Source organism: Phoenix dactylifera, chromosome 10 (genome assembly GCF_051530095.1).
Source record: "Phoenix dactylifera cultivar Ajwa chromosome 10, Ajwa_hap1_PhDact_Kaust_v1.1, whole genome shotgun sequence".
Classification (NCBI taxonomy): Eukaryota; Viridiplantae; Streptophyta; class Magnoliopsida; order Arecales; family Arecaceae; genus Phoenix; species Phoenix dactylifera.
The window spans coordinates 30,917,102-31,048,284 of NC_143199.1; the positions used below are offsets into that span (position 1 = coordinate 30,917,102).

A 131,183-nucleotide genomic window follows, 5' to 3' on the forward strand; every position below is an offset into this window, starting at 1 on the left:
AGAGGCTTCTAGAGTCCTCATTGCGGAAAGATTGGCATTGACGTACCTTGGCTTTTATAATTATGATATTTAAGTTCCTTATCCTCAGGCCACTTACCGGACCATTCCATTATAAACTCTGGTGCCAATTCATTTATTAAATCATTTAACACCTAAAGCGTACGACTATTACATGCGAGTCTCGTGCTTTTAACTTTAAAAAGTCTCGCCATGCTGCCTCCGGCACTAGTTCAAACTTGCTTTATAAAATAATTGCATTTAAACCCCTTGCATTAGGACTATTTTATTTTTCGTGAAAATTTCGAAATGGAAAGAAGCCGGAGGATCTTAAGGTAGACAGAGAGCAATGGAGATTTAGCTTAAGATAGCAATTCTTATCTGCAGCAAATATGGGAAACTTTAACAGGAATACATTTCGTAGATCCATTGGTGGGGGAACTGAGAAGCTCTTGTAATGAGACCTGAGTTCCAAGAAAAGAGCCTGTAGAAACAAAGATTTCTCATTGCTGACCGTTTAACCATCTAATCTCATATGGGTGGCTAATCTCATCAAGTTCGGTATTCCTCTGAGATGTATGCGACTGCATACTTGCATTTCCCTGGAGGCTCAGATTAATTACTTCTATCAAGATCTCTCCAACTATTGAGATAAAAGAGACTATTTTCATTTGCTGGAGCCTAATGGCTTGCCTCTTGTATCCGTCAGTTCACTACTATGAACCTCATATCAGGTGTTCAAGTCGTACATCATTAGTCTTTCTTCCATAATAACCACCTTGTTAATTGAATGAAGACAGAATACTAATGCCATCTCTCAGAATGGAGTTGCCGAGTACTCCAGAGGTATCAGTAATATCCTTCTTAGAACCTCAGATAAAATCGCTAAATGTCCCGGAAACTTTAATAATCTTATATGCTCTTTTCACTTAAATAAAGTTGAAGGAAATGGGGGGAGAGAGAGTTTGCTAGTCTGTCTAAATCTATTATCTATGATATTTCAACTTGTGCAGGGATGTCACAAGGCGTGTTGATAAAGTTTCTGCCAAAAGAGTTATTATATGATATTACAATTTACTATTAACAACAGGAGAAGTTCATGACAATGCCTGGATTGTATCATATGGCAATTTCTTCGCAAAAGTTGAAGCTGCAAGTGTTGTCCTTGTTATAAGCTAGAAGTCTTTGGTACTAAACATTTGCGACAAGTTGGCAGTTGATCATTTGATAAAGCCAGGAGTAATTAAGATATTATATACATCAAGTTGATGATCAAGGACTTGGTGTAGATAGAGAAGGTGAAGCATATGAAAAAAAAACGAAAATAGTGATTGATAACAATAAAAAGAACTCCAATAATGAAATACATCTACCAGAGATTCAAGAATTGTAGATCAAGAATCACACCATTAATTGTTGATCATGCTATAACATACAAAAAAATAGATGAAAAGGAGGCCTATTAAGAGGGAAAATAACTTCAACAAGAGAATATCAGCTGCAAGGCAAGCTGCTAGATCATGCAGAAATACTTAAGAAATCTGTTGAAGAGTTATATTAATGCATTTGAAATTATCAGGAACTTTGCTGAAGGAATTTTCAAATCAAAAGAAGGCTTTGCTTAGAAAAGTGGAAAAGTCATTTAGGAATTTAGATTTGCCTAGAAAAATCGAAAGTTATCTCTACATATTTAATAAACAAAAAAAATAAATGCCAATCTAAGAAGTTCTAACAATGCTGTAAATGAATATGCTGATATTTATGTTAGGTTGTATATATAGTTCTTTCTTGATCCTGTTTGTCTAGGATCAAGAGCTTGCTTCCTTTATTCCTAGTATATAAAATTGGTGGGTTTCCACCTTTCCGCCCAATCAAAGTTGTATGAATTGATCATAGGTTTTCTCATATATCAAGTAACAATCATTGTCTTCTTGCATGAGTCTCCAAACCACCATATTTAGTTTCCGTACATTAGCTATTGATTCAATTGGCTAACTAGTAGATCAACTAGAAAACTCAGAATGAACAACAAAAAAGATGGGAAAAGAGGACAATTTGGGGATTACCGATGAAATTTGAGAAATTCTCCTAAAAACACAGGACGATAGAAAATGAATAGATATATTTGAGACCAGAAGAGTTTGGGGATTACTAATGGCTGCTATATAATGCTCTGAGGGCCCGTGAATGAATGCAAGATTATGGGACTTCAGCATATCCACATTACTTTCTTATTTATATAATTATCACCACAATAATGAAATGCTCCGGACTATGGAAATCTCCCAAAATAATCCTAATTAAAGGAGTACCTGCTATAAGCTGCAAATACTTAGGCCTCCAACTAAACAAGGGAAACAAATTACCATGCTCAATGAATCACAACATTACATGTGTCTGAACACCGAAATCATAATCTTTATGAAATGATGACCTCAAATACATCCAAACTTTTGGTTGCTTCACAATCAAAATAGAATCTAGCATGCATGTGAAAGTTAACCCATTCCTGTAAAATCTCTCTAAGTTATTATCCATAAATGCATGATGTCATGACAAACATATGTTTTTCTACATATTACCTTTCTCTAAACTTCACCGGTTTTCTAGTCCTTAACCTCCCAATTCAGACTGGACTGTGCCCAACAAACAATGCTTTTATCCTCCATGAGATCCCCGCAGTGCTTCTCGTGCGTCCTCAAATCTGACAGCACCGAGAATTCCTGAGGGCATGAGTACTTTCTTGGCAAGCCCAAAGGTAGGTCGTCCATGAGTATAACTTCGTTCTTTTATTCTCGACGGTGAACAATCTCATTTCTATTGGGCTGAACTGTTAAATCAAATAAAAAATGAACAATTCTAATCCTGTAAGGTTGAAGATCGCACTCGCGTCGGCTATAAAGGCTGGTGTGGGTGAAGAAGCCCAGCACATCAATGTTCCATTAACCAAATCACTCGATCCATAGCTCTAATCTACATTGCAGTCTTTTCCTTCCCGCAGCCAAAGCGGCTATCACAATAAATTTCGCGCCTTGTCCTGAATAAGAAGGATCAAGTATACATTGAACACCACAACCAGTATAAATTATTGACAAAATTCACCAAACATTTTTTTTCTTTTGTGCGCGCGCGGAGAAGTCCTAGAGTTAGATACTTAAATTTCTAACATTTTCAACAGCAGCAACAATATGTTTGTGCATAGGAGTTTGGCAGTTTCATTTGATAAAGAGAATTCACGGTGCATGTAGCAGAAGAACATCAACTACAATTCTGTTGGTCAAAATGGTGGGAAAAAAAAGACTCTTAGAACTTATGTTAGAGTTCAATCCAGCTAAAAACACCAAAATGTAACTTGTGCTTTGGAAAGCCACTTTTTCCTTTTCTATGCAGATGACTACAAAAACTATTGCGGACAAGACACTCACCCTGGACTATCAGAAACATACAACTTTTTCTTTCCATTTGTAGCACAAATTGCAGGCCTTGTAAACACCTTGTACCCAGAGCAACTCCACGACAACATTGATCTAATGAATCTCATCCAGCAGCATAATTGATGCACAGATCTCGCATGAAAGCGATCGCAGCAAACCACTTGAATGGACAACAAAACTTATCAGCCAACATGTATCACCTCTCAGAATTAGATGAAACCTTTTGCATAATCATAGCCTCAGCAGTGCGAATTGCCTCCGGTGATCCAGTGATTGTTACTTTCCTGCATGTCACATTCAGGGAAAAAAGAAGAAAATTAGGAAACAGCAAGCCGGTCACAGACAAAAAAGAAAAGAAAATGAAGGAGCTGTAATACCTATCTGAGGTGCCAGAGAGGAAATCACCTCTATCTGATATCTTAATCCTAGCTCCACTAACCTACATAATTGGAGGAATGTAAATGAATAATAAGATTCAATAATATTCCTATATACTAAATGATTTTAACAAATATACATAGTTCATAACATAGCAGCTTCTTACAGCAACAAACTTATACAATCTTCAGATCTTTTGGAATGGAAACAAATTTAGAATTCAATAGTCAAAATATACACCCAAAAATCATATAGCAATTTGATTATCTCAATCGGATTTTTCACATAAATTAACATCCATATGAGTTTTCTATTTTAAAGGATCTCGTTGTTAATTGTAGATAAAAGGGGTCAAGATGAGATTTTCAAATCTGCATAAACTGTCTATAATGTGACAAATTCCTTTCTTTACAAAATAAACCCTCGAAAGTAATCATTTATCCAGGGTCACATATCCCTTATTACCAAACATTAATACAAGATGATCAGTTAATGTGGACTCATCACTTGCACCAATGCACTAAAGATGAGAGATCAAACCGAGGGACTAGATGCATTATGCGAACCTGACCAATCTCCATTATGTTCCTTCCCCCACGACCGACAACAGCACCAATATGCTCATCTGCAACACCAATTGTGACTGAGCTGCTTTGGCCTTCATGAGACCCCATAGATGACCTTGTGGGAGCTGCTTGTGACATCATACCCTGACAGATACATGACTCAGAAGCATCGTTAACCAGATAAAACCAATACTAATGCATCCGATAATGTGTTACATCATAAAAAAAAAAAAAAGGAAGAAAAGAGAACAAGATTATAAAGCAGGACTTTGGAGAAGGAACACTTAAAAAAGATATGGTATCTTTCAAATGTGTCTGAACAGGTTCATGCCTAGCGATGCAAAAATACCGATGATCAGTTACAGAATATGCAAAAACTGAGACAACTAACAATATTGAACTTGACAAATGAGGACGGATAGAGGCGGTTCAAGATGGAAAGGAGTGGCGCAAGTGAGCTAGAAGGGGGTGGCAAATATAGCAAATGGAACATGGCCGCGAAAGTTTCTTGAGCAGATATAAATGATCATTATGTTGAAATTCACTATCATTTTGATCCACCCATTCTATGTGAAATAGATATATACAAACAGCTTCTTAGGTTCTTTATTTTATTTTATTTTTATTTTTATTTTTTATTTTTTTTTGGGGGGGGGGGTACAAGCTTCTTTGTTTTCTATACATAAACCTGAAAGCTCAATGTCCACATAAGAATCCGGATGCACCAAAGTTCTCTTATTTTTTTCTGGATTGATCATCAATGTCATACATGTCATTCTAGGGCCTACTAATATTTTAAATGTCTTTCCCATGAATCACTGGGTTTTGTTAGGCACCATGATTGATATCAGTGTCCCAACAGGTTTAAAAAAGAGTGAAATCCAAAGTTCGTAAAGTTTGCATCCACAACAATTTAAAGAGTGAAATCCAAAGTTCGTAAAGTTTGCATCCACAACAATTTAAAGAAATTGCATATTTGACAATGACAGGCGATAAACAATCAAAATATATTGTAGTAGTTCATGATGCAGTTTTAATTTCTCTTAATGCTTCTGGTCTTCAGAGGGTCTTGATGTGTAGCATGGCATATCTATGAATTAACTGTTTCTAACTAAAAGGAACTTCCAAAATAATAATTGGCTGTTTCCTGTTTACCACAAATATGATCTATATAGAGAATTTGCATCCTATAGAAATACCATAACCAAATATGCGTCGTTCATTCACTTTCATATAGAAGAATAATTTATGATTAACAGTGGAAATACTAGCGTTCCATCTTAAAACAGATGCGTAGATGCATACAGAACTATGGAACAGAGTTTCTTGCCATTATCAGGAAATTCCGTATGCACTAATATGAAGTACTAACCTTGCTACTTGGGTATTTTCCCCCAATTCCATTCGGTCCATAATTTATTGTGCCGTATGTTACTGAGGGGATCATATAGCCCACGGGAACCCCAGGATAACCCGGAAAATTAACACCTGATGGTTCAAATGAGAAAGGGGGGAAAGAATATAAGAATCAGATTTCCACTAAACATGTATCATAATTTACAGGCATACAAGCATACAGAAAAATCAAATGTGGTATTGTCAACAAATAAACTGATTACAGCATAATCATCACCAATTTATACATTCAATTTTTAAGAGAACACAAAAATTAAGGAAAGGAGGGGTGGGGGATGGGGCTGGGAGAGGGAGAAAAAAAAGGGAGTTGGGTGGGGGAGGGGGTGTTGTTGGGGTTCTGGAGAGGGGGGAGAGGTGGGGAGGAAGGTAGAAGGTGAAAATAAGGAACTTCCAATGTCATGTACAAGTGTTCGTAGCATCAGCAGTATGTATAAGTAATCAACTGGATGCTAAAACAATAAAAGACAGTGACTGGAAACAAAAGATTCAAAAGGCTTAAGTAATTAAAAAGTAACATGACAAACAGATAATTCCAATTCTGCCTAATAAATAAGATGATTCTATGCAACCCCAGTGACCCCACAGAAAATTTATAGTTTCACAGTCCCAACTTGGCTCAGTCTAAATTGCCAAAGATAACAACAAGCAAGGTTTTTATTCCCTAATCTCAATGCCCCGGATCTTCATTAAGCTGTCATGATCATAAATTTATAAAAATAGAAAAGGGAAGGGAATAAAGAAATTGCAACAAAAAATACGCTTCATAGACATACACATACATATACATATAATTTTAAAAATAAAGGTGAAGAGTCATATGCATGCAAACGCTAAAGCATAACAAACTTACCCCCCCCCCCCCCCCCCCCCAAAAAAAAAAAAAGCAACAATTACATGAAAGCAACAGCTCTCTAGAACATCTCAACTCTGAAAGATGAGATTAGCCTTTTTGCATTAAAAAAGGGTGTCTCAATGCATGAGGAACCCACCATTGTGGGGTATGAGAAGGGTTAGATATACATAGCCTTATTCCTGCATGCAGAGAAGTTGTTTTCAAGTTTCGAACCCGTGACACCCGGGTCACAATGGAGCAACCCTCTAGATTAGCCTTTTTGAATATTATACTAAAATTTTCATTTTTTATTTTTTTAAAATGCGGTATCTAACAGGAGTTCTAGTGAACTGCAACACATGAATCCATATTTTTTTAAATAGGAAATAAAAATTCAATGTCGCATAGGATGCTAAAATTTGTCTCTTCTATTATCTTCAAGCATATAGTTGACTTCAACAATGTGATTGCTTTATGTAACCACAATCAATATTGCTATCTCTAATAGCTATTTATATATGATATATCTTCTTGCTCTAGTATATTTCCTTTCATTTTCCTTTTTATGCTTATGGTTGCTTAATTTTATCATCATATGATGGTTTATAAAAATATTTGTAGCAAATGAAGTATGATACAAAAAGTAGCTAACAAATAGCTTTTGCAAACTTACCACAGTTATAGGTCATGTCCTCTCCAACCAAGCATATTCAACATTCTTTTTATCATTTTTGCTGCCTTCCAATGCCTAGCCACCATTTCAGTAGCATCCTCTAAGTTAATCTAATCATGCCTTCCAAGGGGAAGCTGACGTGGGTTTAACAAGGAGAAATTTAGGGGGAAGGGCATTTTTGAAAAGAGACACATATGCTACTCCAACACACTGAATGGTTGAAAAACTTGAAAAGAGTTCCATGAAACCATACATAAAGAAACATTCTTCACAAGTACACATGAATATACCAGATCTAGCCAATCTTATCTCATTTACTTGAGATCTACTGTGAATCTTCTTCTTTGTTTGGTTCTATCTAAAGTTGCATCCTCTAGTAATAATGACTTCCTGAAGTTTCCGTCCAGCACTCGCATTCACATCTTACTTAGATGTTCTTACATCTTTTTATACAAAATTCCAACAATCACATATTCTATCTTGTTAGTAATAGTTGTAAAAACTGTAAATGGCAGAAATAATTTGTCACGAAGTGCAGATTAAAGTCTACCACAAATAAAGGTATAGAGTCTATTTCATGTGTACATATAAGGGTATGATGCCAGCAAGAGAAACAATAACTTTTATACAATTACTCCAACAGTTGTTCCTTTAATCTAGAAATCACACTTTCATACACTTTTTTTTTTTTTTGCTAAAATTTCATACACATTATTTGCAAACAGAAATTTGTCCACCCAATATTCATCTGCCACCAAAAAAATTATGGTTTTCTTACCATGATAAAAAAGGCCGCCCATTGCATGAGGCTCCGACCATTGCAGGATCTAGAGAGGATCAGATATACGTAGTCTTATCTCTACATGTGGAAAAGCTATTTATAGGATTCGAACCTGTGACCTTCAAGTCGCAATGGAGCAATCTTACCGTTGCGCTAGGGCACACCCTCATGGTTTTCTTACCATTTGTACGTAGTCTTATCTCTACATGCGGAAAAGCTGTTTCCATGTTTTGAACCTGTGACCTCCAGGTCATAATAGAGCAATCTTACAGTTGCGCCAAAGCACACCCTCCTAGTTTTCTTACCATGCTCCAAAACAAAATTCACCCATTTATAGCATCACCTCAGATTCAGATTAGCTGTTGGGCTGGTGCATGATCTCAGTCATATAACATGATTTTGGCATCTCTAGTGTAAAATCTCACGCTTTTACGCAACTCATAAGAATAGCTCTCTACAGGATGTATTTGTAGTTGACCATTGTTCATGAGTATCAAATGATCATTGATTGTCGTATTACCCAGCTGAGGCATTGGCAAATTGATAGCAAGATAATGGGATGAGCCCAAGCATAAAGGCCCTGCGCGTCCACCATTCTTCCAACTAAAGTGCATTCCTAGAGATTTCAGTTTGCGTCCTAAGTTCATGCCATATCGGGGTCAACTTTCATATCAAGATTCCCTTCTCAAACTTCATATTTTATCGACCAGGTTGACTGATACCTGATGAAAAATTTAACGACTTCTAGGTTCCCTCCATCAACTTCTTTTCTTCTCCCTGTTTCTCATAAGTCTCTCATTCATGTGTTCCTGTTGCTCTCAATGGTGCATTCATTGGTAACATCCAAAACAACTTAGGCAAGAACATTACATAGATGACTTAAAATTCAAGACTGCGATTAATGATCCACCACCATTGTCAGCTGTAAGTTGGTCCTTAGTCGAGGGAGTCCTCCAATCTGTTAATTCAATCTAATGGCCTCAAACTTGCCAAGCGATTCCAATATATCCAAGAGATAATTGAAAGCAAGATCAAGAGCTACTAATAAGACTATGCACATATATTCATGCATGCATGCATATAAAATGTTAGTTAGTTGTTCATGCTTGTAGCTTATCTTAGAGTACAATCAAAATATACAATTCAGAAAAAAAAAAAAAAAAGAAAAGTGATGATAGAGTAGTTCCCTTTCATAAAACATGACTCATCAGCATGTCTTGTTCGGAATTCCACTCACTAGCTGTTTTATTTTCAAGGGAAGAACTTAGACAACAACCAATATGCTCAATAATGTTGCAGACCAATGAAGACAAAAGAGTTGGCATCAATCCTATATTTTTTTCCCCTAAGTTGGTCCTGAGATGCCTAGAACTGAAAAACACATAACACATAAAACCATACTGATAAATTCTAAGGCAACAATTGCAGAAAAAACATAAAAGAAACTTCTTAAAACTATTAGGTGGATAACTTCATAGAATCTCGAAAGAACTAAGATTAGAAAACATAAATCCCACAAAGTAAACATATGCCAAACTGGCTGGTGATAGCAAGAACTTAGCAAACTGAAGGCATAAACTGGAGACACACCTGCATATGGAAATGGTGAATTTAAAGTTTGTGGATAATGAGCATCTTCTATTAACTTCGACAGTATAAGATAGACAGCTCGCATCCGTTCATCAAAAGACCCTGTCAATGTAACTACCCTATCATTCAACCCGACATAATTATGATCCTGAGGCGATATCTTAATGCCAGCCCGAGAATCTTCAATAAATGACCTGCATAAATGCATGATTGCATCCATCAGTAGATCTCAGCAACTAAATCACCAAATGAAAATAATTTGCACATCTATGTTACATTAAGAAAAAAAGGCATATTGGGGCCTTTGGCTATTGAATTTGTCCTTGGTGAGGAAACAATTGCTTTGCATTTTATCATATGATAGTTTTAGGTATATATAGTTTTGGGAAGAAAGATTTGGAAGCCTGTATCCACATGGTACCAAAAAAGGGGGGATAGGGGATCTAGAACTCTCTCTTTTTCTATTTCCCTCTCCCATTTTTCACAATTGAGTTCGAGAAGATATAGATGTTCAATGTGTACCCTATAGTAAATGGACTCTTTCCAAATATATCTCTAATCTTAACTAGGAAGATATTTTATAAGTTTATAATCTCTAATCTTGTTCCTATAATTTTATATTGAAAATATTTTTGTTATATCTTTAGAGCTGTTTTTTCGATCACACTATCAATCAAGGTTTGCGGTCTCTATACTGGACCCCATACAAGTACTCAACCAATACACCCCATATCAAGTATCAAAATGGTATATAGCTCAGTATCGACACTCAGCATGGGGACCATACAAAGTCTCGATACTCTACGAGTACGGCATGGTATGCCTTGTAATGGGCGGTACAGAACAATGCTGCCAATATCAGTCCCAAGCCCACATGAAAAAGGTGGAGGGTTGACATTAGGTTGACTGCTGATTGCAAAAAAGCATGCCAAACTGTGAAACAGATTTGCATTTGATATTGGCGATTTTTTGGGCACCCCTTGCTTAAGTACAATCACCAAATAACTAAGACAAGGTCGATGGTTATGGTTATGATTTTTCTATGTTTTTTTTTCACTTTTTTGATAAACACACTTTTACTTAATAAACTTGCAATGCATGGCCCCATAAACTATTATTGTAAATTATCAGCATGCAACAAAAGGCAGACAAGCCATAGTCAGATTGAGGAATCTTTTAGCAATATATGGTGGAACAATGCAATGTAATATAGTTTACTTACCAATTCATTAAACAGACTGATTGTATTAATAGAATTGATCCTATTTATCTAGATTTGTCATTTTGAACCTTACTTCGCATCTGGCCCTTTATCCAAGTATAATCTAGTCTTGTGATCAAAGCAAATGTATAGCTGTAAATTATTTAGAGCTGGCAAAGCTGACTTACAAAGATCTTTTTTTAATTCAAAGTATATCAAACAGCATAATGACATTATTAATGATGAAGTATGTCTGGACAAACCATACTTTATTGTCGATCCACCTTTGCCAATTATTCCACCACATGAGCTATTTGGAACAATAAGCCTCACTTTTGATCTACTTTCAACATCGTTACTCTCTTCTGCCTGTTTATGCAAGAAGAAGAAAAGTCAGATGAGATAACTAAAGCGCAAAGAGAAACAAAATTAAGGGCATATAAACAACGCATACCTCGGTCAGCAATTTCTCAAGGATCAGTTCCATTGCCTTCGTTATTTCACTAAGCATTCCAGAAATCATGATTATTCTATCAGATGTTCCTGGAAAAAATTCATGATTGCGTGATAGCTGAATACGAGCTCCAGACTGTGACTGAAAATCAGTAATGGTTGATCCACCCTTTCCAATAATACAGCCAGCTGCAGTATTTGACACAAGAAACCTAATGTTTGTTGGTTTCTCCTTATCATCTGACCACAAGAATGATAATGGATATTAGGCCCACACAGATACAGGATGGAAAAAACAAAGAGCTAGACTGCCAAAGAGGCACAAATATGATTTAAAAAAATCAAAAAAATGAGGGAACAGAGCGTTCTCTGTGAAGTATAAATGGCAATAGGCAGGATAAAGGCGACAGTATTTAGCATGAAGTTAAGGTCGGAGGATTCTGGCTAAACTAGATCAAAACCATTACATGCCAATAGGCTGAAATGGATCAAATAATATCCATCCAAATCCATTTCCATATCCGAATCTATCCGGATATGCATATAAATTTTAGTATCCAACTAATGTCTATATTCACTTTTGTGTCCGTCAAAAGAAAAGCATATAATATGGACACACAGCTATCCAATCCATATCTGTACACCTCATTCCATTTTTAATACTACTTAGTCTCATACAGCTCTCACAAACTTAAAGGGAAATAAGTGACAAGATTAACATGTCTATAATTTAATTTACATTCCATACAATGACATGTTTAATTTGGTGGATTGTAAAATTTAACTATATAATTTATATTAGTATGTAATACGTATATTTATAAGCGTCCACGTCCAATTTATAGATATATCCATTCTAAACAAATATGGATATGAATAATCTCTGTATCTGTATTTATAGTCATCAAATAACAACATATATGGATATGGATACATTGATATCCAATCTGTATCTGATCCATTTTCAGACTTGGTGTCAATAGTAATTCATTCCTAATAGCCAGATAGCAAGTCAATACCATCATGATGCTAGTACTCATAGTCAGACAAAGGCCATGCTCATTCCAATGGATCTCTGTTAACAATTTTCTCAGACTTGTTGGATCCATTAACAATAAGTAAAGAGCAATTCTGGTGTTCATCTTTTGGCTATTTGAATCATATTTCTTCCTTCCACCATATAATGTTTTCAATTGCACCATATGATATGGTAATAAAGTAAATTTCCTTCCATTATGTTTAGCCACTTGTTCCTTATCATCATCAAATTTCATCAACAGGTCATTTGTAGATGTTTCTTAACATCTTGGTTTATCTCCTTCAAGTGCAGCATATATCATTTTTGCAGCATCACTTTAACTGTCTAAAATCTCAATCAAGCTCAGGAAGACTACATTGGTCGGCAATGATTATGCTAAGTTCCTTGACAAAATCAATGTAGAAATCTAAAATAATGTATTATCAAAATTATTTAGCACTACATGTTGGTGTTTTTTGTAAACTCATTATTTCCACAGACGTACAAAGACAAGGAAGTAAAAACAACAGCAACATATGCATGCATGTATATAGATCTTCTTGAAGGTGAACAAAGAATCTTCTCAAGATTAGATAAATTAATGACATAAAAGAAAGTTGGCTGTAAAGATCATAACTTGCACCTAGATATCCATCCTGGCTAGTTGAATTGAGTTTCACCATCAAAAAAGGACTTATCAACTTAAGTTACTAAAAAAGGTGTTCAGTTTATAAGAAACACAAGGGCATTAGGCCATATAAGGTTCTCACTAGGGGCCTGTTTGGACGTCAGAAGATCCTGAAGCCTGACAAAATCTTCCTCACACCACCACTATTTTAAAGATCCATCTGAAGTCGTACAGTTAAAAGAGAATGGGCCAGCCATAACAGAACTTATCCCTATTTTTCAGGGAGAAGATAAATCATCTTTGAAAAGGATTTTACTTATCCCAAAACATGGATTAGTTGCATTGCAGGTTGCCACGATATCCAATAAAGACCCTGTCTCTAGCATGTTTTGTAATCCCACCTTCTCATCAGGAAGATCTTATTGTCTGGTATATAAACAGGGCCTAGAGGTCCAAGTGTAATTTTAACTGTTCAAAGGTTCTTTCTTTCCAAAACTTCCAAGGTTTAGTAAGTAGAATGATACAAAGTCTCCATCATGTCTTGTAGTGTTACGTTCAGCTTACCCCATGCCATCGATCTGAGCTTTATGATTTATGTTATTGGGAGGAACAAGCAAACTTCTTAGCTTGCACTTGGTTTGGAGTTAGGTAGGAATAAAACCCACTAACCCACTAACCCACCTAAAGATGCTTGGATTAAAATACTTCAATGGAGGGGCAGAACAGGTACTTCGGAAGAATCTGTGAGTGTATATATCTCAATTCCTTTTCCTTCTTTTCTAACCCAGCTAACCCAGGTAATAAGGAATATATCTACTCCACTGAAAAAGGAGGAATACTTTCTGCTTTAACCCTCCATTTCTTCCCCCATATTACTCTACTTAAACCAGTTAATGCGTGTTTCATTATTTTTGAACTGAAAGCAGCCTTAGTAACATGAGCACAAAATGGCCCAAGTTAAAACAAAATATGCAAAGGAAATTTGCATATATTTCCTCCAAATCACATAAAAACACATTTCCCTTAAATGTTTATACAATCTTGTAGGTGTTTTACACAAGTAAAGGACACAAAGTTTGAGAATGAGCATATGTTTTCGATGTTTTTTTCCTCATGAATGTTCTTGACAAAATCAAGGCTTCTGTATCATATATTGTGTTGATACCAGAGTGTAAAGATAACCAATATTGCCAATAAATAGGCTACGTATACAGAATGGTGATATAACCAACTAGTTCCAAGACCACACAGTGGCTTACTATGCAACAGACTAGTTACTGCTTTACTGTCATTAATAGCAGCTTGACAACACTCACGTCCCTGCAATTTTCATCTAAAGTGTTTGGAAACTGGAGTTTGTTTTTCCTAATAAAACGCGCACGAAGACATAAATTATCAATTTTCTACAAAGTTTGTAACCCTAATCTTGAAAGATCTTGAAGGGAACCACATTCAGCCATTTAAGCCCATTTTCTCCCAGAATAATTATCGAAATAACAAATAGACCACAGGGGTTTCTGCCTAATCTATCACACGATTAAAACCACATTCTTTGCAGACACTAAAACAAGATTAATTTTATCAGTTTCAACGTTGCAATCGTCCTTCCCCTAATAACCAGATCAATTAAACAACAGCAAACTAATGGCAAACAAAAGCCAGATCTCGTCTATTGATCTGCGAAGCAGCAAGAACTGTAACCATCGGAGGAAAAAAAAAGCGAGGCATAACAAAAGAGAAAGAGACGGGAAATATCGGCATCGCCTGATCTCACCGCGGGCCGGAGATCTGGGGAGCTGGGAACGCTTGGGGGCGGCCTCGGGGGAGGAAGCGTAGGGCGAGTCGGGGGATTCCATGGCCACGGAGGATCTGGTTGGCGAGGATGAGTGCGAGAAGGACAAGAAGGGGAAGGGAAAAGTGTCTCTCACGCTGCTTGCAGACGGGGAGGAGAGAGAGTGCGAACCATCCTCCCCCTCTTTAGGTTTTCTCTGTCCTTCACTGAAGGAGGCGGAGGGGCGGCGTATGGGCGAGCAAGTCGCGGCCAGGGGCCCTTCCCTTATTCTTTGCCGCCGCTACTGGGCTAGCCAGCATTGCGTACGAAGTATCCTTGGGAGACCCAGAAGGGGAACCACATGCTTCCCCACCTTGGGCCCTATTAATTATACAACTCAGACACAACTATGCGGATCCACGCATAAATGTACCTACGTGTTTGGATTAATATCAGCTAAAAAGGCATTTTGTCTTTTTTTTTTTTTTTTTTTCACCATGAGAGCTCGGAGCCTCTCTGATTACCTGAGTGGGCTATAAATAGGTTGGGTTGACTCGTAATCCAACCCGACCTGCTTAGATCCGACTTGATCTATTTTTAGAGGACTTGTGAGGCCGGATCGGATTCTAAAATTGACTCATTTTATTTTCTGAGTTGGGTCTGGATTTACTGCATTCAGATCCAATCTGACCCATTTGAAATTTAGATAATTTTAGGTTTTTAATCCTACGACCCTGCTCCGATCTGATCTAATCCGAACCTGTAAAATTATTTGGGCCCACGGGCCACAGCCCATTGAGTCAAAAATTATAGCGGTGGATCCGACCTGAATGATCCATTGGGTCAAAAATTATAGTGGTAGACTCAACCCGACTTGACTCGATCTTCTATTGGATTGAGTCTGGGTCCAAAATTAAAATCCGAACAAAGAACCAGATTGGATCAAGGTCACTCATGATCCGACCCGGCCCATTTGCATCTCCTTATGGGCTACTCTCACGACTCACAACTATGTGGGCCTCATACAGTTTCATATGGTATATTGTTCCATGCTGTGGATGGGGCTCAAAAAATCATGGCCATCATGCGATAAATAAACGATCGTGATTACGAGACTGGCTCTCTCTAGTTCCACTACGAAATGAGGATTATCAATCTTTGAGTAATATTAAGGGGATTCCATATCATGCATATCAAAAGTTATCTTGCCAAATGGTGCAAAGGTATTGGTTTTAGTTCCAAGAATTATTGTGATGCACAGCTAAACGTGAACTTGGCAGGCTAGAAGAAATGGATCCAGGGAGCTATTAGCATGCACAAGTGCTTATTTCTTCAAGACTTCAACACTAGATGTATGATAATTGCTATAGTAACTACAAGCAATATACCTGGTACATTTTGATTGGCTATGCAAACTCTAGGCCCTACCCAACTTCACCAAGGCTTTCGATTTAAATGGAACGAACCTTTTCGAAATTTTTTTATGGTATATCAAAAGCATTTCCATTAAAATGTTTTCTACACTTGAATTATTGGGGGAGTGGCTGCCATTTTGAGGACACTATTTGTAATATGATAAAAAAGCAACTAAATTGTATCGCATGATGCAGGATTATTCTCTAAGAACATTGATAGCAGATGATGGCGCATGAATAGTCAAACCATTCACCTCCTTCACACCGTCAAACAAAAATAACGCAATCAAATGAAGGACCAAAATTTTGTCCAACCATACATAATTAAGAAGAAAATGATTAAAAAATCGCAATGCAGCTTCATCTCAGTGTTTTTTAATGGAAGGGCAAAAGCTTTACTGGAGTTGGGTGGTGCTAAATTTATACAAGCATGAAGGAATCTGAAGCCATGTACGTATAATTGAGAAGAACTTCTAGGTAGGTATACAAATAAAATATTCCTCATAGCGCACTTTACAAAGAAAGCCATCGCTCATCAGTTCATCTACGGGCGCAATTTTTGGGAATTCGGGGTTCGACTCGCGCACGTGCAACTGTAACGTGTGCGACGTAGTGCGTTACTGTGCCCGCCATGGTAGTTAATAGGCAGGCGCTTCCCCTGGTGAAATTTATTCTCCCTCCCTCTCTCTCTCTCTCTCTCTCTCTCAGAGGGTGTCCTGCTCGTCCCACTTCTTACGGAGCGAGGGTTTCTCGCAAGCCCTTTTAATCCACGGTCCTCGCTCTCTTCCGCCCACCCCCTCCTCGGAGAGTTGATGCCTGATGCTTCACCCGCCGCGTATACCCAAGTGCTGCCAGCACCCGAGGAGCCGGAGGGCTCGCCGTCCTCCCTTTAAAGGTCTCTCTCTCTCTCTTTCCTTCATCTCATATCCCTCTTCGTGATCTTGATTGCCGCTTTTTGATGCGTGATCTGGCAATTCCTATTGCCTGCGAGTAGATTCTTAAGGGGGGCTTGGATTAGATTTCTTCTGAAATTTTAGTTCTGAATTGGATTTTGGTGGGATTATCGTCTTGTTTATTCATTCATAGATTAATTTCAGATGATTTTCTCTTTTTTTGGGCCAAATGGATAAATTTCTTTCTCGTGGTATGGTTTTGTGTGGTTTGAAGATTGCTTGATCATTCATACACCCTAAGCATGGATTGATATTAATAAATAAAAACTGATGACAAAGAAGAACGGAAATGATGCCGTTTTCAGATTTTGTAGGAAAAAAAAACGAGCGATCTTCACACTTCTCTGTTCGTATTTCATAGCTCCCTGTGCACCTTGTCTGTATTAACAGGTAAAGGGAAGTTGATTTAATCTTAACCCTAATAGGATCAAGTATTAATAAGTTTAGTTGAATACTCTGTAACTCTCATAAATCCTTATATTTGATATATGTTTGGATCACATTGGTGATAAATGCAATACAGTACTTGAATAGATACCATGTACCATTCATGGATATAATTATCATGTAGTCATAACCCTCCTCATACTCATTATAGATCTTACATAAAGCTAGCTGAAGAGGAAGAGGCATTAACTTAATCAAGAACTACAATGTTATAATGCAAAAGAGATTAAAAAAAAAAAACAGCATGGAGGAGATGGGATTCAGAGAGCACCCTAGTGAGGCAATAGCATCTACAAAGTAATAAATGGTCTTAAAATGCCTGATGTACACATGGATTACTAAAATGTTAGTGATATGGATGGCACTTCGGTTTTCAGAATATAAAGGGGTCAGTATTTCAGTAACAACCTCTAGTCAATGAGGTTATTGCCAATATACTTAATACATGAGGTAGGAGGTTGTCAATGAAAGTTTCAGCTTCTATAGGATTTGAGATGCTATAAAAAACAGAGAGGTTATAATATATGGATATAATACAGTAGGTTATAAGTTTGTTAAAATTATATTTTACAGCATAGAATGATGGTAGCAGATGATTGCCCAACAACTTAACATGTTTCATGATTAATCTGAATGAAATTTATATCCTTCTTAATGCTTCACCATCTATTTAATTCTAACGAAAACCCATAGGCATAGGCTTTTCATCTTGCAGCAGTAGATTTGAAATGTATTTCTACCTTAATCCACTTGGAGCATGCAATGTAGTTATCATATTTTAGTTATTTAAAACGTCATGGACATTGTTTTTCCATTGTATTGGACCTTTTGATATTGTAAGGGTTCAAATCATGCCTATCCATCACCATAAATAAATTTCAAATTCTCTAAGTTAGAAATAAGATATATTCCTTGTGTATGGTCATGTAACTTGACCATATCTGGTCAGATTTTTCGGTTCCCATGTGTGCTAAGTAGACATGATACGAACTGCAGAACTATATGGCACATACATGAAACTTGAAACCTTTGAAGTGGTTAACATGATACAATGCACTTGAAGCCACAAAACAAGAGATAGTCGCATTAGTAAGGAAATATACATAATTTAGCAGTCACTTCAAACTTGATATGTTTCAATGGCAGATCATGGATTTAGTAGAAGTCAGATTATATGGCTTTGGAGATAGAACAAGTATGACTTGCTATCTCTGCTCTGTATGTGAAAAATGTAGTAGTGATGGGGGATAACCAAGAGGTGAAACATGAGCCCAAAGAATGCAAGGTTTTAACATCAAGAACTCAGATAAAACAACATAAAGAACTCTAGATAAAACAAGTGTTACAAGGCAGTGAGCAAGATTCGCCGTACCATGTCGAATCAGACGATATGGAATGTACCGTACTATACCAACTCGGTACCGGCACATAGTACAGAGGGCGTACTAACACTCGGTATGCTAAACGTGCCCCGTACCATACCGTACCGACATATTGATAGTGTGGCATTGGTACATAGCTCAGTACCGAGATGACGTACCTTAGTAATGAGTAAATAGTTCTTCCAACTAAAGCATTCTTCTTAGAATGTTTTACTAGGCAAAAGAATGCTAGGAGCAATACCATGTGGCTCAATGTTTAGTTCCTACTTCATTCAAACTCAAATGAAGTTATTTAAGCACTAATCGTGGCTAGTATTCTATGTCGCTTCAATTGGCAGATAATCGGCCCTTGCCAATATATGCAGGAAGTTCTGTTCAGTATATTGAGCTATCTAGAATCCTCAATATGAAGGAGCTCTTGTTTTCACTATTTGATATCACTGTCCTTGATATTGCTGGTTGCGCAGATATAATGTTAGATAGGTGGTCTACAATTCCATATTGGACACTTGTATCAGGAAATCTGGCTACTTAGAGAAGTAAAAGGTAGGCTGAGATAATATGATGTAGCATATAAGACAGGAATAAACTATAAAGACTTAGCCCATTTATCTTATAATCCGATTTATGTTGATGAGAAGCAATGGGAGTGGAAGAGCTCTCTTGGCTGTATTCTGTGGTTTATCCTTTAGATGGTCACCAAGGAACTTGGATAGTCATAACTTTGGATTCTTATCCACAAGATCACGTTCTGGAGATTTTTTCTGGCTGATATTAAAGATAGGTGAGATTATTGCATTTGGTGGACTTAATTGACAAATATACTCATGCTGTGAACTTATGACAGATCCTTGACAAGTAATTTCACTTGCTTGCTGATTTTAAAGATAGGTGAGATTGTTGCATTTAGTGGACTTAATTGACAAATATATCATGCTGTGAACTTATGACAGATCCTTGACAAGTAATTTCACTTATGAGCATTATTGTCTTGTAGTGTATAAGCAGTTCTTTTGTGGGCAGGCAGACGCTCAAACATATAAATTTGCTGAAGTTTTTGTTCCTCTAGTCTATTGCTCTTTCTTCCTTTATTCAAGTGTTACCTGCATACGCCATGTTTAACGAACTTTGTGCTACCAAACTTTTAAGTGATCGAACATTCTATGAAGTGTCCTTCTAAGATGAATTGTGGGCACTTGGCACAAAAGTTTAGAGCGTCCGGTTACGAAACAATTTGATTGAAGATAATTTTCGTAGCCAGCACAAGTGCCAAATATGATAAATCTGAGATGTAAAGATTCTTCTGCTGAAGTGTAAATAGATTTTCATCTTTTCTTTAACAAAATGGTAGTTCTTTTGCCCAGAACATGCCCATAACTGGTCAAATTGGTCTGTAATCCAACATTTTATGTAAAATATGAATATATAGTAATTTGTAATTACATATTGGATGTTTCTTAATCTGATGTTCTTTGGATGTCGAAGTACCATCATAGTATTGTGCTTTATCTTTGCCATGTGGTGGAAGTAATATTCTTCTTGATAATTTTGAAAGGTGGTAAGGCATGAACTATGTCCAACACTCCAACCTGTTAAGGATATGCTCTTAAATCTTTCAGTATTTGAGAAAGGATTGTTACTCGCTCATGGATACTTTAGTATTTTCTTTCTTCAATTTAGTTTTTGTACTTCTGTATCTCTGTTTTGAATGGGAACAAATGTTCAGCATTCAATCGCTGCAAATCATGCTATCCATTTCTGTCAACTCAAAAAGAAACAAGTAGGATTTGCTGTATTTGCTGTTCATTTACTTCTTGCTGTTGATTTTTGGGATATCAGTGGGTTGAGCGTGGATTAACATATCCAAAATTTGAATAGTTTGACCTGAAGTAATTTAAAATTAGGCCTTGAGTTGGCTGGATGATCTCAGGTTTTCCTTCTTATAAATGGTGGATTGTATTAGTCAACCTTACTATGTCTTTTGTCTATAATTGAACTCAAACTGAAAGTCTGTTCATTGTTTTTCCTTTATAGTTTTACATCTTGTAGTTTCTGCAGTGTGTTTTTTGGACTATGTTTTTTAAAGATAGATGTGTTCTGCCAAAACACTGTTGACTTTCATGTCTCTATTAATTAGGTTCGCCACTTAATCTGCTGTCAATGTTTTATCTCCAATTCTTAGAAATGCTGAGAAAATTCTATATTTGATTTAATTTTGGTTAACAGGTTCTTTTTCTCAATTCCGTAGCTGTAAAGAAAGTTCTTCCAGCACCACAACCACCAGCACAGATCAAGGCAGTGATGAACATTCCTTGGAAGATGGAGAAGATATGTCAGAGCTTTCTTTGTTTAAGTGGAATTTGTCTTGGAAAGAAGACAACAAAGGAATATTCTCAAACTCGGTAGAAGTACCGGTCATTGAAGTTGAATCAGTAACTAAAATTTCTTCATCGGATTCCAGCAAAAGTGGAATGCCTCATGCAACATGGTATAACTGTGATTGTTATATACTGAAAAATGCTTTTGTTTAGATTCCTTTAAGCATGGTTGTGTAATTTGTGGTATTTTCCTTAAAAGTCTGCACTAAATTTTCTGCCTTTTTATCTTGTATTGGTTTGTGTGATCCACATGTGAAACTGGTGTCCAAAGTGAGTAGCCATAACAATGACTATCAACGTGTGCTTGTGTCCTTGTCTGCATGTCTGTGCGTGGATGGGCATCTGCATCTGCACAAGAATTCTTCATTATTACTTGCTAGGGGTTAAATCTCTGGTGAAACCAATCATATTTTAAATTCCTTTTTCCTATATTCATCGACTCTTCTTAAATTTCTATTTAATGTTATGGTTGATCAAATTAATCTAAATATTGATTCATCAAGTTTTTATAAATTTTGTTTTTTTAATGGTCATCATATCAATTACTTTAATGTTTGTTTTATTTTGCACTTTGTTATATTCCCCTTTGTCAGTTTACATGACATCTATTTGAAATCCCTTTAACTCTGAAACTTGATTTTTTTTTTATGCAGGAGTTACGGATCATATTCAACTGATCGGGTTAGTAGCCACTTGTCTGCAGGATCGTCACCAAAGACTGCCGATAAATCTTTGTTTCCAGCTGCTGGAAACATGGAATCTTGGTTGGCTCCTGGAAATGTGGTATGGGCTAAAACTAGTTACCATGAGTGGTGGCCTGCAGAGGTAGGTTATAGAGACAGTTACCTCATTGCTTTTCTGGATGAGTTTCCGAGCATGCCATTTTATTCTTCTTCTTCATTGACTTAAAATATGCTTATAATCTTGTCCATGATTATTCTGATCTATGAACTTATTCAGGTCATGGATGAGAGAGTTATTCTAGATTGCACTAGCACTCACCACATTGGGCATGTATTAGTGCAGCTTTATGGGAACAATGAACAGTGAGTACAGTATTGTTTGATATATGTAGCTCTTTAAAGATTCTATAGGTTATACTTTATCTGGCCTCTTGCTTCTGGGACGTAAATAAGCTTATTGTTTCACTCTCTACAGTGCGTGGCTTGATCCAGTTAGAGACTTATCACAATTTGATCATGTGCATGGTATGCTGTACCGATCGGTACAGGTCGGTACCGGGCGTACCGTACCCGTACCGATGGATACCAGTATCGGTACGCCAGTGTCGGTACGCCTGACGTACCGCGTACCGTACCGTACCGACATTCGGTACGCTTATACTAGTGCGGCACCGGTACGGGGTTCGGTACCGGTACGGCGAACCTTGCGTAATACAATTCCATAGAACTTCTATCAATACACACTTTAGTTTTTGTTATTTATATGCGATGTTCTATAAATTCTGCATGCCTTTTGCATCTAAGGTTAAGCATCAATTTATAGATAATGTTTGGACCAGTGCGATGTCTCTTCTAGGTTTAAAAACTTTTCCATGATTTACCTGCTATGGGGATATTCACTTTGGTGGCTGTTAGAGAATTTGGTCACTGAAAGAATCATTTCCTTTTTGAAAATTTTCTTGAAAATTTTGGTGGTCGATATGGTTTTAGTCCTTGTTTTTGGTTACTTTGAAGTTCTGTGCTAGTTTGGTGCCTGTGAATGTCATCTATATTCCCCTGCCTCCCATCAGTGAATTTTAGGTACCTGTCCGGGTTATTGAAAACTTGTTATTTACATGTCTTGACGCCACTCTCATTAGGAAATAGGTAATGAGTTGCCTGTTTTTTGCCCAAGAGCTACCTTATTTTTTGAAGCTGAGTCGATGGATGCAAGTAGTTTCCCAGCTACTAATCTTTGATAGATGAGAATCTTGGCAATGTTATGATAGCAATTAGGCCCCATTTGGGGGAGCTTTTAGAGGGCAAAATGCACTTTTTGGCCCTCCAAAAGCACTTTTAGATAAAATAGGGGTGTTTGGTAAAATTTAAGGAAAAAAGCTAAAACAGCTTTTTGGGAGAAGCTCCAAAATACCCCAAATTAGAAAATGGAGCTTTTTCTAAAAAGCATTTTTAGAAATTGTCGGAAAGTTATTTTGAGTTATAATATTATTTTTTTTGGACCAAAATACCTATAATAAAATATAATAATTACACAAAGAGATAAATGGTCATTGGAAGGGTGAAAAATTAATTTACACTAATAATTATAATATTTTATATCTTTATTATTGTATTACACTATAAATATTATATTATATCATAATACATTAATATGTTATGTTAAATAATTTAATATTATGTTATATTATACCACAGTCATCAAGAGGATGGAAAATTAATTTACGCTAATAATTATAATATTTTAAACCTTTATTATTGTATTATACTATAAATATAATATTATATTATATCATAATACATTGATATGTTATGTTAAATAATTTAATATTATATTAAATTATCATGCTGTAGTATACGCTATTATATTACTATATTATATTACATTACATTAATATTATACTATATCATATATTTATATATTAATATATATTATATTTTATTATGCTCTGTTGTATAATACTATATAATGTCCTTTATGGTCATTTTATCATACCAAAAGTACTTTCTCAATTTATTTATCAAACACTTGTTAAAGTTTTATAATACTTTAGAAATGTAGTTACCAAACAACAAACATCTTTTTATAAAAACTTTACTTCCAAAAGCTCTACTACCAACAACTCTCCCAAACAAGGCCTTAGTAAAAGAGAAACTACTATATTGCAAAAGATGATATTCTAAACCATGTTATCTCTGATTCAGTTAATAATTCTCGGAACCAAGTTATTTTAAATCTTGTAGAAACTGGAAGTTAATTTTGGATGAGACCTCCTTTTAGAGGTGGAATCTAGAAGGCCTTTATTGTTATCCTCTTCAGAGATGAAATATTAATTATGATAGGCTGTGAAAACACCCTGCACACAGTGAACTGAGCTGGCTCATTGGAGCCACTGGATTGGTCTGACTAGAAACTCCAAAAGTGTGTTGCCTGACTATGAGATATCCTCTACTCTGGATGTTGACCCAAAAAAAGCATGGTCCGCTTCAAAAGATTTCCCACTGAGGACTGCAATCTTTGTATTATGAATTAACATTATTTGGTGAATTTCTTCATTTGTGCCAAGCCTCTTCCATGGTGAGTTGTAGTTTCTATCTAGAGCTCCAAGGTGTTCTGCAAATATAACCTGCATTTTTTAGTGTTTAATGATCCCTAAATATGACATAACTAGTCCACTGCCTTTAATTCGGTGTGCTTTTACTTTCTTTGAGGAGAAAGGGGAGGGACAAACTGGGTGATATCCATGCTACACATACACAAAGACCAGTGAAGGAAGACTTGTCTAACCAGTACTGTAAATGGTTAAGGGAACTTCTTGCAGGCTTTAACTGGGGTAATGTTGTCTTATTTAAGAAACAACAAGTCTGTAAGTTCATGCAAGTATCCCTTTTTTCAAATTATAGTTTGTATGGCCTATATTTTTTTCCAAGTTTCTATCGAATGTCCTTGCATTCTACTGATTACTTATGCATAGGCTTGACCAGAGTTAGTTCTTGAATGTATCTAAATTATCATATTTAATTTTTGTGTAGTGCCTTGAAGAAAGGAGCAAAAATCCGTTAGAAGCATTTCAAGATGCTCTTAAGCAGGTAACTAAGTCCTTGAATCAAAGCTTTCATGATTAGATATCACTGTCTTGCATGGTCAAATCTTTCCTCTTCCCAGGCTTTGAGCAAACATGCCCGTACAAGTTCAAGAGCATTATCGAGGAGATGCTCTGGTGAGGTCAAGAGCTCAAGCCAAAATGACACATGTGGTACTATACTTTTTCTTCTTATGATCCATTTATTCACAACATCAGAAATTCTATTTTATTTGATTTTCTACGCCGGATGCAGCGGACCCTTCAAATTCAAGTAGAATGAAGGACGACGACATAGAGGAAGGGCGGGGTAAAAGGAAAAGAAAAATGAAAATTCATTTCGATGTAAGTGGAACCTCAATACTTATCATTCCTGCTTGGGAGAGCGACTAAAACTCTTTTCAGATATGAGGATAGAATTATCATTTAGTATTTTGTGGCCAGAAGGTTTTGGTTTTTGGTTTCCTTACTCATAGTAGACTACTGGTCTTGTTATAAACAGAAATTGCCATTCCTGTTCAAATATCCTGTTAGCAGTCATGTCCATTCTCCTCCATTCTTTTCAGGAGTTGAGTTTTCCAGAGAAACCACCAAGAAGAGTGCGTCGTCTAAGGATAATGCGGTACCTTGGTCTTATTGCTCCTGTCGGATCTCCCTTTTCTCCCTCACATGTGAGAACTGCTTGATACGATGCGATAATTCTTTTATGTTGATTGTTCATCTTGGAATGGTTCTCTTTATAGGCAGCCATTATGTGATGAATTGTGCCAGTGGATTCCTGAACATGTATAAGTCTCTGGTTTGTGGGACTGTCTCCTTCAGACAAGCTTGTTTTGAGAGAGATCCCTGAGGAGGTAATATCGAGATGACATGACTTTAACCACTCAATGCCTGTGTGGAAAATTGATGCTTGTATATATGCTTGTATACATGGGTGGATGAAATGGGTTTGGTGCAATGCCCATTGCAGTTTTTGCCTCATCAAAAGCGAGAGAGAGAGAGAGAGAGAGAGAGAGAGAGAGAGAGAGAGAGAGAGAATCTTATGAGTAAAGCATCATTTGATTGGTTCTGGAATTAGTGCAGAGCATGTGTGATCCCCATCAGACTAATTATTTTTACTACTTACCTATTTTAGATATTCACACTCCCACTTTTTTTATTATGACAACGAAATACATGACCATAAGGGCACTCGCATTGGCACACGGGATGAATGTAAATGAAAAGCATGGACTAATATTGTGGCTTAGAAAAATCCTTTTTGTTGTTTATGCTGCCTGGATGCTTAATAAACGCACCCATATTTTGGTTTTGGCGTTCCTCTTCTATTTGGTTTTCATAAGGCACTTTTATGTAATTATAATCTACGACAGGGTTTTGCATGTAAAAGTACTTCAAAATCGGCAGCGTTGGCCGATATCTTGTGTGGTTCGCATGTGATACTCGGTCCTACCGGGGGTTTGCTGAAAACTGAAAAATGGTTGCCGTCGGTGGATATTTCCTACTTAAACCCCAGTAGAACGTTAGTATCAATAATATTTGAGCCCACGGCGTAATAATAATGAATTGAATTCGGTGGTTCGAAGGTACCGCCCGTTGGTGACCGCAAGGTGCTTCTCCCGCCCTATAACTAATTACCCCTTCTCCCCATCTCCTTTCCCTTCGAGAGCTCATGAGGTCGAAGGGAGGCTTCATGTCTTCATAGAGTTGGTGGTCCGATTCCAAACTCCGTGATCGCCGGCAAGGTAAGCTTTCCAATCCCATTAAAAATGGCTTTTCTATGCGCTATTCTTCCATTTTAGTCTATTTCTTGGTGTAATAATTAATGGGTTGGGAATGAGGTCATCAGTTGGAAGCATTTTTAGCCTGTGGAAAGAAACCAGGAAAAGCCTTGGGATCCTTTGGGATCGGAGAAGTGGTTTCAAGAAGGCCAGGGTTTCTGATTTAGGAGGAGGCAGGCCATCATCAGTTCTCGAGTTCTTTTCATGGAGCTAATGAAAATCCATATAGACTTAACAGAATCAACTAAAACTGGAGAAAATTTTGAAGAATTACAGGGCCCTCAGCGCTCTTACTCATGAACCTCATGTTTTAATCATAGAATATTTTTCTGGGCAAAACGAGGGTCAGGAATCTTCCGCAGCTAAGAAGTGACTCCCATACACCGAACTTGGTTTTGAATTGGAGCGCATGCTCTTAGCAGAAAGCGACCTGCATTACAACAATACTGCAGATGTCGACGGGGGTCTCGCAGCTTCCTGGTTCCCGATGTTATTTTTTATGTAATGTGAAGAAGAGAGAATTGGCATCCATTATCATGGGCCGCGAAGAATAAAGGGAGGGGATCTCTCATGCAGGGCAACGAATTTAAACCTTTGGCATTTCCATATCTCAAGCTAGCTCCGGTCCTGTTGCGGTGATGGAGTTCTTGAGAAGTCATTGCGGGAAGTACCATTCTTCTCCTTGTATTAATTCTGAACGAAGGCCCCGTCGTAGCTACAGCTTGCAGTCCTCCTGTTGACCAGGCTGCCACTGCCTGCTATCGTATTTGTTTGCGTAGGTGTGTGAAAAGACAAATGCGTGGGTGTGTGTACGCGTGTAATTTACTTGCAGTTCCGCTGCATGCTATTGTAGTTGTTTGTGCAGGTGTGCCATAAGACAGATTTTGTGGCGCGCGTGTGCATGTATGCGCATATGTGTTACGTCCGGTTACTCAGTTACTGCATGTGGTTGGTCGACACGTCAGAGTTCAATTGCGCCCGGTTGATATCATCTGCGGTTTTCATCTCCAGGGATTTTGTTTGGGACAGGATCAGATAGTGGGATTCGCCTAATAAAATCGGAGACCATGCGATGCATTTCATTTAACCTGTTCGTGGATGATCTTTCGAGTATCTGTTGGTTCTCGCTTCTCACAACTTATGAGCTAAAAATGTGATATACCTTACTCAAAAATTATAAAAAACAGAAAGCTGTGATTGGTGGGCTTTCCCACCCCCTTTGACTCTCCGTCGAACCACCAATTTCATCCAAACACGGTTGAGCATGCGCAACAAGTTTCCGGCATCGAATAATCCTCAAAAAAAATGAAGTTGGCCTCATTTTTTTTCACAATATGAATTCAACAAAATTTTATGGAATAGAGTTGCAAGGACGGACCTTAATTTTACCTCAAGAAAGCTCCAGCTTACCTATCTTGTACAGTTTGAAAGTCGATAAAATTTTTTAATAGTTGCGCCACGACTCTGGGATACGTTACCTCATTACCTACATACACTTCCTATCATGAAAGATAAAATAAAAACAAAAATAAAAAAAATGATCCTCTCGCTAAAGTATGAGACTAAAGGGGAAGTTCTCTATTGACTTGAATAACGATCAAGAATTAAAAAAGGAAAATCATACTTTGAAGTAATTCCCTCTAATTAATCCATACTAGTTTTTATTGCTAATAAATGCAAGTTATTATCTTAAAACATTCATTTTGACCGAGTGTTATATAACATCGCTAGGGCAAGAACTTACCATTTCTAAACTTGTTTACAACTTTCACGTTTACATTTTAAAAAATAATTAACTAATACCAAATATATAGATATACATTTTTAATTTTTTAAAATAAGCAAAATGAAAACTGATGTCAAACGGTTCCCTAATATACTACCTAACATAATTTTTCTATACTTCTGTGCTCCTACATTAAGGTTTCTCAATACCATTTACGCAATTCCTATGATCCCTTCCAAACTTCATAAGTACCCACCAGCCAAAAACAGCTTTCGAGCAACTATATCCCGTACGTTCCAGATCCCTCTATGTACAATTGATGCGAAAAGCACTGCAAAAGGGGGCTCTTCTAACATGATCGAACCAAAAAAGAATAAATTTCATCTGATCCCTTGCGTTTCTTGACTAGAAACACGAGGAACCGTAACTGGCTTGTGGAGTGTTGATGTCCCTTGAAATACTGTTGTTCGGGCACCCTTCAAATACTTGTGCAGCTGGAAGATAAATATATGATCAGTTCTCTGCCTTGATACACTACCATACGTGATTCAATGCAAACGCAAATGCACCTACCTCATCTGAAGTTATTTTTGTGAAACCAAATTTCTTGGTCCAGATAGATTCAGCTTCATCCGCTGCTGGAAGAACAAAATGCTTGACCTTCATAGTTGCCAGCAGTCTCTCTATGCACGAAAAGAGAGATTGGAAGTATCCCTGATAAAAAAAGAAATATATCAATCAGCATCGGAGTGACTGATGATCATGAAACTAGCACAGAACCACACCACAAAAGGAAACTTTCTACAAGTTTGCAATCTTAACCACGACTTCCATCAAAATACAAGGCATCTGTCTAAAACCTAGTGCCCTGAAAAGGACTAGCATGTAGAAAAGTTACTACATTAAGTTACAAGAGAACTTTCAAGTGGATGGTCCAAAAAGGACTTGTACAGTAATTCTTGTTTCTTGAGATATTAGATTATCATAAGTATTTCCAAGCAAATACCTAACCATATTTTTTGTTCAACTGCATTTGGAAGAAAAAAGCTTATCTTCACGAACCATACAGTGAGTATTAGATGGTTTATGTGCCTGGAGCCAAATTCCAGGTTTCATGCTGATAATGTAGACAATTTATTTGCATGACTTTTAGCAACCCACATGTGGATATAACCACTCAAAAAAACATTTACACTACACAAATATCTCTTAAAAAAAGCTACACAAATGTGTTTTTCAAAAAACAGACTAATCCATAAGAAAAAAAATCTTCCTGTCAGACTCAGACAACAGATCCAGTTACATACACTGATTATATTGGATTTATAACTAATTTATTACGGTTACTTGTGTTCCTGTCATCCTCAAAATTAACGAGTAGGGAATAATGTAAAGTTCCACGTCACCAACAAAAATTCTCCGACAAATCTAGATAGGTGACCAGCTTAAACTGCATTCATTCCTTCCTGAACACATGCACATTAAGTAGCACCATAGCAAGATCTTTGAACCAGCTCTTACAGACTCACCTGCCCTTGATGCTCTCTGCTTGTTGCAACTAGCGGAAGTTCAGCAATTTCACTTCCCAAAACACGTAAAATCCCCGCAGATACCACAGATGAACTGCAGTGATGGAACCACATTCAGGCTCAGTGTCACATGATCCTGCGAGTTAACAGCAATTAGAAGCTCATATGCATTAATTAACTCTTACCCCACAGTTAATAATGCACAGTAGATCCCTCCATAATCTTGATCTCTCACCGTCCTTCTGTCATAGAATAACATAGAAAATTTATTGAAAGAATAGAAGGAACAAAAGTTTGTGGAACTGATTTGACATATAAAGATTATAGTGAAGACAGAATAAATGATTTCTCCCCACCCATAAACCATTGTAGGGATAAGGTCCCTGCCAGTTGAAGCATCAACAATCGGGTCAAATGACTCCTGCAAAGCAACAATAAAAATTAAAAAAAAAGAAAAATATTTTTTTCAACAAAACTTTAGTGCAGAATATGTCATTAGAGGAAATAATTGAATTTTAAAAATAATGACAAGCCAAATGCAGTCACCAGCTGTCAGACTAAAGATACTGGTTTTGCCACCAAGGTGGTAGCCTAGTGGTACTGGGCAGAAATTCTAACCTTAAGGTCCCAAGTTCGAATCGCTGCGGCGACGATTAAATTGTGGACCGGAGCTCACTACTTTGGCCACTGCTTGGACTTGAGGTATAGGACCGCTCTTGAACTGCTAGTAGCCGGGGTGGTGCCGGGTGTGACGTACTCACACTTGGGACTCGAGCCAGAGCCCAGAGGGGTAGCTGAGCCGGGCCCATGGGTGGGGAGGATATGAGTAAAACCGGTCGGGGTGCCCAACACACGGCCATTTCTGCCCGCATCGAACATTCTCCTGGCGGGGCGGGGGCCCAGTGGGGGCTGCTACGCGGGGTTGGGCTTATCCCTTCCTCCCCCCTACCCCTTTTTTTTCAGCAAAAAAAAAAAAAAAAAAAGATACTGGTTTTCCATGCAGAATATGTCAACAAATTTCACTCAGAATTTCCATGACTCATCTTGCATTAGTGTCCTAAATCTAAGAGAATCATCTATGTATTCGATACTGGTTTTCACAACAATTTTGCAAGCACAAAGAACATACTAAAGATATACAGTTTCCCTCATATGATTTGCATCAAGTGATATCTATTCCTCTTCCACTTTCTCACTTAAAATTTCCACCATCAAATGTTTGATACATGTCAACCAGCATCAAAATTAAAGAACAATGGTAAGCTAGAAAATAATGTCATTTTCACATCAAAATCTCTTACTTGATAATATATGGACATCACGTTATTAACTTCCTACTAATGCCTCGATATCTTCACAACCATTTCTAGACACTCAAACTAGCCCTGCCTAACTGACAACTCTAACCAACAATATATTTCAAAGCAGGACCAAAGGCAGCAGGAAAAAGGTTTAGTGCTAAAATTAGGTTTAAAGTAAGACAAGAAATTCAGCTAGGAAATAAACCCTAATTCAATAATTATCAAAATTTATTTTTCCTCATAGACAGCACACCACAACAAAACCACATCATTATGACAAACTGGCAAAGGTTATCTACGTTGCTTCTCGTAAATAGGGAAACTTCACACCAAGTCAACAGCATGCCAACCACCATGGCCCATCTTGACACCTCACAGGCCACAGAATATTTAAATCCTTATATTTGATTACATATATGCATGCATGCATGTATATATTCGCACATATATGAACACATACATATGTGCATCTATCTACACAGACACACATACACACTGTATCCCATATATGATCCTCAAAATTGTGAACACCAAAACAACACTATAACATAGTCAAATTCTATAGTGACATCAACCAAAGAAAATGACCATTCCCCAGCAGTTCGCCTAAAAAAAGCTCTCACCCAGTGACAGTCCACTAATAATTCATACACATGCGGACCACCATGACAACACTCTTTAAGAAAATTCATTAGTGAAATACAATGTTTTCACTAGCAAAACCATTAACTTCCAACAAAAACAATTTTTGAAGTTACAACCCAGAGACAACATTGCTCATCTTAAAGTTGATGAAACTAACAAATTACTCAAAGAAACTAACAAAGTCAAAAAAACTATAATTATAAACTCATAAGTTATCCAAGCAAAACATAATTATAAAAAAGAATCAACTCTGTACATCATTCATTTATACATACATACATATACTAGGTGCAAACAGCTTACTCAAAAAATCATGTGATTCGAAGACCTCTAGCATATGCATCAAGTAGCAAAAAAATTGGACAATCTAAATAGCATCGAATTATATATGTTTTTTTGATCATTTGATGCATAGGTTAGCAGTCTCCAAATCACATAATTTTTTACAAGGTCCACAATCTCAGTACCGGGTACCGTATCAGTACCTTATTGGTATAGTACGGTACGGTACATCTATATGTTAAAATAGCTCTCTTACCTATTTTTTCAATTTTCATCTCGGTACATCTCGGTCTAGACCGGTACGCACCTCAGTGGGCGGCTTATACCAACTTGAATATATGTTTCGTACCGGTTGTCTTTCAGTACAGTACATACGCCTCATACCGAGCGGTACGGCAAACCTTGATTTTTCGTGTGCAAGCTGTTTAGAGGTAGTAGATCACATCTAACAGTTTGGACCATTGATATGGGAACCATTGTCCAATCTAAACTTGACCAAATTTGAGTAGAAATTCATTTGAGTGTAGCGAAGTCTAGTGCGCTCTCTCTCTCTCTCTCTCTTTGTGTATGAGGTAGCCCAGTCTGCCTCTCCCTCTCTACTTTATAGGTAGATGAACACACACACACACACACACTACTAAATCTGTAATATTTATGGTTTGCACAACATACAAAACACATCTCAGAGAGAACCACTCATTTTGGGGGGGGGGGGGGGGGGGGGGGGTGATGGGTGGGTGATATACATATATATATGTTCTTTTTCTCCAAGAGGTATATCTAAGATATCCATCAATGTCTACCAATCGCAATCTGATGTTGACATGTAATTCAATAAGTCTCTCTTAAAATGCACAACGCAATTAGCTATCCAACATACAGTTTTACTGATAACTGTAACATTACTGGCCATTAAAGTAGTTCTACAAAAATAAAATGATAAATAGAAAACTTGGTGTTACAATAGCATTAGATTGATGAATACTCACATGGAAAATAGCGACTGCTTTGGAAAGCAACAATCTACTTTCCGCATCAGCAGTTTTGCCACTTAAAAGTCGCCATCTTATATCGGTATTGGCATCCCGGTTGAAACCATTGTTGTCGTGCTTCTTCCTTATCACATCCGCATCTATTAGAGGGATTGGCTGTGCTCCACGAAGAAGCAACTTTTGCAAAGCAGTATGAATCCTACTGCAATCAGAAGTACATAACCACTCTCCTTCAGGCAACTCCTGTAACCATAATAATAGTTAAGCTCAAAACTTTGTGTATGTTATGTGATTAAGAGGATAAACGGGCCAGAAGTGTCTTTCAACCTAATATTCACTGTAACTTGGCCTATTCAAAACTTTCGAAATTATAGACCCACTGCCACCACTTCAAGCAAGACACATAAACAAACTTTTAGGACTTGACAAAGGCAACTGCCTATTAAAAGGATAACAGGATTTCAAAGTGGTTACCTTCAAATCAGCCATCTTATGCTCTTTCAGACACCCCACATGGTACTCTCTCTCACACTGTAACCATATAAAGTTCAGTCAGTATTCGAGAAAAGGGATGACAACTTGAACATACAAATAATTGTACAACGTGAAGGAAGGATACAATTATAAAAGAAAAGAAGCTAAAGTAAAATAGTGAGAATCAAAAACATACCTGGTCACAGATAATGACAGTGCGGTCACCAAATCCTGACTTGCAAAAGTCATGGCGCCTGTAACATATTTAATATCATCAAAAAGGAAATCATTATAGTGACCAAGATCCAAAACCAACAATGAATCAAATCATAAGACCAACTACTATGGCACAGATGCACAATTTTTATTTGAAAGCTCCATGTGCAATAAAATAACAAACAAGAAGAAAGATGGAAAAAAAAAAAAGAGGCGGTGAGTTGTCTATGTATAAGGTGCTATGGGACAGAATAATTTCATAAAGCCAAAGCTCAACAGATAAATTATAGCATTAATACTCCATCCATAACACCATGGAAAAAATCATTTTAGCAACCAGGTGTAAAGGAAACAAAATTTCAAATTCAGTTTACCCAACACAGCTTATACATGGGTTCAATGTGCCCAAAGCAACATAAGCATTAATATAGCAAACAAGTTCGACAAATGAATAAAGGCCCACCACAAGTGGGCTGAATCAGTTAGGCATTAAAAGCATTTAATGGTATACAAAGTTCACAAATAGATAAAATGCTAACCTGCACAGGGCACAGCCACCGATGTCATTATTGGGCGTTGAGACAATACGAATACATCGCCTAAATATCTGATCAATAGGGTCGACTCCAGCAACCCTCCCAGCAGCAATTGCATTATCATTATGCGCCACACTCCTTTCTCTTTGATGGAGACTTTGACAATATTGACAGTACCAGTCCCCTTTGGGTACGCTCAATAGACCGACACATTCTGCAACTCAAATGGAAGGGGTAACATGTTAGAAACATAGATTACGAATTCGACACATTAAAACAAAACTCAGACCAAACATACATTAGGTAACAGGTACTGCGAAGCCAGGCTTGTCATATGCAAAACATCTACGTATTATCTAAAAGACTAAAACATTAATTTTGTTTTTAAAAAAAAATAAATTGTTATAAAATGCATTTGTCGTACATACAAAAAGGGGAATTTAATTATATAGCAGCACAAACAAGCAATTAATTATCTTTAACTTCACCTAAGCATCTGTGCTTCCAATAGGCATGTCAATTAAGACATTTAAAGGATACTAGCAAAAAGACATATGAGAAATGCAAGATGGAGTTTCAATGATAAAAAAAGAGTTCCTAAGTGCCATTGCATCACATCCATCCAAATGGAAAACTATTTTCTAAGGAGGAGGTTCGTCTACAATTTTTCTTTTGAAAAAGGCATGTGAAATCATACTCCTCTCAATGAAATCAAAGTATCAGCACTCCACTGACTGTATGAACCAACTCTAACCATTATACAGCATGTCTAGTATACAACACCAATAATCACAAACAGCCGGTAGCGTATTACCAGAATAATAGGAAAAACAAAGAAATTTTAAACTATAGAACTCCAAAACAACCACCATAATCTTAAAATAACAAAATAAAGATAAAAATCCAAAGGCAACCCATTGACGGGTAATCTTTATGAGATTAAATAGTGCTGGAGCTCCAGATTTTAGTAATATTTATGGAGGATCCTGCACCAGATATGAACCTCAAAAGCATCCGGATTCAGATGCAGAAATAAAGAAAAATAAAAACAACCCCTTATCTCATATCTAAATGGGTTTTTTTTATAGATGCCAATAATCACCAGACCAAGTGCTTGCTGTCTCCTTCATATATTCCTTATACATGAAACCTTTTTTGAGACAAGTATGCTCTAAAATTAGAGATACTAAGAAAATCTTTGTGACACTCAAAGTAAACACCTTTGTGGAAGGCCCGAGGACAAAGATCGCAAAGGAGAAGATTTCCACCATCTGCACAGATGCCGCAGAGATCATCATTTTCACTCGCCGACAACTTGCGGCCTTTAGATAGCGAAACAGATAATTCATGAAGAGAAACTCCATTTGAAGTATAGATGTTATTGTAACTGGAAAATCAGAACAAATGTAAAAGTGATGAGTAAGGAGTTAAGATGTCTGGAAGCAAATCAACAAGATATATATATTTTTTAATCATCAACTCACGGTTTGCGCCGAGAAGCCTGACCAGCATGAGCTTCAAACTGTGACGGACTAATCTGCCGTTTAGGATTAAGGAAGTCAAACATTTGATATGGGATATTCAAAAAAATCAACAAATTTGAACAGATCCATATTTTTACCACAGTATTGCAGCAATGACAGTATATTCCAGTCTCTTTTATATAACCCTGAAGCAATCTCTGTAGAATCATAATGACAAATATATTAAACAAAGAACCACAAAAGAGACAGCCAATCACAAAAAGAAACATTTAATCATCTTGAACACAACCTTTCCACGAACATAGTAGGCTACTTCAGTTCCCTGAGGTAAAATGTCATTCATAAAAACCAGCTTATGCAACCCCAAATCCCTAGCATACAGAAAATTCACCAAAGAACATAGATTAATAGCAAGCTAAAGGGAAAGACAAATGGAGAATAGGCTATACAAAACAAAATTTTAACAAATGAACTTAAAATACCAACTTTCTAGTTAACTTTCCCGCACTATTCTTCTTATTTGGTAGCAAATTCTTGGATGAGCTATCTGATGGATCCTCTAACGAACCAGTCCTCGATGACCTGAAACACAACAATTATATGTAAGCCATATAAAAGGTAAATTTACAAGTACACTGTAGATATAAGGAGGACAAAGATATACAAGACAAGAAGTATTCCACGAGATGTGATGTAGATCATGCACAAACAAGAATGCACCAAGAAAAGAATTTTAACTCAAAGAAATCAACCTAGAAAGAAAAACAAAAAATGTGTAAGAGATTCAAGTCAAGCATGCAATGCAATGTTTGAGTAATGCAAACACATCTTCCTGGCAGCTATGATAAACGACACTCAGATAACACGAAAGACACTTCTACTATATATTACATTACTTTTGTATATAAATGTAACTTCAACATATACCTTGAAATTACTTATAGTGGGGACAGAAGAAACCCTCTAGAGTTCATATATTGAGTAGTGCAAAGAATTATGTTTACAAGCAGTTAGTACGAGGAAAAGAATGTTTGTTCGGTTAATCTCTTATTCCTCTTTTTATCTAAGCCAATATATATTATGTTCGCTTACCTAATCTCATTGGCAAATATGATTTGAAATTGAAAAGTACAATGGTTATCTAATAAGGCTTTCATATGACCTTGTATATTCACCTTCTTTAGCTTGGATACTTATCCTGCTCCTTTACCATCAAGTTCTCGAATGATCACTATAAAGATACACCACAGCTAGTATATCCAATTCATTTTTTAACTCAAAGATATAATACAACTAAAATAAAACAGATGTAACATGCTACATCTTCATATCTTGTTTTCTATTTGGATGATCTTGCCATCATCTAATCATGCACCCAACTAGAACCATTACAAACCAGCCAAGCATCAATCCACATGAAGCAAGTGGCTCAAATAACCCAGTGATACAAGAACATAAAATTATGGACAAAAAAGGGGAAAAATCAAATTCTGTAGTTGAAAAGTACAAAAGATAAGGCAAATGAAATTAAGTGAAGTAATCATAAAGAAGGAGAAACCAAATAAAGGAGAAAGGTAAATCCAAATGGAAAAAATGAAGGAAATTAAGATACTTGTTAAAGACACATGACTATTTGCTCTAGTAACTCACAATGGTAGCCTCGGAGCATAAGTTCCCACCCTATTTTGGCCTTTAAACAATTTTAAGAATACAATAATTGCTCTACCTCCCTCTTCCTCCTCTAACAGAACACATACAAACTGCACAGAGTGGTATTCTTTTTTTTAAAAAAAATACAGACTATAAAGCAAGAAGTCCTTACATAAGTATTGCATAAAACTATAAAGGAAACATACCTCATAGTACTAGCAGTTCCATGTGATGGGCTTGGAGTTTTTGGTGGTTGCTTTGAATTGAGACATGAATCACACAGCAGTGCAAACTTCCCAGTGCGTGAAGTATGAAATAACTCTGAATAGTTAGAAACAAGTAACCATCTGAACAGGTCCCAGCATACCAAAACACCAACCACCATAGAAGGTCAGCAGCATAAAATCTTACCTTTGCACTTCTGACAAGTGATCTGTTCCTTTGGAGGTGCTTGACCAATCGCATTCTGGATTGCAGCTTCCAACATGTCTAATGGAGCACTGATGCATGCTTTTAAAACATCACGAAGGCTCTTCCCATTTTCCAAAAAAATGAAGTCTGATGGATGCTTCTTTGTGCTCCCAGCATGCAGTTCAAACTGATAAGCTGAAACAGCCTGCAATGCCCAGGACAATATCAAATGACAAGAGTCGTAACACAAGATTCTATCCAACATCCAGGTGAAGAGCAAAACAGAAGAACCCACCTTCGAACCATTGCACGAAGAACAAGAGCACAATATATTGTTTCCCTTTATCACGCCCTGAAGCACAGCTTGCTGTGATAATAATGCCATAAACACAATTCTTGATCAAAATTACAATGCCGATAAATGTGATCAAGAAAAATGCTTATCAACTGCCCAGCAGAGTACCAAAATAATCAGTACTCCACATGCAGCCTACCATTGAAGTCATAGTAAGCTAAAAGGAGGAACTTCATGGCCAAAAGGGCAATTTGAATTAAAAAACGATGACCAAGTATACTTGTATTATCATCAGGTAATTTGCAAGTACAAGCCAATTGCTACTAGCTATGAAAAATCACTAATGTTTCAGCATGCAATGCGATTGCTGCAACTTTAATTCATTAACATCAAAATTGGGGCACATACCTTGCCATTGGAGGCAATGTACTTGACATGCAACCCCTCAAGCAGGCCAGTAGCAAGCAAGTCCCTAACATTTGTTGGCAGCTTTGTCAGCGCAATTTTCTTGGACATCTTCAGTTCCATCTTCTTCTTCAGTGTCGAGTTCAAAGATCCATTCTCACCATTTGCCTCGGCCTTCGGGTCGTCTGACCCAACAGACCCACTACTTGTGGTAGTGGTTTCTGCTGCTCCAGAATCTTTCTCTTTAGCTTTAATTGCCGACCTTGTAAACCTCCTGGCAGGCTTCTCTGACAAACTATTTCCGTCCTTAGACCCATTGTGAGCATTTATCACCATCAGGGAACCCACCGTAGAGACTCCATCCTCCATTGGAGGGACCTTCAATGCCGATCTCGTGAACCTTCTGGTAGACTTCTCCAATTCACCATGATCGTCTACCAAAATCGGCGCCTCTGCCACAGAACGTGCCTGATCCAATGTTGGCGGAAGGTTTGCAGTCGATGATTCTTGCAAAGTAACCTTCAATGACGACCTCGTGAACCTCTTCTTCATAGGCTTCTCCATCGTCATGCCATCCATCTTTGATCCATCTTGAACATCGATTACAATTGGGTCCTCCGAGGCACAGCCATTCTCCAATCGATCGCCATTAGCCTTGCACGCATCATTATCATCAATTGCAATTGGGGTCTCAATCCCATTATCGTCAATCACAGATCCAGCTCCAGCTCCCTCGATCGGAGGCGAAGAAGCCACTGGGGGCTCCGGCAAACCTTCTGATGTAGCACTCAATCCTGATTTCTCTTGGTGAGAATCCCCATCCACCATAGCCTCATCAAGAACGCCGATCTGAGCAGATTTCTCCACGGCAGACCCAATCCCCGACAGATTGAAATCCGGCATCGCCTCATCCTGCCCATTCACCACAATTGGGGCCTCCTCCTTGGCCTCATCCACACGATCCACCACAACAGGACCTTCTGCCTCGATCTGGCAGAGATTAGGAGGGGGGTTCGGGGCCACCGCCTCCGGCGGCGGTCCGGCTGCCTCGGACGCCCTGGTATCGGCTTTCTTGGGCCTCTTGGAATCGCGAGAAAGGGCGGCGAGTTGAAAGGATGGGGACTTACCCGAGCGGGTGCGGCCGAGGGACACCGGGAGGGCGGCCTGGGCGCGGAGGGCGAAGGCGAACTCGCGCTTGAGACCGGATCGGACGCCGGAGCGGAGCACAAAGTCCTCGGGACCGGAGGGGCCGTCGCCGTTCGCCATGCTCACGAGGATGGGCCGAGAAATCAGGGTTTCAGGGGGCGGTCTTCGGCGACGCCAAGGGGAAAGGAACCCAAGATCGGGAGGAGAAACGGGGAATAAGGGTTTGCTCAGGCCTTTACCTTGGGGGCAAAAGGCCGGAGGGCTCTGCGGTTTCTGGAAGGAAGCGGAAGGAAGGCGGTGAGAAAAGAGGATTAATCCTCGATCTAATGGTACTAAAATAATAATTATTGACGGCAATACTTTGGGAAGGGAAAGAACAGGGGAGAGAGCCGGAGAGGGGGAGAGGTGGGGACGGGTGACGACGGAAGAAGGGGCAAAAAGGGGAAGGCAAAGACAAATTAAAAAAGGAGGGATCAAATTGCGATAATATCCCCAAGTGATTTATATTGCCTAAAATACCCCTCCGTGCCAGACCAAGTCGGCGACGCTTGGGGAGAGGAGATCGATTTGGATTTGGATTTGGCGTTTATAACGGTGCGATTGGACCGAATAGACCGGGAATGGGGTCCCAGGCCCACGGCTCACTACTGGATCGTTCGTCAAATACGGCCGCAGAATTCGGTCCGGTCGAGCTCAGCACAGAGCCAATTTGATTTGGCTTCGGGACGAAGATTTTAAAACCAAATTTGATTTACCTCTTGAGTCTGGGTCGGGCTAGGTCTCCCTTTCAGTAATGTTTAAGCTTTTAAGCTTAGTATAGGTTTTTGAACTAATTTTTTATAGTCAATTCAGTTCTTTCAAATTGATTCTAATTTTTATTTGAAATTAGTCATATCTAAGTTAATATATATTTTGACAAATTCATCAATTTTTTTTTGAATTTTGAATCATTGTCTTGGCTAATTCGTGGTGAATGCCGAATTTGTATGCAATCAACTTAGCTTGACTTTTTTTTTTTCCCAAGCCTTAGAGTGGGAGGAAAGCTATGAGAATTTAATTGCTTGTTGGAGAGGGTGTTCAGAGAGTTGATGATGTAGGAAGTCTCGCCGCTGAGATTTTCTTGATCGCAGAGTGGACATGGGATTAGAAATAATAATTGGGTCGGGTCGAATTCGATATAAATCAAATTGAATATAGATCGGATTAAAAATTCATCAGCCTGAATTTAACGTGCTTATTAAATATGTCAACACTTTAAAATTAAATTTGATCTATTTATTAAACAGACAATCCAATCTAACCCATATAATTTTTTTATTAAATAAGCTGTATCAAGTTAAATGGATTAATATGTTAAGTGGATTTTTAACCAAATAAATAGATTTAAAAAATTAAATTGGTTAAGAGGGTCGTATGACAAAAATGGATTAAGCAGATTTTGAACAAATTAAATAGTTCTTAGACATATTAAATAAATCGGATTAAATGCATTAAAAGATCTAAATTTAAATATAATCTACTTAATAAATGGTAAATAGATCTAGATTACGATTCAAATATATTTATATCAAATCTAAATATTCTTAGAGCTCTTCATTTATGGGTCCTAAAGTGCCCCCCTTGGCCCCTGGTACACAAAGCATTTTTCTTAATTTTAGGTGGCGCGGGACACGTGGTGCCTGGAGGTGGCGGGGCACTTGGGGGGCAAGTAATCTGGCTGGGTGGGGCCTGGAGAGGTAGGTGCCGATTGGTTCTCCTCCCATGACTTTGGAGGGAGAGAAGGGCAATCTTTGCTTCCCCAGATGGCGACGGGCCCAAAGATTCAGGGCAGTTGTGCTCTCGGGGACTGATATATTTGATTTTTGGACCGGGGAGGAATCGCGTTATTTTTTTCTTGTGGATTTTTTTTAAGGGCAGATATTTTATACAATTTTAGTACAAATATATTTAAAAAAAATAAAAAATAAAAAATTTTAGAGCATACTAAGCATCTTTTTTTCTCGAACCCATAAGATATCTCAGGAATGATTGGCCACGTACGTGGCCACTCAATCAGCAGCCAGTTTGGTCTCTCTGTACTCGTGCATAGCCTGGAAGGCCACCTCGCGATAGACCATGGTCCGGATGTCTCAAAGCAGGGGCAACAATTATGGGCTTTTTCAAATTGTTATCGTCGTTTGCCATATATATGCAAAACAAACAGTTTTATTTAAAATATGATATATCAACTGAAAATATTTTTTTATTCAACAAATAGGGAGATAATAAATTAAACATTATTTTCCATAAACTCTTTCCTCCCTAAATCAAACAAGCCCCAAACTTTATTAGCTTACTACTTGGTTAGTTTAACCTCTCTGATTAACTCATCTTCTCTCTAATTTTCTTTAAAAATTGAAACATTTCATTTGTTCTCTTCATTTTTTTCTGGGAACCAAACTTTTAGGGGTCTCCTTTATTTTCCTTTAAAAGATAATTAACTTTACGATAAGCGTTGATACCATGAAATTTAAACCTGACTCCTGACTAACCTAGTTTTGAATGTGTGAATTATGAAAACACAAAAAAAGCTCAAGTTTTGAGTTGAAGCGGTGTTTTGAAAAACTAAAAACAGAGGTGAGGCAGCTTAGCCTGAAAACACAAGACGTAAAGCGTCAAAGGCAGTTTAAAGCATAATGATTAGGGAGCAAAGTACCGAGCATAAGGTAGAATCTCAAAAATAAAGATGAGAAAGTGATGAGTTTATAGCTTCGCTAAGAGCATAATTGTAATTCTAACAAGCAATTAAGTTGGAAGGTAAATTTTTTTACTTTCAATCTTAAAAGAATAATACATGAGAAAACAAACTCTTCCTTTATGCCTCTTCCGTTCCTTAGAGATCATTGTGAAGGATATACTTTAATTCATAAATATAAGCCTCAAGAATCAAAATTTGCCGTACCGGTGCCACCCTATTATAATATCGGTACGGTACAGTACAGATGATACGGTACAGCGTACCATGTCAAGTAGTAACCCTGAAGTAAAAGTTTTGAGGCTATATTTTTCTACCTCGCCTCCAGATATAGTCTTTTTAAACCTTGAGACTAGCTTTCTGAAACCTTGGGTCAAACCCATTGGCAATTGCCCATGCCTCCACCCCTCTTTGGAAGGAGCCAATTTCACCAAGTTATCTTTTCACATGCTCAACGAAGCAACCGCTCCTTCAAATATTGTCGGCCTTACGAGGGCTAATTTCCACTGTTACAGAATGAATGGTCAAGAAGTTCCGGAGAGAAGGTTTTCGAGGTGAGGAAGTAGGAGATCAATCTCCTCAACAGACGCTCTCAACGGCTAGGCGCCACTCTCTTTCTGAGTTATTTCAACTGAGTTCATGATCATCTTTGCTCGGAGGTATGCAAATTTTCTGGCACAGCAAAGGTAGACTGAGCACTGAATACCAATCCTTATGATTGAGTGCTGAAGTCCCCCGAATTATAGAGCTCACTACATTTGACCACCCTGAAAGTTGCATATGAACATGAATTATATCCCATCACACTAGCCTGGAAGAGCAGTATGCTCCATAAGATACATAACAATGACAAACCGAGACCAAAATTATATCTACTTTGATGAAATTACTACAACAACTACTGAATCTTGGCGCAACAGGTGTCAATAGCCATGAAGAACAAGGTTTGCTGCAACAGGCATACTAAGCTTGACATGGTAGAGCTACATGATAAGCTTGTCAATGAGGTTTCTCGCAGGGTACTGGAGCTCTGAAATCATGCAGGTCATCCCCATCCACTCCTTTATTTTTTCTTCCACTCGGCCTGTCCTGTCTGCCTTGCAATCTCCCATATGGTGAGCAACTTGTTACATAACATCACATGACCACCATATTTTATTGACAATCTCCTCACCTATCAAGCATAACTCCTATTAGTTATTTACAATCCCCTCACCTATCAAGCATACCTTCTATTAGTTACCTCCAAATGTGCCAAAATGGCTACCAGTTCTTGCCTCTTTCCATGGACTGACATGCTATTGTAAAATACAAGAGATTCACCATCTACATGGTCCTTCACCAGGTGGAATCATTAGTTCCTAATAAGTAGCAAGCCAACAGCTGTGACAACGAGCGTCGAAGGGAACCCAAAACGCAGATGGCTCAAGAATGAGAGGTTGTAACCAAAAAACTGAGCCCGCCGAGCTTGCTCACAAACTATCAAGTTTGCAGCTGATCCCAGTAGCGATAGATTCCCAGCAACTGTACTCACCCATGCTAATATGAGCCATGCCCTGGTCTCTTCAGCTGGAGAGATGTGCGCTGAAGATGCTGCCACTCGAGCTCCAAGCAACAGAACTAGAGACAAGGAGAGATATTAGGCATATAAAAGCAGTTTTCCACATTACTAACCATCATTCATTAAGTGAATGCATTTGTAAGTTACTTAATAAGGACTTGAGGGTATTCTAATGGATGTATGACGCTGAATCCTTGCAGAACAATGCAGAGTAAGCTGCAAGACAATTACCTTATTATGCATTATCATGCAGTAACTTTGATAACGAGCAAAATTTCAGAACCAGATGAGATCTCTATAGGTGCTAAATTCCAACTTATATCATAGCCAGGGGAGCAGCAGGAATCAGAGGTCTGAAGAGAACCAACCTTATGGATTTTTTTAACCATGCAGAAACTATTACATCTAAAATTGTACATCGCTTTCAACAAAAGGAAAATATGATTTCTATCTTCCAACAACTAGGTACACAAAGTTACCTGTATCAAAAAAGGATTTATCAAGATCATTCCTCTCAAACTGTTAATTGAATTAATAAGCAATCATAACAAATATATTTTGTATTGGAAGTTAACAAACATCTCTCATTCAGCTTGCTGAATGGTTGCTAGAAAACTTCATGGTATCAGTAAGTGACATCCTCTCCTCTACAGTCCAAATATCCATGTCTTAATATTCCTCGGTTCTGTTGTTGCTTCATTAGTTCCACAGGTTCATGAAGTCAAATGTGAAATATTTCTGAAGATCCTCAAACTTCTAACTCCATATTAGTTATTTTATACCTTCCATCATGCGAAATTTGCAATAAAGATTAATTTCTTGCTATTTATATCCCTTCTCACTTGGCTTTCCTATGTTTACATGCCCTTTTCTGAAGCAACTCCACAGACATGTGAGGAACTTAAAGATTAACACTGAGAAATGATAAACAGAAAGGTGAAATATTCAAAGTGAACTAAAATCTATCTGGTCAATCAAGCAATTTAAGTCAAGACCAGTTATGAGTTACACTAGAGAATGAAGAACCAACTTCTTCTAAAAAATTTACTCATGTAGCTAAAAAAATGATATCAACAAAAAAAGCATTGTGGGTGACAGACAAAAATTGGCCTTTAACTACAAATATCTTCATTAAAAAACTTGTAGATCCTCCTTCATGGTGATGAGCATGAGCAGTATAAGACCTTTATAAAGATTTTAACTGTCGCATGGCAGTGCTGTTCTGGCCTGGAACTGGTACAGTACGTGTCATGCCATGTCATGCACTGATCTGATGCTGCAATGTAACATGCCATACAACATGGACAGGCACAGGCTTGCATGCAAATCTTTGATTTTATAACCAATTCACAGTGGATTTAAGCAAGAATTTGTTGAAAAGTTTAGACACCCTCTTGGTATTGAAGAAACTTGTTGAATGTCTCAATTTCTCTTTCTCAAAGGATGTACTTTATATGTGTTTGTTAGCTTTCTTACATACAAGACAAGTCGATTTCCACTTCAGCAAATCAAATCCCTTTACATGGAATGGAACATAATTGCATACGAATTACGATAGAAAGCCTGATAAAGCTCACCCTGGAGTTTATATGAAATTTGATGCTGCAGTTGAAAGTCAGTTTTGCAAAAGAGGCCGCAAGGAAGCAATTAGTGTTGAACGAGAAGTTTAAGATAAGTAGAAACATGCCCTAGCCAATCTTACTATCTTCACTGGCACATTTGATTTGCATCCCACAGAGGATATGATGATGCAGGGGTTTAAATCTCTAACAATGATATTTGTAGAGTCATTCTGGCCAGATGAGAAAAAGGTAGCCTACAATGATTTGAATTTTAAATTCATGTGCTGAATCAAGTCGTGAACCTCTATAGGAACAATTAAAGGGAATGGTTTCGAGAAACTGGATTCTTAGTAAAGAACTTATTGTTGCTGTTTGGTGACAATCCAAGCATCCAAGAGTAACACAAAATGAAAAGGGAAGAGGAAAAATCTCATTAGTGAAATAAACATGTTGAGGTCCATTGCCACTTTATCAGAGAGAAAATATAAGAACAACCAGAAGTACTTCGACTGGAGACCATGATTAGATGTATTGAATTTTTACACAAAAAAAAAAAATCAGGGAGAAAACAGATTCAAAATATGCCTAACAAGCTTGGAGTATTCGGCTAAAATTCCAGCTCAGGAAGGAGTTATTAAGATTATGTAAAGCAGTACATTTAGGCATCCTCTTTTTTTCCTTTTGATGTAAAAGGTCAGTCAGGGTAGGGTTGTCAGACAAACTTGTGACTACCCCAGCCCATAGATAACCGACTGATTTCTAGAGATTTTGACTATTAATCACAATCTGATCTCGAGATCTCATAACATCCACCAAACTGCATTGCCTGTCTCCTCAGCGCTCAAGCATATGGCCGAACAAGCCCATTAGAACGGTTCCCATTCAAGTAAGCAGTTTGTAGATTATCTTTGATTTTTCCTTGTTCTTGATAGCACAGAACGATATACTGGGCGATTTAATATGGGAATTTCCTAACCTGTTTCAGTTTTTGTTCGAAACTTTGACCGCTAACAATTCATACCCCAAAAATCATTTTTTAATTGTTAATCCATCAGGAAGTAAGATTTTTTGCAGTTTCACCAGGAGAATAGTATATGGAAAATCATTCTCAGTTTCATATTCTAACTAATTACAGTTTCAAATTTGTTACCAATGCGAACAAGTTTACAAATGCAAAAGGACAGATATTATTTTCTACTGCAGTCTAGGCAGCGTCATCATAAGTAGCTTCTATGCAATCGTAAATCCATGTGATATAGAGGTGTCATATACGTTATACTCGAGTTCCCAATAATACCAATCTACTCAGTATATAAAGCTAAATTCAACTGTTGATATCTAGACTCTCCAAAGTTTAAGCTTGCAGGGTAAGCACAGAAGCCAGTTTTTCTCCAGGTAACAAACATCCAGACATGTACATGGAGTAGGCTAGAAGATTTCAATACATTTTAATCCTCACATGCAAGAGAAAAGTTAGTAAGGTAGTAAAATAGCAGTTTAGAGAACCTATTGGAACCGAACATAATAAAGTTTGAAGTTGAACCTTCTCACAATCATGTATACTTCCACTACCTAATGGTACAAAACAAATGAGCTCAACTTACCAGTAGGTACATTAGAGGCAACATTTGAGAGAACAAGGATAACGAAGGCAAGAACTGCAACCCCTCCAGCACTATCAATCCGTGCGTATGGCTCCATCAGATCCCACAGAGCACTTGGTATGCCAGTTTTATTAAATCCATCGACGGTAATGAACATCCCACAAAAGAATATCAATAATGAATAAGAAACCTGGTTTGCATTTGCAGCAGATACATCAGCCATGTCTAAAATGTTTTCATGAAGAATTATCATAAACTTTTGCTGAAAAATATGGATACCAATTCTACGAGACTTAAAAAAATTGTCAGGAATTTTCCCTCAAAAAAATTTGTCGGTAATAGCAAATTTTTCAGGAATACAGCACATAAGGATGTGGAAGAATGCAAATTTTTCACCCTGCATAATACTAACTAAACCTCAAAATAAAATTACCTTCTCCAGAGAAGGGCAGGCATCCTTAAAATCCAGCACAACAAGAGCAAGAGCAGCAGTAATCGCACTCCACGACATGTTTAGCCCCATTAAAAGAGCAATGAGCATTCCAATAGTCACAATATAGACACATATCTTCCACAACAATCTCTGCCACCTCTCCATGGGAATTTCCTTTTCCTCCAAAGAATGGTGAGAGAACCCTTCTTTCAGACCATTCATCCGGCTGCCAATTCTCACATATCTCCTCACAGACACACCTTCCTCTCTCCTTTGAGAAATTCCACCAACCCCTGCCACCTCCTTCGATACATTTGAGACCTTTGCAGACTCAGCGCCGCCGCTTACGGCTGACTGTATGTCATTCTCGGCATGCCCAATATCTCCGTTTATAACAAAATCAATTGCAGAACTCCAATCCTGAGAAGTAGTAGAAGCAAGGTGTGACAAAGTCGCAGGCGAAAAACGGTGAGAGGTGACATCCTCTTCAGCAACCACGTCTTTGGCTGCTTGAACCACTTCCGCATCCTTCTGATCAGACAACAACTTCCAGTAATAGCATAAGAGAATGGCAGCATTCACAATTATTCCCACAAGCATCGCAGGAAGAAGCCCAGAAAAGAATTTCCCGAAAGAGATCTCACTTTGAACAGCTATAACTAGGTTCTGCGGGTTACCGATCGGCGTCGTGGAAGAACCGATATTAGCACTAGAAGCCAGGGCTAAAAGGAAGGGCTGCGGCGGCAAATTGTTCTGTCTTGCAATCTTCAGGATGAATTCAGTGAGGACAACACAACAAGTATCATTGGTGAATAGAGCGCTGGACACAGCAGAAACAAGACAGATGCGGCAGAGCAAATCCTTGCCACCTCTGCTCTTCCATGAGAGCAATTTACCCAAGTACTTGAACATATCGGCCCTTTCAAGAAAGACGCAGACGACCATGGTGCCAAAGAGGAGGCCAAGGATCGGGAGGTCGATAGCTGCATAGGCTTCTTCCGGAGTGATCACTCGGAAGGTGACCATAAGCATGGCACCAAGAAGAGATCCTGCGGTTCTTCCAATTGGAAGGAAGGGTACCGCAGGGAAAACGGCTAGGACCCAGAAGATCCCAAAGGCAACCGAGCCTAGTACCACCTTCACAGTGTGTGCCATGGCCATTTCTGTGGCTTAGAGAGTTGAGCCTCTTTAGATGCCCCCGCGAGCTATTCGAGGAGGATAACTCCACCCACCTTGCATTCGAACAGTCCCACAAATTAAGGATATTGGATATAGACGCCAAAACTCTGCAAATCTAGAGTAAACAGGAAGGCTGGTTCTCTACTTTCTACAATTATATGCGCCAAAACCTTAAAAAGAATAGTTCAGAAAAAGAATAAAACCTTTTAGAAATCGGAGAATATTAATCCTACAAACGAAAAAGATCAAGAAGAGGGTCCTCGAAAGGCACAGATTCATGGCGAGTGATGCATTAAATGACGAAAACTTTCATGCCGATCACAAAAAAAAAAAAAAAAGAAAACGCAAAACATTTACCTTTCACACCAGTCTGCCTTTCCCAAACTCCCAGAAAGAATATCCACGGAGCCAAGACCAGGAGCCGATGGCCTGAAAGTGCGAAAAAAAACTGGATGGCTTTTCACTGCAAAAAGGAAGGAGGCCAACGGATGTGGACTGACATGAAGGTGGGTCATGGCAGGTGCACAGATGTGGTTCCATAATTGAAGAGAGAATCACCAGACGGAAACGAAGAGAAAGCTGGCAAAGGCCAGTGGCCATAAAGTTTCCACTGCCGTAGCAATCAGAGTGGAAAGTCGCATCCAAAAAAATAGTACGTGGTGCCTGGTGGGTTGAATGGGTTGTGTACAGCTTCCTTCCTGTCTTCCTTAACTGGGGCCGTGCTCGAATGTCCGAGAAGGTTGCAACACTGTTGAATCTCTCATCTAGTTGGACCGTCCGTATGGCCAGGACTGTTGGAAAATCCTACTGCCAAGGTGCCCATGGTAGGTGTTCGTTTGTTCGTACCTTTTTGTAAATCACCGACATGACGGCACACTGATTGAGGAGAATCTTGAATAGATTTCAACTGTCTAAAAGGGAATCCGACAGAAAATTATATTTTAATTATTTTTTCAAATATTAGAGGATTGCTACCTCTACATGTATGTGCAGACGTAGTCCGGGCCGACTCCACGTTCATCTCAGCAGGGTTCAAAAATTTAAATTTCCAGATCTCTTGAATTTTCTCAACTGCCAAGCGAGTTTGGGTGGCAGAACCACGACACCATTTAATGCTAGTAGTTTGGATGATGGACTGGGAAAGCTCGAATACGACGTTTGACATCCATTCTAGGTAATCAACTCCTCCTTACAGCTGGGTTATACCATCATATTTTTCAGTGACTGTCTGCTTTCTAAGCAATACTCTAGGCTACATCGGGTTGCATGTTGTGCATGGCCCATGTAACTGGTTGCACCTACATCATGTGCATAGCAAATAGTGCAACTTTTGCAGGTATGTGACATTGTCTTATCCTAAATCTAATATCTCACTCTGTCCTGAATTCTGAAGATTAATTCTAGATAAGGAGCAAAAGATAATCTGGAAAGTATACCCCGTAGTTTTGCTAGGCCCTTCAACTTTTAACTTATTCCTTCCAGGCTTTTTGCAGCATTGAAGAGTACTGACTCACATATTTTGGAGGGTGGTATTAATTCCATGCCATCATGCACCAATGTCATACTCTCGGATGGGAGGTGAAGATGCTTCGGCTGCCCGGCGACCTGATGACACCGAACAAGAACTAAAACCAAGAAGCAAGCAGATTAGCTAAATGGGAAGACATAACCAAGTTCCAAGAGCTAAAAAATCACAGGCTGATAATGCCATAATATGACAATTATATGATCCATCATTGTAGATATCTGTACTCTTGGTACGAGAACAGAAGGACTATTACACCACATTACATATGTCACATAAGACATCAAAATCTTGTGTTTATTTTTTCCCGTGATGGAGAGGACCTGAGGTGCAGCTAGCTAGCGAAGTAGTCCATCTCACCATCATCATCCACTGAAAGATCTTCGTAAGTTTGGTTTGCAGAATGCCCGGGCCTCCTGTTCCCGGCAAAGCTGCCAAAATGGGGGCCATGAACCATAGAGCCGGCTATGGAGGCTCCTCTTTCCACATATAGGATGCATTTAGGATCGGCGATCAGCTGACCCCAGGCTGTATCATAGGGAAATATGCCCAATTCTTGCGAGGCTCACTTGCTGTCCCAACAACCTTCTCATTTGCCCCACCAATCAGAGCCAACACTAGGGTCTGGAGGTGCTCCATCAGCATTATCAAATTTGAACTCTTTAGCTGCTGGAAGGGCAATGGAGGGTTGCACTTTCTCAGGCAAGTCATGATAAGTTTCATCGACACAGATTTCATTGCTATTATTGGCTTCATCAGTAATCTGGTTTCCTGCAGTTGTTGCAGCTTGCGAAGATCCTGAGTTAGTTTCCCCTGACATTGCTGTTTTCTTCCCAAAGCAGCGTGCAAACTCTTCTGCAGTCAATTCAAATGATACTCTGTGATCCATGGCATGCTCATTATTATGAGACCCCATAGCAGAATCCACCCTAGGTTCAGCTGCGGTGATCTGACCATCCAAAAGCGAACCACCGTTGCGAGCATGTCGAGGTATCAGCTTGAGCTCAGCAATTCCTTCAGCACTTAAGATCTTTGGTGGCTCGCTAACTGGAAACGATGGGAAGGAGCCACCAGCAGGGGATTGGAATTCGACATCACGGAAAGGGGATGAAGTGCCTGAACATGCTGAACTCGGTGATATGAGGCGCCCTATCGGGCTTCCCGGGTAAAACTGGTTTGACTGAAACACATAGGCTTCGCTCTGCTTGCAGTTGGAATTCAGGGAAGAGGTTAAAAGTTGAGCAAATGGAACCTCAGGAGATGAAGGGTTTGTTAGCTGAACAGGTTCTGGAGGGGGAGTAAATGAAGCAGTGGATGGTTCGGTTGTGAAGGTGGAGAAGACAGGAGGCGAGACTAGCTGAGTCTCATGAGCATAAGGCCCAATGGCAAAGATGGAGGCAGGGCCATTGGGGGAGTAGGAATTTGCTGAGAGAACAGAAAGGGATAGAGGACCTGCAGGCGATTGGGTGACAGAAGGGGGTTCTGATTGGAGGAAGGAAGCTGGAGAGGAAGGAGGTGCAACAAATGCAGGAGGGTGGATGGGATTTTCAGGGGCAGGCGCATCTGACCTTGGTAGTGTCTGTTCAGGCACAAGGACTGCACGGCTGACACGCTTACGATGTCTATGAGATCCAAAGCACCAGTACACACTGAAACAAGCTCGCCATCTTCTCCTCTGCCAATAAAAAACATAGGATAAATGACAGTGTATTCATATTTTGAAAACTATCTAGTCACAATGGAAGAAAAATTATCATAATGGGCAAACATTAAGTCATTCCACGTTTTTGGCATTTTCACAAGCTCCAAACATATATTTCAAGATAACTATTTTGTTGCAATAACTGCATTCATCTTCAACATGTCCAATTCTGAGCAATATCTGTCCAAGATCCCTCTCATCCTCTATTTACTCAGCACTCTACACAGAAAAATAAAGGGCATTTGCCTGGGTCATCAAAGAAGATTGACCCAGTACAACTCCACATTAGAAAACAAACGAGTCCATAGGATTAATGAGAATAAAAATTGAGGAATGAATATACACTTTGTTTGCTTATGACTCTCTAGTAAAATGTTCGACTTCACCTGTGATAATTAGCTTTTAGTGACTGACAAACAAGTCGAGCACACGATTCTCCTTCTTGGGTTGCAGTTGGGGAAAAAAGGAAAAGTAACAAATGGAATGAGGAAGTAATTTGAAATAGTGGGCCACAATAAAAGCTCTATCTTTTCTGTTTTGAGAAGAGGCAATAAAAGTTCTATCTAAAAATTATTTCTTATCACATATCCAGATTCTAAAATAATAAAGAAGCTTGATGAGAGTTTCAGGTTTAAAATATCAAACTCCTCCCTATGTGATATCCACCTTGCTGGATGAATTTCAAAGGGAGGAGAGGAAAAAAACGGAACAGAGAGAGCAAGATGAGAAAAAATGAGGTACTTCTGAAGGGGGAAAGAGAAGCCGACTGCTTCTCCCCTATTATGATGATCCCCAAGAGAGGAAAAAATGAACTGTTACAAAGAAGAACGGAATCTACAAATTTCTTGCTATTATTATATATCAATTTCATAATGTATTCAGTTCCTCCCCTTTACGATGAACCCATACAGAATCAACATCACGGATAGCAACTTAATAAAGAGAAAAGTTCTTAAGGATGGAAAGTCCAAGATGCAAATAAGAACCAAAAGCCATGGCAATTCATTGATATTATTATCTATAAACAAATTCACATTAAGAATCCAATAAGGTTAATCAAAGACATCACATCTAGAAACCGGTGCAGATGTTTGCATCACTGAGATCTTGACATAATCTCCAAACTAGTGATACTTAGGTACACTATTGAAAAGCACACGTTAGTTTGCATTCATCTTTATCCTGAACAGCTGAAATTAGTTTGTTTGTTTTGCATTTCGGCATTCATCCTTATCCTGCAATCGATGTGTATATATAATAGCCTTGTAATCATATAGTGCAACACAGAATAAAACATTTTTTTTCTTTCTCAAATATTCTGCTTCTTTTAACATCGTATCAGAGCAGAGGTCCTGAGTTCGAACCCTATCTTGGCACTCTTTAACCCCATTATTAAAAATTTCACATATTGGGCTCACCCATTAAAAGGAAAGTCTGGCCGACATGTGAGGAGGAGTGTAAGAAAATATAAAATATATAAATAAATCTACCTCATCCTATCAGCTTAAGCTTTTGGAACAAGTGGTGATTCTAACATACACTAGAAAAAGTTCTACATATGATTAGCAGGAAAAAGATACCCAATTCAATTTCTACATTTGGGGTTTCAATTCGCATCATCTGTAATTTTCTCATATCATTAATCCATAGTTGGAATACATCTAGAAAAGACAAGAGAAATACTGTGAACAGAAAAGGATGGGCGATCACAATCCTTTTTGAGTCATAAAGGTCCATGCATCCACATGTAGTTTAATTGCAAACAAAATTCTGCCCAACAGCAGTAGGTTTGAGAAAAGATTTACCAAGGCCAACTCTTTTGTCACCTTAACTTCTCTAAAGGGGGACCTGATACATCCTTTAAATTGCATATTCTTGCAACAGTGGATAATGATTAACAGATCTTAAATAAACTAGCAGGCTGTACTATTTCACTTGCACCTTTCATGTAACTCAGAACCACAACATTCAACATTGTCCTCTCCAAAGGGATGCTCTACTTTCCACCCTCCACCTTGTTATGACAGAAAATTTATATGCAACTTCCCTTTAGAAACACTCTTACGATTCATTCCCCAACTCACTCTGTTTGTATATATATATTACTTATCACTCTTACCCATGGTCATTTTGCTTTACCATAGTTATAGCCATCATTTTTGTTTCAGGAAAGAAAGTTATCATTTCTTTTAAGCAAGTTTCAATTCATACCCGTTTTAGTAAAAAGGGATCAAACCCGCTACATAATCTATATTCGTGCACATTCATAACACTGCTAAAGACAACCTGGCTCTCTTTTCAGATAAAGTTGCTGATGAGTTGGGTCATTATCCTGCTAAGGGGTGATACATTATGGAGTTTGAGGAATGTATAAAAAGGCAGTTTCAAGTGCCATCGAACCAGCGCAAAGCACTGAATTTAACTAAATCCCTCGGATAAGTGGTTCATATAACATCCTTGGCCCTCTACCTTCCATCTTATTGGAAGCTAGAATACCTAAGGCTTTTCTTTGAAAGGCAAATATATCAGGTAACCATTGTTCCAATCTAACATCAAACCATTCTTTCATGCAGGAACATGCTACATTAATCCAGGTTGTGGATCAACAACATATTTCAGCACAATGCATTGAATAGTAAAAGAAGAAAATAGATAAATATAAATCGTACTATGCATTTTAGTTTTATGTCGAGTGACCACCAAGCACTTGCTCGGATGGTATCACCCTTTGCTGCTTGGGCAAGGGAGGCAGAGGTTCCATTCTGGTTGAAGTCCACCCTTGAGGAGTGGGGTGGGTATGGGATAGAAGGTGAAGATTAGCACCTCCAATCTAAAAATTAAACAACAAAAAAAACGTTTTTACTTTGATTGCATTCTGGGCATAGATATCCTTTAAACTTATATTACTTGGACTTGCAGAGACTTGAATTATACACGTCAGAGTTCAAAATTGATGAATATCAATGGTGAAACAGATTCACACCCACATAGCAATCTAAGCCCCAGGGTACTGTATCATGGTAATATTAGCAAAACTCATTACAAAGCAACAAACTAAATACTAGTTGCTAAGACAGAGATAAATAAATTATAAATTCTCTATTTACCACCGAGGCTTACATATGGGAGAAAGACAGAAAAAAGCGCATGCTAACTGGAATTATACCCAGAAACAGTACATCACCAGAGTGGTGAAATTATTATGTGACAAAAAAAAATCGCTTAAAAAAATAGTTTCCCGCTCCTTAAATGGTTACTCAAATAGCCATTTAAGTGATGTTCCATGATTGTCAGGGTACCAGATTCCACTAAGCCGCAGCTTCTCAATCGAAGCATCCAACAAAGGCAAGAACTAAGGATTCAGCAATATTTGCGTACAATCACATATAAACAATATTACAGAACTGAAAAGTTCTGTCTTGTAACAGAGCAACGTGACTGTCTATTAATCAGTGATCTGACTTGAATCTAGATACTTTTCAGGGTAGAATTAAATCGAAGAATAATGATTACAACCTTTATACCACAATGACTTGACCAAGAAATCATAGAAAGTAGGTGACAAAGTAATGATTCATCTCATCGCAGTTCATCATCTTGTCTGTTTGGAAATAAAAATGATCATGCAACTTTACACTAAAAATGCCTAGGAACTAAAAGCAATAAAATCCACGGATAATTCCTGTGTTCTGCAACCGCGGCAAGGTTTTTCTTTTTTTTAACTTCAGTTAATCAGAGAACTAGCAAAATAACCACCAACTAGAGACAATCTCATCGTTATGCAAGAAAAGAATTAAATAGAGATATCATAGTAGAAGAAAATCGAGAGAAGGGAGTCCGAACTTCACCGGAACGGTGACCTGCTGGACTCGGTTCTCAGCAGAGACGATCGCCGCCGCCGCCGCATTCACCGTCTCTACGCTATTATTATTCATACCTTCCCCTCCTCAAGTCAGAGGAGGAAAACCCTAATTTTCTCCAGATCACCCCAATCTCCTCCCGTTTGAGATCAATTACGGCCGCACCAACCCAAATACCGGCAGAAAAACAAGCAATTGTCGACGGAAAAACCAAAAATTATCCCAAACAAATAGCACTCCGCCCAAGGAAGCATAATAAAAGTCGAATTCCCCGCCGGGGTTTTTTTAGCGAGAGAGAGCAAAGAGAGAACGCGAGGCGAGCACCGAGAGCGAGATAACAGAGACGTTCTATTTCAATCGATTTTTTCCTTCTCCTTTTCCTCTTCTCTCTATCGAAGTCTTCAGCAATGCAGGTCAAACACGCCATCAAAACGTTCGCGGTTTCGGTCGATGTAAATTTCACGAATTACCAACTTACCCTTCCTTCATTATGACTCCAGTTCAAACAAATATTAACCGTCCGATGGAACAGATATCGACATCGAACGGCAAATATGTCCACCGTCCACTTGGTGGCAGCAACGCTAGATGGATTGCAAAGAGAGGTCTTTCGGTTCACCAAAAAAAAGAGAAGTCCTTCGGCGAAGGCAGAGGGAAACGAGCTGTCGCGTGTGAGCCGATTTTTTTTTTCCTTCCAGTACAGCCCATTTTGGTGTGCATAAGTGCAATCAGTAGAATCAAAAGTAAAAAAAATCACGAAGCAATAGAAAAGCAGCCTTCCGATCTGTCCAAATTTTTTTTTAAAATACTGAGCAGTGAGCACCATAGGCGACGGTCTAATCGACGGTCCAATTTACTTCTCAATATACACGTACAAATTTATAAGACGCTGCAGTTTTCTATCATCCTATGAATACCGCAGGGCCGGTGATTCTCTCCCCTCAAGGAGACCTAATCAGTGTAGTTAGCGGCGGACCTCGTCCCCCGCCTGGGAGCTCACGCTAGTCGCTGAACCGTGGTGTGGAAGCTGATGCCCCTGCTCACCCCTCGTGCGGTCGCCACGGGGCCCACCATAACCCCCACTAATCTGATATTATCATTACAAGGACCTGAATCCCAAAAACCCGATTATTACAACCCATGATTCCTCTAGTGGGTCCCACGCGAGTGGGACACTATAGAGAGAGGGTGTGGAGGCGGAGGTTGGTTATGTGGTTCATGTGGGATTGCGCGTGATTAAGTGGTGGGATTGAGCATTATCCAGGGCGTGGCACTTTGACTTCGGGACGGAGCTAACGCTGGCTTTGAGAGGAACCGAAGGGGAGCTCCCAGGGCTGGACGCAACTCAAGTGAGAGTGGGGCCCACGGATAAGAGCTGGTTCTGTTGTCGTGCTTTGATGGGCATTGCATGGTGGGCCCCGGACACAAAGCCACAATTAGGTGGTCGACATTCGCCGACTAGTATATGGCACAATGCACATCGACTCCAATGGTCCAGCTTGGGAGCCCACTTCTTGTTGAAGAGTCAATTGCATCAATTCATGATGTTGGTGATTAATTGTTAGAGATGAGATGATGAAGATAGACAACTGGTAAGATGTAAACTCAAATACATAGATACTAAAATAACTCAAGTATATGGATAATACCAAAGCTCTGCATCAATTCATAAAGTCATCAATTCATAATGACAAGTATAGAAACTCTCATTCTGATTGCAAGCTCAAGCACAATACAACATATATAACTAGAAGTAATGATTCCCATCTTTCTGCTCCATTATTGTATATTTTATTTACTGATTCTCACGAATACACTTAAACTCATTTGTTTTAATTTATTCATAAAAAAAACTGAGAGAGAGACAGTGCCTCGTGTCATGTGCTTCTCAACGACATCGGCACTGCTTAAGGCTGCAATCAGATGGCTAAGTTATGCCAAAAAAATAATCCCGGCCTAAACACCAGTTCAGAGGAAAAGTGACGATAATATATTAATGGATTGAATTTTTAAATCAACTTAGGCTTTGTAAATTCATGTCAGCTTGGCAAGCAAAGCCTTCAGGTGTTGCTGTTATTATTTTTGATCCAGAGAAACTAAAAAGTTTTAAACACATTGTCACACGTTCGTCCCACCCAGCATGCACGTGTGCCGGGACAGACGTGTGATAAAAAGTACAGTAAGAATTAATGGGCAGTGCAGCCGGCCATGTGGATGACAAGATAGGCTCGACATCACTCCTCGGCGGATGGTTTCACCTACCGATGCATTCCAATGGACAGGTGGAATGGACCCATCCATGGAGTCTTTACAAGCTAGACCCCTTCGATTTCAGCGCCAGCTTTTGGGGGGCTGGAGGTTGTCCTCGTGCGGAAAAGTGCGATCAGCCACGGATTGCGAGGGGCCGTCGTTTTGCACTGCAAGGATAGCATTTAGCCATCAGAGGCGCACTCGTACGGTTCCTTGGGAGCCACGGCTTGCGGCGACTGAAGGGAACGCGATGGAGCGCGATGGATGATACGCGCGCACGAAAAACTTTTCCCCCTTCTTGGCATCTCATTACTTTTTTTATTGACCATATTTTTCCCTCTTCTTTTTCCAAGGACCAAACGAGTCCTTAGATGTTTAGACACTGCTCTACTTCCGATATTTCTGTAGGCCAATGGGGTTCCCTGCAAGTAAGTCTAGAAGTGAGCCGGATTTGCATCAAGGTGAAGTGTGGGTGTTGTGAGAAAATTGTTAGCCCGAAGGCTGACCTTTTATTGGTCAAGAATTAAGCTCAGAATCTATTATATTTTATGAAACGTATAATCCAACCCAATCCATGCGACTTGTTTGGCACCAAACATGTCAGATTAGGTTAGGTTTATGATAGCATACTTAACTGATCAACTTGGCATGCTTGTTGGCATGGTGAGTGTACTGTACAATGAAATCAACTTTGGACCTTATTATACTATATATTTTCTTTTGAAATGAATTTTGTTACCATTTATTCTCTTGTAATGAGAGAGACTGAAATGACTGTTGCCACTAGAAACTGAGTTGAGGCCGAGGTTGATTGAGGTCGGTTAGTACCGACATGAAGAGCCGGTCGGCCAAGAATCGAGGAAAGGTTTTGAAAGGTTGAAGGGTTGTTAGTGCCTCTCTCGAATGCAAGTCTGACCTGAAACAAAGTCCACTTGCCAAGAAGTTTTTGGCAGGGGACTCTCCGACATTTAAGTTGGTGAAATTCTAGAGCAACAATGGAGAATGAGAGAAAAAGAACAATAGTAGAATAGTGGTTCTCGAGAGCTTACCTAAAACTCTCTTGATTCTCCCTGTATATATGATGGGGTCAGTGTCCATTACCTTAACTATCAGAGGATGCAATAACCATACGATAACGGCTGATCATACGCTAACTGCATGTTAATGATTCCTCATAATGCAGATGTGGCCATAATTGCACTGGTCGTGCATTTATAGTTAAACTAGTATAATCATTGCCGAAATCATAACTGCATCTTTTTTAGTTATCCTCAGCGCTACTTCACACTTGCCCCGACTTGAATAGTACCTTAGTCAGTACCAAAGCCGTTCACCTCGGACCAAACCAAAGTTAGAAACTTCGGAACAACCCAAGATCAAGATAACCAATATTCTCCCCGTCAATACCATGCTAAAACCATTGCTAGAGGTGGCAATAGGTAGTGTTGGAGCCAAGTCAGGATACGTGTATTTGGCAAAATGCATTCATCTAAACTTGTAATATTTATTATATAAGTGGGAACAAACTAACTATGACATCATTTGCGAATTTCACAAAGGTAATGTGATGTCTAATTTGAGAGTGAGCGAAAGGTTCAGTAACTGATTTATCACAAGTTAAATGGTGATCGATATGGGTACAAAAAAAAAAAAAAAAAAAAAAAACAACATCCAATGGACCAAGATTCTAAATCCGAACTCAATCAGTTTAACAAACAAGGCCAGTCTATAACTACCAAAAAAGACAACAACAAAAAAAAAAGGCCAGTCTATCCGTGTTCGACACGAATCCCTTTTTTGAAGCCCACGGCCGATTTTAAGCCCACGGCCCATTTTATATTGGGTCAGGCCATGTAAAGGCACCTGCCATCTCTCGCTCCATCTCATACCCTCGCGATGGGCGCGGCCACCGCAATCCGAGCGCTCCGCTGCTGCCCCCATCGGACGACGCCTATCCTCCTCTCCTCATCTCCTCCCGTGCTCTCTTTGCGAACCCTAACCTCTCGCCACGCCCACGGCTCGATTCTCCGGCTGGGATTCCCCCCTCTTCCGCCGTGGATCGGTCTCAAGCACATCGGCGTCTCATTCCCGCGAGGTTATGGCCAGAGAGGTAGCTCCCGTCTCATTTTCCCTTGGTTTTATTTTCATTTTTGCGCGAAACCTTCGATTACATGGAAAAAATGGCTATAGATTTGATTTTTTCCCTCCTAAATAGGATATCCCTATATTTGGGGAAAACTGGTTTTATAATATTATGTCGACCTGCTTTATTTTCTTCGTTATTTGTTTTTCTACTTTCGTGAACAATTACCGTTGCACTGGAAAGAAAGAGCAGAAAGCGAAATTATTTAAGAATTTAGAAGCCGTAGTTTTAACAAATTAGGCTGCGAATTCACAAAGTATCAGTTCAAATTCATGTTTCGATGCCTTATTTTTTATGCTCACGGACTACGGTTCAGTAATCTTATTTAGGACATGTTAAATGCAAGCAGGACTATGACTTGAGCCTCGAAAGGGAAGAGCTGGAGATCACCCGCTATTGATCGCCGCTTAGTTCCCCGAGGGATGTGGAAGTTGGTGATTGGATGAGCAGTAGGCATGGCGATCCCCGACTGCCACATCCCGGGTAAACTGAACGGGGATTGTTACCAGGTGATGTGTAGCAGTACTCACCTCAAGATCTATGCTGGAATTTTCTTTCCCCTGAAGTAAAGCCTCCTTAGTGAATTTTCATGGAAACATGGATTTATGAGTGTAAGAGACTTTGTTTAAGTTGGAGATAAATGTACTAAAGTAAGGAAAATGAATACGGAGTTGAAACTTTGGAGGTAGCTCCGCCAGTGTCAGACGAACTCCAATTCCACATAAGCATGATGCTCAAAGCTTCACCAAACCCATGTAAGCACCATTACTGTTATCAGGAAAATTTAGATTCTTAGAAGCAGATTCTGTGGAGAGAAAAAAAATGAGTTGCCTCTATATGATTTTGCAGAAACAAAAACTCGGCCATTTGGGTGAAATTATAAGGAGTGCAAAATCTTATTCATTGTGGCGTATGGGCAAGGTGATCTTCCTTTTGCACCAATGCTCATTCCACCTTGTTGTGGCTGCTTTACTATTGTTGCGTTGATTGTCAAATAGGATAGAGACTTGGGAATGCAAATTTAAGTAACATCACCAGATTGTTGCCTTCTAGTGTAGTCAAAAGGGTAAGTAAGGATGCAAGAGTCAGGGATTAACTCCTTATACACATTGGCATGAATAAGGAGTCATCATGCCGGATGAAGTTAGAGTGGCCTTAGAAAAATGGGATATAGTCATACGGTATGGTATGAAGTAACAATGGGACAGTTCATCGTATATTATAACATATAGATCGCTAAGTTGCTTCAGATGTGCTGAACTTGTTCTTTTGGTAGCTAGGGGTCGAAGTGGATGGGAAATTGTTATGTTGCAATTGGCACAAATCTGAACCAAAAACTAGATACAACAATTAGATTCATATACAACCTCATGCTGTTGGCAGGTTGGGTTGGAGGTTCCTTTTCAGGGAAGGCTTGTGCTGGGTCCCTTTTTGGACAAGGTTCCAGTTTATCTAAGTTAATAGGAACAACCGGGACCTCATAACTAATTTTTATTGGGTTTATCTGACTTTTTCATGTCTAATCAGGTTGCTTTCTATTCTGTGCTTAATGTTCACCATTTCATTCCCTCCTGATTATTGCTTTTTTCTTAGCCTTAGTGTGATACTTGATTCATGGGTTCGAATTTCAACTATGAGTTGGATCGGACAGAGTTTGGCTGCTTCCACTCCAACCACTTTCACCTCTATTAGTAACTTGATCTGCAAATGTTGGTTGCCACAAATATGTTATGTTTACTCCTAAAAGATCATGAAAAAGTCAACTAGGATGGAGCCCCTGATAACTCATTGAACCTGATATTTGAAGTGATGCCCCTGCCAGTGGAATATCCTATATCACTCTTCACAAATCACCCAACTTATTCTTAACAAGGCCAGTTTTATGGTACTTTGTGAACACTAGTTTAAGTAGAAGTTGCCGGATCGTAAGTAGTTTAATGATTGCGTAACAGTTTTAAGAGCTAGGTTTTCTAATAGTTCAGGAGAGACTACTTTGTTTTTCGTAGAAAAGATGTTTTAGCCATTACTGGATTATGCTTAATTACCATCCGTTTTGTGCTTTCAGTGATTCCTCTCTGAGATTTATTTTTCTGAAATTGGTTCTTGCCAATTGGATGTAGCCTTTATGGCTAATTAAATATCTCGGGGTCCACTGTTCACTGTATCATTTACAAATATTCTCTGTGATCTATAACATTGCTTTTTAAAGTTGCTGTTTTTCTGCATATTAAATCATTCCGTGCAATGAGAGTCCTATTCACAAACATTTTTTCTTGAATTTTTTTCTTGCAGTGGTCCAGTTGATATAGGGTGTGATTTTTCACTTTCTTTTTTCTTCTTCACTTGTTCTATTTCATTCTTTGACCTTTTCCCGTGGGAGGCTTGTTGCACTTCCATACTATTCCATCTCATTGCTGAGTTACTATTATCTACTTTTACCAGAACATTTCAGTCTTTGTGTCATGCCCTCATTATCTACCTTTTTTTATATAATACTTGTTGGATAATTTACCATAATATTTATCTGATGTATTTGATTCTTCTATATCTGTGCTGCAGAAAAGAAGGGTAAATATCGTGGTAAAGTTGTTTATGCTTCTTTGTTTGGTGTTGGAGCCCCGGAAGCGCTGGTTATTGGAGTGGTGGCTTTGCTGGTCTTCGGTCCTAAAGGACTAGCCGAAGTAAGCTCCTTCCTGTGTAAAATAGAAACATGTTTTCTAGTTTTTATGTTATGATGCATATGATTTCATTTGTGGATGTAAAGGATTGTTGGTCTATTAGTGGCACTGAAAGAAGTGGAAATTGATCTTGGTGCACTTAATGTACAAGTAAAGCTGATTTCTGGCTAGTTGAATAGTACTATGTTGGTCAGAACAGAGTGGTATAGAGTACAGTAACTTGTTAGCAAAAGCAGTTTGGCTGAATAATTTGCTGCCATGTAAGCTATAGCATGGTCCAAGTCTCGATATTGTAGAGAAAAATCACGGATTTTATTCACTTAGGGGATTAGAGAATCTTAATAAAGATGTAGAAGCTAATTCAAGATCATTGATTAATAGAAACACCTCCTTGATGTACCTCAGTAAATCATGAAGATCTGTCTAAAGGAGAAAAGGAGAAACATGTGATGATGCCTTGATAGTATCATTGAAGGTGAGAATTGTTGGCGCCAATTTGATGTTTGGATTCATGGTTCGTTAGTTGTTGTTGGATTCTATAGATTGCCTTCTCCTTGAGGATATATTGCGACGGCACCGCCATATGGTAGCATGTTGATTACTAAAATCATGATCTATGTACAACTTTGTCCTTGGTAAAGGTAACTATGAGGTTTTTGGTATGTGATTTGAACATCTCCCACCTGAATATTGTGATTGTGATTCAAGTGCAGAGCTTTTCAGTAGCTCTTCTTGCTGAGGCTTGAAACAGCATGAGGTAATATATCAATAATTGAGTTTTCAAGTTCATAACCTTGGATGTGCATGAATGGTGAAACATGTTCAAATGGTAGCCTCTAATAGATATGATGGAGCTTGGGCATATGCCTTATTTCATGCTTGTGTTTTGTTTCTTACATAGTTGATTTTTCGGAACTTTAAGATGTTTACCCTTTTTGAATTCCTTTCTTTCATTTATTCAGGAGCTTTAGATTTTCAAATTTAAATTCTAGACCTCATAATGCATCTATGTTGTTTGCATATCACCAGTAACACTTATTTGAGTAGTCCTTTTTGTTTTTATCCTGCTCGATCAATACAAATAAGAAAACACATTTGTTTTGAGTAGATTACATTCTTATGTTCATTATAAAGCTAAAAAAGAAAATACAGTAATTTAGGTTGTTTACTTTATCTGCAAAAGGAAAGAAAATTAGGCATGATGGATTGCATAACCAAAAAAAAGGGGAGAAAAAAGAAAAGTGAATCTGCACATTAAGTAACTGCCCAATTGTCCTTTCCCAACTACGATTAAATGCAAGATTTATTTTTCCTTGGTCCAACCTATATATTCAGTCTCTCAAACAGGTTAATTAAATGCAGGTGGCACGCAACTTGGGAAAGACTTTGCGAGCTTTCCAGCCAACACTAAAAGAGCTTCAGGTTGGTTAAAACTGGTCTAATTTTTCCACATGCTTTTAGTTACGTAATAAATAGGATAGATCTACTGGCAAAAATGATAAGCTATCAAAATGTCCGAAAAATGGAAACAGCTTTGCAGAAAATTAGACTCCATAGCAGCATTATCTTATGTGCAATCAAGGGGCATATTATCAGGTTAGTGATTCTTATGCTGCAGGAAGTGTCAAAAGAATTCAAGAGCACCCTTGAACGGGAGATAGGACTTGATGAAGTTGCATCTTCTACAAATTACAACAGCAAGCCCACTCCAAATGTGAATGAAAATCAAAGAGCTGTATTTGACACAAGTAAACGCAAAGATATTTTTCGATGCCTAATATAGTAGGATGGATAGTTAATGATCTTTTTACCTCTGAAGCAAAAAAAAAAAAAGAAGAAGAAAAAGATTGGGAAGGCATCAATATCTCAAATTTTCTGGAAAAAGTCGCATCATATGTTCTTTTGCTGTGTATCACTTCAAAACATTGGTTTTCTTCTTGTTTGTTTTGTATCTTTGAATAACGCAAACTAGTTCTATGCAGATGGCAAGCCTTCAGCCGGACCATACACCAGTGAAGAGCTTCTGAAAATCACAGAAGACCAGCAGTCTGCATCTACTACAAGAACCCAAACAGAAGCGCCCACTTCTGAAGAACAACCACAAGGTTTGGCGTTATAATAATAATGATCACTTGGTGCCACTGAAATGAAGCATGTGATTTTGCCTTCAATTTTGTGTCTCTTTGTTGTTCATCCATGTGATGAAGATTAACGTGTCACATGACAGCAGCATCATCAACGTCAGAAGTTGCAGCTGCCAATCCGTCAGAAACTACAGCTTCTGCTGCTTCAGAAACTGCTGCTCAAGTACCTTCATATGAGAAGGCAGAGAATGATGGATAATAATTTCGGCAGGCATCATCATAGCAAGCAATTGGTCGAGAGGACAGCAGTTTTCCCAGATTAAATATGTGAGCTAAAAGTTTAGAACTTTCTGGTGAGTGAATTTTGTACTCCTTGCATCGATCATCTTTTTGTATATCGAGACGTGGAGATGGGCATGGCACCAATAATGGTTCAGAGTTTTAAAGCTAGCTGGGATATGTAATGCATCATTTCCCTCACGAGCAGCAAGTGTTGTATGATTATTTTACATTGTTAAGAATCATCTGAGAAAATCTGATAATCTGTCATCCGTGGATTAATATGTAATTTATGGGAACAGAATCACATATGTTGCATCCAATGGAGCATGGTAATCACTTTTCAGGTAAACAGTCATTTGTTTAGGCCGCAGCCATGAGCATGCCAATAATGCCATAGCAGATCTGTGGGCTAAATATGCCATCGCGCATTCTACCGTACTAAAATCTTATAAACGAAGATCAAATGACTGTAATTAGATTTGAGCGAAAATGTAGCAAGGGTGGTTTGAGCGAAAATGTAGAAAAATGGGATTCTATAATGTCTTAATGATTCTATAATGTCTCACCACTGCCTGTTCCCCGTTCCATGATTTAATTCAGCGAATAAAATACTGTTCATCCAGTACAGCTGCAACTCGGAATCTTCACAGATACAAAGAAAACTCAATCCTCACTATTACATAGCTCTATTTGTGGCTCTGAAAGACGCTTGCGCAATTAGACGATGGCTTCTTCGTAATTGTATAAAAATAAAATCTTCTATGGTTTGAAACATTTCATTTGATAATAATAATATATTATGGCTTACCACCTCCTAGAAGCTATTGGGCAGAGACTCCCTCATTTGTAATTCCTGCTACTGCTGCTGAACCTGTAAGAATCAATTTCATTCAATAATACGGAGCTGATACAAGGCCTTTCCCTCGTAATGTATCAAAAAATAATGAGAAAAAATTGCATAGTCTTGCATTACAACTACAAGGGATTGATCGCTCGGTGAGACTCAAACTCATGATAATCACCGCTTGCTTGTGCACAAGTATTGAACCCAAAACCTTAAAAAATTCCATTGTCAGGCCCTTTCAATCATCCCAATTGGGAAGGATTCCAAGGAAGAGCATTCGCTGGGTCCAAACCCAAAGCATCCTGATAAAACCCAGAGAAGGGCACAGATGTGGCCGCCTGTGGGGAATTTCCCATACATCTTCTGTTGTTAGAATTGCTACTGGGCATCAGAGGTATGGGTTGCAGCAACTGGTTCTTTGGGGGAGGTGATTTGGGCCGCAAGCTTTCTATGTCTGGGGTTGTCTGCACAAGATGAGGAGCTTCAGGTGGTGGATTCCGGCCTCCACCTCCTTGCCAAACGTTTCCATCTTTACCGGCAAAATTCCTGATATATGCCTGCAGTATAGGAATCATGTCATCAGAATTGCATACAAACACAATCCTCGCCTATTCAAGCACAAATTCAGAGAATTTGGTATCTAAAAGATGAAAAACAAAGAGCGTCACCGAAAGCAAGCGATTTCATACCTCAGAATTAAAATTTGATGATGATAATCCCTTCCCTACTGTAAGCCAACCTGAACGAATATTATGGTCATCACCGAACAGTTCAAGCCTCCTCCTGCCCAGAGAAAAATGCTCAATGATCCTATACAAATCATCAGGCTTTTTTGTTGAACCTGCAATATAAATGACAAGAAAACAAGAAAAGAAATGGTTATTTACTCTAGAAATTTTGCTGGGAGCCCAAATATTTAAGTAGCAACAAGGAGGTATTTACAAAAAATAAACAAGACACAAAATAAAGATAATTTCTCACAGTTACGTGAAAGGGGAGCAAGGTTGGATATGCAGGGTTACAGAATAGGGAACCAATGGCCCTAGAGAATAACTGAAGAAAAAGTATCTTCAAGAATTTGTGGAGATGGAATCATGCTTTGATAATGGAATTTACTCTGAAAATGTTTTTGACAACACAACTATATCAGAATTCAAAATGGAGTAAAGGAGAGTACCAATTGCTAAAATTAGCAGGATAGTTTTATCCAGAATAAGAGGAACATGTTTGGGGCAAGGGTGGATGGTTAGCTTGAATAAATTTAGTCAACTAAAAATAAGTCTAAATGAACAAATTTGACTATTTTGGTCGAAAAATTTATCTGGGTGAAGAGGAATATGAAAGAAACTGCGCTTGTCGGCTTTCCTGAGATCCCAAAAGCAGCCTTTCTTTAAACTGCTTTATTTTGTGCCAAAAAGGATTGGATGAAATCTTGGTCAACTAAAAATAAGTCTAAATGAACATTTTGACTCTTTTGGTCGAAACAATTATCTGGGTGAAGAGGAATATGAAAGAAACTGCACTTGTCAACTTTCCTGAGATCCCCAAAGCAGCCTTTATATAACCTGCCTTATGTCGTGCCAAAAAGGTATGAATGAAATCTTGGTGAGAAATACTAGACAAGAGCCTCATGAATTCCAAGGCAGACTAAGAATTTCCAAAGCACGTTTGGCACCAAACACAGAAGGTTGGATGTCCTACTGACATGTCTTAAGTGCTCGGATTAACCCTCTTGAGGACCTCAATAAGAATACAGGTGAAGCTGAAGATCATCAAGATCAACATAGAGGATTGAGGAAAAGATGGTCCAAAATAAATGCATGCCTAGAATAATCAAAAAAATCCAAACAGCTTGGCGAGCGTTGGCGAATAAATGCATGCCGAGAATAATCAAAAAACTCCAAACCGCTTGGCGAGTGTTGGCAAATCAACGCAAATTGTAGAAATAAAACCTTTGCCAGGAATGGAATTTCCTGACATAATTCATCCAGTTTGGCAAATAACTTGCTAAATATACAAAAGCTTTCTTAGCAGGTTATCGTGTTCTAGTTTTACACGGGTATGTGCAAAATCTAGGGCCAGAATAACCCAATCCATGCAAGCAATTTGAACTGGTAATGAATGACCACACATGCACATCAATACCCATTCATCGCAGCACAGGCACCATTGCTCTTAAAATGAATTTTGACCAAATGAATAAATCCATGGAAAATAAGAAAAACAGTTATAGAACAACTTCTAACTTGTAAGTATGCAATTTATATTCATGATGATGGTATTTTTATTCGTCAATTTAATGAATCGAATGACCACCAGAGATGAGCAAATATCCAAAAATTGAAATTTCGAATATATATTCTCCGAAAGCAGAAAATACTAACCATAAGCAGGTTCTTCAGCTATTATCACATCTGTGTCAATATTGGCATGAATGATATGCCCATCTGTGCTACGACGAACAGTTCCTCTTATGCCCATCAAGCAGTGTTCCTACTCAATTTAAAAAGAAAAAAATTGATTATTTTATTTAGTAGACAATGCAAAGACAGCTAGCCTAGGAAGAAGCTGGAATTTGAAATATATAGACAAAGAATAAACCTGTATACCAAATGTTCACTAACCTTCGAGTGCTGACACAGAGTGTGAGAATCATGCCTCAAGGCAGGAGTTGCATTTGTTTTGTTGGTTTTCACCCAACAAATATCCTCACATCTCCGAAATCCCCACTATATATATAAAAAAGGATAACAGGTTATAACCCCCATGAAAAATGGTCAATCATTGAACGACTGAAACTACACTGTCATATTCTCTCTGTTGTTTCCCCCTCCCTGTAATGCAACTTGGAAGAATAAAACCCTCTGCACAAGACTTTGCCACAATATCCCATAAAGCTCAAGTGCGTAACACTTTCCAATAGGCTATTGCCTGTTATCATCACGTCAACCACATTGCTCTCCCCCTTCCAAAAATTGGACCAAAATTTGGGAAGAGTGTTGCAATCATAGTATTACTCAAATTGGTAACAAGATCAAAACTGGATCTTCTAATTAGCATACAAAGTAGGAGAATACCGAACTAAAGTGGCATACCTTCTTTAAACACTGACGGCCCTGTTCAAGTCCCACACCATCACCAACCCATAGGAAGATAAATGAAGGAGTGTCAGCTATTGCCTGACAACATGAACAGAGAAGGCTTAGGAACAAGAGTAAAATTCAGCACAGTCAGAATTACTAGGTGTGCCAATTAAGACACTTAAAGCATGCATACAGGAAATATCAAATAAAGAGCAAGCATATCACTTAATAAACACAAGAGATGAGCACAAAAGATAAAAAAGCACACCTCGATCGTCAAATTCATTATCTCTTCAAATGTCCAGTACTCCATGTGGTCAGTAACACCAGGAGCTCGATGAACATATTCCTCCCATGGAGGATCCACAAGAATAACATCGAACTTTGTGCCAAAAAACTCGGGAGAGAGTACATGTTCACGCAGGTCACACTTATAGTACATGGGTGGGGAAGCAGACTTGGCAACAATTTCATCTTTCTTCTGTATTAGTTCCCTCAGCTTTGGATAGTCTTCCACCACACTAGTGAGCTCCAGCTCTCTGATGAAATTCTGCGGTCTCATACCAGTGTCAACAAAATTTTGAGAGTAATCATTTTGCTCGCCCCTTGAAGGACCTTTAGAAGGCCCACTATTTCTTTGTGGACCCCAACTGCTAGGTGCTTTATCTTGTGGCATCCCACGGCCACCTAGTCCCATCGCATTAAGACCAGGGCCTGACATGTTAGCGGGTACTCCTCTTCCTGGGCCTGGCTGATTGAAGTACATGCCATGATTAGGGCCAGTTCCCATATTAGGTGCAAACCTAGGTCCTCCAGGCCCAGGTGGATGAATTGGAGAAAAGCTGGGAGGGACAGCTAGCATATTCATATCAACACCTCGAGCTCCAGGCCAAATGAGCGGTCCTGGAAATGGGGGAATGAAAACACCAGGGGGAATTGGTGGGCCAGGTAAGTGCGGCATATTTGGTCCAATTGACTGCATTGGTCCTGGCAGCAAGCCAAGATGACCAAATGAAGGGCCCATCATAGACAATGGAATTGCATCCCGTTGAGCATCCCTCCCAGTTAGCCTTCCCCTTCCTCCTCTTGCAGGCCTACCCCCTTTTGGTCCCTGTTGTGGAGGCCTATTAACAGAACCTGATCCCTGAATATTCCCAAATGGATGCTGTGAATCATTGCTTTGGCTCAGTCCTGTACGATTAAAATTTGTATCATCCTGTCCTCGTCCTTCTTTGGCATGAGAATCAAGAGAATTCCTTGTGGAAATTTGATCCATAGGTGAACCGTGATCTTGGTATCTTACCTGTAATTCATCTCCATAGCCATATGCTATTTTACCCTTTTTCTCAGGTGGATAATCCCCTGTTCCAACATTTACTCCTGAAGTGACATCCTGCTGTGAACCCGGTTCAGCTGTCTGCCCAAAATGTATGGAAGAAGTCTCCTCTTTCCCAAAGTCAAGATTCTTGTTGGGTTTGATCTCTATTGAATCAGAACTCTCATAAGCATTCCTAGAGGCTGATGACGCTTTTACACCATCCAGCCTGATTCTAGCAGCTTTTCTATAGCCAGGTTTGCTGTGAAGATTCTCACTGTCCACCATTTCTTGCTCACGCCATTGCAAATCCCACTCCTTGACATGACCAGATTCACTCTCCCTATCTTTGGAATCTTGCCTAGTCTGATTTCCTTTCCAGTGGTCTTTTGAAGCTTCCCAATCCCCATTTTCGTCATTCCAGCTCCTATCTTTTCCCTTGGAAGGCCTATCATCCTTGTACCCTTCTCTTTCCCATTCTCTACCCTTAAGCCCAATATTTCTTTCATCGTCAGATTCTGAATAGCCTCGGTTATGGTCATCCTGCTCCCTACGACGCCTTCCACTTCTCTCAGGTGTTCGTGACCTTTTGGTATATCTAACTTCCCTCCCAATTCTCTCTCTCATCTCTCCATCCCTAGTAACAGACCCTTCCTGGCTTTGAACTTCATCATGACTGCCATATGCTGAGTCTTGTTGTTGTCTATATTTCTCAGATTTCTGCTCATGTGGTTTGCTGATGCTATACTTGCGGGAATTCTCATTTCCTGCCACCTCAGCTGATCTTTCGAACACCCTTCTCCAGTTATCATCTTCATGTACATCTGGCCTAGCTTCATAAGGTGCACTGACTGACATATTATCTTCATCTTGACCAATTAATCTTCCCCTACTTCTATAAGTTTCTCTATCTTCTCTTTTCTCTTCCCTGGTACTGGACCTGAAACCCTTATCAGCACTAGAATCCACAACCTTACATTTGGAGTCACTTAATTCATTTCCATGATCCTGCTTTCGATCCCTAGCAAACCCATGCTTACTATGGTCAGCAGCTTTCCCACCTTTTGAATCAGATTCCTCCACAAAACTACTTTCAGAAGGTTTCATGATTGATTTCCTAGAAGAATGCCTCTCATTCTCTTCATACCTGCTTCTCCTCTCTGATTCTATTTCCCAATACCCTTCACTCGATCTCTTTTCACTTCTCTCATCCGGATTCTTTCTTGGAGTCTTGGTATGCGATTCTCTTTTCCTGTCATACTCACTTTCATCTCCACTGCTTGAGCTGATTGACTTTTTCCTAGCATCATTCCTATCTCCAGAGATTCTTTTCCTTCCACTATCCCATTTCTGAGCTTCTTTTACACTACTGTGCTTCTGTGACTTGCTTGACCGATGCTTCCTCTCATCGGTGCCTTCCCGGTCTTCATTTTGTTCAGTTTTACCGTACCTAACATCCATACTTTCATCTAGATTCTGCTACATGCGACTCCATCAGAATTCTGATGCATAATTGCACAAATTGACAGTTAATTGAAATCAATTCTAGCCCTAATAACTTTTACATCACAAATAACAACAAATTTCCTAGTAGATACACCCCATCCTGTTGCCACAATGAAACTGAGAAAACTAAAATGAATTATAATAACAAGATCCATAATTTTTAAATACTAGCAAAACGGCAGCATACGCGGCAAAGATCCAAAAATCACGACGCCAGCAACTCTCCCCTTGAATTCAGACCACCGTGACACACAAAAAGAGAGAAATCTTTAATGTATGGGTCTTCTATAATGCAATTATTACTATTTCAATTACTTGACCGGCAGGTTCCCGATCATCATACTTTAGACACTTATTTCCTGATTTAATGGGTGATTTGTCTTAGTATCCTTTTTTTTCTTTTGATTTCCTAGATTAGCAGGGTGGTTGAACAAAGGGAATTTATAATCAGTGAGAGAAATATCAATGAATAATGCATTCTTTTGCGCTTCGAACCGAGGGTTTTCCTTGGAAGAGGGAATTAAACATGTTTCTTCCTGCAACTATTATCCCTCTCAGAGATCGATTGTATCAAAGGTGCGCAAAGAGGCGCTTCAAAGCCGATCCGGGTTAGGTTTCCAATCCCGACCTTTGAGCCAGCTTATTGCTAAAACTAAAGTTAGGGTTAGGGTTTAGGCTTTTTGTCGGAGCCCTCCTGGCCCTAAAGAAGGTGATTTCTTGGGCGACGCCGAGGTCGAAGAAGGCGGAGCGGGTTATGAGGACGAAGAGGTGTGACAGGCTCCAATTGAGGGTGCGGACGAGGGCGGAAGTGGGGCCGAGATAGGGCGGAGGGGCGGGGTGGCGAGGATCGGAGAAAGAATGATGGTGGAGGTTGGAGACAGAACGACGGCGACGCCGCAGGAGGAGGGGGTGAGGGAGGAGGCAAAGCAAGAAGAGAGAGAGAGAGAGAGAGAAGAGAAGGGAGAGGTAGAAGGAGAGGACTTACCAGTTACTCGGGGGGTCGGTGGCTGCCGGCGACAGCTCCTCGCGGCAGCGGACGGGGAAGAGGTGGGGACTCGGGAGGGAGGGATCTCCCCTCTGTGTCTCCGGGCGGGTGGAGGCTGTAAAAACGAGGTAAAAATATCGGGTTAATAAAACATCGTGGAGGATTCGATCAGACCCCAGCCCGATCTGATAAATGAGTCGGCTTCTCAACCGCAGTAAGAATGTTGGATATGAGAGAGAGAGAGAGAGCATAACAGCTCCAGCCCCTCTTGACTTCTTTTTTTTTTTTAGATTTTTTTTTTATGAATACCATCCTCAATATAAAATTTTACATAAATATTTTTTAAAAATTAATATTTTTATATATATTCTGGTAAAATATTTGTTTTACTATATTATTTTTACTCACGCCATTTAGTACCGTTAAAAAATTAATGGTTTCAAATTAAGATGGTTAAAATATTTTTAATAGTAAATATATAAAAAAAATATTTATAAGACGATCTGAACGATAAAAAAGTAATTTCAAAATTTTATTTTATTTTTAATTAAAATAAATATAATTTTTATTAATAGAATTAGAAAAATCGGTATTCGTGCAAAAACAATATTTTATAAAAATACAGAAATAAATATAAATTTTAAAAAATATTTATATAAATTTGAATTTTTAGGAAGATATTTATATAAAAAATTCTTTTTATTTTTTTTTAACTAGATTGTTGCTTTCACTCTGTCCAGACTGACACGTGGAAGTGGAAGATGCTCTCGGCCCAAAAAAGGGTGGAAGATGCTCCGTCCGGGCTTCACAGGGCACAGGATGTTTGGGAGACGCACGTGGGGAAGAGGCACGGATTCTTTGAATTTTTTTTTTGTATTATTTATATAAATTAATAAGCTATACCAATAATTTTGGCTAATTTACGGTTTATATAACACTTTCCCAGTACAGTGAGCGAAAATGGGAATGGAAGGGCTATTGTTTCGTTACTTTCGTATACATGATGCACACCGGTTCCTCTCTGCCCTTCCCCCCCTTCCCATTGAGTGTCAGTTTTTTCAAGTACAGTTTTCTCCCAACTTTTTATTTCAAAACCTAAAACAGTGAACGCACTTGGTGCGAAAGGACCGTCGCGAAGTCTCCACTCACCTCAACATAAAATAAAATAAAATACAAAAAGAAAAAGACTATCGCGAAGTATTGCTTCATCGGGAGGACTTTTATTCATGACCGTTGTGTTTCTACTGAAGTCGTAAACAGTCCTCTGCACTTCAGCTGCGGACCAACCATATTATATTCTTGAGACCACAGGTTTCCATGTCGAAAAATCCTTCCGCACAATGAACCAAAATTATTATTTTTAAATTAAATTAATGTACAAACCAAAAATAATTTATTTTAAGTAAATTCAGATTTGATATAAATAAATTTAAATTATAAACCGGATAGCCTATCTATCCCTGCTTAACTTTAACATATTTAATCCATTTTGACCACTTTAATAATTAAATGAGTTTATAACTCGACCCATTAAGCCTGTTTAATACCTCTCTAATCCATTTAAAATCTACCTAATCCAATTTTGTTTCACTTAATCCAACCTGCTCAATATATTTAATCCATTTACATCTATATGCCCTAACTTCACCTATTTAATAAATAGATTAAATTCAAATCTAAATATTTGACTTAATAAATAGATCGGATTGACAAATTTTTAATCCAACCAATTACCACCCTCGGTAACAATCAAAGAATCACGCCGTCCAGTAATCATGTCCCCGCTGTCTTCTGAACCTATTGTTATCAATCAATCTCCTAGGTTTAACTTACAACATCCGTCCGTCGAGATAAGAAATAACATGATTGCAGCATAACGTCCAACTGGAACTGGATTATTTACTGACTTTTTATATACAGCTTTCTCATATTTACATATTCAAAATACTACTTAGAGTTTACAGATCCACACAACATGCAACAACACCATCTGAAAAGCCAGTCGCATCTAACACAATCATGGCAATCCTACCAGAGGCACAATAGTAATTATATTCCCAAAGCTCCCTGCAAACCCTGTGCCCTCTTTACCCTACTAATATTTTTTCGTCAACATCATTATTGACATCAGCTAACATCTCAACGGTTGAATACAGCATTACCACAGATCTGTGGACCGTGTTCATGTTCACCTACCAGAATGTCTTTAAACCGGCTAACTGGTCCTGATTTCCAGCCTACACCCTGTTGCATCAAAAGTTGTCGAGACTAAATAAGATTCAACTTAATGGCAAGAGAACTTGACATAAGACTGATAAAAACTTGTATTCACCATTTACTGCAACATAGAGCATGCTGACTTGAGAGAGCTCAGAATTGCCCTATTTTCTTAATATAAAAAAGTGTGTCAATAGTAGATGAATAATTAATGACATGTAAAACATTTAATAAAGTAATGCAGCCACAAAACAAACAGAAACAATACGTAAGTCAGGAGGAGGAAAACTTGGACTTACGAATACTCACCATCAATTTATTGCAAATGCTGATCAGTGGGGGAAAAAAAATCAAACCAAAAAGCAGTTCATTATCCCTAGAGATTAACTAATCATTCATTTATTTTGATTAACTGTTTTGAAAAACCAAACTCATTATCACAAGTCAGCATCACTCAACCAAAATAATTCACAATAATCTGGCACGCATTCCAAATTTGAGCACATAGTTTATGATATCTAGCTCAAAAATCAAGGCAGTAAACCTGCAAATTTGATGAATGATGGTGTTATATTGCCACATGGAGATCCACAAAGTGATCTATCTTGTCCACATGCAATCCAGATATTAAATTGCAAAAAATGCTAAAATAAAGAACAGCCAGTGTTGCTATAATCAAGAGATTGCAATGCAAGTCCTAAACAGTATAGAGAGAGAAGGTTGCAGAGCATGAGGAGCACTAGAGAGTAGCAATAAGCCAATAACAACCGCAATAAGCATCGCAGGGGGAGCCGCGAGGCAAAAGGGGGCGGTAGTTACTTGCCCACCTCCCCAGTATCTTGGATTTCAACTCTAGATATCTTATAAGAGGAAAGAGAGAGAGAATAAAAATCCAAGGGATGGCTGCCTAAATTTTTGGGTTTTGTTTAGGATATAATGAAACCAGAAAGCTCGCCAACTCATAGAGGCTTCTTTCTCAAATTTGAGCAAGGTTTCTAGAGCTGAAAATAGGTTTGCAATCTCAGACAGTAGCCCTTGGTACAGGATGTACTGTACCATATCAATAGGGTATTGAGACTCGGTATGCCTCCCGTATAGGGTGTCGGTACCAAAGTATATACCGTACCGACACTTGGTAAGGGATGTACCGGTTGCGCACCGGTACAGGGTCTGATAGTAGGTTTGCAAACCTTGGCTGCAATAGTTTTTCTTACTCTTTGTCCAGGTATTTTAGGAAATACTGGGTCTAAGAATTAACTAACAAAAAGAGCATTTTAAGTGGACCAACACCTTTCCATGAATAATTAATTTAATTTAGGACTGTAAAATCCTTTCCAAATAAGGATTTCAAGTCCGCCTAGAAGGCATATTTTGATCTGTCTTTATCCTTTAGTTTATTTTGTTATGCTTTAATGGGCAAGTTACAGGAGGCTGGATTAAGGTAAGCATGTAAGTTTTATTACAATTTATTTTATTCCTATCTCAACCACCAATGACCATAAAACTCAACTATCAGCCTCTATATATTTTGCACGTTTCCTGTAAGCCATCACCAGCAGCTTCTACACCACACAAATATAGCATAGATTCTGCTTTTCTAACAAACACGAATAATACCAGAATTTCCTCTTGAAGATTAGGTGGCCATAGATATCCATAGATTTGACTTACTCCATATGCTAGGCTTAATAGATGACACATAGGTCCAAGAACAGTGGTGAGCACTACAGAAAATAATTAGACAGGTGAGGATTGACCGGTAAGATGCTACTAGACATCTTAGCATGTCACACTTACCCACCATCCAAAAAAACTTCCACTGGCTAGACCAATCTCTTTAAAAAGAGGATTGAATCATACAATCATAACAGATGGACAAAAACAAGGCACTTGCAGGTCATTGTTTATTTCTCCAAAAGGAAATGCTTATAAGATACATCAAAATCAAAACTAAACATTTTCAGATATATCGCAATAAAAACTATGATATTTTTTTGATGCAAATAAGCTAATATACAATCCATATGACCAAGGTTATGAAAAGCACTCGAGCAGCTTCTAGGTATTCACATATGTTTCACATATTCTACTATATAATGCTAACTCCCCTACTGTGACCATGGGCGAGGCATGTCTGACAGTCCACATTTTCTCACCCGCTTTTCCCATCTCACGAGGTAATTTAGAACAAGTTGACGAGCTTGATTATATCTATTCTATTATAAAATGCCAACCCCCTATTGTAACTGTGCATGAGGCATGTCTAACTGTCAACTTTTCCTCACCCCACCTTTTCTCATCCTGCACATTTCCTCGTACAGCTTCTCCCTATCGCATGTTCTATCTGTACTTTTCCTTTTCTTCATGTGGCTGTTAGCCAGAAGGTCAGATGTTCAAGTCCTACTAGCATCCATGATTTATTCATGTATTTTTTTATTAGAAAAATAAAACAAGACATACATTGCACGTGCCACATTCTAGTATTTCAGGAATCAAACAGAGTTGCTAAAGCATCTGACTAAAGGAATAAGAGAAAATTTACACAATTTGATTTATTGACAGGAAAAGCAAAAAAAAAAAAAAGGAAAAGGAAAAGGAGTTTGTTATCAAGCACATCATTGAATAAATTCAAGTGACAAGCATAAGACCTAATGTTAAAACTTTATGTAACAACTGAATTATTACTATATAATTATAAGCATAAGAGGAAGTCTGCAATACAGGAAAAGAAAAATAGAAGGCATGATCAGATAGACATTTAAGAAATTTTTTAAAAAATGAGTAAAATAGTAAAAGACAAGAGCCACATTTGTACCAAACTGCAACTTAAAATGTTAATCTGATGATACAGTCAATTCCTACATAAGAGAATGCATGCTATACACATCTTGACAACCTCCCCAAGCCAAGAACCTGACAGAAAATATAGAAATTGGGAGAATTTAGGAGGAATTACAGGCTTCCATATAGACATGTCAAACCTCAGAAGTGTTGACAGCATGTGCCACTGAGTCCATCAGAATGTAAAACGATGAGTTACTAAGTAAATAACAATAAGAAAGTATCATTTAGATATTTATAGAATAACCACTTGCATTATTTGGGAGGATAGAAAGGAAAGAGGAAAACAAAAAGAATAGAGGCAAGATATCAAAGGAGGCACCACATGCTTCTCCTAAACAAGTTAAACCTCAGGCAGAACTTAAAAGTATTTTACAAGCCTTTAAGTTAACCAGCCACCTGATAGTTAGCAGTGTCTAGAAGAATTCAACAATAATAATGCTAATTTTTGGTGGAGACCATGCCATATTGTCAAACGAACAGAAATATACCACTTAAACAACTTCAAAAAAGTACTGAGGTGTTAAAAAGTGCATTTACGAGTTAAAATCATATCAAGCATTAAGAATGAAGACTGTCAGAACTCGAGTGCTTTAGTCATGCTAGATCAGGTTATATCATGATGATATACGTCAAGCAAATATCCCATTTGACACTAAACCATCAAATACTGTCAGAACTCGAGTGCTTTAGTCATGCTAGATCAGGTTATATCATGATGATATACGTCAAGCAAATATCCCATTTGACACTAAACCATCAAATACTGTGCTTTTCTGTGTTCTTTCTTTTATTTTCTCTCTACGATCATCAAGCTCTCATTTTTCTTCTTGAACATCTTGTTTGGGGCGAAGGTTGTAACATGATCGATTAAACATTGTCATAAATTTACTCATGGTTCATGAACAGTTCGTTTATTTTCTTTTCATTCATTCACAAGATAGAATTAGGTAGCTTAACTATCTCCCCTGTTTCTCAGGTTTTTTCCTGCTTCTCCAATAGGGCACCCCTCTTGACAATAAGATTCCTCGCTACAATGCCCGCACAACACAACATGGCACTCATATATGACACATGAAAAAAAGGCCTCAGTTAACTTATCATTAGGGTTAACCGAATGCAATTTTAGACTTGACTAAGGTGTTTGTGTGACTACAAAGGGATGTTTGAAAGAATATTAGGACAACGAACATTTCAAGTTGAAAAGGTAATAGTTAAATTAATGAGCACATCATGGCATAAATTCTTGAAAGAAAACCAACATACCTCACTGTTGATTCTAAAGTGTAATTTAAATTGCTGAATCTGCAACTTCTCTCGCTTCCAACGTTGTCCCAAAATCACAAGCCCCATCATAGCAGCAGCCACAAAGACAGACCAAAATGTGTTCGTTTCTTTCACATGATTATACAGAAGTACTGCCTTCCTCTTCCACCATGCTTCACATGGAAGGTAAGAGGCATCTTCTTTGTTTTCTTCGCTCCGCTCTGAAGCATTTGTAAAATTTGGAGAATCTGGATTTTGGTAAGAAGGATTATTGGGCTTGGCAATGTCAGAGCTCTCACTACAGATAATCGAGCTACTTGTATCTGTTTCTGCATGGTAAGCATCAAGTATAACTGAATCTTCACCAACCAAGCTCAAATCTTGTAATGACTTGCCCTCCCCAAACTCCATATCACTGACAGACAGACCCTTTCCATTGTCAAAGAAGAACTGAAAACCATGTAGGCTGTCAGCAGACTTATCCTTGCAACTTTCTTTATGGGTCTTGTTGGGCCCATTACCATACTCTTCAGCATGGCTTACATCTTGATCCCTGAATTCATTGTCAATTTCACTGTAGTCAGGTTCTATTGGAAATTTCTCATGTTTGCTTGGTGGGAAACCAAAGTGACTGGACATGAACATTGTTTCAGGAAATTCTGGTTCATTATTGTCAAAGTCCTTAGTTATACTCTCATCTGTTGGCTCATATTGTTTTGGACCAGGTGCAGCAGCATACATGGATGCTGTGAGAGAAACAACCTCCCAGTCAGCTCCATGGAGAGAGGTCTCCTTGTCCTCTTTCTTGTTGTGTGCCATTTTTCCAAAACTCAAGCTCTAACATAAAACCAGGCATATTGGAGTCAGACTTGCAAATACAAATAAGGTGAAATAAAAAACTAGATGCTTATCAAAACCCGGTAGATAGAGATGAACACTTATTTCAATTAATATGTCAGCAGAAACCCAACTCAATCAAGAAATTATCAGCTAATACATAAAAGAAATATCGGATCATTGTGACTATCGCGTACCAGAGATGCAGGGAGTAAACAAAAAAAATCCTAAAATAAAAGAATTGTTGTATTAACTGGAAAACCAAATAAGAAATTTCCATCAACTTTTTGTCAAAGGTAAAAATCAGAGAAGGAACTTAAATAGAACAATCAAAAAGCAGCAAGAAATGCATTTACCATCTAAGTTTAAAATAACCATGCAGTTAGATCCCACAAGCTAAAAATATCATATTCCCCTATACCTTATAAAATGATAAAGATAAACAAGCAATAAAAGTACTTATCCCATCAAATTGAGTAATATATAGCAACAAATACTTCCCTTTCTACCAGGTTTGGACTCCATTTGGGCTTAGGTTTGATATGCCCTGTTCTAAGGTGTTGCGGTTACTTGGGTTGCTTTGGGTTCTGCTTTTGGATGTAACTAACCCAATGGTTGCACTTTCTTTTACCTGTTCTTCTTTTTCTTAAGAACAAATATATCTTTTAGCTGTTTTTCTTAAGAACATATACATCTTTTACCTGTTTTTTACTTGGGTTGCTTTGGGTTCTGCTTGTGGATGTAACTAGCCAATGGTTGCGCTTTCTTTTACCTGTTTTTCTTTTTCTTAAGAATATATATATCTTCTACATAGACAAACCATAAAGAAAAAATGGCGCATACATATAAAACCGGGAAGAAAAACTTGAGACAATGAATTCTAAATTGCTACCCAAAACTCAACATGGCACTCCTGTCGAAGGTTACACCTTTTCAAGTGAAAAACACACAGGAGACAAATAAACAAAAAAAGATTTTTGAGTTCTGGTAAATGAACTAAGAAAACATAAATAACGTATCTTATAATGCAAAGCTCCCAAAAAGAACTCTCTCTCAAAAACAAAGAGAGAGAGAGAGAGAGAGAGAGAGAGAGAGAGAGAGAGAGAGATTTATAAATTTTTAGAGCACAAAATCACACAAGTATAGATATATAGAAAGAACAAAGCGTCGTCCCTAAGAACCATGTAAATAGAATATCAAAATAAAAACCTAATTTAAGAACCATGTTCTAAGAAGATCATCTTTTCTGCGTATAGAAACCCACAGTTAAATTAAAAACAAATCCCCTAAGATACCTTCACGCAGATCAAATACGGTTATTCAAACCAATCCAACCAAGCTGAAAGAATTAAAAAAAAAAAAAAAACAGTCAGATAACCTAAAGATTTCATCTACAAACCAAAACAAAACCGATCAAACCCTAAATTATATGAAGATAACCCAGAAAAGAAAAATCGAAAGATTAATTTGAAACAACATCGATCAAAATCCGTTCAATTGAATCCAAGAACGTTTCAGAGTACCTCAAAGAGAAATCCTCTCCGTGTCGGCAATAAAAGGGGCAGGAGATGGAAGAAGAAGACGGAGTTTCCCCTGCAAACCCCGAGGCAAAGGAAAACCTCCCGACAAAGCTACGGGATTCCCAGTGGCATTTTAACCGGGACCTTAGATGGACACGTGCAGTCCACGTGAGACGAAGCTGGAGTCTTTTCTTTCCCCAAAGCACATTTTATAACTAATCAAGTCCGAGCCCAATATTGGAAGTGGATAGCTGAACTTAGGGGTGGCAAAATATGATTCGACCCGTCAATCCGACTCATGTTCGATCCACCATAAATAGATTTGGATTTAGCCTAAATAGGTTCGGGTCATAAACAAGTTGATCTGTTTAACCTGTTTATTAATTGGGTCGGATATAGATTTTAGATATCTGACCCATTTAACCTGTATAACCCGTTTAATAACCTGTTTAATATATGGGTCAGATTAGATAAGGGCCACGGCCCACAGCCCACAAAGACCCGTCAGGCTGTCCCCTGTTTAAAACCTTCTCTCCAAGTTCACCAGGGCTGCTGGGCATCGCTGCGCTTTTTTTTCGGTTTGGTTCAACCTGAACCCCACCCTCAAGCCCGCTGCCTCCGACCCCTCCGACGGCGCCGCCGACCCCTCCTGCCTCCCCGACCTCTTCTTCCGCCCCTGCAAGCCGGCCTCCAGCCTCCTCCCTCCCCTCCCGGCGATTCGTCGCCGAGCTAGTCGCCGCCCGGTCTTGCTCCTTCATCGGCACCCACGAGTATGTCGCCCACGAGGTCGCCACCTGCCGCTCCCACAATCCCATGGCAGCGCCGCGTCCTCCTCTACGAGCTTCTCTACGGTCGGACCCCCTTCGCTGGGATTCTAACTCTAGATCTCCTCCAAGGATTCGGATCTTTGCGAGGTATGAAACCCTAACTCTAGATCTCCTCCAAGGATCTGGATCATCCCTTCGTCCGTGATCTTTGCGAAGCCATGGCATTTGGGTTCCCGGGGCGCGATCTCCGCGGGGGCTTGGGGTTCGGAGCCAGATGCTGCCGTTGCCGAACCGATCGGAGCCCGCCGGCGACGAAAGAGGAGCCGCGACGGCCGGAGGTCTACTGAAGCGGTGAAGCAGAGGACCCATCTCGCCTCTCCCATCTCCTCCGATCGGTGAACCGATCGGTGAAGCCCGACGACGGGCACAATTGTTGAAATTTTTTAAGCTGCCGAGGTCTCCGAGCACAATTGTTAAACGGGTCGGGTCAAGTTAGGTAGGTGGGGATGGGTTGGGCAGTTTATTAAACATGTTAAACAGGTCGGGTCGGGTTACCTGTTTAATAAACAGATCGGATTCAGGTTGTAATTTCTGACCTATTTAATAAACAGGTCAGGTTCAGATTTATGATTTTCTGACCCGACCTATATCTGACCCGACCCGTTGATGTCTGACCCGACCCGATTGTCACCCCTAGCTGAACCGGTTTCGGACACAATTCAAAGAGAAGAGAGAGAGAGAGAGAGAGAGAGAGAGAGACAAGGCCGAGACCAGCACCAAGAGGGAACCGCTTTTCGATAGTGAAGGAAAAAGAACCTACCCCCACCCAGCTGAACTTGCAGAACCCACATCATTATCAGAAAAGCAAGGTGTCAATTATAATCCGTCTCGGATCACCTACTTGTCTGAGCTTCTACTACCGAAAGAACAAGTCGATGAATTGCTATTTTTTTCCTGCTTTTCCATGATTCTTTTATACCAAAGTCTACAATCTCGATATTGAATACCATGTTGGTATTTTACCAATTTGGTAAAATATAGTCGATATGGTATGGTATGCATCATATACTAAAATAATTTTTTAGCCATTTTTTTTATTTTTTATCATGGTTCTTCTTATATAGTTCGCATCTTAGTGTGCCTTAATATATATCGGTACATCTTAGTACGGAATAGTACAGGATGATGCAAGATTTGTACCATTTTAAAGTTGAGTTTCGTACCAATTTTTTTTTATATATGGTACACCCTTGGACTGATGGCATAGAGTGGTACGGCAAATCTTAGTTTATACCATAATATATAGCAAACCCTGAATCCAAACCTAAACTCAATTAAAATTCTATATCTGGACCTAATATTAGAGCGGAAGAAGACCGAGTATTGAATCACGTTTTGGGTAGAACTCGGTTATTTGTTACATTTTTAGTATTATAGATTGCATGCAAAAAACTACTCATAAAATTTAAAAATAACGACAATATACAAAGTATAATAATTTATATCTAGAAAAGAGCATCTACTCGGCTGTTTTTTTTTTTTTTTTTTTTTTTTGAGGAGGGCTACAAGGGGTCTAAGATCCAAGAAGAAAACAAAAGAAAATTTACTGTCTAATGAAACAAGTAGCAGCTTTATCTGCCATCACCAACATTCTAATCTCATGAGGTAGTGAGCTATAGAAATAAATTCTTAGTTAATTCCCAAAGCCGCTGGACGATCTGCTGGCTGATTTCCTTCTCTGAACGCACGGGACAAGTCAAAATAGTCCAGTATCTGAATGGTTTTCTTCCTGACCGTAGGACTTTCCAGCATGCTAATTGCTAGTACATGTAAAGACAGAATATGCACTATAATCCTTGGCCGCTGGCATTTTGAACCTGCTGAAGTTTCAGTAATTCCATTTGGTTTTTGAGAATTAATTTTTGCATTTGTTGTCTTCTACACTTTCAGCCAGAACTTTCAAAGCATGGTTTATGTCATTTTGCAAACCCTGGGAACTTTTAAAGGAGTTTTTTTTTTTTTGGTAAAAAATAGGAGAGGAGGGGAGGGATCAGCCCATCCGCGTAGCAGCTCCTACTGGGCTCTCCTTCCATCAGAGAATGTTCGATACAGATCACAGACTTTCGCGTGCCTTCTCCGACTTGTGGGCTCACCGTCTCACGTATAGGTACGTCACCCCAGTGCCATCTTGGTACAGATAGAAAGAAAACATATCCGCCAACGAGTCGTCCGAGCATGGGGTATTCGGTTTTCTAATTTAATCGACGCCCACGCGTTTCGAATCCGGACAACTCAGATGGAATTATCGCACCCTTACCACCAGGCTACCACCTTAGTGGCAAGGAGTTTTTTAAAAGTGGAGAATTTTCAATATGGCCAGCCTAAAATCCGAAGTAGCCCGTTGGCTTACCTTTGGTGCCAGAGTGGGCCAGGATCCTTTTTAGAAGCGTCTTCCTTCATGGCCGAAGGCGTCTCATCCCGGGGAGTGGCAGATAAGAGACAAATCCAAACCTAAATTCTTTTGCCTTCTAGATTAGTTTTGATTCATGTGTTTATTTTGATTGGATTCTTAATTTTATCTCCTTCAGCTTCTTTATAGTCTCGAAGTCTCGATCTCAAGACTCTTGTATAAAAAACTTGTTATGCCCTTAAAAAAAGAAAAAAATCTTATCTTATTCTATATAAAAACTTAAGTGCACTTTTCAAAAAAATATTATTCTAATTTCTAGTCTGTGGAAATTGGACTTTAGTTTCTCACCTCTTGTCTATAAAAGCTCAAACAAAACATGGACATCTCTCTATTTTTTTGTTGACCCACTTTTCTCCATGAATCCTAAGAGATTGGATCCAATCTTTTCCTACTTCAATGGTTTTAGGCCCTTAAGGAACATTTTTTCTTAATTTCAGATCGACCGGCCCATCGACAATCTTATTTTTGGGCGTTTAATTATTAGTTGGAAGACCAAGTCCAAGATAAGCCCTAAACTCACCATCCTAGGCAACCGAAATCCGGGTTCACAAATTGAGACCCCACAACCCACCATTCGTATACCTTACAGTCTAACTAGATTCAACTCAACCCAACCTCATCCAAGTCTAGAAAACATAACAATTTAACTTGGTCCAACTTGACTTCCACATCCAAAAAACACTACGAAACAAACGTTTGCAAGTCTTTCAAAATTATTTCGATTTTAATGGTATTTTTCATCTATAAGATTATTGTGGATCGTAACTCCTAGTCACATATATCTCTACATTGTATTTTGGAAGACGGCCACCACCCAAAAATTATTGTGATCCCTTGGGACGTCGAGCTGGACCCACATCCAAAGAACTCCATGCATACTGACAAGCAACTTAACAAAATATAAAACGCCGGACAAGCATACAAACAAATTCCTTGACATTTGATGCAATATAAGCATCCGAAGCACAATTCCAAAGCATATGCTTATCCTCCCCTTCACACATAAGCAAAGGCTCTATATACCATTCTTCTTTCAAAAGCCCCCAAAAAGAAAACAACATGATACCATCTCATGAATTAAACCCACACCGAGATCGAAATAAAACCATTAATTCCAAAACATCCAACCGTTATATGTAACAAAAGGTATAGCGTTCGGGTAGATGAAATTACTAATTAGAACACAAACTTGCTTTGCTTTTAGTTATCTATTATTTTGATCTGAGAGCTCAGAAGTCATCGCCGTCGTAGCCGCCGTCATCGTACGCGAGATCGTCCTCCACCTTCTCCGCCGCATCCTCGGCGACCTTGTCCTCGACGTAATCTATTCCCTCCGCCAACGCCAAACCCCCAAGAACCCCCCCCACCGCCCCAACCGCCAGACCCGTCCCCATCCCAAACTTCGACTTCTTCTTCTCCTCTACCGCCGCCACTGGCGGCGCCCCGTATGATCCCGTCGCCGCCGTCCCCCCGTATGACCCCGCCGCATACACCGGTGGAGCTCCGTAAACCGGCGCGGGTGCCCCGTACTCGTAACCGGATCCCGCCGCCAGCTGCGGCGGGGCGGAGTAAGGGTACCCCGCCGGAGGCGGCGCCGCCGCGTAGGGCTGGCCGTAGCCGTACGAGTAGTCCCGGGAGGCGGATCGCTGGCCGTAGGGCTGGGCGTAGGGGTCGTAGTAGCGGGAGGGCTCCTTGACGGCAACCCTGACGTCGAGCTTGCCCTGCGGGCGGCCGGAGGGGCGCTTGAGCTTGAGGGTGCGGGATGCCTTGCCGCCGATGCCAGCGTCGTCGATGACCTCGCGGAGGGGGAGACGGGTGGAGCCGACGAGGGGCTTGACGTCACCGGCGGCGCCGGCGTGGACGACGTCGATGGAGAGAACGGCGTCGTCGAGGGTTTGGCCGGGGGGCAAGGAGAGGACGAGCTTCTCGTCCCATTCAGGGTTGACGTCGCCGTCGACGGCGACTTTGGTGGAGCACTTGGAGACGGGGTCGATCCAGACCACGGCGTAGGGCTGGAGATCGCCGTAACGCCAGTTCACGTTTTTGAGGTCGCGCGCCGATCCGATGGTCACCTCCAACTCGTAGCGCGACGCCATCGCTTTGGATTTCTTAGAAATCTCGAACGAGAAAATAGCAGGCAGATGAGAAGAGATTGAGAACGAAGAGGTGGGGGGCGATTGAAGGGGGATTTATGGCGATCCCGTAGGCGATTGGGCGGTCGCGTTTAGGAAGTGCCCCTTGGGTTCTGGATGTAATTCCGGGAATGCCACGAGGCTGGGACAGGGGTCGGGTTTTTGGTAGAAAGGCTGATAAATCCCATCACCGAGTATTATAAACAATCGAGAAGCTTCCATGAAATAAAGCGAGAGGTTGGGAGGTGACGCGAGAAGGTTCGTGGCGGCGACGGAGACGGGGCCCATCGGTTCCATGCTTTGCTTCGACGCGATACACAAGTCTAGAGAAAGGGATTCGCTGCATGGTGACGCGGAACAATGGAGGTCAGTGTCATGCGCCTGGTAACACGTGGGACCTGATTAACATGGTTAGTGATGTGGAGGGAACACGGTCCCCACATTATTGATGGCAGCTATGATCTCGCACCATCCATTATGAATGGCTGTGATCTTTTCTTCTTTGTGACCTAAATAGGGTACCGTTAGATCAACTAGTGCGGCCCCCCTCGGTTGCGTCAACCTCTCAGGGTCATGAGTGCTTGGGTACAGGAGGAGTGGGTGCAATTACGAGTCTCCCACTTTTTTCCTTTTTTAAAAATAATCATGACTTTAAAGCGATTTATTTTACCATTAAACCCAATCTGCCGATCACCAATTAGTCCGACTTGGTCACCCAGTACAAATAGGTTGGCTTGGGTAAGATTTCTTTGATATGATTTATAATAATCTATAATTTTAAGTAAATAAACTTTATTAATATTCTTAGTAGTAAATATATTAAAATATTTATAAAAAAAGAAAAATAATTTTATTTCTATATTGCACCACATTCGGTACATCTCAAAAAAATATATATACTTATGTATAGACTCCATATAAGAAAAATAAAATAGGCCGGTATACGTCATGCAAAAATATTATGAATGATACAGGTTGTTATGTGATCTCTAAAATCACTCTAACAAAATTATATTAAAAAAATAATAATATAGGCCGATACATGATCACGCTGATAAAAAATATATTATGGACGATACAAGTTATTGGTAATCTCTAAAATTATGTTAACATTTCCTCAAACTCAAGATGGTACTGTAGGTGCTAACTTAAGTTTGAAAAATAGATCACAAATATATTCAGAAACTGATATACTAGATCAAAAACTGAAATTTTTCCTTCGAAAGCATCTCTAGTATTGTGCTTTTTGGCAGAACAATAATCCGAATTAATTGATTAAAAGGTAATATAGAGAATAATGAATTGGTTCTAAATGGATTTTTTTAATATATATATAAGGCTGGGTTGCATGTTAGACCTGCTCATGAGATTAGGCATGAGAGGCTGATTGTCTCATGAGATTAGGCATAAGAGGCTGATTGTATAAAATTATAAAAGAACAGGAGGGCGAATTCTTCTAGGTTAGGCACCGTGCAATATTGGACGTCCGGGAGTGGCAATTGCGTGATTTATTACTAAAGCGAGGGCAGTGAGAACCCTCGGAGGAGACGAGGGTCGCCGGGGCGCTCCTTTCTAGAAAGCGACCCGCGGGCGAATATGCCGCGGAGGATGGCGGAAAAGCATACGCGGGATACACGCGCTTCGATCGCAGGCGAGTCTCCGGACCCGCGGTATACGTACCGGAACCTTAATTCACGTGTTGATGTGGTCCACAAATTAATTAAAAACTCCCAACGTTCGAAATGATTCCACTGGCTGATCTGGAACAGACAAGTGGTCTCCAACAGTAACCTTAATTTAAGTGTTGATGTGGTCCACAAATAAATTAAAAACTCCCAACGTTCGAAATGATTCCACTGGCTGATCTGGAACAGACAAGTGGTCTCCAACAGTTTAATCAATCAGGGAGACAAATTGATCAGATCCGGAGTTAGCTTTTTCTTTTTTTAATGTATATAAAAATCTGGATAGAAGAATCATTCGATGAAGTCGATGCTCACGACCGACCTCTTCCTCCAACTCCCTTAATAATTTTTCATCACAATCATAAGGAAAAACAATAATATTGGACCGACAAGATTAAGAGATTAGTAAAAGAGATTGAAGGTAATGTGATATACCAATGGTATCATAGTCGATAGGATGGAAAATGAACATTATATAAAAGTTTTATAAAAAATTCGTTACATAATTTTAGATATAATTATAGTGATATATCAAAGATATGCTATAATTAATTAACCATAAAACAGACATATGCCATGATTTGTTTCATCGCATTTCATTATTTGTTTCGTTCATCATAAAAGAATATATGTGCCATGAAGAGGCTATTATTTATTTCCTTCATATAAGGTTATATATGCTATAATTTGTTTTTTTGTATATCATTATTTATTTAATTATTAAATTTATTAGATCAGCATGTATAATTGGTGAAGCAAATTTGATGGCGTTAACATAACAGGTGATATGCTATCACTTAGGATTCTTTTGGTATTGTTTTTATTTTCGGAGACCCAAGAAAAAGATAAACTCTTCTAGGGACAATGGTATGACTGCACCTTTTAACTTTCGCAAAAAGTTCGATAAAAATTTTTATGAACTTAAAACCAAGGATCTATATTTTTTCAGACATAAGCAAAAACAGAAGCAAGAATTAGCAGAAATCTGGTGCCAATGTTGCCTTCTACACCTATCTTCATACATAATTTCACTAGTTTGTAGCAAGGGTTGGATGCTGGATGGCCTGAGGTTGGCTACCATGCAAACAATTAATCGCATGCCTGAACAAGACATTCAACACTAAATCTAACAGATGGCTGACATGGTCTAGCTAAAATCCAGGAGCACTAATGTTTCCCAATCTTTATACCAATCTATTAGTTACAATCATACAGAACAGTTTTGAGATAAAAGGACGTAGAATAGAACTGTTCACTAATGAGCAGTGAAATGTCTTTGAAGAAGGCAAGTCGAGTGCATCTTTTATATATAATCGGGGGAAGAGTAACAAAACATTTATATAAATAAACATGCCATTTTCATATAAACCATTTTGCTGACAAAATAATAATCACGCAACCGGAAGTTCCCCCATTTACTTTATTCATGCAGCCAAAATCTCAGAGGCAATCTGCTGATATTATCATCTTTAACTGTATTGTGCCTGTAACACGGCAAAAGAATGTTGCACCTATAATCATGTCATATTTTGCACTGAATTTTAATAGGTAGATATGTAAAAAAAAAAAATATTTATAAAATGAACGCGACAGAGGACAAAAAGATAATTTTAAAATTTTATATTATTTTTAATTAAAATAAATATACTTTTTCTTAACTGTATTAAGAAAAAAAAGTTATATTAGGGATATTCGTGGAAAAATAGTATTTTATAAAGGTGCATAAGTTAATATAAATTTGAAGAGGATTTTTATGTAAATTTGAATTTAAAAAAAAAATTATATAAAAAACCTTTTTAGTTTTATTATTATTAGTAATAGTAGTAGCAGCATTCTTGGTGAACAAGTGGCTGTCTTAGAATACAAGTCTTCTTTGGAAACTTGCCGGCCCCAGCTATTCAAAAGAGGCTTATCGAGATCAGATGGGTGATTGGTGACGGGCACTCGATAGATGTGCTGGAGGATAGCTGGGTGACTGATTGGCCGATTTGTCGTCTGCCGACCATGGTGGACTCTGCGAGACTAGCCGGGTGTAGGGTCAGGGATCTGCTGGATTCTGAGGGGAGTCATTGGAGGGTGGGGCTGATCAGGGAGGTGTTTGGTGAGCAGTTGGCGGAGATGATTTTGGCCTTGCCTATTCCCTCTGGAGGGGTGTCGGATAGGCTGCTTTGGACTCCGACGGGGCGGTCGCGGGTGAGGGCCAGGGATCTTTGTGCATTGTTCTGCAGGACGCCAGCGCGACAGATTGAGGGAGGATGGATTTGGAGATTACGGATTCACCCACGGGTGGCACTATTCATTTGGAAAGTGGCGTGGGGATGTCTCCCGACGAGGAGTTTGCTTGTTCGGCGTGGTATGGGGGTATCTCAGTTTTGTGAGACGTGCGGTGATATCGTAGAGACTATTGAGCATGTTCTCTTATTGTGCCCTAGAGCTCGACAGATTTGGCAGTGCTCTTCGGTTCCCCTGATTGATGCGGTAGTCTCGACACAGGATCTGCTGCGGATGCTGAGAGATTCCATGTCTAGACCCAGGTTGGCAGCAGAGGGGATATTGAGGGCGTACCTGTCTTACCACATTTGGTTGGATAGGAACGCAGGCATATTTGAGGGGAGGCGGGGGCTTCCGAGGATGGTGGTGGACAGGGCGGCGCGACATGCGAGGGAGGTTATGGTGGCTGCCACTGAGTTTTCTTCTGGGATGGCCAGGGACATCTGGGGTTCTCCTTTCGCTGTTTCAGCGCCCCTATTTGTTACTGTCTCTTGGGTTCCCCCACCCCTTGGCTATCTCAAAGTAAACTTCGATGGCAGTAGGTCATTAGACGGGTTGACTGGAGGGGTCGGCTTTGTGATCAGGGATCACGGTGGTAGATTGGTGGCTGCAGGTGGGCGTCGGACACCTGGGATTACAGTTGTTGGTGCGGAGCTACGGGCTGCTTGGGAGGGGTTATCCTATGCCAGGCAGGTTCTTGGCGTCGAGAGGGTGTTCCTCGAGGGAGACTCTGCGGTGGTGATCGATTGGATCCGGGGGGCGGACAGGTACGGCGACGGTCACCCCCTCATTTGGGAGACTCGGAGGATGGCTCAGACGATGGTCGGTTTCCAGATTGGTCATGTGTTTAGAGAGGCGAACAGAGCCGCAGATTGGGTCGCCTCTTTTGTGGCCCGGCATTCCGGGGATGTTTTGTGGACGTCTACTGTAGACGCTCCTTCTTCTCTGTTGTCTTTTATTTCTACGGACATGACAGGCTGCACTTATGTTAGATCTATATGATTGAGTAGCCGTTTTTTACCAAAAAAAAAAAAAAAAAAAAGAGGCTTATCAGGAATTCTGCTGAGATGTCTATCAGATGAAGCGAGGGACCCGAAAATGGCAGCGGAACGAGCTTTTGGTGATAACAAATGTTAACAGTGCCATATTAAACCTGCGAAGAGGTATAAAATATACTGATCAAAGTTTAATCAGTGTATTTTATTCACTATTCAAATCAATTAAATATTGATTTAAACCTGAAACAAATTTTGAATGGGAACTTCAAATCAAGAATCAAGCTTTTGCTTGATTCAATCTCGAGTTATCAACTTGATTGGATAGACACGTTTGGCTTAGATTCGAAATTAAGCTTGAACAGCGCTGAAAATAATCCTAAATAAATCAAGTTCAACCTTGAAATTAATTTCAAATAAGCCTCGATCGACGAAACTTGACTCCATTACACCCAGGATCGAAAACACCCACACCACTCAACTTTGCCCGCCCCGGGGCATCAAAAACAAAGAGGAGAGTCCAAAAAAAGAAATCTTACATCCATTTGGACTAGTCAGGTGGAACTTTAGTGGTTTATTTGATCCATTTCTATTATTTTCGAATATATACGTCAATACCCAACAACCAGACTCGTTGCCCTAAACAATATAAAAAATTGAGAGAATTTTTTCTTTTCGACTTACTCCCATCACCTGATGCACTGCAGCCACAGTTCTCAAAACATCAAAAATATCAAAAATTAGCAAATTTTTGATCTGCAAGCAATAACAAGTATCAATTGCTCCTTAAATGAATGCCTAGGATGCCTTTGATAATAAGATTTCGCGGCTTCAGATAATAAGCAGGCAGAATTATGGTAGATTTTTTATAACAAGTGAGTAATAATTTATCCAAATGACAGATCTCCAGGCTCACCTGATGTCAAGTTTGCTACTTAGAAGTAGATAATAAACTAAAATTCGACTACAACGAGCAAATCAAATGGTGGCAAACGTTATTCTAATCCTAGCTTTCTGTGGCTACCTTCTGCTTCTTGGGCATCCGATAACCACCAACAACGCAAGCATGGTCACGCTCAAATGGCTCCAGCGTAACCTGCTCCGCAGGCTTGAACTGCTCTGCTTGCAGTTTCTTCACTTCTTGGGCAAATACAGCCTCAGCAGGCACCGTGGAATCGATACAATTTGCCTGAAAAAAGAACAAAATCAGATGATGGTGACCAAAAAAGCTATTGGGTAAAACGTTAACCACGAACTAGTTTCAGGTTTCTTCTTCCTGATTATTAAAAAAAATGCAGGATAAATAAGAGGGCCCCTGTTTCCCAGTTAGCACATCTAGTTTAACTTCCAAAAACAGTTCCTGCAACACTTTAAAAACTAAAAATAATCCATGCCATCCTTCCCCAAAAAAACCCAAATAAATAGGATACCTTAATTGAGATCACAAAATGGCCACCATTCTTCAAGAAATAAGAAGCATTTAGTGCTAAAATCCTTGCCTGCAGAAAGAAATAGCCAAGAAAACATTTAATGAGCATCTTGTAATTGAAGTAGACAGTAAATGCACCAAAGAAATCAATCGCATGAGCAAATGATGGATGGCATATTTAATCACATGGGAACAAAAGAATAGTTCTGTTTGACAATGCACTTGAACCGACCCCCAGTATTGTGTGTTCTTGGGAATACTAATAGCAAATTAATTGCTCTTCTAAGACTTAGTAAATACGTTCTATGATGTTGACTTATGTACTAAAAATTAGTAAATAATATCATAATATTATTATTTATATTAATATAATACTTTAAAAGCTAATATTATAATACAAAATATCACTCTATAATATAATTTATTTATATTCTTTTCATTAAATCATGTAATACACTATAACATTACAAAAGCATGATAAAGAATATTACTCTTTACTATGATATACAATTTTTTCATATAATATTATACTAGAATAGGCCAGGCCACCTTAGCCCATGGTAAGTGGCCATGCTCCTCAGACAACTTAGCTAAGCCTTCCCACAATTCCACCGGCAACTTGGCTAGGCCTTCCAACAATCCCATAAACACTGCTTTGATGCACCATTTACTCAATATGATATGCATATATATAACCATATTGAATCATAGATATGCAACTTTGTTCCTTCTACATGCTTGAAACACTGCACTAGTTGTAGAATGGAAAAACAATGAACTGCCCTTCGATACTATTTGATTATTTCATTATTTATTTTAATACTGTGCATGCAGATACCATGTTTAGTTAGGAGAACTATATTTCAGGTGTTTACTTTTGCCCATTATAGCAATAATTATGTATGCTTGCATACAAATAATTGATTCTCCACTATATCATGCAAATGCTCAGTCTTATTGACCAAAAGCATGGAGCATTCCATCTCACTTGCAACGGGTAAGAGGCCATTCGTATCTCTAAAACAAGTTCCAGTTGATGAAATCACAACCAGCTATAAGATGCATGTTTCCCCAGACAAAATGTTGAGATCATGTCATTGGCTTCTGTCAACCTTCAAAATTTTGAAATGGAAATTGAAGATTATTTAAAGATTAAATATCCGCATATCCAACACCATTCAAAGCCTCCTTTCTTCTAGTAAATTGGGTTTTTGAAGAACAGAAGGGGCCTCATCCATGTCAGAGTTATAATACAGTTACTGACAGGATGGAAAGAGAGGTGTACAAACATAGGATGGAAAGAGAGGTGTACAAACATGGCAGTACCCTTCAGTATTTCAAGAACTTGAAAGCAGTGAAAAGTATTCTTGTAATTTAAGCAGACATTTGAAGTCCCCAAAAAAGATGATCACAAAGGCAAAAATGACGACACAGACATTCAAACACAAGAATACCCTTATCAGCTTTCGAGTACATGGAATTAAAGGACACTGGAAAATTTGGAAATGATTTGAACTTCTCTTTTTCCACACTGCATGTGCGTCTACTAGTACCAAATTTAGTTCCTCTCCCAAGGCTGACTATCTTGCTTTCCTTAATAACGTTTAAAATATCAAAAATATTATTTTTTCTGGCATTACAAACAGTAAATGAAAAACCTATGATGAATGAAACATGTACTTAGCCACATTGAATAAGTAGTTAATCCAAATGAATTCAATATGCACCCCCTCAGCCATGGGTCCCTACTCATCATCAGAGTATCATCATGTTATGCTTTACCTCGTTCAGTTATTTTTTTATAAAAGATGTCATATGCTCCTCTTTCACCACCATCAGCCCCTGGTAAGTAGCATAGTCCCATCACAACTAAAGTGGCTGCATGTAACTTGTTATATCCATCTACACTTAAATACAAAGTTATTAGGTATTCCATCTCCAAACTTATCCATAGTTCAAAAATCGTAGCCCTCCAAAATCACAATTTGCCACTCCAAAATTAACATTTGCCATCATCCTTAACTAGATAACCTCAGTTGCATTCTTTGTTCCATTAATTCCCATATATCTTCTTCTAATACACATCTTTGAGGCTTGAAAATGCTTTATATGCAGTTCAGATATTATGAATCTCTCATGACATGTAGTAGTTATTAGACTATCAGCTATACTACTTCTATAGCTTAATTGATATCTTTTGGTTATGCTGAGTTGCCAATAAAACAAAGAAATGAAACAAAAACAGGAGAAATCAAGGTAACAAAAACGTTCAAGCCCATTTGCATGTTTTTCAATTTAGTTCCAAAGCAACCAAATATAATAAATCGCTCGACAAAAGGGTTACGCACATAAATAATCAAGAAAGTCAAAAGTTATGGATACCAAAAATAAAGATGAAGGATAAATAATAAATATATGTTGCTTTTCTGACTCATTCCAATATTACATTGCAATCAATTCCCTTCTGAAACCAACAGGAAATAAATTAGACAATGATGCTTTGGCAACTTCAAGAATGATACTGCCAATAGATCAGATTATCTTATTCCTTCACAACTTCAGAAGCATATTTGTAAATTATCATATTTCAAATTTTCTTCATGCAAACATTTTTGCTTACTACAGGTAGAGCTGCTAACCATTCATCAGAAAATTTAAATGCAATAGTTCTAATAGAAATAAATAATTAGAGCAATATAAGATAATCTTCCATGGCACACCATTCCACAGTTCTGAAAACATATCTTTAGAGACAATGAAGTGGTGAACAAAGACCCAAGTAAAGGTGAATTTAGTAAAGACTGCATCAAACCAAAGTTTAACCATCGAGAAAAGAAATGAGAAAAAACATTAATTGAAGGTAAGTTGTTTAAAAACAAAGACTGGAAAATCTAGTGCACAACAAAATATAAATACGCCAGCAGGAAGATAGTTAAAGATAATATTACACATCAAATACCAATTTTATAAACATGTACAAAAGTTGTGGCTCAAAAAGATTAAAAAGGAAGACTCAAAAGGAGGGAGGAAAAAAATGCACTAGAGACAAATAAGCATCAGAAACTCGAATGTGCATCATCCAATATGATGTCCTGAAGGGGAATCCGAGTAAGTTCATCATATGCTGGGTCTCCAGAGAGGGGAAAGAGTTATAATTTTCACATATATAATCAAGAAAATGCTTCAAAATCACCCGGATGAAATTGTAACTGCTATTTGAAATTTCTTCCAAGAGCATGATCCACATTCAAATAGGCAAATAGCTTTATCCGTTATATGGGGAACAATCAGGAAAACATAGAATACTGATATAATATCAAATAGTGATATAAATGAATGATGCATTGCATCACATATCAGTAAATCATGGTAAATTTTCTAATTTTATTAAGAAAAAGATCTAGCAAATTAAATAGAAATTAAGGCCAAGATCATATTAATATATATGCAAAATCTTTTGCATATAACTTAAATAAGAATACATGAAATAACACATATTAAAGAGATGAAAGATGCGGACTTGCTAGGGTGAACTGACTACATGGAAATGAATCACAAAGGCACAACATCAGGGGAATAAAAAGACACTGCACAAAAACATGAAACCAGGCAGGAGTATTTAGAATAAAATCATGGAAAGGCAAACATGCATACCTGGTCTGGCTGGGCAACATCTGAAAAAATGACATCCACCATGCCAACCAACATCCGATACCTGGCAGGATGCCTAGCATCTTCAATTATGGGAATAACATTTGTTCGCTTCTTTGCCATGTTCACAAGGTCCCTACCACTTCTATGCGAAAATTCAACAGCATAAACAACTCCTGTCTGCAAAAAAGCTTAAGATAAGACATATAATTACCTTGAAACTCAAAATTAATTATAACATGATCACAATGCACTTTTCCAAAATGTTTACTGCAATAAAAGAACTTACAGGTCCAACAAGGTCAGACACATGAGACACAGTGGTCCCTGACGCAGCTCCAAGATACAGTACTCGAGATCCAGGGCCCTAAAAATATAAGAGTTGGCTCAGAAATAGTAAAAATATAATCACGCAAACAGAGCGAAGCTTATTATCAGAAAACCAAATGGAGAATGAGGAAACCAAACAAGAAAAGGTAATTCATAGGCAGCAAAAAGAAACTTCAAAAGCAAGAAGAAAGCCATTAGTAGTATCTAATATGGAAACAAAGGGTAATAGGTCAAAACATTAACTCATACATGGATAGGTAAGATAGCAGTTACTAAATTACATGAACAATACAAACATGTCATCTAATAAGAACACATCAATCAGGAGGCTTAAGTATAAAGTTTATTTAGAACCATAGATAATTTGATCACTGATCTATAAAGAGGTTGTTCCATAAGAATCCATAAAATCAAAAGCAATATAACTATAACAACTAAGCTTCTTCAGAACCAAAGATAAATCTGATTATGATCATTTAATCTATGGTAACATAATGACGAAAAACAAGGATAAGTATCACATCTAGCAGAATAACTGATCAACATCAGATTTGTAGTTAAGTCAAAAGTAGACATCAGATTTATGCATCCAAAAAAATAAAATAAAAAGAGGATGAATGTATGAAGCAATAAATAAATAAACAAAAAAGGGAAATATATCACCATTCTTCTCTTCACTACCAACAGGTATATAAAATAGCGAAGCTTAGATCAGGTGAAAAGGGATTTATAACCATTCACTATCCCCCTCCCAAAAAATCCCTGCTCGCAAATGAATGAATAAATGAAAAGGCAGATATACCATGAAGCTTTTCTTGACTCCCAGCAGGAAAAAGGAGGAGAAAAGATTCTTCGAAAAAGAAAAGGCTCAAGTGCCAACACTAAGAAAGATAACTAACGGCAATAGATAGACTTCACCATGTCTAACTAAATAATTAATAACATGGCAAAAAAACAACCTCAAAACTTCAATTTCATGACCATTTCAAAAGATGCTAGGTAATCCGAAGGGATGAAAAGAGAGCGATTACCATCCATATATTGTCAACACCACCAATAATGGCTGCTGCCAACTTCGAGCGGAATGGATTCCAAATCCTGTACTCGACCTTAGTTCCCTCCTCGTTCTGCAGAGAGTCGAAAAGATCATAAAGCTAACATAATGGATGCCAAATCTAACTTTCATCTACATCAGAATACAAACTTAAGACCATCCAACCACAATAAAATTTAAGATAGAGAGAAAAAGATTGCACCCAGAAAACAGAACCTGACCAAATGAAACATCAATGATAGAAAAACCACCAAAAACCCATGAGCTGTGATAGATTAATTACCTGAACCGAAATGCGCTTCTCACCATAAACGGAATCACCAGCGACCAGATTCCTTGTGCAGAGGGCGTCTTCCTTCCCCTTGGCCACAAAGACCCCGTCGTGCCTGTGTGGCTGGACGATGACCTTGCTCCCGCCCTTCATTCCACCCCTACCGCCCCCACGGCCACCCCTACCGCCCCCACGGCCGCCCCCACGGCCGCCCCCACGGCCACCCCCACGGCCGCCTCCACGGTCACCTCCACGGCCACCGAATCCTCTTCCCCTGCCTCTACCTCCGCCTCCATCGCTCCGGCCTCTTGGGCCAGCACCTCGGCCACCACCTAAGAACGACTCCAAATCAATAAAAAAACCGGAGAAACCAAGATTTACGATCCAAAAAAAAGGAAAACTTTGCTCATAGGAGGCCATGATAATAAAAATTTAAGAAACGAAACAGGAAAATTGGTCATAGAAGGCCAAAAGAACCAAGATTGAAGCAGAGAAACGAGAACTTTTGTCATAAAAGGCCAAAAGAACGACAATTGGAGAAAGGAAACATCAGTCATGAAAGACCAAAATAACTGAGATTTGAGCAATAAAGCAAGAACAGACTTCACGAAATCGAAATTTCCAGCGAAATATTAAAAAAAATGGTTTTTAATCGCATCAAAGATCGAATCATATATTTCGAAGAGTGGAAAAAACAAAGATTGGATTTTTTTTATCGCATTTAAAGAGGAAAAAGAATAACCTCGAGAAGATGGAAGATTGGGAACGAAAAGAGGGAAGATTGGGAAAGAAGGGGCGAATCAATGCGAGAAAGGTTACCTCTTGGAGGTCTCATTTCTACAGCTCCGCTTTGGATATCGAAGAGGGTTGGAGCGGCGGACGAACGAGACTCTGCAGTAAGACTAGGGTTTATGACAGGCGGGTCAATTTATAGATGTGGAACGATTAGGGTTTGAGATTTAGGGTTTTTGCGGAACCGAGCATGGTTGTTTCCTGACCGTTCTGATCTTCGTATTGTGTCTTTGAGATGCGGTTTCTGATCACGCCTGTCCGGGCGTGACATCGTGCGGCGGAGCAGACGTCTGGCGGCATCAACGGCTCTATCCCTATTCTCTGCGAATGCAATGCAGATTCGCGGATTTTCTGGACCCGGCTTGAATTGGCTTTGGCAGCATTTCAATTGGGTTTGGTAGGCTCTCCCGTGTCTCTAGGCTTTTAAGACTGTGCCTGAAATTTTTTATTTGTCCATCTTTACTCGAAAAAATAAAAAAAAACACTCAATTTTGTTGTCATCTAGGATTTCATCCAACTAAATCAAGTTAGTACCAGCTTTATGACATCCATGCTTAGTTCATTTGGAAGCTGGTCCTAGTTGGAGGCCGATCCCAAATCCATTTTATGATCTCTTGCACTCCTCCTCGTAACGTGATTTGATATAAAATTGGAAAAAAAAAAATAGAGGTTTGATATGAATCCATGCAATTTATTTCTCCCTATTAAATACCCGACTTGGTGTGAGGACTCGTGCGGGCGTAAGTTTAGTCCCATATCGATTCATTCGCTAGGTAGATCTTGGATACTAATAAAGGATCAAGGAACCCAAAATATTACCTTCTGGCTAGCCATTTTGGGTGAGGTCTTGGGCTATTACAAATGATATCAGAGTAGGTCGCGTACCGAACCCAGGTGCTGGGTTCGAGGCGTGACACCTGGCGCAAACTTTTTGTTTTTGGGTACACCGGCAGCTCACACTAATCTTGCGTGAGCGCTGCCTACTGAGTCAAAGGATAAAATACTCTACAACAGTGGAGGGACATACAAAATGGGCCCAGAGAATCTCGGCAGAATGATGAGCAGTAAAAGAGGCGATCCAGTAAGTAGCTCTTTTCGCATCCCAGAACACATGCCCAACTTGGAAGACATTACATTTCTGCAGTAGCCGTCGGATGTCCTCTAGAAGTGGATGATTAAAGACTCCCGACCTTTTTTGTAGAATCCACTCTACCACCTCAACTGAGTCCCCCTTCAGGATGATGCACCAGGCCAACAGAACTCGTCTCATATAAGAAACACCCTCCCAAGCAGCTTTGAATTCTGCCTCCAGAACAGATGACTCGAAGGCCATGTGGACCTGGCACAATCTCAATAGGACAAGTTTTACCCAACCTACAACAGATCTAGAAAGGTTATGGGTAGTGGTAAAACATGCCCCAAATTCGAACCGGATATATATAATTCTTCAGAATTTCTTTTTTGTTGAAGAAAAAAATTAGCATGCATTTATAAAAAAAAATTGATTTTTAAGCTTTATCCGGATTGATCCGTCCAACCTGTCTTATCTAACTCTACATGCTCCACCTTACCCCGAAACAAGTAAGAGATGGGTACAAGTAATGGCCTATCCGATTCATTGCCATCCCTATTCATTTTCATAAGATACATAGTAGAGGAAGATCCAAATATAAGTTAATTGCATCAAAGACAACAGGCCTTGCAAATTTTCACATATTAGTTAAAAATATGCTAATGTAGGAGGGATTTAACATGACATCAACATGGGCTTTGAGCAACAACCATGATTAGTAGATTTTCAAATGCTTTTCCTTCTCCTTATTGTTTCTAATATGATGTTTGAATGTGTATCAACCCTGTCATAGGCATGTATTATATCAATCCATCTCATAAAGGGTTGATCTCACTTGTAAAACCTGAATCGAAACTTGAAATTGTCAAGCTATCAGCCACATTTTTAAAAGTTATATTTGAATTGTTTTGTTGATTAAAGAGGGAGAAAAAGGTGTGGATAGCAAATATTACGAAAAGTAGTTTTTAAATCATTGCCTTAAATTCTTGCCTATCTCTACTAAAACACACAGCGACTATAATAATTGACTCTGGAGCTTACGGTCATGATAGCTTGTATACTTCTTGCAAATGTTATTGCTGCCTTCTTTATTCGGATATCACATTATCATATTTAAAAGACAAGCTTGTATCATCATGATACTTTGGAGACTCTCTCTCTCCATCCCCACCCCTCTCCATTATATACATACATACATGATATATACATGCATACATCATGCATATTGATGTACTTATAGCACCCCTCTGTGTATGTGTCATCTGTGTGTGTCTACAGCACCCTCATCGATGGTTTCGCTAAAAGATCAGGCATGGAGGAGGCTTTCATGTTATATGATAGAATGTTAGAGGAAGATATCACACTCAATATCTTCACTTATACAAATCTTATAAATGGGCTTTGTGATGATGGACGACTTCCAGAAGCTATAAAATTGTTTAAGGAAATGACTGGAGATAGCTTAATACCTGACAGGATTGTATTTACATCACTAATTGCTAATTATTGCAAGCATATAAAAAATGAAGGTGGCTGTGGAGCCGTTAAGAAGGAATGGCTTATCTCCTGATATTTGTACATATACCTGTCTAATAGATGGATATAGCAATAGGCTTCAGATGAATATTGCAGTCTCACTGATGGATGAAATGATAAAAATTTTGCTTACTCCTAATGTGATATAACCCTTTCTACCTACATCCACTGAACCCTCGGAAAGCTGAATCCGGCTAGAATCATAACTCTCACCTTCTTGTCCAAGTAGCCAAGACTGATGCCATCCGAGCAAATGGTCAGTGGTCACACTGTAGATTAGTCGAACATCCAATTTCTAGAGATATTTTAACGACAATTGAAGAATGATCATCTGTCTATTTGATATGTAAAGGAAAAAAGACAATTAAAACATACACAAAATTGTTTTGGTTTAGGCTCATCAGAATGGCTTTTAAAAAAAAGGAGTTGAGATTTAGCCTTTCAAGTAAATGGAAGTGGCCTCAAAATCTTTGGTGCATATGCACATTCCATCTCTTGGCATGGTAGAAGCACCTGGTCAATTAGAGTTTTGGTGCTTGCTTTATAGACATCTGATAAAAAGGGAGAGAATGCGCTGAAAAAAAGGCGAGATAGCACTACATATAACATATACAAAATTTCCAGATGGGCCTCTCTGTATCTCTCTCTTTCAGTGAAAAAAAATACAAGAATTCTTGTTATAATAAATTTTATTCTGAAATCCCAAAATTATCTGTAACAATCATGAAAACCTAACCATTAAACTCAACTTGTGTCCTGCTGGGATTTTTAGTATCCCTTAACTTGAGTCAAATATAAACTCAGACTTCGGTCCAACTCAGCATACTCTTTTTTTTTTTTGAGAGAGAGAGTATCCATGGGGCATGTTAAAATGCATGCATGGACATATGCACACATGTTACATAACTGATCCACAATTCCAGTTCATGTATGCCCAGTTGAAGTTTCCATCACCAAGACAATTCAAAACAACATGATAAGAAAGTAGGTTTATCTACACAGTAACACAATAAACTGATACAAACAGGAATTAGGGTATCAGATGGGATATGCAAGCTTAAGGATCTGGATTCCCAGGCACTACATCCTCATCACTGGAACCATACTCATCTTCACTCAGCTCTTCATCACTTGAATTTTCTTCTGGGGAAGCACCAGCATCATCGGGCTTTGCATATTTCTCGCAATATTCTGATGGAAAAGTAAGAGCAATATCAGAAAAAAAGAAATCTTCCAACTAATGGACCAACTGTAACTAGCATGATTTAGCTTTTGATAAATGAATGAAACTGTTTCCTCGAAGCATTAAACCAAACTTGTTGAAATGCTGTCACAGTTTTCGGACCCTTAGTATTGTGGATAAATTAGTGATAAATTAGTGCTTGAAAGTGAGAACGAGTTAAGAATTCTTGATATCATTAATTTAAAGTTTAGAAAGGACTTCAATGCGTAAAAACAAAACTAAATCAAAGAATTGCTCTTTGGTGAATCCATCTTATTTCCACCGTGTAGATGCATGTACAATTGACAAAGTCACCACTTAACTAGTGATCTCGATCAAAATATGCTAAATTATTAAATATTTAGGTATAATAAATTTATAATAAGATACTTTGCTATAATCCCGTGAACGTCAATAATTTATAGCTCAAAATAGACCTGTATAATTAGCTATATCCAGCAATCATTGTACTATGAAGGACTGGCATATAGATTAGTCATTGGATTGCAACACATAAGTGTTCAAATATATACAGATCAAATCAGTTATAATGGCACATTGGATTTTTAACCATTGCATCCTTCAAATCATCACACCACCAGGCATGTGTGCCCCATTAATTTTGTGTTTTTCTTTGAACTCATTGGAAATTTATAACCTTCTTGAGTTGTTCGGCCATCAAAAGTTGAACCGAATATCTTCTGAAGCGTAAATATCTGGCCTGAGTTCATGACTTTTGTACAATCATATTGAAATACCAGGGCAATACATAATTCATGCTAGAGCTACATCAACTCAATATGACACATGGATGAAATAGGGAACAAAGAAATAATTGAAAACTAGAAGAAACAACAAAAAATTCAAGGTCTGAGAGAGGGATCCATAATATTTTTTCTTGAAAAGTTGGAGGCATCGCTAGGCAAGATAATGTCGTTTACTTACAAAAGAGCAATGCCAGAAGGCGTGGAAATTAACATCTTCACATAATAAGTGGATAGGAGCTGAAGAATCAAGATGAAATGATGATGTATTAAATTAAAGAAAAGGAGTCTAAAAATGAATGGAAGATCCTTCATTAATATGGTCTTTCAGGAGAAAGAAGATAGATTTACTTGGACATGCATGGACCTAACAACCTGACATTGGAAGATAAAATACACTGAAATAAGGTTTATACATTTAAATAAGGGTGGTTGATACCACATGTTTTACTATAAAAAAAAGTGGGGGTACATTGAAGAGGAGACATGAATTAAACTTATTCCCCTTACTTTTATCAAAACAATTTTCTTGGACTAATATTTTTTCATAGGTGAAGCTGCAATTGGAAAAGGTGATTTTATTTTCTTAAAGAAAACTCCACCCTTAGGCTATTTAGGAGAGACTTTAAGATGGGACATAAAGGCGCTGTCATCAAAAAATGAATTGGGCTGTGGGAACAGGAAGAACTAAAAAGATGAATAAATTAAGATATTCCTCTTTATTCTACTCCATGAGGATTGGACTTAATGCCTAATTTGGACGGAACCTAATCATCAACACTCAAAAGAAAAATGCATTCAACTTCATAGCAGATTAGTACTATGAGCTCACGGAGGAAACTTTATTTTAGTCTTTGTGGCACAGTCAATGCACATAAAGTATTCAGTTCCATGTCTCTTTTAACATCGCATTTTTGGGATCAACATCAATCCCAAAAAAATGACAAAAGGTCAGGAGTCAACTACAGTATTCAGAGGCAGAAAAAAAAAGGCAATGACACATTAGTGGTTCAATACTGCATAAAGATAGAGTTCAGGGGAATTTGTTTGAGCATCACAAAGTGGCATCTGTTTGGAGGAAGGGGGTTCCATTTCTGGAAGATTTCTACAAATAATAACTCATCTCCTCTAAAAGTGCTATATTTGGACTCCTATTTCTTCTTCCCACTGGCTCATGGCCCTCACAGTTAGTAACAAAACATGCTCTTCATAAGCTAGTTTGATTGGTAGACAAGTGGCACTGGCAGACAGAATTTGAAGACAATTTATCATGAAATCTTCCAAAATTGTGCAGTGATCAGATGGGTGGTTTGGTTTCAAAATTCATGTGACACATCCACATCCCTCATGAAATAACTATGGAAAACCTCAGCCTTCTTTAAATATGTATTTGCCAAAGAGGCATTCGATAATGACATTCAGATGCCAATGGTCACTTGCAATATAACTACTTTTGAAAGAGGAAGCAGCAACTGTTTGCTGTTTAACGAAAAATCGCCAGTGATATTACAAACTAAGTATCCTTGTTCCTTTCAGCTAGATGAAAAATCAAAGCACATATATTAAGCACATAATAGTTGGGAGTCATGTCACCTTTAACTTTTTGTTCATAAGCAGGTCGATCACGCATCATCAGCGCAGCAGCTTCTCCATTTAACGGATCAGATGGATTGGGGTACAAAAGAAGCTGTGGAAGGAAGACTTCGAAAACATTTATAAGATCTGAAAAGACAGATGCAAACATTTTAAAAGCACTTATGATAACCAAAAGTAAATACTAAATAATTGCAAATTGAGGATCTAATAAGCACCACTAATCTAGAGAAGTCATGAAGTTCATGCACAATGACGAAAATGGAGTGATTAGCAAACATAAAGTTCTTTACCAAACATGGGGCTCCATGTCTGGTTGATGACATCCAAGCAAACTGAACCAGACCTGATTTAAGATAGAGGAGGACTATCAGAACTTTGCAAAGTCTTCCAACTCATAATTACTGCCATAAAACCGATAAGGAATTGCAGAAAAACATGACACAAACATACTATCCCACCATTATATCTTAACTTAAGACTCACATTTCATCTACATTCGGATGATAGATCTTATTGACAAATCCAATGGAAGGAGACTTGTAAGGGTAAGCACCAGGCAATTCCACCCTGATCTTCCACACGCCTCCTTGATAAAGACCTGTCAAAGCATCCATGCATGAAAAGCAGGAACTAGTTTCCAATTGACATTAAACAAGCACTGACATGAATCCCAGCATTGAGATTTCACAAAATCATCAATACTATCAAAGTTCTGCATCACTATGTCAAGAGAACCAAAAGAAGAGATCATGGAAACTACCCGACTGCAAGGTGGATTTCAAGGTCAATTCAAGTGTATACAGACAAAATAAATACAACATGAGAACAAGCGCATCAAGTTCATATCTTTATTGCTGCAAAGAGATAAAAGGAGGATTTTCGAGCACACAGTTGAGATCAGAGCGGCCAACCAAATGAGAATTTCAATGATCCATAGGAACTACATAAGAAATTAAAAAAGACAACCAAAATCCTGAAAATTAGGGACGAAGGGCGAGAGATTGATGTATCCCTCTTCCAGCTTCCAACGTAACTGAATCAAGTATATAAATCACACCATCAAAAACCCACATATCAAAGTAATCGTGAAAAAACTAATAAGAATCGGCCCTCATTTCACCAATATTATTCAAAACTACCGATTTGGATATCTTTTAATGGAGGTTTGGGCCGATGATATTACTTTCTTTGGGTCCATGGAAATCAACATAGAACTCCTGCATCCCATCGTTTATCATCTCCACCTTGTAATCACTCATCATCCTTCAAGCCAGAAAAGAAAAAAAAATAAATAAATAATGGCACAGAAATGGGGATTAAAAAAAGAATGGGAATTTTCGAATATTCACAGTTTCATCAAGTCCATTTCACGGCGCTTGCTGGGAGAAGACATGGCTTCTGTCTTCCGTTCTATTCGAAGCGAGGTCGAAGATCGATTAGAAGAACAAATGAGACGGCGCCCGGAGGACGAGTTGAAGTGACCCAAGATAGAGTCCTTCCCTTTCCTTCTCTCTTGCAGCACAGACTACAAAGGGATGGGATTGAAACTAAGAAAAAGATTATTCCATAAAAGGACCTATAAATTATTATTCTATTTTATGTCCCATCCTTCTCCCATGCTCATTATTTGATATAGAATACATCTACCATGACATTAGATACAAAACTATACAATAGATTCTACATGATCCAAATGATGCAGTTAGTGGCAATGAAGATTTAATATAGCAGCCATTCTAGTGTTATAAGAAGCTACTATAACAACCTTCCATTATATAATGGACTATGTATATCTAGTGGATCTTTTAGTAATGATTCTTTTAAAAAATAATAATTAATATTTGATTTTTTTTATTTTGAAATAAACATACAATTTTTGAATTTAAATTTTCTTATCAGTTTGATATGATCATTTTTCATTTGATAAACAAACAATATTGTACTTTTGTTTTTATTGATATCTATATAATAATTTTTCTAAAATAAATGCTCAGGTAGACAAATCATAGCTTACATGTATATTTCTGTTAAAAAAAAGTAACGATTTTATATAGGCTCTGCAACTTAAAAAATTACATTACAAAAGACAAATGAGGTTATAGACTGGATGGCATCGTATGTGGCTCGTCATTCCGAAGCCATCTTGTGAATTGAAAAAGTAGAGTTGCTTAGAGCGCTCCAAAATTTCTTGTTTTCTGGTCTTATTAGGTATACCTATACTAAAATGGTATGAATCATCTCTTATAATAAAAAAAATAATTTTTGATTTGCCAAGTTAAAATTACAGAAGGAGAGTCACAGCTGTTGTGCTATGGTTTTTGTAAATATTGCTGACATATGATATGCTTGGTCTACTGGACGGCCGTGATTATTTTTATTTTTTTGGCAGGAATGACCATGATTCAATGGCCGATTAAATCTAGCATCTGGTAATTTCTCTTCTTCTTGGAATTTTAAGAGAGGAACACCGCCTCTTGTTTTGTTTTGTTTTAGGTCACGAGGACAGCGACGTTCTTACTTTCTGATAACATTGGATTCCCTGCATGACACCTTGCAAGAAACCTGCTTCCATTCTTTTTCCCTTTCATGGCGAAGGTACAGATATAATTTTCTTTTCCTTTTTTTTCCCGTTGATGTTATGATATCGGTGACGCCGTGGCTGTATGAGATGACTATAGTCTTTACATCAACGTCTCCCAAAATAAAGCATCAAACTTTATCTTCCCCCCAAAAAACATCAAACTTTATGATAACGGATATAACAATAAGATTTTGGAGGCTCGGATTGAAGTAATGATATCGTTGACGTCACGGCTGTTTGAGATGATTTCGGAGGCTTAGTGTGCATATGTACGTATGTATATCTAAATCTATCCATCCATTCATCTATGCATTTAGATATAAATATATGGATACAGATATAGATAGATAGATACATCCATATCTATATATACTACTTTCCTGTCCCCTATTAAGATCCAGAGGATAATATTAAGATATATTGCTGGGAATCCAAGCGCGCAGTATGAGGAGAAACAAAAATACGGAGCAGCAGTTTTTTTCACCAAGAACATCGAAGGACCTTGTTTCAAGCATTAAGTAGTGGCTTAACATTTTCCAGCTACCTTGGTAGTTCCACTCAGTGCATATAGAAGAGAGGAAGCTAGATACTGTAAAAGTAGGACTTTTGTAGATTGTTGCAACAAGAATTTGAATTTCAAACATCTAGCAATAAAACCCTTCTAAGCATCACCACTTTGTCTAGCATCTCCAAAGCAGCTCTTTCAGCCTGCAGGAAGAGGGAACAATTGTTGTTTCTTTATCTTTAAAAGATTTCATAAAATCATCAGACTGCCTCAAATAGCAAAAAGAGAGAGTGTTATCTTCTCAACAGGTTTTTGTCCTAACAGATCCACATCCTTCCAAGTAACCTTCCTAAGAGTTCAGCCAAGAAGAAGAAAAAAGTAGTCTTCTTAAGAGATTTTGTCCTAACAGGTCCACATCCTTCCTAGTAGCCTTCCCAAGAGAACTCAACCTCTAAGACCAAAAACCATACATTATTTATAAATGCAAGCAATAAAAATTTTGAGAGTATGACAAGAAAAAAAAATGCTGATACTAAATTGCAGGGAATCAATTGTTTACTTTGCCATAGAGATCATTTACCTGGAACCTTCCGCTTTTAGAATGAGTAGGTATTACATGACAGATCTTTTTGGTTTTCTTGAAGGTTTAGTATATAAACTTCCAAAAAGAACTTTCATTTACATTAAATGTAGTCTGAAGTTTCATGTATGAGCTCGGTAACTACCTTGGCTAACAAGGATATATGCAACTTTAAGGTTGTGGAATATAATCCAGCTGCCACTTAAAGAAAGTCATAAAAGAATGAACTGGAAAGTTTCAAGCAAGAAATAACATAACTATTTTGCTAGTCTGACATGCAGATTACAAAAAGAGTGTGAGCTAACATTATAAGCAACAGATAATCCTGATTGTACCATAATGACATTTTGTCTTCTTCACCATTGAAAGAAGGACAGAGCACCAGAATGGACCATTCCAGAAAAGGTTTCTTCTCAAGATTGACAACAAACATCCCAGACCTACAGACATCAATTGTCTACCTTTAAGCTCCTCCTAACCGCAGGTTGGTTCCCTTCGTTGAGATTACAAGCCAGCATCTAAAGATCAATCATAGTATTTGATTAGAAACTTAGATAACACAATTTTTCAAGAAAACTAAACAAAACAAATTGACATTACATAGTGGTAGGAGAAACAATACATACTTTAGCAAACAGTTCAAACACAGGTGCAAAAGGACACACTCATCTTCAAATCAAAAAGAGCATAGATATAAACATTTAAAGCGATGCCTTATATTCTTATACTGATAAGAAAAACCAAACCAACTCAGAATCTCGCAATCATTTGTTGTTGGTATCAAACCAACTCAGAATCTTGCAATCATTTGTTGTTGGTAATAATAATATATATAGTCGCTATCAGCAGGGACAGAGGCATAATATTAAAGTTTATAAATAATTCTGTATGAAGAAATTATTCAATATATGTTCAAGAACATAAACTGATCATGCAGTACAGCTAAGAAATTGTAGGATAACAACATACTTATGAACTTTTAAGAGTCAAGTCTGGTTCTGCAGGGGCTGTGGACTCAATCAGCTTTCTGATCTGACATCTATAGAGCAGGAAAAATACTAAATCATTAGAACTACTTCAAACATAGCCTATAAAGTCTATTTAGATCATCAGCAGATGCACATCAAGATGCCTTTAGATGAAGCAAAGAGATAGTGAAGAAGAATATTCTTAGTAATGACATCAGAAAAGGTCATTAAAATCTGCAAAACATGCTCAATTGGGCATAACCATGTCAGGGGCACCTACTATTTTCTTCAGACAGACAGGAGATTCATGCCTCGCATAGAACAGGACAGTGAAAGAGAAGATGCTTAGCAGACTAAAGACCACAGGCCATTCGCAGGCATAATTAAGGTGATTCATGCTGGAGTGCACATATACTATCTTCACATAGTGCTGTATTTTATGCACCCTGCAATTGCAGACTTAAAAAATATATAAAAACATATAACTCAGGTGATATACACCTCATTTTGGTCATCTGTAATAATGTGAAAGCATTGTATCTTCTGACAAAATCTGCCATTTCCTCCAGTAAAGGCACATTTCTAGGGGGAGGCAAAGCCTCTCTATAACTCAACTCCCAACCACCTTGGAACAGATTTAGGTTCTGATAATCATTGTCAATGCCATCCATGGTGGTGAATGAAAGGAGCTTTCCTGACAAATCGGAAGATTTAATGATGATGGTGGCCAGGCCTGTATGAAGGAAAAGAAGTAAAAGAATCCACATTAATTCCAACTCAAATAGCATAATCCGCTTTATAGATACTGCAGGGAATGAGCATCCAAAAATCCTGATCTAGCTGCACAGCATTTGCTAGTGCCAATTTCCTCAAAGATGATGAGGAAAAAAAACAAACAAGAAAATTTCCTATGCAAAAATTATTAGAATAATGTCTGAAACATCAATATAAGTAAAGATAGTATAAAAAAATTCACCTGAGAAAGCACTGCTCTGACAATGATGGCAAGGAGGATATGGCTTTGATGATTTGAGTCCAGATCTCCAGAACTGCTATCTTGCATCACGCTGCCTGCTTCTTTGCCAGAACATGCTATTTTATAGATACGCCTGCAAACAAGAAAATTGTTAAACATTACCAACAACTCACAAGCCTCCATGATGCCATGCTTATGAATCAATATAGGTTGGCTTTCTATTATTTTTGGAAATCCAAGGAGTGAATTAAGGTGATCTTCTCTTTTCTCGGCTCTAAAAATTCCATTTAGATGATACTATATGCACCCATAGTAGAAATACAACAGCTTTAAAAGTGTCTTGTCAATGAATTGCAGAAACCAGATTAGACATAATGAACATGACATTCCATTCAGAGTAACAAATGTAAAATGCGTTCATGTTTCTGTTTCACTTAATACTTTGTAACATAGACTTTTTGAAATATTATGTAATGATTGTAATCTAATTCTCTCACTTGCAAAAATTTTAAGAAAAAAAAACTCGGCTATTTATCACACAACAATCCTAACTTACTTAAAAAGAATAAATAGTTGGCAGGTATGTGAACAGTCGCACATGCAAAAAGCAATAATATTTCTTTGACTGCTCAACTGTTCTCCTCTCCACAACAGTCCAACCCCAATGACAGACAAGCCGAAGCATCTGGTAAAATACCCTGCTTCATCATAATCTTATATAGCCTGTAAGCTTTATCCCAGTCTCCCATCTTGCGATATCCGGTAATGAGAGCAGTATAGGTTACCACGTTAGGAGTGAGACCAATTTTTATCATTTCATCCATCAGTGAGACTGCGATATCCATCTGAAGTAACTTGCTATATCCATCTATCAGACAAGTATATGTGAAAACATCAGGAGATAAGCCATTCCGTTCCATTTTTCTGAACAGTTCCACGGCCTTCTTCATATTTTTACGCTTGCAATAATTAGCAATTAGTGATGTAAAAACAATCGTGTCAGGTATTAAGCCCACTCCAATCATTTCTTCAAACAATTTTGTAGCTTCTGGAAGTCGTCCATCATGACAGAGACCATTTATAAGGCTTGTATAAGTAAAGATATTGGGTGTGATACCTCCCTTTAACATTCTATCATACAACATGAAAGCCATCTCCATGTTTGATGTTTTGGTGAAACCATCAATAAGGGTGCTATAGACAATAACATCAGGAACAGGCCCCCTCTTTATCAAAGTTCCAAAAACTTCCCATGCCCTATCTGGTATTCTCTCTTTGCAAAGGCCATTGATGATGACTTTATATGTATACGAATTGGGAATAATGCCCAGATCATGCATTTTATTTAAAAATATAAAAGCTTCCACTATGGATCGTTCCTTGAAAAACCCATCAATTATCACAGTGCAAGTAACAGTATTGGGGATCACCCCATTATCAACCATGAGTTGAAATGTTTCCAAGGCTTCCTTCAAGCATCCAAGTCTGCAGTAACCATAAATGAGACTGGTATAATTATAAACATCTGGAACAAAATGGTTTTGAATCATGTCCTCCCAGAGAGCAAAGGCACCAGCCAAATCCCCATGCTGGCAGTACCCATCAATGAGGATGCTATAAGCAATTTGGTCATGCTCATAACCCTGATTCCCAAACTCATGGAACAACTTTGTTGCTGTTTTTACTTCTCCTATCCCACACAATCCATGCAACAGTGAGCTACAGCTGACCATTGTAGGCATTATTCCACGGTTTACCATTTCAACAAACAGATTGTAGCCTTTAATTACATCACCTTTCTTGCAGAACCCATCAATCAGAATGCTGTAGCTATAAACATCTGGTGGCAATCCACATTGCTTCATTTCATCCAAAACCATCAATGATTTGCTCAACTGGCCTTTCTGGCAAAAACCATAGATGACAGCATTGTAACAGTAATCATTGTATGGAAGCCTTTTATATCGCAAGTCTTGAAGAACATTCCATGCAAAATCCACGTCTCCAGCTTGGCAAAGTCCGCGGATATATGTGCAATAGGTCACTGCATTTGGGCTCACACCATTTCTCTCCATATCAAAAAGAATATCATCAGCTTCATCCCTATCTAATGTTTCTTCTCTAGTATACAAGTCCATCATAATAGTGTAAGTGTATACATTAGGTGAAGGGCTTGAGCTCTTCATATCATGAAATAAGCTTCTAGCATACTCCACCTCCTTCTTTTCAACCAAAGACTTGAGCAAGAAATTGCACAAGGGTATACTGAGCTTTAGGCCAATTCTCTTAGCCTCCAAATATGTTTCAAGAGCATCTTCAAGCATTGAGGCCTCTGCCAAGACACAGATGACAGCTTCATAGGCTTGCAGCAAGCTCATGACACCATCCAAAAGACCAACCAATGAAGAAAGCAATCCAAACAAGTTGGAGCCAACACTCTTATGGTAATCCACAATACTTCTAATCAAATATTGGACCTCTCTATGCATTCCAGCAGATGAAAAGGTCTGAATAAGCACCGCAAAGGATTCTAATGAGTGGCCCAAGCCATATTTGCTCACTGCTTCTGAGAAGCTTGTTTCGCTTGCGATGCTCCAATCCAAAGTATGCACTACGATGGCAACAAAGGGGAAAAGTGTCGGGCCTCTACCAACATAAAAATCAAAGCTTTTTGTAATACTTCCTTGCGCGATAGTGGATTCAGTGGTTGGAGTTGGGTGAAAATATTGGTCATGAAGACAAGACAAGGAAGAAGCAGAGGAGTACAGCCCCAGAGATGGTAATTTTCCAAGAAGGGCTCGACGAACCAATCCCAGTTGCACCCTACTCATAGAGTAGGGTTCTAAGTCGATGATTCCAGCTGACCCCAGAATCAAGCAAACTCCCATCAGACTAAAACTTAATAAAACATCACTGGGATAAGTCTGTAAGAAGAAACCTAGAAGAAAAATATCACAAAAATGGCTTTTCTATTGCAAATTTAAACCATATTCCACGTCAAGAAACCAGAATCATTACAAAGATTGAGTCTTTTTCCGTAGAAAAAACTGCCCATCGGATTTTAACGCCAAAGATCGAATTTTTTCCGTAGAAACAACTGCCCATCGGATTTTAACTCCAAAACCCCTCAGGTCTGGAAATCTTTGACAGGAAACAAAAAAAGAGCTATGGGAGAATCGAAGAAAGAGAGAGAGACCTAACTGCCGGTAGTGCGACGAGGAATTGTAGAGGCTCGGAGAGGAACGATACATTTGGGAGCCGCTCGGAGAGAGAGAAAGTGGAGAAAATACGGCCCGCTTCCCCGCTCTCTAATGGCTTTGAGCACGGGCTGTGCACGCATCGATCAAGGTAAATGACTAGATTTTATTAACCCTAATTTTTAATATAAGTTTTCCAATTTATCATATTTAAATAAATAAAGTCGGCAAGCAATGACGACTTTACATAGAAGTACCCCACGTTTTATATTTTTATAGAGTCGGCCGGTCTTGCGACTTTACATAAAAGTACCCTACTTTTACATATTTCCACAAGAGCTGGATCTGACGAGTTCATGCAGAAGTATCCAATTGTTATGACGACTCCAAATTTTCATATTTTCACCCACAATGAAGGGAGGTGTGTCGACGTTCCAAAGAACTGAAGACTCCTAGATCTCTATTTTTTTTTCTTGGTTCCTGTAGATGCCTCTGTGTGCTCTTCTACGCTCTTTCTTGGTTCGGAGGGCTAGCCAGGATCAGGAAGAATGAAGGCAAGGTCAGTATTTTTCCCCATACTTGTTGGTTGTGTTAAGGGATGAAGCTTGGAGTCTTTTCCTGCCTTCTTGTATGAATGTTTCCTTTTGCTGGGACTTGTTAGAATCAAGGAACCTATTTTGCTTTCAAAATTGTCGCCATTGATAGCTTTTGTGCCAAATTTTCTTATGAACTTAGTACTGGAACGAAATGGCTTCCTACCTGTGCCTTCTTTGATTCCTTCTTGCTTCTCATTCGCAAGATGAAGAAACGGTGGAGAAAGAAGGTGCAATCTCTGTTTTATGTGGTCTTAAATATGTTATTTTCGATTCCTGTGGGCAGTTGCCTGGTACTAAAGATTTAAAGAATCCTCTGGGAATAAATTCTTTTTGTCTATAATTGCTTCATTAGTTCCTGATGGTGAAATATTTTGATGTTAGACATGTAATTAAGGAATTTATTAGAAATCTCTTAATTATGTTTTCTTCTTTTCCTTCTGAGCGCTTATAGCTCCAGCTTTCTAGAATCTTGATTAGTAGAAATCCACAAATCTTGTGTACCAAAAAAAAAAAAAAATTCCACAAATCTTTAGCACTGCTTCTTGGGCCGATTAATCATAAGAAGAGGCTAAGCTGCTAGATTTTGGCTCTTGGAGCTTAACTTCTTGAATCCTTATAAGAAATCATGTTAATGGAGATCTTTGAGTATAGCATAATGGAATTAAGGTAGACCCTCCTACTGCAGTTTGGAAGTCTTTGTTCAGTTATCCTGCTTCAGGTCAAGAATTGAGGGTTCTTTATTTAATTAGAGGTAAGGATTTAGTGTAGCTTAACAAGTGAGCCACATCTTGTGGATTTAAACTAGGCGAGGTCACTGCAAGATCAATAAATCATGGAAGTAGTTATGTGTAAAGAAAAATCAGCAAATGACTATAAATCTTCATCGATAAATGTTCTCAGTTCAGAGCCATGTTTCTGAAGAATCCCAATCCAAAATTTCATATTCCTTCATTAGTTCTCAATTTATCCTATTTGTACTAAAGCCATAATAAAAAATTGTGAAAAAAATCTTGATTAATATATATTTTTCTCCTCTTCTTTTTTTTGGGTAAACATAGCCTCAAATTACGAGAATCTTGAATGTTAAATGTACACTAGATTTAGGTCCCTAGAATATATATTTGTCTTCGCTTCTTTCTTCGCATTTGGAATTGGGTCCCTAGATTTCTTCTACCAATATATTTACCGATTGGCGTGTTTCTTCTCTGCATGTCGAATTGCTAGAAGTGGTTTCAACTATTAGAGGACGCACTTTTGTTCTTCTCAAATTGTTGCTTTTGCCCAAAAATGGAGGTATTTCTATTGTTCAATTTTGATACTGCCTGTTGTGGGAATAAAGGGTCCGAACTTAATCCCACATCGACTAGATAATGGAGAGATTTGTTCCTTAATGGAGGGGGGATATCCCTTTCTCTTCATATGTACCTTTTGTGGGGCAAAATCGTCCGTTGAGAAGAGACTATAAAACCCCCTTCAAAGCGGACAATATCTTTGAGGAGAAGCAGTTGCCTCCACTGTCTGAGACCGAAGGGAACGAGGTCGGAGGACGATAGATCCCCCCGTAGTGCTGGACGCGCGGATCGGAGGCCGATCTCCCTTGACTTTATCAATGGTGCTTTTGTTGACAGCCCTTGACCTCGGCACAGACCTCTCTCCTCGAGGGTTATGTTGTGGGAATAAAGGGTCTGAACTTAGTCCCACATCGACTACATAGCAGAGAGGTCTGTTCCTTAATGGAGGGAGGCTATCCTTTTCTCTTCAGACGCGCCTTTTGTGGGGCAAAACCATACGTTGGGAAGAGACTATGAAACACCCTTCAAAGCGGACAATACCTCTGAGGAGAAGCAGTCGCCTCCGCTATTTGAGACCGGTGGGGATGAGGTCAGAGGACGGCAGATCCTCTGTAGCGCTGGACGTGCGGGCCGGAGGCCAATCTTCCTTGACCTCATCGCTGCCCATTTTTTATCTCTTTTATGCATCTTTGAAGCAATATGACTTGTAATAAGTATCAATTTTTTTGAAAAAATGTGCTTAGTAGCAGATTGAAGCTATCTTTCTAATAGTTCACATAGTTTTTCAGTTTTTGTACTTAAAGACTACATTCATGTTACTCCTACATCTCAAGTTAAGGTTGTTCCTGAATTCTTATGGTGCCAGGGTTTCGCGTTGGTCATTCATGGGCAGTTATTTCCGATAGTTGTAAAAACAACTGGTTTTGATATAATTTGCATATGATGAACAGGCTGACTTGATATATTTGGAAACATGAGCTCATGTGGTAACAAATGTTAAATGCTTGATGTATTATTGTGAGAACTCATATGGGCGTATGTTCAATTCTACATCAGTTAGTCGTTTGATAGATCTTGAATATTTATAACGGATCAAGCAATCCAAATAATATTTTTTGACTTCCCATTTTGGAGGAGGTCCTGAGTTGTGATACATGGTATTACAGTGAACTCGGTCTATATCCTATGTAGACTAGAAGACACTGCAGTATGGGTCCTAAATAGCTTGATGAGTACGTCAGAGCTTAAATAGGGAGAGTATGTGAGGATCCATGCGGACGTGTGTTTAGTTCCATATTGATTAATTATTGAGACGATTTTAAGTATTTATACAGAATTAAAAAATCTAAATACTATCTTTTGGCTATTCATTTCGGATAAGGTCATGGGTTATTATAGTTATTATTTGCTTTTGCGAATATGATATCTTTTGTATTTAATAGGTGGCGATCCTAGATTTTACCTAACAAAATAGGGGTTTCAATAAATTAAGCTAGCCCGGCTAAGCAATAAGCTCAACCGGCTTTAAACCCGGCTTATATGGGAGAGCAGCCTAGCTGGGGTTATCGTGCCGCCCGGGGGTATTAAAGCAAGCAAAGTGGAGACCGCCACATTAGCCTGCCACGGCCACGTGGCGTCAAGTCCAAAGCCCCATTCACTTTCGCCAGGCGGCCGGTAACGTATTATGGGAATGGGAGCGCGGCAGGAGGACGGTTCCGAGCTTGGATTCTTGGAATGCCGCGCACTAAATCCCGAGTCCAGTCGAAGGTCAGAATTCTTCCCACTTTTAATTCCCAATCCAAGTTCCCTCGCCTTTAACATCAATTCCTGCTTTCCCTATATTTGTTTTAATGCGATAACAGATCTGCCGTCCGTTTACTTGAACCGACATTAGTGGACGGAAGATTGAGCGCAAGCATAGATACTTATATGCGGAAGAATCTATAAAGGTAGCGCGGCCTCTCTCTCTCTCTCTCTCCTTCCCTAAAGAAAACAGATCTTTTTTTAACATCGATATTTGATTTCTCCCACTTCGTTCTTGGCTTTTCATATTCTATTCGGTTTAAAGCCTCAGACGAAACCCCTCCGCGCTCTCGCTCTCGCTCTCGCTCTCGCCGATGGAGTAGCGGATGAGGCCGAGGACGATCCTCGATTTCTGACGACTCAAGAAACCCCTATCAGCGTCTCCCAGGTTTAAGAGATGAATTTCGGCGATCTTTCTCTCTACTGGTAAAACCGACGGATTCTTGTTCTTCTTCGCCTCTCCCCGGTCTCCGCGAGCCGTGGACTTCGATCGGGATCTTGAATTCTGGTGCGTTTCTTCTCCCTTTTGTTGAGGGCTTTGACCGATGATCGTGTATTGATCAATATAGAATTCGGTGGTTCTTTAATTAGATTAGGGCGATTGTGGCTGGAGTCTTTTGTTTGGTATTCCATGTCAATGAATCTTCGTACAAAGTGCTGCTACTGTCTTGCGATCAGAACTCATGAAACGTGGCTCTGGAATTGCTTTGTGGTTCTTTATTGGATTATCGGATTTCTTTTGATTTTTCAGGAAAAAAATGTTTTTTAACTAATACTAAACTTTTGAGTGGGAACCTGTTCTTGAGCTGCTGGTATCTTGCAGAGCTGGTTGTTTTATTGAATTTAATGAATTATTTCTTTCTGGTATCTGGCTTAATGCAACTCTTTCGTTAATTACATCTTTTCAACAGTTGAGTGTTCTATAGGATCATCAACTTAGCTATATTGTCAGTTCGTGGAGAATCAAAAAGCAGTTATATATTGTCAGTTCGTGGAGAATCAAAAGCAGTTATACTTCAAAGGGGGTAGAAATGATCATTGGTAAATGGCAATAGCGTGGTGTTACAGGACAATTTGTTCATGTATTAACTTGATGGCTATATTATTCCTAATATGTTAACCTCAGGGTCTGATATTGGAAATGTAACTTGCCATGCAATTTGTGTTAATGTGTTGTCTCTGAGGATGCTGACTTTGTGGCCTTGTGTAATTGGAGGGGAAGGAACATCAGATACATTTGTGTAGTGACTATAGGAAGTAAAGAGGATGTTCAGACTTTCGATTGTTGACTATCAGGAGATCATAACCATAGCCATAACCATCTAGCCAAGGTTCACCATCTTGGTTAAAGGTGGCAATTTACAATCCGACTTGTCAACCTGACCCGCGAATGACCCATTTTAAGTAGGTTTTGAGTTGACATAAACAAATTTCGGTTATAAATGGGTCAACCCGTCTAACCTATTTATCGAATAGGTTTGGCTCACATTTAGATCTTTGATTCATTTAATCTGTTTTGACTCATTTAATAATTGGATCGGATCATTATCCAACTCATTTAACCTGTATAAAACTTGTTTAACCTATTTGAAACCTGCTTAACCAATTTTTGACATGTTTAACCTGACTTGCTTAACTTGTTTAAATCCATTTTACTTGTTAAAAACTTGTTTAACCCATTTAACCTGTCTTGACCTGTTTAATAAACGGGTTATATAGGTCGGGCCGAGTTACCAATTTAATAAACAGGTCGGATTCAAATCTAAACTTTTAACCTGTCGGGTTTGGGTCGACGAATTTTTGATCCGACCCGGATCCGACTCGACCTATATCTGATGTGCTTTGACCTGATTGCCACCCTTAATCTCGGTGCTAGATTCCGTATTGGTACCATCCTATTATAATATCGGTACGTCCATTACAGGAGCTAGTTCAATATACCGAATGTTAGTACACGCTTAGTACCGTATACTGGTTCGACCTGGTATAGTACGGTATAATCGATACACATCAACATCGACTGGTACGACAAACCTTGCATCTAATGTTTTCCAACTATTTGGGATTGGCTTTATGACTTTTTATTCACCACGCATTGCTATATAAGCCAATCTCTTATATTATTCCAAGTTTTTCTATAGTCTTTTTTATAACCTCCAACCATGTAATTGTTAGGTCCTTTTCTCCTTTTTTTTACCATTTTCAACGCAAACCAACGCATCTTTCCTCATTGGTGCCTTTTAGATTTTTGTTGTATATGTTCATACTATCTCAGTTGATTTTTTGTTACTTCATCCTTAATTTGTACAACTCTTACAACTCCTTTAATATTTTTTTTATTTTATCTTTTCTAGTTTTAGCAAATATCCATATCAATATTCACATTTCTTCAAATCATGTATTTCCTTTATTGCCCAGCACCTTGAGATATACGACATGGCAAGCCTTGTTGTTCTGTAGTTTTTTTTTTTTTAAAGTCTTCAAGATATGCATCTATGATATGATATTCTGGATACACCTCTTTTTTATCCAACCATCTTTAATTCTATTATATATGTCTTCATCCATCTTCCCAGTATTTTATATAATGGGTCCTAAGTAATGAAAACAGCCATTTTGTGGTATATTTTGGTCATAAATCTTAATTGGTATCATATTTTTCATTTTCATTCTTACTAAATTTGCATTCCATATACCGTGCCATTATTCTAATCTTAAAGCCCTGATCCTTCAATTTTTTTCCCACAAGTCCAATATGATATTTAATGTAGTTCTCTTTTCATTAATGAATAGTTTATCGTTTTCAAATAACATACACCATCGTATATCTTCCTGAATACTAGCAGTAAGTTTATTATATTTAGTGTAAAAAGATATGGGCCTAGTGACGATCCTTGATGCAAGTCTATACTAATTGGAAATGCACTTGGTGTATCATAACAACTTCTAATACATGTAAGTGCCCCAATGTACATGTTTTCAATACACTCTTCCTTCTTAAAGTCCATTGAATTACTTTTTTTAGGACTCCTATCATAAGCTTTTTGTAAGTTAATGAAAATCATATGTAGACTCTTCTTTTTTCTCTATATTTTTCGATCAAATATCTACGTAAAAGACGGCCTCTGTTGTTGATTTTTTAGGCATAAATCTAAATTAGTTATCTGGAATAGTTGTTATTTTTCTTAATTTTAAGTCAGTTACCTTTTCCTATAAGTTCATACAGTCGGCTCATAAGCTGAATTTCCCAATAATTAGAATAATTATGTACCTCATCTTTTTTCTTATAGATAGATACTATAATATTTTTCTAATCATTTGATATCTTCTTCGCTTGTAAGATTTTATCAAATTAGTTTGTAAGCCAATTTAACCCAATATCTCCTATGATTTTTCATATTTTGGTAGGTATTTCATTAGGCTAATGCCTTTTTTTTTTGCCATTGGGACAACTGCACCACTTTTATATCTCTTAAAATACTGGACTACTTGCTTTTAGCTAATGGATAGATGCATCCACATGCTTCTTCCTAGTGTTTTTCTCTTTTGAATAACATGGACCATAACACAGCCTTCTGAAGATCAAAATCTAGAGGATAAGACTATAGAGGAAAGAGCATAAGGTTGGCTCTTTGTGCAAGTGAATTATGATGGAAACTCTTTTTTTCTTCAGACAACTGCTTCAAACGGCTATATATCTCATTGTAATTCTGAATGCCTGCTAGATTGATTACTTGTGTTGTTTGAACATTGCCTTGTTATGTGTATAAAGACCATGTGTATATTTTGTTCTCTCCCCATTCCTCTAGGCTTGGTCTTCCCTCACCAATTGGATTAAGTCTAAGGTTAGGGTTGCTGGTGTTCCTTTTGAAAATTGGTCAAGAAAAATTTTTCTCTTGAACTCACTATAAAGTTTTGAGCTGCCGCTCATGGTAGAACTGTTGGTTTATTTGCTTATCATATCAATGCAGGGTTTTTTTCAAGAGCTGGTGGTCTTATCAGACTAAAATGAGATTGAGTTGAAAATTCTTTAGGGTTTCGCGCTTTTGTTTTTTCAGACATCTGGTTAATTATGTCTTTTTTAAGAATCAAATGTCATATTGAATTGTAGACTGAACCATGTTATAGGTTAGTGCAGAAGGAAGAGTGAGTAATATTCATATGGTGTAAGGAAAGAGCCTCTATCTGATGATGCGGAGTTATTGCTTGGTCTTTTATGGCGAGATTTATTTTTCTCTTATTTTTTAAGCCTTAGTAGTACATATTATAATCTCACGATCTAGCAGTTAGAAGTAGGGCCATTTTGCTCCCCAGGATGTTAACTTGGCAGCCTTGTGTAGTTGGAGGACCAAGACATTGGATATCTATACACATCAACATATGAAGAAAAGTGGATACTTCTAGCGGTCTAGCTTTCGATTGTTCAATATCAAAACCCCTGCTAAAAGTAATAGCTATTAATGGTTAGAGATCATAATAGTCAGAATTTAGAAAGTACACGTATAATTAGGTGCACTAAAGCAAATCAATATCTTGTTGATACAATTTGATTATGGTCAAATTTTTAGGAAGCTTTAATAGTTAAAGATTTATTTGATTATCTTCCCCACTTCACCATTGTTATTTGAAACTTAGTTGTTTAGGACTTAGGAGTTCTATTATGCAAATGGTGTCTAAGGTTTGGATAAATGGTATATAAATTTTAACCAATAGTCCAAGGTTTTGGTCTGATTAAATGTGCTTTCTTAGGTTAAATTGATGGAGTATCATGTGAGCCACTGTTACTGAAGTATGTGATTATGGTTGTGGATTATTTTTCGAATTGCTCACTATGCTCAAAAGACTAGTGATGTGATTGTTGGTATTTCATGAAGGAATAACCCTTTAACAGTTCCTACGTGTAATGTGAGTGATGGAGAGATATGATTCTAATTATCAACATTGGTTGTAGATCATGATTTATTTAATAACATTTTGATGAAAGAAATGTATGAAAATGATTGTGATTCTTTGGTCAATGGATAATATTTGTACTATGGTCTAGATGGATATTTTTTAGGGGTAAACTCATTAATCAAAGAATCATTGATTAGAGGAGTTGAAAATAACTGTTTTAAGTTGACAATTTCATGTTAGCCTCAGTTTTGCTGGCCGATGACCTGATTCAGGCTTTGGATCAAGCACTCAATAAACATGTTAACATCACCACTTGCCGTAATGACATTAAATAACATCCACCAGTTAGTTTATTATTGTTTTGAGATCAACTTTTCTAATAAGTTTAGAATTTCATGTTAGCCTCAGTTTTGCTGGCCGATGACCTGATTCAGGCTTTGGATCAAGCACTCATTAAACATGTTAACATCAACACTTGTCATAATGGCATTAAATAACATCCACCAGTTAGTTTATTATTGTTTTGAGATCAACTTTTCTAAATCCATATGCATTTGTATTACTCGGATTAGAATAATTCTGGCTTGTGATGGCTTTATCAGCTTGTTTGGATAACCATGCTTTAAGACATATTAGCTTGTTGCTTTCACATGTGCGCGCGCGCACGCACATGTAAAGAGGCTGTATCCAACAAAAATGTATTATTCTGCCTTACATATCATCTCAGTATTTCTGGCTTGAGCGATGCTGAAAATTATTAATTCAGTGGTGTGTTCTATAGCTAATTGGCTTGGTGTCTCTTACGTCAGCCTAGAGGAAACAATGCTCCAGCGACATGTAATTCCTGTTGGACTACAGTGACTGAAGATACGGATAATAAAAAATGGGCGGTCTCTGCTGCCGTTCATCCAGAAGTGGTGAATCAGATAGAGAACCAGTTTATTGCTATGTGCGTAGCTCCTGCATTTGCATTAGTTTTTTTTAATATTTCAAATTTAACCTATACTGTTTATAGTTTTGATCTTTTATTAGCTATTAAATTCAGGTTTTATCAGAACAACACTTTTATTCTTAAAATATGGATTTTATATGTCTTCTATTGTTAAAATGTGGATTTGCTTGCTTGCTTTATGTTCAGGTGAATAAAACTATGGATTACATTTCCCTCTGCTGCTCTCACTCACCAAACGTGGAAGAAACTTGATTCTCATTTTTCTCATGATTTTCCCTGGGTTTTGTTAATGTACTGCTTTTATAATGGTGCTAATAGGAAAAGGGAAAAATCCTCAACAGCATGATGTTCTGATGCCATTTTGGAATGTAGGAAGTCTGAACCAGGAGCTGGTGTGGGAAGTGCTATGCTGGAAAGTTTAAGGTAGATGTACTTAATAAAAATTGATTCTTGGATTTAAAAACAGATTATAAAATAGAATTTTAGTTGCTTCTAATACAAATACAATTTGGTCAGTCAAGTTGCGAATTGAAATGTCAGTACATGGATATGGTAGCAGGAATAAAATTTGACAGTTTCGATACTGTATTTTTAAAAGAAACAACTAAGCATTTTAAAAAAGGAGAAGGTGTAAGCAAGGTATCCGGACTCTCGATATGAGGTGTAAGGCTCATTGATTAACACATAAAAGGTTTAAAAGTTTGATAAAAGTTAACGCAAAAGGTAGCAGGGTAATAGATGTCAATTTTTTGTTTGAACTTTGGACTTTACGATGAAATCTGTTGTGGATCACACATTCCGCATGCTAGTGTCCATAAATATCTTAAAAGGTAGACAGTAACCTATCTTACCAAGACTCAGCTTGGAATTTGAGCCTACAAGCATGCAAACATATAACTAAGATGGATTTCTTCCCTTTCATTTGGTTGCTAAAACAATCAAAGCATTACTTGCGTGCTTCTCATAGAAGGCATAGTTTAAAGGTGTCTGACATGAATCTCTTAACATTACACCATTTTCATGTTATAAAGCCTCATTATTGTCCTTGAGGTGCTATGAAAATCAAGCCCCAAGGCATGGGGTGAGGCAAGCCTCAAGTAAGCCTTATATAAGTCCAATATTAAATGGTTGAGGTTGTCTGCAATAAACATGAACAGTTGGACTGCTGTTTGTGTATATACAAGCTCATAGCAAGGACATTACATGAAGCTAATTGATTTAATTTGGGTAGTCGATTCATGTGGACATGATGGCATTTTTTATTTTTTCATGCTGTCTTTTTTCCCCCACTTATTTTTGGTTTTAAAATTGTGATGTAATTAATACTAGAAAAGGGTTTTTTTGGAAGGTGGGAAATGAGATTAATGCCGCTCTGCATCACTTTGATTTTATCAATGCGGTATTAGCACCTGAGCTGAAGAGAACCTCACAGCTTATGGATTTTCGTTCTTGTCTCCTTTTCATAATCATCATTAGCTAAATACTTGTTTACTTTGATGAAGCTACATCTTTTTTCTTTCTTGTTGTCCGTTTTGATAGGTGGGTGAGGTGAGTTGGAGTCATAACCACTGCCACAGTACTACCTCTTCTTGCTCTTATTCAACACGATCTAAAATCATATGAATACTACTGCCAACTCTGTGTAGAATTTGTTCACATTGGAAATCAAATTTGTGTTACTCTCTAATCTATATAACATGGGCATTAGGGGAGTCAATTGCCATCATAAAAACACTATCTAAGTATACTCCACTCTTTACTGAATACACCCATTTCATTCTATTCTATCAAATACTGTTTAATGAAGAGAAATAAATAATGGTGCATCTGATATTGACAGTGTTCTCATAAATTTATACATGAAAAAAATCTGATGGAAACACTTTAACCTCAAACTTTTCATTATTCAGTGAGATCACAGCTTTGCATATCCAAGCACTAGATCTTTACATGGAATTTTTTCAAATAAAAAAAACTTATTCAGTGAGATCACAGCTTTGGTCAAATTTATGAATTTGACCTCATCATTCATGGTCATATTCTTGTAAATGGTCAAATTTATGAATTTGACCTCATCATTCATGGTCATATTCTCGTAAATGGTGACATCATATAATATGGTTATACCACACCCAACCTTTTCCTTTGGTCATGTTGCTCATGTGCTTCTTCATATCCAACTTTTTTATTTTTATTGCAGAGCCGAACCACTAATGATATACGATGACCACATAAAACTATAATGGCACAACATTCTCTGACCTTGTTTCAATCTTAGATGCAGCATCTGCTGATCAGTATATCTTTCCTCTTCTCGATAAGCACTAAGGTAGTGTAATTAATTTGCTTGAGAATTACTAAACATTTTCAGCTAAACATACATGCCCAACATTCTACACATCAATTCTTATAGCCAATCTAATTTATGATCATATATATCTGAGGCTGCACTTTGTTTAGGGATATGAAAATGTGGGATAGAAATGGTTATTCAACAAATCATTCCTACTTTTGCTTGCTATGATTTTTGGAACAACTCTATGTTGAGGGTGCCTTTATCTACTAAAAAAGAAAGTATGTCAGCATAAATGAAGGCTTTATTGCCAGGAATAGCTTATGACAGCTTTTACTGGAATAGTTGTGCTTGGCATAAACAGTCCTGACTCCCGACCTTAATTATATTCCTTGCGTATGTCCTTTAGTAAGCTGTGCAGGCATAAGGCTTTCCAAGCCCATTATCTATTTTATATATTGAGATTCTGCTAATTAATCTTGAATGCTCCATCCAACTACCTTTCCCTATAGCCTCTTGATATGGTTGCTATGTGCAATTTCAAAGGCATGAGTGAAATCTTTTTTTAATTTTGTGTTATATTCTTTTCTCCATGGTTATCAGGATCCTTTCAGGGATTTTACAGTAGATGCTACCGTTGCTTATAATGTGCATAGTTCTGTTGATATCCTATTCAAGCCCATGACCTCCTGTTCTGTTTGCTAAAGTGTCTATGGAGTCGCATACTTCATGGCATGAGCGTCATCCACTAATTTCAAAGATAGTGTGATCTGTAATATGGTAGCTTTATAAAAAGATCTACATGTCTAGTACGATGTCATTATTTTTTGTAGAAATTTGTTCATTGATGTTGTATATGGAGATTGTATGTGCATCTGCTCTGCGTGGTGTATTTGGAGATTGTATGTGCATCTGCTCTGCGTGGTGTCTTGCTTAGGTCTTCAAGAATTATAATGCTTTCCTTTTTACTGCATCTTATGTGATGGCTGGCTTTCTATAATTCTGTTTAGTTTGGGGGATTTTGGGGAGGAAGTGTCTCTTTCAAGTTATGTGCACCAGCTTCAGTTACATTAGAGATGTTGCTTGTTGACACACCTTGCTATACGCTAATACAATAAAGCACGTTTTTTATTATTTTTTTTTACCATTGATATCCTCTAATTTCAGGATAATTAATTTTGAGATACGAGTTTTCCATACAAATATATTATGTCAAACCTCGATTCCTTTGTGCAGTGCCCGCAAGATTTAGAGGTGTATGGCCCATTGTCTACCACCCATGGTACATCTTCTGTAGTCTCTGATGGACTCCTTGTCGATACAAATTTGGAGACATCTATTCCAGATGCTTACCAGGCACCTCCTGCACCATTGCCTTATGATGTGCGCTTAGCAAGTTCACGAACGTCACCTGGAAGTTTAGAAAATTGTGGAAACAAGACTGATCATGTGCATCCAGCAGACTCCCAACCAACACGGGAAACTGATGAAATGTTAGAAGGTTCAGATACATGTGGGGCTTTAGAAAAGTCAGACTGCAAGAGTAAAACTGATTTTGAGCATGACTCCCCTAAAACAGAAGATGAACCTTCCAAGGTGGATGCACCTATTGCTTCAGCTACTGATGAGGAAGATGTTTGCCCCACTTGTCTTGAAGGTATTGTTTTGTCCCTTTATAGAGAGTCACATCTTATTGTGCCACATTGCAATAGCGAGAATAAAACTTTGCACTTAATGAAATATGTGCTCTGGAAGAGTGGGAATAGTTTTTCAATTTTGTTAACTTTTCTGGATCTCAGTTGTGTCGAAAGAATATGATTAAAATGAAGGAAACAGAAATTGATATGGTTATTTGCTTCTAGAAACCTGTAAAATTTGAGCTGCATTTTTTCTTTTTGGCTTGAAAGACATGAAAGAAAATGCATTATGTTTTATTAGTTGAGGTATGCAGTCTTAACCATTGAGGACAATATTTGAAAGAAACTCCTATGGCTTCTTTGCACTGGTTATGTCCCGCATTACCTAACTTATGAAGCAGAGGATGTATTGCTTTCTCTAAAAGCAAACAATGACAAGTTGATCGATTTGGTGGATCAAATAGCTATCTTTTTCTTTTGTCAACTATCAATCAGGTATAGCATTATGGGCTATGTGCTGCTCTAGTTTAGTAGTTTGTGGGAAAAAGCTTATTTTATAGCAACTAATATATCATCACTGAGAAAGTTGTATAGCCTTATATAAATACAATAAGTTTCTTCTTGTTTTTGGCACTCAATTTGACTTCAGTCAAGCTAGTATTCATATCGTTGCCACTTGGAGACTTTCCTGCTTCTATTTTTAAAAAGTCATGATTTTCATTTCTGAAAAATGATCATATTTGAGATGATACCGAAATCGATATAGATTCCTGAGCTAGTGAACAGTCAGCAGCAGGGTTGGTTATTCAAGTTCAAGGCCTGCACGTGATCAGATTCCTGTTGGTACACTACCATGAAAGTTTACATCTCATGATTTATTAAGAGTCTGATGTCTTGATGGCAGATCATTTGCATATGCTTGAAGTGATCTTAACTTTTGTATTGCACTTAGAGCTAAAGAGTCTGATAAATTTCATTACCTGTTTCTTTTGCAGAGTATGATGCAGAGAACCCTCGCATTTTAACAAAGTGTGAACATCATTTTCACCTCTCTTGCATTCTTGAGTGGATGGAGAGGAGTGATACTTGCCCCATTTGTGACCAGGTTTGCCTAGCAAAGAATTGTAACTATATAATGCTTCTTGTATTTGGCAATCTTGTTTCTTCATGCATCATCGCCAAGCCAAGTTCTCAAGTTTCTGCTGAATTTTAACTGTTGGGACAGCATAGCACATTTAGATGCCGATCAGTATTAGTATATATGTATAAATTATTGTTATGAGGTTTGTTGAAAGTAGTCTTTACCTGCCTCATAATCTACATATATCTTAGCAACTTGTAACCTGTTTTAGAAAGTGAAAAGCCAGGGATGAACATTCCTGCCGAGAATCAGAAAAGAAATGAATTTATGATGCACGCGAACAGTACGTAATCAAAAAAAATAAAGGCCAAAATGCATGATCTGCGCTTTTGAAGGGTGTATTATTATCCTGGGAATACTGAACATATGATTTCTTATTGCAGATCATGATGATCGATCATATGTCTAGTGGGTAGCACTGGATATCTACAATGGTGAGGTTTTAGTTTTCAGGCCCTTTGGAGTGGATGCCAGCCTGAACAGAAGTATTGTCTACTCATCTTTACACTAATAATTGGCGGAAGCAAATGTCCCTACGGTAGTCTGTTCATAATATGAAGTTTTCGACTCTCAAGTATCAATATTGTGGGTCAAATTTTTTTGGATTGCCTAAAGGAAAATAGGTAAAAGTGAAATGTTTTGCTTTGTTCTGCATCATTCCTGTAAAGCTTTAAATTTTTTTGTGATGCTGAATGGCTGGCAGATGGAATTTAAGATGTGGTGGTCGCATGCCAGGTCTGGATGTGAGACTAGAAATTCTTTTGCCCTATTTCTGAAGCTTTTATTTTTCTTTTTTTGTCCTGGCTTGTCTTCCAGTGAGTTGGTTGTATTTTATATAGTTCAGGCAATTTCTCATCTGCCATGTATATTGGAGTTGTATAGGAATTCCCCCCCCCCTTCCCTTTTTTTGTGATGTTTCTTGTCCAGTGTATGAAAGATGCACAGTGATCCGTAAGACACATTTTGTTTTTGTTTCATATAGCTGAAGAATAATGATCTTCGTTATGTTATAAAAAACTATAAAAGTGTCTGAAATGACCAGGTGCGCATATTCACGTTTTCAATCGAGGTGCCTAGCAGCATTGGCACCCGTTTGTTATGATGTTTTCAAGTATTTAGCAATTCTTAGCCTTTTCCTTCAGAGAAATATTTATGGTGGGGGTCGGTTTTGTGGGTTTTGTGGGAGGCTCGTGCAAGCCATCAAGTCACGAATGTTTTGATCGATTGCATATTTATCGAGGGCATTGTTTTAATGCTTGTCTTGTATTTTTCTTGGCAATTGACTTAATGTCTGTCAGAGGATGCATTTAGGATTATTTTCCCCCTCCCCCTGTTTTGGTATAGTACATAGTAGGGCACTTGCATGTTTGGTTTTCAGGTGACTAACGTAGCTAATGTGCTTGTACTCAAGCGAGCAATTTGTACGCGGCCGCGATTAATTAAAAAGAATTATCGTGGAATAATGAGGATGATACCTCAAAAGTGTGGAGAAAATGTACAGGAATGAGGCAGGTGAGGCTTCTTTATTTATTATTATTTTTTAAGATGGTTGGTTGTCTCAGGTTGCCGTATTTTTTTTCCACTTTAGCATGTCCTTGCAACCCATGGTCTGTAATCATTGATGCTGTCAATTTGGCCCTCCCGGAAACATTATTAGGTGACGGAACCGGGCGATGGAGCATGTATAAATAGCCCACGGGAATTCTGAACTATGCTCGTACAATTGGCACAGGTTTAATTGGGCCAGGTTCAGTCCAGAATGGCTCCAG

The 131,183-nt window shown here is 38.4% G+C and overlaps 12 protein-coding genes, 1 non-coding gene and 1 pseudogene across 37 annotated transcripts; 3 read left to right on the forward strand and 11 right to left on the reverse strand.

Moving 5' to 3' along the window:
- Positions 1-3,188: 3,188 nt before the first annotated feature.
- LOC103698898 (protein BTR1-like) lies at positions 3,189-15,099 on the reverse strand. Its single transcript, XM_008780950.6, has 8 exons — positions 14,742-15,099; positions 11,323-11,561; positions 11,137-11,237; positions 9,668-9,861; positions 5,748-5,863; positions 4,376-4,519; positions 3,809-3,870; positions 3,189-3,715 (listed from the first exon to the last, which is right to left on the reverse strand). Exons 1-8 carry the CDS (start codon positions 14,821-14,823, stop codon positions 3,628-3,630), a joined length of 1,026 nt encoding a protein of 341 aa, XP_008779172.3. The 5' UTR covers positions 14,824-15,099; the 3' UTR covers positions 3,189-3,627.
- A 1,729-nt stretch (positions 15,100-16,828) lies between these two features.
- Positions 16,829-26,045, forward strand: LOC103698906 (uncharacterized). 4 transcript variants are annotated; one of them, XR_015969504.2, is made up of 10 exons: positions 16,829-17,048; positions 21,162-21,423; positions 21,967-22,138; positions 22,274-22,359; positions 22,472-22,514; positions 24,713-24,827; positions 25,027-25,083; positions 25,160-25,250; positions 25,333-25,421; positions 25,643-26,045. XR_015969504.2 is itself a non-coding variant. In XM_026801789.4 (9 exons), the coding sequence occupies exons 1-9, from the start codon at positions 16,973-16,975 to the stop codon at positions 25,760-25,762; spliced, it is 996 nt and encodes a 331-aa protein (XP_026657590.1). In that variant the 5' UTR covers positions 16,829-16,972; the 3' UTR covers positions 25,763-25,964. The 4 variants fall into 4 exon arrangements, 3 of the variants coding, with proteins under 3 accessions (XP_026657590.1, XP_008779184.1, XP_088562108.1); XM_026801789.4 differs by lacking the exon at positions 24,713-24,827 and having other exon boundaries at positions 25,643-25,964; XM_088705982.1 differs by lacking the exon at positions 24,713-24,827 and having other exon boundaries at positions 16,908-17,048; positions 21,184-21,423; positions 25,643-25,964.
- A 2,749-nt stretch (positions 26,046-28,794) lies between these two features.
- Positions 28,795-40,409, reverse strand: LOC103698933 (uncharacterized). 5 transcript variants are annotated; one of them, XR_015969501.2, is made up of 18 exons: positions 38,807-40,398; positions 38,399-38,470; positions 38,104-38,308; positions 37,899-38,013; positions 36,529-36,624; positions 36,332-36,413; positions 36,180-36,239; positions 36,043-36,095; positions 35,779-35,945; positions 34,562-34,772; positions 34,003-34,060; positions 33,807-33,863; positions 30,731-33,575; positions 30,469-30,533; positions 30,298-30,354; positions 30,113-30,206; positions 29,157-29,297; positions 28,795-29,077 (listed from the first exon to the last, which is right to left on the reverse strand). XR_015969501.2 is itself a non-coding variant. In XM_008780997.5 (18 exons), the coding sequence occupies exons 1-18, from the start codon at positions 40,067-40,069 to the stop codon at positions 28,964-28,966; spliced, it is 3,156 nt and encodes a 1,051-aa protein (XP_008779219.2). In that variant the 5' UTR covers positions 40,070-40,409; the 3' UTR covers positions 28,795-28,963. The 5 variants fall into 5 exon arrangements, 2 of the variants coding, with proteins under 2 accessions (XP_008779219.2, XP_038971271.2); XM_008780997.5 differs by having other exon boundaries at positions 33,330-33,575; positions 38,807-40,409; XR_015969500.1 differs by lacking the exon at positions 30,298-30,354 and having other exon boundaries at positions 30,113-30,248; positions 33,330-33,575.
- A 3,055-nt stretch (positions 40,410-43,464) lies between these two features.
- LOC103698921 (silicon efflux transporter LSI2-like) lies at positions 43,465-49,897 on the reverse strand. Of its 2 annotated transcripts, none has more exons than XM_008780972.5 (4): positions 49,380-49,897; positions 47,844-49,075; positions 47,411-47,600; positions 43,465-44,303 (listed from the first exon to the last, which is right to left on the reverse strand). In XM_008780972.5, exons 2-4 carry the CDS (start codon positions 49,002-49,004, stop codon positions 44,038-44,040), a joined length of 1,617 nt encoding a protein of 538 aa, XP_008779194.2. In that variant the 5' UTR covers positions 49,005-49,075; positions 49,380-49,897; the 3' UTR covers positions 43,465-44,037. The 2 variants fall into 2 exon arrangements, with proteins under 2 accessions (XP_008779194.2, XP_026657596.2); XM_026801795.4 differs by having other exon boundaries at positions 47,844-49,192; positions 49,380-49,616.
- A 946-nt stretch (positions 49,898-50,843) lies between these two features.
- Positions 50,844-56,335, reverse strand: LOC103698949 (uncharacterized protein At1g76660-like; annotated as a pseudogene). Its single transcript, XR_015969503.2, has 2 exons — positions 56,098-56,335; positions 50,844-52,222 (listed from the first exon to the last, which is right to left on the reverse strand). The product of XR_015969503.2 is annotated as an uncharacterized protein At1g76660-like (transcript).
- A 3,885-nt stretch (positions 56,336-60,220) lies between these two features.
- On the forward strand, positions 60,221-65,866 carry LOC103698959 (sec-independent protein translocase protein TATB, chloroplastic-like). Of its 2 annotated transcripts, none has more exons than XM_008781009.5 (6): positions 60,221-60,469; positions 63,062-63,183; positions 64,543-64,602; positions 64,799-64,928; positions 65,163-65,285; positions 65,408-65,866. In XM_008781009.5, the coding sequence occupies exons 1-6, from the start codon at positions 60,256-60,258 to the stop codon at positions 65,521-65,523; spliced, it is 765 nt and encodes a 254-aa protein (XP_008779231.1). In that variant the 5' UTR covers positions 60,221-60,255; the 3' UTR covers positions 65,524-65,866. The 2 variants fall into 2 exon arrangements, with proteins under 2 accessions (XP_008779231.1, XP_026657600.1); XM_026801799.4 differs by having other exon boundaries at positions 65,411-65,866.
- A 540-nt stretch (positions 65,867-66,406) lies between these two features.
- LOC103698966 (N6-adenosine-methyltransferase non-catalytic subunit MTB-like) lies at positions 66,407-73,519 on the reverse strand. The gene is made up of 7 exons (XM_008781016.5): positions 73,280-73,519; positions 69,742-72,290; positions 69,486-69,569; positions 69,015-69,119; positions 68,775-68,883; positions 67,080-67,231; positions 66,407-66,947 (listed from the first exon to the last, which is right to left on the reverse strand). Exons 2-7 carry the CDS (start codon positions 72,247-72,249, stop codon positions 66,633-66,635), a joined length of 3,273 nt encoding a protein of 1,090 aa, XP_008779238.3. The 5' UTR covers positions 72,250-72,290; positions 73,280-73,519; the 3' UTR covers positions 66,407-66,632.
- A 1,626-nt stretch (positions 73,520-75,145) lies between these two features.
- Positions 75,146-82,141, reverse strand: LOC103698972 (ATG8-interacting protein 1-like). 4 transcript variants are annotated; one of them, XM_088705984.1, is made up of 5 exons: positions 81,964-82,067; positions 81,736-81,779; positions 79,604-80,440; positions 75,612-75,667; positions 75,146-75,523 (listed from the first exon to the last, which is right to left on the reverse strand). In XM_088705984.1, exons 3-4 carry the CDS (start codon positions 80,420-80,422, stop codon positions 75,650-75,652), a joined length of 837 nt encoding a protein of 278 aa, XP_088562110.1. In that variant the 5' UTR covers positions 80,423-80,440; positions 81,736-81,779; positions 81,964-82,067; the 3' UTR covers positions 75,146-75,523; positions 75,612-75,649. The 4 variants fall into 4 exon arrangements, with proteins under 4 accessions (XP_088562110.1, XP_008779249.3, XP_088562109.1 ...); XM_008781027.4 differs by lacking the exon at positions 81,736-81,779 and having other exon boundaries at positions 81,964-82,141; XM_088705983.1 differs by lacking the exon at positions 75,612-75,667 and having other exon boundaries at positions 81,964-82,064.
- A 3,971-nt stretch (positions 82,142-86,112) lies between these two features.
- Positions 86,113-87,524, reverse strand: LOC103698987 (Calcium-dependent lipid-binding (CaLB domain) family protein). The gene has a single exon (XM_008781034.5). The coding sequence runs from the start codon at positions 87,291-87,293 to the stop codon at positions 86,427-86,429; it is 867 nt and encodes a 288-aa protein (XP_008779256.2). The 5' UTR covers positions 87,294-87,524; the 3' UTR covers positions 86,113-86,426.
- A 5,595-nt stretch (positions 87,525-93,119) lies between these two features.
- Positions 93,120-99,937, reverse strand: LOC103698998 (rRNA 2'-O-methyltransferase fibrillarin 1-like). The gene is made up of 7 exons (XM_008781043.6): positions 99,835-99,937; positions 99,028-99,347; positions 98,722-98,817; positions 97,650-97,727; positions 97,364-97,540; positions 93,711-93,779; positions 93,120-93,469 (listed from the first exon to the last, which is right to left on the reverse strand). Exons 1-7 carry the CDS (start codon positions 99,848-99,850, stop codon positions 93,287-93,289), a joined length of 939 nt encoding a protein of 312 aa, XP_008779265.4. The 5' UTR covers positions 99,851-99,937; the 3' UTR covers positions 93,120-93,286.
- LOC113462085 (small nucleolar RNA snoR60) lies at positions 96,762-96,836 on the reverse strand. Its single transcript, XR_003384307.3, has one exon. It is a non-coding gene; the product is annotated as a small nucleolar RNA snoR60 (small nucleolar RNA).
- Positions 99,938-103,221: 3,284 nt separating the features above from the next.
- On the reverse strand, positions 103,222-107,534 carry LOC103699004 (ubiquitin-conjugating enzyme E2 5-like). The gene is made up of 6 exons (XM_008781048.4): positions 107,347-107,534; positions 107,181-107,260; positions 106,481-106,595; positions 106,288-106,340; positions 105,995-106,123; positions 103,222-103,606 (listed from the first exon to the last, which is right to left on the reverse strand). The coding sequence occupies exons 1-6, from the start codon at positions 107,388-107,390 to the stop codon at positions 103,473-103,475; spliced, it is 555 nt and encodes a 184-aa protein (XP_008779270.1). The 5' UTR covers positions 107,391-107,534; the 3' UTR covers positions 103,222-103,472.
- Positions 107,535-109,886: 2,352 nt separating this feature from the next.
- On the reverse strand, positions 109,887-114,960 carry LOC103699010 (uncharacterized). Of its 5 annotated transcripts, none has more exons than XM_088705987.2 (6): positions 114,804-114,960; positions 112,164-114,467; positions 111,608-111,740; positions 111,133-111,364; positions 110,633-110,702; positions 109,887-110,181 (listed from the first exon to the last, which is right to left on the reverse strand). In XM_088705987.2, exons 1-2 carry the CDS (start codon positions 114,856-114,858, stop codon positions 112,237-112,239), a joined length of 2,286 nt encoding a protein of 761 aa, XP_088562113.1. In that variant the 5' UTR covers positions 114,859-114,960; the 3' UTR covers positions 109,887-110,181; positions 110,633-110,702; positions 111,133-111,364; positions 111,608-111,740; positions 112,164-112,236. The 5 variants fall into 5 exon arrangements, with proteins under 5 accessions (XP_088562113.1, XP_088562112.1, XP_088562115.1 ...); XM_088705986.2 differs by having other exon boundaries at positions 110,912-111,364; XM_088705989.2 differs by lacking the exon at positions 110,633-110,702 and having other exon boundaries at positions 112,164-114,218.
- A 3,346-nt stretch (positions 114,961-118,306) lies between these two features.
- Positions 118,307-130,327, forward strand: LOC103699032 (putative E3 ubiquitin-protein ligase RHB1A). 8 transcript variants are annotated; one of them, XM_026801816.4, is made up of 7 exons: positions 118,307-118,459; positions 118,555-118,641; positions 118,761-119,003; positions 124,201-124,340; positions 127,873-128,293; positions 129,269-129,378; positions 129,798-130,327. In XM_026801816.4, the coding sequence occupies exons 4-7, from the start codon at positions 124,275-124,277 to the stop codon at positions 129,828-129,830; spliced, it is 630 nt and encodes a 209-aa protein (XP_026657617.1). In that variant the 5' UTR covers positions 118,307-118,459; positions 118,555-118,641; positions 118,761-119,003; positions 124,201-124,274; the 3' UTR covers positions 129,831-130,327. The 8 variants fall into 8 exon arrangements, with proteins under 8 accessions (XP_026657617.1, XP_088562119.1, XP_008779298.1 ...); XM_088705993.2 differs by lacking the exon at positions 129,798-130,327 and having other exon boundaries at positions 129,269-129,674; XM_008781076.6 differs by lacking the exons at positions 118,307-118,459; positions 118,555-118,641 and having other exon boundaries at positions 118,647-119,003.
- The last annotated feature ends 856 nt before the right edge of the window (positions 130,328-131,183 follow it).

Excerpts from the sequence above, each read along its gene's own strand:
- LOC103699032 (XM_088705993.2), top strand. The coding sequence starts at position 124,275 with ATGGGCGGTCTCTGCTGCCGTTCATCCAGAAGTGGTGAATCAGATAGA. Across the intron at positions 124,341-127,872 it reads GAGAACCAGTTTATTGCTAT|TGCCCGCAAGATTTAGAGGT; the intron begins GTGCGTAGCTCC and ends TCCTTTGTGCAG. Across the intron at positions 128,294-129,268 it reads TTGCCCCACTTGTCTTGAAG|AGTATGATGCAGAGAACCCT; the intron begins GTATTGTTTTGT and ends TTTCTTTTGCAG.
- LOC103698966 (XM_008781016.5), bottom strand. The coding sequence starts at position 72,249 with ATGGATGTTAGGTACGGTAAAACTGAACAAAATGAAGACCGGGAAGGC. Across the intron at positions 69,570-69,741 it reads TAATGAATTTGACGATCGAG|GCAATAGCTGACACTCCTTC; the intron begins GTGTGCTTTTTT and ends TCATGTTGTCAG. Across the intron at positions 67,232-68,774 it reads AGCTGAAGAACCTGCTTATG|GTTCAACAAAAAAGCCTGAT; the intron begins GTTAGTATTTTC and ends TTTATATTGCAG.
- LOC103699004 (XM_008781048.4), bottom strand. The coding sequence starts at position 107,390 with ATGTCTTCTCCCAGCAAGCGCCGTGAAATGGACTTGATGAAACT. Across the intron at positions 107,261-107,346 it reads GAAATGGACTTGATGAAACT|GATGATGAGTGATTACAAGG; the intron begins GTGAATATTCGA and ends TCTGGCTTGAAG. Across the intron at positions 106,124-106,287 it reads GACATGGAGCCCCATGTTTG|ATCTTATAAATGTTTTCGAA; the intron begins GTAAAGAACTTT and ends CTGTCTTTTCAG.
- LOC103698959 (XM_008781009.5), top strand. The coding sequence starts at position 60,256 with ATGGGCGCGGCCACCGCAATCCGAGCGCTCCGCTGCTGCCCCCATCGG. Across the intron at positions 60,470-63,061 it reads GCGAGGTTATGGCCAGAGAG|AAAAGAAGGGTAAATATCGT; the intron begins GTAGCTCCCGTC and ends TCTGTGCTGCAG. Across the intron at positions 64,929-65,162 it reads AAGAGCTGTATTTGACACAA|ATGGCAAGCCTTCAGCCGGA; the intron begins GTAAACGCAAAG and ends AGTTCTATGCAG.
- LOC103698972 (XM_008781024.4), bottom strand. The coding sequence starts at position 80,422 with ATGGCACACAACAAGAAAGAGGACAAGGAGACCTCTCTCCATGGAGCT. Across the intron at positions 75,524-79,603 it reads ACTTTAGAATCAACAGTGAG|GGTGTAGGCTGGAAATCAGG; the intron begins GTATGTTGGTTT and ends TTGATGCAACAG.
- LOC103698987 (XM_008781034.5), bottom strand. The coding sequence starts at position 87,293 with ATGGCGTCGCGCTACGAGTTGGAGGTGACCATCGGATCGGCGCGCGAC.
- LOC103698898 (XM_008780950.6), bottom strand. The coding sequence starts at position 14,823 with ATGGAATCCCCCGACTCGCCCTACGCTTCCTCCCCCGAGGCCGCCCCC. Across the intron at positions 11,238-11,322 it reads TTGAGAAATTGCTGACCGAG|GCAGAAGAGAGTAACGATGT; the intron begins GTATGCGTTGTT and ends TTGCATAAACAG. Across the intron at positions 5,864-9,667 it reads TTCACCATTTCCATATGCAG|GTGTTAATTTTCCGGGTTAT; the intron begins GTGTGTCTCCAG and ends TTGAACCATCAG.
- LOC103698933 (XM_008780997.5), bottom strand. The coding sequence starts at position 40,069 with ATGGCGAACGGCGACGGCCCCTCCGGTCCCGAGGACTTTGTGCTCCGC. Across the intron at positions 36,414-36,528 it reads GCGGGAAAGTTAACTAGAAA|GGATTTGGGGTTGCATAAGC; the intron begins GTTGGTATTTTA and ends TCTGTATGCTAG. Across the intron at positions 30,355-30,468 it reads ATCCCTACAATGGTTTATGG|AAGGACGGTGAGAGATCAAG; the intron begins GTGGGGAGAAAT and ends ATTCTATGACAG.
- LOC103698906 (XM_026801789.4), top strand. The coding sequence starts at position 16,973 with ATGCTTCACCCGCCGCGTATACCCAAGTGCTGCCAGCACCCGAGGAGC. Across the intron at positions 22,139-22,273 it reads ATGAGTGGTGGCCTGCAGAG|GTCATGGATGAGAGAGTTAT; the intron begins GTAGGTTATAGA and ends GAACTTATTCAG. Across the intron at positions 25,422-25,642 it reads AAATGAAAATTCATTTCGAT|GAGTTGAGTTTTCCAGAGAA; the intron begins GTAAGTGGAACC and ends CATTCTTTTCAG.
- LOC103698921 (XM_008780972.5), bottom strand. The coding sequence starts at position 49,004 with ATGGCCATGGCACACACTGTGAAGGTGGTACTAGGCTCGGTTGCCTTT. Across the intron at positions 47,601-47,843 it reads CCTGCCCTTCTCTGGAGAAG|GTTTCTTATTCATTATTGAT; the intron begins GTAATTTTATTT and ends AATGCAAACCAG. Across the intron at positions 44,304-47,410 it reads TGCCTCTAATGTACCTACTG|TTCTGTTGCTTGGAGCTCGA; the intron begins GTAAGTTGAGCT and ends CCTTGTCTCTAG.
- LOC103698998 (XM_008781043.6), bottom strand. Across the intron at positions 97,728-98,721 it reads GTGTTGACAATATATGGATG|GGCCCTGGATCTCGAGTACT; the intron begins GTAATCGCTCTC and ends TTATATTTTTAG. Across the intron at positions 93,470-93,710 it reads ATTTTGTGATCTCAATTAAG|GCAAATTGTATCGATTCCAC; the intron begins GTATCCTATTTA and ends TTCTTTTTTCAG.
- LOC103699010 (XM_088705987.2), bottom strand. The coding sequence starts at position 114,858 with ATGTATCGTTCCTCTCCGAGCCTCTACAATTCCTCGTCGCACTACCGG. Across the intron at positions 114,468-114,803 it reads GTCGCACTACCGGCAGTTAG|CTGGAATCATCGACTTAGAA; the intron begins GTCTCTCTCTCT and ends TTCTGGGGTCAG.